Source organism: Octopus bimaculoides, chromosome 4 (assembly GCF_046866305.1).
Source record: "Octopus bimaculoides isolate indiv1 chromosome 4, ASM4686630v1, whole genome shotgun sequence".
Classification (NCBI taxonomy): domain Eukaryota; kingdom Metazoa; phylum Mollusca; class Cephalopoda; order Octopoda; family Octopodidae; genus Octopus; species Octopus bimaculoides.
Genome location: NC_142931.1, coordinates 147,628,756 through 147,762,726, shown reverse-complemented (window position 1 = coordinate 147,762,726; position 133,971 = coordinate 147,628,756). Strand labels below are relative to the sequence as shown.

At 39.2% G+C, this 133,971-nt stretch overlaps 5 protein-coding genes across 38 annotated transcripts in view; 2 read left to right on the top strand and 3 right to left on the bottom strand.

Annotated features, from left to right (window-relative positions):
* LOC106884253 (uncharacterized) overlaps positions 1–44,718 on the bottom strand; it is a 113,690-nt gene extending 68,972 nt beyond the window's left edge. For 6 of the 29 annotated variants that reach the window (XM_089351708.1, XM_089351709.1, XM_089351711.1 and 3 more), the window contains exons 1-2: positions 44,537–44,718; positions 18,783–18,829 (exon numbers count right to left, since the gene is read on the bottom strand). In XM_089351708.1, coding sequence (XP_089207834.1) covers positions 18,783–18,829; positions 44,537–44,703 — 214 coding nt within the window. In that variant the 5' untranslated portion in view covers positions 44,704–44,718. Of the gene's footprint in view, positions 1–12,507; positions 12,629–18,782; positions 18,830–20,961; positions 22,328–40,400; positions 40,601–44,536 lie in introns of those variants that run through there. The other 23 variants (XM_052967594.2, XM_089351730.1, XM_089351724.1 and 20 more) reach the window with 14 other exon arrangements.
* A 13,427-nt stretch (positions 44,719–58,145) lies between these two features.
* On the top strand, positions 58,146–85,542 carry LOC106873643 (cathepsin B). 3 transcript variants are annotated; one of them, XM_089351703.1, is made up of 10 exons: positions 58,146–58,209; positions 60,433–60,539; positions 76,707–76,856; positions 77,678–77,887; positions 78,085–78,200; positions 79,113–79,197; positions 81,017–81,161; positions 82,329–82,445; positions 84,244–84,372; positions 85,277–85,542. In XM_089351703.1, exons 3-10 carry the CDS (start codon positions 76,719–76,721, stop codon positions 85,366–85,368), a joined length of 1,032 nt encoding a protein of 343 aa, XP_089207829.1. In that variant the 5' UTR covers positions 58,146–58,209; positions 60,433–60,539; positions 76,707–76,718; the 3' UTR covers positions 85,369–85,542. The 3 variants fall into 3 exon arrangements, with proteins under 3 accessions (XP_089207829.1, XP_014776576.2, XP_089207830.1); XM_014921090.3 differs by lacking the exon at positions 60,433–60,539; XM_089351704.1 differs by lacking the exons at positions 58,146–58,209; positions 60,433–60,539 and adding an exon at positions 58,558–58,634.
* On the bottom strand, positions 85,475–104,700 carry LOC106873644 (neo-calmodulin). The gene is made up of 4 exons (XM_014921092.3): positions 102,538–104,700; positions 90,424–90,641; positions 88,260–88,333; positions 85,475–87,602 (listed from the first exon to the last, which is right to left on the bottom strand). Exons 2-4 carry the CDS (start codon positions 90,565–90,567, stop codon positions 87,386–87,388), a joined length of 435 nt encoding a protein of 144 aa, XP_014776578.1. The 5' UTR covers positions 90,568–90,641; positions 102,538–104,700; the 3' UTR covers positions 85,475–87,385.
* A 3,996-nt stretch (positions 104,701–108,696) lies between these two features.
* Positions 108,697–125,368, bottom strand: LOC106873645 (TIP41-like protein). Of its 3 annotated transcripts, none has more exons than XM_089351705.1 (8): positions 125,252–125,368; positions 121,530–121,701; positions 119,157–119,336; positions 117,963–118,068; positions 117,055–117,186; positions 115,936–116,031; positions 114,648–114,710; positions 108,697–109,444 (listed from the first exon to the last, which is right to left on the bottom strand). In XM_089351705.1, exons 2-8 carry the CDS (start codon positions 121,646–121,648, stop codon positions 109,289–109,291), a joined length of 852 nt encoding a protein of 283 aa, XP_089207831.1. In that variant the 5' UTR covers positions 121,649–121,701; positions 125,252–125,368; the 3' UTR covers positions 108,697–109,288. The 3 variants fall into 3 exon arrangements, with proteins under 3 accessions (XP_089207831.1, XP_014776579.1, XP_089207832.1); XM_014921093.3 differs by lacking the exon at positions 125,252–125,368 and adding an exon at positions 124,666–124,787; XM_089351706.1 differs by lacking the exon at positions 125,252–125,368 and adding an exon at positions 123,463–123,639.
* LOC106873646 (transcription initiation factor TFIID subunit 13) lies at positions 124,774–128,411 on the top strand. Of its 2 annotated transcripts, none has more exons than XM_014921094.3 (4): positions 124,774–124,965; positions 126,298–126,364; positions 127,604–127,701; positions 128,159–128,411. In XM_014921094.3, the coding sequence occupies exons 1-4, from the start codon at positions 124,942–124,944 to the stop codon at positions 128,333–128,335; spliced, it is 366 nt and encodes a 121-aa protein (XP_014776580.1). In that variant the 5' UTR covers positions 124,774–124,941; the 3' UTR covers positions 128,336–128,411. The 2 variants fall into 2 exon arrangements, with proteins under 2 accessions (XP_014776580.1, XP_052823545.1); XM_052967585.2 differs by having other exon boundaries at positions 124,820–124,965; positions 127,601–127,701.
* Positions 128,412–133,971: the final 5,560 nt, after the last annotated feature.

The window sequence follows — 133,971 nt, the reverse complement described above, 5'->3', positions numbered from 1 at the left end:
TGAACAGGACCACAGTAAAGAAATCGGAAAAATGATCCAGAATCCTTGTCCATTCCCGAAATCTAATCAGTTCGTGCCAGTCACGAGGCCAAACATCCTTGAAAGTTTCATCCAAATCCATCCAGCAGTTCATGAGATATCTTGTCCACGGACAAACAAACAAATATGACTGAAAACAATACCTCTGCCTTCGTTAAGGCAGAGGTAATAAAGAACCTGTCCTGAGAGAATCATCATCATCATCATTTAGCATCCATTGTCCATGCTGCCATGTTGGACTGTCCTCACCAGCACCACACACACACACAGAAAGAAAATAGTGAGGCCATGGTGTCAATGTTAAAAACCATTATCTATAATTATTAGTGCATTGTGGAATGGGAGTGGAAACAGTTTAATGTTGTTCCTCATTATAGAAATCCTCCTTTTAATGTCCACTTTTCTATGCCTGGATGCCCTTCCTGTTGCCAACACTTATGTGTTTCCAAGTAAGCTGACAGAATCGTTAGTATACCAGGCGAAATGCTTAGCAGTATTTCATGTCTTTACGTTCTGAGTTCAAATTCCGCTGAGGTCGACTTTGCCTTTCATCCTTTTGGGGTCGATTAAATAAGTACCAGATACGCACTGGGGTCGATTTAATCGACTTAATCCCTTTGTCTGTCCCCCTCTATGTTTATCCCCCTTTGGGTTAATAAAAAAATAAATATTTCCCTTTGGCCAGACATGTTTTTGCAGAATAGTGGAAATGAATGCCATTCATATGTCAACAATCACACATTGTCATGACGAGATATAAACATACACTCACACCCACATATATACATATAGCACTGACCAGACTATCAGATGTTACACATCACTGGTCACAATACACTTTGCATTGTTTTAACTTCCAAATGAATCCACCCCAACTGGCTAAGGTTCCTGCTGGTCAGAAGGCGAGCCCATTGCAAGGTTACCTATTCAAAGCTGAGTGGACTGGAGCAGAATGGGAATTGAAGTGTTTTGCTCAAGAACACAATGCAAGGCCTAGTCTAAGAATCTAAACCAGGATTGTGAGAACAACACCTCCCAACCGTTATTAGCTAATCTCATATCCTGTGTCTCATTAAATACTGATGAGAGAGAGAGAGAGAGAGAGAGAAAAGTGGTTGAGGAAAGTTATTTGATAGTTCTTTCTCTGTTGACTGGTTTTACAATGTAAATTATACAGAAGAGCCATATTTGATATTTCCTTTACTGTAAACATTAAGTCACAGAACAAACAATTGGTTTTTCCACTACAAACAACAACAAAAAAAAAAGGCATCCAGTAAATAAATGTTAACATTTATTTTTTTAAAAATCCAAATGTATTGTTTCTAGAAAATAAATACAATATATTCACATTCAATATAAATGTGATAAATTAATTATATATATATAGAGAGAGAGAGAAAAACTAGAAGTAGTTGATAGCTTCTGTTACCTAGGTGACCAAATTAGTAGCTGCTCTGAAAGCGTAGCTGCTAGAATAAGAATAGCCTGGGCAAAGTTCAGAGAGCTCCTACCTCTGCTGGTGACAAAGGGCCTCTCGCTCAGAGTAAAAGGCAGACTGTATGACACATGTCTACGAACAGCCATATTACATAGCAGTGAAACATGGGCCGTGACTGCTGAGGACATGTGTAAGCTCACAAGGAATGAAGCCAGTATGCTCCGATGGATGTGTAATGTCAGTGTGCATACTCGACAGTGTAAGTACCTTGAGAGAAAAGTTGGACCTAAGAAGCATCAGTTGTGGTGTGCAAGAGAGACGATTGCACTGGTATGGTCATGTGGTGAGAATGGATGAGGATAGCTGTGTGAAAAAGTGTCACACCCTAGCGGTTGAGGGAAACTGTGGAAGAGGTGCCTCAGTCAAACTGCCCAACCCCTGCCAGTATGGAAAACAGGTGTTAAACGATGATGATGAAATGTGTGTGTGTGTGTCTGTGTGTAAAGGAGCATCTACATCATCACAAGCAGCATTGTTAGTTCATGGTCTGGCCATGGGGAAACACCACTTTGCTTGGAAAGAGGGGAGAGTTGGCAACAGGAAGAGCATCCAGCCCCAGAAAATCTACCACAATAAATTCCACCTGACTCATGTAAGCATGGCCAAGTGGATTTTGAAACAATATAACAATAATGATGAATCTAAACAATAAACTTCTGTTTATAATTATTGCTTTTCCTGTCAGCATTGCATTCCACAACCAGCTGCATTGGTGTCTGTCTACCAAAAATAATGTCAACAGGATGGTTTAAGAATTCTCAGAAAGAGCATTTAGCTTCAGAAATCAGGCCAAAATTGAAACAAATAAACAAGCCATAGCTTTCAGACCCGTCTAAGAGAGCAGTTACTGTGAGTAAACACCACATTGGATAGTAACGATTCATCCCCTGCAAGCCAGGATGGAAAACAAACGTTAAATGGGAAAGTCACAGATGGAATACCTTTAACTATAGTTCTGCCCAATCAGGGTTGCCCGACAATAAACAACAACATTTAAAGCTCTTCCTGGAAAACCACCAGGACAATAGAAACAGTCCTCATTGATAAAAGTTTATCTCAACAATATGCCTGCTTGAAGATTGTAGTTTCGTTTGTACAATTTGGTTTGTACCGTTTGGTTTGTACAGTTTGATTTGAACTAAAAAAAAATAGGGAGGTGATACAACAACAACAACAATACTAGCAATAATATTAATAATAATTATTTCTATTATAGGAACAAGGCCCAAAATTTTTGGAAGATGGAAATTTCTAATGGAGAATCTTCTTCAGTTCGTCGAGGCTGATTTTTAATGTTTAAGATGCATTTGAATTTGCCAGACATAAAAGTGACTGATGAAGCTGACAATGTCGACAGAGAGGTTGCTGCTGCAAATTGTTGTGAGCAGCTAAAGAAAATGATTCCTGATGGGGTGGGGGCAGGGGCTACACACAAGACCAACAATACAAATGTTTACGAAACTGCACTTTTCTGGAAGCCAATGATTATTAGACATTTTATTTTAGGAAGAAAAAACAAGATCAAGATTTAAAGAGTCCAAAAATTGTCTGACACTTCATATAGGATAAAATGTCACAGATGATACAAGATTAAAACCCTTATTCATGTTTTACTCTGAAAATCTAAGGGTTTTCAAGGGTTATGCAAAGTTTAATTTACCTCTGATTTAGTTTTCAAGTTAAGAAAGCATGGACGACTGAGAACTTTTACAAAGAGTGGTTTCCAAACAGTCTTTGTTCTGCTGTAGAAAGAGGTACAGTGCCAAACAATATTTCCAACAGAAACTCTTTGTAGGTTCCTTGGAGAAAATAGCAATCCAAGCGATTCAATGAACTTGAATAAATTTTCTGATAATGCAAGAAAAGAATCCATCACCAAGAATACAACAACTTCATTGCTCCAGTCAATGGATCAGAGTGTGATGGCTAAGTTGAAGGCATCGGCAAAGGATTTTCAAACAACTCATTAAAAGCAAATGACAACAAAGGGGCAGATCTACAGTTATTAGAGACTTGTGAAAGGAATTCAACATAACGGATGCTGTGGATAATCTGGAGGAATGATTCTTTATTCCCTAATGTGTTTCTCCTCAACATTTTTATGTATACATCTTGTAGCGTGTATCTTTAAAAATTGTTATTTTCATACAGAAAAGTCATCCTGTTGCTTTTTTGCTTTTGTTGTTGTTTCGTGGGAAGAATCCACCAGAATGCAATCTCGTTTTTATGACAAGAAGATCATTAGGAAAATTCATTTCAATTAAAGCAAGATTTTCAGGAACATATTATTCCTGTTAAGTGGGAGAATCCTTCTCTCTCTCTCTCTCTCTCTCTCTCTTTGTATATATATTATCATCATCATCATCATTATTATTATTATTACTATTTTAATTGTGAAACAAATGTCACACGTCCATTTTTTTCCATGCCAGAATGGGTTGGGCTTTGTGAATATTGAATAAGAATATGTAAAACATAACTGTGTTCCCTTCCTACCATTAAACCTTATTTTAACAAACAGAGATAGTCATATCGATGGTGTATATGGTTAGCCCAAATATTCAAGGGAGCAACCGAACATGACAGCAGTTCAGTGACTCAAACCAGTCAAAGAATATGAATGTAGACATATTTGTGGGTCAGTGCATGAAGCTGATGGAAAGACCAACTGATATATGTCTGAGAGATGTTTGAACCTGTAAAAGCTTTGCACTGTAATTTGTCATAGATGCCGGTGGCACGTAAAAAGCACCCACTACACTCTCGGAGTGGTTGGCGTTAGGAAGGTCATCCAACTGTAGAAAGATCAGATTAGAGTCTGGGGTAGCCATCTGGTTCGCCAGTCCCCAGTCAAATCGTCCAACCCATGCTAGCATGGAAGGTGGACGTTAAATGATGATAATGATATATACATAGTAGAAAAGAAAAAAAAAAGGAGCATCTCACCACTCTCTCTCTTTAAATCACCATCCCTTAACTAATGCAGCCAGTCACTGGGGCGCCATTCGAGATGTTTTCATAGTCAGCCATTGCCACTGGTCTCTATCTTCTGTCATGCATAGCAGGGTTACTATGTTGTGACTTGTCCGGAATTTTCTCTGTCTACCTCTTTGGTCCTCCCTCACCTTGAAGAATGGCTTTGGATCGAGAGTTGCAATGATGATGATGAAGAGTTGCAATGGGAGACGTGACTGCACCAGGCAAGCTTTTGTCTTTTCACCTGTGCAAAGAGTGGTTCCTGTCTGCCAGTGTATTTGTTGACTTGCTACCTGACAAAGCTCTTCATTTTGTGTCCTGTGTACAGGAAATGTAGCAGCCTTCTGAAGTATTTGTGCTCAAATGCCTGGAGTCTTTGATCCATGCCAATGGTAAGAGTCCAGCTCTCACACCCATGGAAACCAAGTTAATTTCTGGTCTTAGGATTCCTGACAGACTTAAGAAGGCTCTTTTATGAAGCATTTCAAATGCTTCCCAAACCTCATGAAATAGTGTTAGTATCAACAAAGCTTTGTATGAAATATGCTTTGTATGAAATTCCAGATTACACTCACCTAAAATTCTTCTGCTGTGTGGCTCCTTTTCCATTTTTAATTGTAATATTTTAGTCAATGCTAGCATCATCAGAAAGTAAGCTTTCTTGACTATTTGAATCCATCTGCATCAGCAGTTATGTTAGTTGGAAGACAACCAAATCTAAAGAGGTACTTGGGTGTTTTGAAGATTTATTAAACTAAATTACTACTAAGCCTCTGAAAATAGATTAATGCTTATTAACTACAAACTCACGGTTGGAAAAGAAAGAGAAATATTTCTGTAATGTTTTTAACTGACCTTACAGCTTTGGGTTTTGTAAAGTGCAGAGATAAGTGTTTCAAAGGTCATGTGATGTAATTGCTTCTTGCTAGATTCACCTTCAAATATTCTGGAAAATTATTTAGCCTACATTGGTGCAGGTTTCTGGGTGTGTCTCTCCCCACCCTGTATTTGTAACAATTTTGGGTCAGTCCAACTGAGTGGCATCTTGAATCAGTGTCGTTTGCCATAGCCCCCCAACCTACCAAAGTCTTTTGATTACATTTGGTAGACAGAAACTGAAAGCCCATAGTGTGTGTGTGTGTGTGTGTGTGTGTGTGTGTGTGTGTGTGTGTGTGTGTGTGTGTGTATAGACACGAATATACGTGCATGTGTGAGTATGTATATGTTTATGTCACCTTGTCTTGATATTGTGTGAAAACATGTCTAGCCAAGAAGATATGTTACCTTGTTTGAAAACAGGTGATGACTGGTGACAGAAAGTGCATCCGCTGTAGAAAAGCTGCCTCAATAACTTGTTTGACCCATGCACACATGGAGATATGAATGTTAAAACGATGATGATGATGATGATGACAGGCATCTTTTGAGGATTAATTACCAGAACATTATTTACATCAATGCCTTGATGTTATGAAGAAGACAACAGGTTTTCTCGCTGAAGTGTTCATAGTTTTGATCCAAAGCTGTGATCATTGGTTCTTCAAACCGTCTTTGACTTGAGGAAGGAAGATTTGTCAGAAAACAATAGGAAATACATCCTTATTTTGAACACACAAAGAGTCTTCTGAATGACAAAGGAACATTTATAATGAGTGATGGATGTATATTTGTAGTCTTCAGTTTTCTTTCTGGTTCCACTAAACTATTCTTATCTTCAAGAAACAGTTTCTTTGTTCTCCTCATGAGACTTGAGGTGCAGGCTTAGCTCTGAGGTTAAGAAGATCACATTGTAATCATGTGGTTTCAGGTTCAGTCCCTCATTAGTGACAAAGATCTTTAATTTTGCTAGTTAGTCCTGGTAATCTTCAGCAATGCTTAGTTAGAGAAATAATGTTGCATGTCAAAATAAGCAAAACATCATTCCAACAAACTTGTGATTACTCGTGCCATTTGATATCTTTCATTGCAAGCTTTGATGTTCCTTACGTATCGCTGTTCCAACCTCAAACGCATCCACATAGTTTTCTGGTGTAAATCTGATGAAATATTAAGTAATGCTCACCTCAGAGCAAATAAACGAAGCAAAACCAAGCAGATATAATTGCTTTGACTTCCAGTGTCATTCCAAAACAGACACTGGAATTTGGTGCAGCCCTCTGGCTTGCCAGTTCCTGTCAAACCATCCAACGATGATGATGATGAAGTGGTTTAATAACAGTGAAGATTAGTTTACCCAAATGTATGATGATCCTTAGATATTAAGCAATAGAAGAAATGGGAAATCTTGAGGCTTACACCAATTCCAAAAACAATTACAACAAAAAATAAATGACAAGTGTTCAAGAAAATTAAAGTTGTACTCAAAAAATATTTAAAAAAACCAAATTGCCATAAAAAAAGAAGAAAAAAACATTTAACCAAGCTGAAGATAAGAATACATAAAACTATTAACGAAACCAAGTGTAGGAATTATGTAATTATTGATACGGTGTGCAATAAAGGATCAATAGAGATCAATGTTTATGGGAGGATAACATCAGGGCAGTCTTTCTATAGCCACAGAGCTGCAGGTCATTTTGCGCCATGGTTGTTCCTCTTACTCCAGAATACAATTATTCTAGAGTGCAAACCCTTCATGTCAATGTACGAAACCATGATAACGACACAAATTATGACCATCAACTTACATCAGGTAATTTTAATTTGTAAAACCCTTCTTGGTTAATATTTCACATTTTCATACTTATATAGCAGCAGGCAACACAACTGTGTTGGAGCAACTATCATATATGTATGTGTATATATATATATATATATATATATATATATATATATATATATATATATATATAAATATATAGTTGGAATTTACAAAAAACAAAACAAAAGACGAAGACAGGTGTGTAAACAATAAACAGATGTATTAGTTTAATGCTTGGGAAGTGAGAAAGTCTTTTACGTTTCGAGCCTACGCTCTTCAACAGAAAGGAACACAGAAATAAACAGGGAGAGAGAAAATAAAAAAGGTTCAGTGGCCAGCAATCAATCAGGGCTACTATCATATATATATATATATATATATATATATATATATATATATATATATATATATATATGATAGTAGCTAAGCTATATGTGTGTTTATGTATATATATATATATATATGTGTGTGCAATATGTTTGTATTATATTATACACAAACACATACACACACACAAAACTATTTAAAACCCTCCCCTCTTGCTAGTATGTTAAATCCAAACCTGGGCACCAAACCGTTAATTAATGAAGTTAACATTTTCGTTAACGATTTAAAATTCAAGTTAACTTTGGAAATCATTATCAAACTAATTAACTTCCATTAACTTCAATTCAATTAAGTTAACGGATTTTATAGTTTTGGCACTTCTTAAAGGTGCTTTTAGAGCAAAAACTGATTTTTCGTTTTTTCTATAATAAAAATTAACGTTAACAATTCATCAATAACTTCAGTTACATTTTTAAAGAATTAACTGATTAATGGTTATCAAAGTTAACTTTCTGCTTAACGGTTAACAAAGTTGACTTTTCGATTAATGGTGCTCACCTTTGGTTAAATTTTGCCTCTCTAAACTCTACAACTGTTGAATTACTGTCAGCAATATTGTCTACTGAATACAATACTAAATATAATAAACATTTTGTAAAGTGTAAACCCTGCTTGCCAAAATGTTAACTTCTTTGAGTCGGCAGCTGCTAGTAGCAGAGTTTCATAACAACTGCTTAATGTAACAGTTCTAATGACGATTCTGGTTCTACATTGGTTAACGCATGTAAGTGTACGGCTGTTGAAGACACAATATGATAGAGGGTCTATAGAAATGTTTTAGGTGTTATGGTACCATATAGCCTGCAAGTGAATAGGCTTAACTTTCACAATCCACAAATAATGGAAAGATATGAATCGAATCGGTAGGTTAGTGGTTTATAAAGAAGAGTTCACCAAGGCAATTATATTAACCATGTTTTAGGTAGAACCACTGTGAAGTTATTCACACACATAGCATCTATCTATCTATGCGTATATAGATCTATGTATGTATATATCTATATATGCATGCACACACATACACATTTTCATGTATACACACAAGCATTCATTCATATATATATATATATATATATATATATATATGTATATATACACAGACACATACATACATTCATAGATTTATATATATATATATATATATATATATATACACACACACACACACATACATTCGTATATATTCATACATATATATATATACATTCAAATATACATACATATACACACACACACACATTCACATATATTCATACATAAATATATAATTCATTCATACACACAGACATATATATATATATATATATACATATATACACACATGTCTATGAAAGAGAGAGGGGAATCAGAGGTTCTCTCTCTGTGTATTTTAGTTCAAGATGAAATTTATAGGCAAATCTGTTAAAAGCTGCTTTGAACTTAAAAGAGTATTAAAGACAAAATGTACACACACACACACACACACACGCACATGCACACACACACACACACACACCACCATATCTGGATGGAAATGATCCTTTAGATGTGACTGTGTGTTATGAAAGCAAAGAGATATAATCAAATGATGATGATGATGATGATGATGATGATAGGAAGGGGAGAAAAAATTTATATTTGCTCCCATCAAGTAAATATTCAGTGAAATTTTCTTTTGGAAATGGAATAAAATTAAAGCACAAAATAAAATTTTCCTTTAATATATTCTCAACATGTTACGGCACAAAGTTTTTTGGGTTTTTTTTTTTGTTTTCCTTTGCTCCAGTCTGTCCAACATGAAGGTATCAGTTAAGAGTAGTCGTTGTAGTGGTGGTGGCCATAACAACAACAACAATTATTTCTTCAGCACAAAAAACTATATTTGTAAAGGTAACACACACACATAAACACATACATACATATTTGTATGTCTATATACATATGGAGGTATATATGTGTGTGTGTGTGTGTATGCACATATATATATGTATGTCTGTATATATATATATTTACATATACATATTCATGTATAGCTATGTATGTCTATATGTACATACATATATATATGTGTGTATATATGTGTGTATGTGTGTGTGTGTGTGTGTGTGTGTGTGTATATTTACATATGCATAAATAGATATGTGTGTCTATATGTGTGTGTGTGTGTGTGCATATACATACATATATACACACATATATATATAAACCAACTGAAACAGTTGGTCCCAGGGTATTGCTGATATTTGTATTTTTCAGCTCCTGATAAGAAGAAAATGCGAAGTTGATCAGAGCAGGCTTGAAATGAAATCATGCTTAACTTGATCTGAATGGCGAGAGAAAGTCTTGGGAAAAGACAAGATCTGATCTGCTCTGCTACTCAATGCACAAATATGATAATGAGACATTGCTATAGTTAACAACAACAACAACAACAGCAGCAGCAGCCATAGTTTATACTTGGCTATTATACAAGTCAGCAATGTTGCAGCCTACAGCTCACTCCAACACGCATTTCCCACTTGATAAAAAGCAAGTATTTGTAGTGTTTAGGGTTTAGAAACTTTTAATTTAAGGGGGAAAGTATCATAGAAAGAAGAGACAGGATGGGGTGGGTCGCTTTCTCTATAAAATCTTAACACGTGTTAAGATTATGTGTATATTTGGACATATTTACATAAAGACACACACACACATGTTCACATTCTTCTAGTTGTTTTTTAAAAGGTACATAGATATGTAAATATTAAAATGTGTGTGTGTGTGAATACTACCAATGGGTGCACATACCTCCACATTACATGTGTTTGTTAGACAATAAAGTACAACTTAGAGTCGATCCATTACAGAATGGATAACATCCACGTGAAAAGGAGGGATGGCCACAAATGGAGAAAATATAATTTAGAAATGAAAGTTTTAAGAAAATACATAGAAATACCCTTCTGCATTGCCAAACCCTTTCTTCGTGCCATCAGGTATCATTTTAGAGTCTGATATTTGTTCTAACAATAAACCTGTGATGCAGCTGAAGTCAGCTCAGCTGTAGCATGGTCGGAATTCTGTTGCATAATCTTACCTTTATGACCAAACACACATTTATGTAAACAGCAAAAATATTTCAGCATAAATCAATGTTGAGACTGATTAAAATATATCTGTATGTCTATGTTTTTGTTTAGTAAGTATTAGCTAAATCCTCATTATGTTTATCATGTTGTTGTTGTTGTTGTTACTACTATATATCATTATTATTGGTTTGAGAAATTTAAGCCTGTATTGAACAAATATAAAGACAGATTTTTATAAACTTCTGACAGATGCATGAAGAGTAAAATTTGATGAAAAATCAAATGACACTAGTCATATTTTAACAACTGGATATTAATAAAACACACACACGCACGCACACAACAGACAGGCAGACAGATGGCTGGCTGAATATATTTTTAGGGAATAAGATCACTTCACATTCTATAAATATAGTCTGTTTTCCACAATGAATTAATTATATTTATCTACACTTATAATGGAATGGAAAAATTCTAAAATTTCTTCTATCATGTAACTGACTTTTTTTAACTTATATTTATTCAGGTTTTGTTTTTCCATTTCCAAAATAGAAAACTGACCTTTGCTCTGCTCTATCAGAAAGGATCAGCAACAGACTTTTGAAAAAGAGTTAAAATAACTTAACAAAATCCAGAAGCTATCACAGAGAATATTTTTATATGAATATCTTCAAGTGACGCAGGAGATTCTAAAAGGTTTGAAGCTTCTTCTGGACATGACTTTCCATGGAACTTTTCAAGCAAATTTTGTCTCAAGTAAGAAAGTAATACGATATATTTCTATTAAAAAAGGAAAAGATAAAACTTGCAGGAGATTCAGAAAATCTTTCTGGCTGAACTTTGCTAAATAAAATTCTTTCTGTTCTCATGAATGAAATTGTTGCTGAGACAAAGGACTGCTAAATGAATCCTAAGTGCAGATTAAAGAGTTGAATAAAGCTTGAGCTATTATTCCAACTCAGTAGGACATCCCCACAGATTCTAAACTACCAAACAATAGTCAGTTATTGTGAATTTGCAGCTGTCCACTGGTATTGAACTTGTTTTCTCTTCTCAATAAGTCTGTGGGCAACTAGACTGCAATGGACAAGACATTGAATAAGAGCAACTAGTGAGAAATCCAGAATGGCTAAAATATAAAAGCAATCCCTTAAAAAGAAAAAAAACAATATTTTTTGTCAGTGCATTTACATGAAAAATTTCAAAATGCAATTTCTTCTGTGAAAAGGAAAATAATTGAAAAGTAGATGACAAAAAATTTGATGGGGTTTGACAGAAATGTTTTTTCTTCTTAAATTAAATATTTGAGAAATCCTTTACAAACTATTTTGAATGAAGGTCAGAAGAATAAATAAATTGCATGACATCTCAGGTGATTCTAAAGATTAAAACTTTAATATAATAATAATAATTCTACTTGTTTGGTTTTTACCTATTTTTAAGTAAGAACCACTTGATTTGTTTAACTTAGAAAATGTCAGTGAAAAAGCTTATCATAAATTATGGATTAGTAAGATAAGTTTGAAATTAGGAAAGATGCTTAAAACAATAAATTTATCATAAAAGTAAACTTAATTCATCTCATGCAGCTGGTGGTATTGAGATGATGTTCTTACTGCATGTGTACTTCACATTATTACTATTGTTTATTATTATTATTATTACTACTACTACTACTACTACTACTACTACTACTACTGAAAGGTGGAATGTGTTTATGATGAGCTACTAAAATTGTGTAGAAAACATCATTTTTGTTTGTGTTTTAAATAAAATGCAAACCCTTTAGCATGGTCGTTTTCAGCAGGACAAAATGCATGCGACAGAAAACAGAAAAGTATATTTTCTCATACAACCTTAAATAGCTGTAAGTGTTGGTCTTTCCTGCTGCTACCTACTCAAAGATTCAACATGGCAGAACATTAGCTAGTTCTCACAGGGAATGACCTACAAGAAAGGAGTTCAGCAGGCAGGTACATAGTCATTGGTTGATGCAAACCTATTCAACCAATCAGAACTAAGCTCACTAAAGCCAACTGCTCTATTGTGCTGCTATTTATTTTATTTATTTTTTGTAAATGTGTGTGTGTGTGTGTGTGTGTGTTGGTATCTGTTAAGATAGCATCATATAACTTATTCAAGTTCTTGAGAAATTAAATACATCAAAAATAATGGATACTAAATATAATGTCTTTTAGTGTTACTCAAATAATTTCATTTAGCTGACTACAATTCCATTACAACAGAACAAATCTTTATTAAACAATAAACTCAATGTTAAAATGTTGGAGGAAAACATGTATCAGAAATGGCGAGGCCAAACAAAAGTTAAACATCTGGAATTTAATTTTTTTTTTTTACATATGCTAATATTACTAACTTTAACTATTGCAGTGAAATATTTTCTATTCACTAAATAGGTTCAAATACATTTATGAACCTCAGAAATTTAAAAAATAAAAAACTAGCTAACATTATTACTCTGCCAAGTAAAGAATTAATAACATTAGAAAAAGGAAAGGAATCCTTCCCTTAGATTTTATAATATATTTTAAATGTTTTCAGCATATCAAACTGGAAAAAAAATCTATTTCAACAAAACAGCAGACATTTTATCCCGTTTGCAGTGTTATGTTGACATCTATCCTACAATGTACGCTTGTTGTGAGCATACAATTACTCTTTCACATCCATAACCAGTCTCTCTCTCTCTCTCTCTTTTTATTTTTGTATAATTTTAAGGACACCTCACACCGACAGGAGACTAATTTGTTTGTCTATATCTACCTGATAGATAGCTTCAAACTTGACATTCTACTCACCCTTCATAGGAAGCAATACAAAATACAGGAACAATTCACACACATTTCTAGTCTCACACACATCAATTCAATATTAACTGCAATGGCTTCAAGTTATATTTTTCATCAGAGAATATACAAACTTCTCTATTAAACCTTTATTTTTGCTTAAACAGCTTGGATCAAAATATTTCTATTTTACAAGAAAAGCACAATAACCAATCATTGATGAGAGGGGGGCTGAGAGCTCCATAGACAGGCGACTCATCTTCCTTATATAATTCTCACCCAAGATTAAATTAATTTAAAACAGAGAGAGCCTATATAGTCCTTCCTAACTTGCTTTACTTCACCTCACACTCTTTCATCTTGCAGGATATAATCATCATAATAATGGTATCAGATAGTAATATCATTAGTAAAAGAAATGGAGAAACTATTGAAATATCAAAGATCTAGGAAGAGAAATAACCTGAATGAAGAACCTGAAGACAGAAACAAGCCCTAGAATAATTGGTGCTTTAGGTGTGGCCCGAAAACACACGGAAAAACGCATAATCAAAACCCCATGGTTTATGAATATAACACAGAAATTTGCCGAGTACTTTCAATATTGTAAACATAACAAAATAACCAAAACAAACCACAGCACATAGCCTAGGCACACAAAGTCACACTTGTAGTGCAGTCAAAGAATGTAATAAATACAAGGCTGTTGAATAATAATAATAATAATAATAATAATAATAATAATAATGATGATGATGATGAAATTTGACAGAAAAACTAGAAAGCTGTTGACAATGTGTGAAGCCCACCACCAGAAAGTTGATATCAACCGGCTGTACATGGAGAGAGACCAGGGTAGAAGAGGTTTAATTGCTGTGGAAGAAGAGTGTGTACAAACGGAAAGAAAAAAAGCCTACAAGAAATATTTAGAGAACAACACAGAGAAACTACTAAAGAGGGTGAATAAGGAAGAAGTGATCAAGTGTGGAATAGGCGGAAATGGACAAGAATGAAATTCAAAGAGAGCATGTTAGAGGATGTATGTGGAGCAAAATTCTGGGCTTCGTTAAAAAAAAAAAAAACCAAACAGAAAGCCTAATTGTAACAGTCCAGGATCAAATGATAAAAACAAACAACTTGTAAAAAAATATATATATGGAGAGAAAGTGTCAGAAAAACGTAGAATCTGTGAAACTTGGAATGAGACAGTGGCACACATTGTTGCAGAATGTCCCAAGCTGGCACAGGAAGAATATAAGAAATGGAAGCACGACCAAGTTGTAATGGTCTTACACTGGAAGCTTTACCAGAAATAGGGGTTTGAAGCTGGAGACAAAGTATGAATGCTGGAGTTGGAGAATTGTAAGATTCAGTGGGACTTTCCTATTCAAACAGACAATAAGCTGGGAAATAATAGACAAGGAAATGCAAAGTTCCTCACTAATTGATCCACCATGTCCGTTTGATTCCAGAATTGTTAAGAAAGAGGATGTGAAACAAAAAAAAAAAATTTTTAAATACAATTTCTTAAAACTTGAAAATGCAAGAATTTGGAGTTTGAAAAGTGTAAAGTTGTGCTTATAATAATTGGTGCATTGGGAACTGTAAGTAAATACATAGAGAAATGGTTGAAGGAGATTGGAATGGAATGTCTTGTAGAGCTTCTGAAGAAAGTTTACCTCTTAGGAACAGGAAAGATTATCAGGAGGGTCTTAAGCACTTGAAAGCTTGTGGGTAGCTGAGATTACAGGTAATCACCTGCTACCCACATAAATCCTGCCAGGAATGAGACTCCCACCAGCAAGCCAATTACTCAATGCATTACACACACAACACAAACACTAATACAATAAAAAGACTGCACCACACCTTAAGAAAAAACAAAAAGAAAAGAAAAAAAAAAGAATCTGACACAAAAGAATTTAGCCACAAGGGCAGCAATTTAGGGGGAGGGGACGAGTCGATTACATTGATCCCAATGTTCAACTGGTCCTTATTTTATTGATTCTGAAAAGATGAAAGGCAAAGTTGATCTCAGTGGAATTTGAACTCAGAATTCTGAGTTCAAATTCCACTGAGATCAACTGTCAAGAAAGAAACAACAATTGTGAAAGTCACAGAACTGCTGAACAAGTACAAAGATCCTGAGATGAATATGAAGGATGGAAACAGAAATAATACCAGGGATTATCAGAGCTCCAGGATTTATGAAGATGGGAATAATGGAAAAAAATTCACCAATTGCGTCCTTAGCAACACTGGCACCTTACAAAGTCTTGAAGCTCGCTCTATTGGAAACAGTCCACATCTTAAGAGTAAAACATATGGAAAAAAAAAACTGGTGATGTTGCCCTGTATTGGCATCGAAAGAATATCAGACTGGCACAATATTGTGGAAAGTTACTTCTACTGATCAGTTTGCAAGAAATTTGAATACAAAGTAACTGGGTTTAACTGGTTTGAGCATGTTTCACACAGAAGCATTAGCGACACAAACAAATAAATAAATATCATCCTGGTTAATTGACCTGGTGTAACGATTAATATATGAAAAGGTGAACATCTACTTCAATTATTGATGTCATGAAAAACTTAAAAACTCTGATGGGTTAGAGATTAAGATCGAATACAAAAGGCCATTGAAACAAAAAAGAGCCTCAGTAATCACTGAAATTCAACAGATACCTCAAACAACTTCCAAGTCATCGATATGCCAAACAGTTGCAGAATATGTTCTTGGAAAACTGTTGGTATTTGAGACAATTCTCTTGTAAACAAAAACTCAAGTTTCTGTTGAGACAAACTTAAATACAATGAAATGGAAACAATAATGTCTTTACTTTCAAATTAACACAAGAACACAGATTTATAAGGCAAAGGTTGTAGTCAGCTGAATCAACACCTTTTATATTACTGGTACTTCATAAAGGATTGTAAATACCACAAAGTATTTATTGTTGTCCACACAGATGTACAGATAGCATCCGAAAACAGCAGTATCACAGCAGACTGAAGTTCAATGAATCTCATTGTCTCTGGATATACAACTATTCTACGTAAGCCATAAGATTGTATATCCTTTTTATGGTGAGAAACTTCCATGTTTCCAGTAAATGGTGTTACCCTGTGTTGGCTGTTTTGGAATCTCTGGCTATACAACCAATCTACATAAGATTCTATGTCCCATTTGTGTGTTGAGAAACTTCCTTGCTTTTTGTCAGACTTCTTGATTCCCTGCATTTTCCAGTCAATGACACCAAAATTGTAAATAATTAGTGTTACTATGAAATAACTGATCATGATTATTTTACTTTGGTAGATTAATGTGGATTAAAGAACTACTTATAAGCACTGATAGCATTCTACTAAAGTGATCTTATTTCATCTTAGTCTGCTGGATGCAACCACTTTCGATAATCCTTGCCAGTTTGTCGTTTGTGCATCACCTATATCCTTATATCCCCTACCTCTACTCACCTGTCCCATCCCACCTCACATTCAACCTCTTGTATGTTGAGGGTATGTCCTGGTACCTCATCACCACTATAGTCTTCTCTCCTTTTCTACCTGGCATAGTCATGCATTTCCTCAACAGCAAAACATCTGTTCCTACCCCTCTATCATATTCTTGCCCTTCAACACCTGACATAAAGCCACCTCCCTCGATACTACCCAATCAAGGGGTTTTATCTTGCAAGCTACTTGGCAACTTCACTGCTGCTGGTGACATGGAAAATGCACTCAATACACAATGTAAAACGGTTGGCGTGAGGAAGGGCATCCAGCTGTAGAAACCATATCAAAACAGACATCGGAGCCTGATATAGACCTCTGACTTGTTGGATCTTGTCAAAACATCCAACCCATACCAGCATGGAAAACAGATCTTGAATGATGATGATTAATGATCAAGGTCCTTTAATCAGTGTCCACAACTTTTTGTGTTAACCGGAGCAGAACGTTAGACCTATCATTCCTTTCTATTGTGGGTTCTACAAGTTTATGCCAGTATCTGTGTTATTACCCAAACCAAACCTTAATTTTCTTTAACATAAGAATACTGAAAGTAAAATCTGGTGTTCTTAAGACAAAAACCATGCAACGGCTACTGAAATATATTGTGGGGCCATAATATAGGAGAGTGTGTGTAATATAAATGAGTTTGCCCATGGACCCCTTTTAATATGCTTATATTTATGTCATCATCATCATTTAACATCCGTTTTCCATGCTGGCAGGGGTTGGATGATTTGACTGGGGACTGGCAAGCCAGAAGCTGCACCAGGCTCCAATCTGATTTGGCAGGTTTCTACAGTTGGATGCCCTTCCTAATGCCAACCACTCTGAGAGTGTAGTGGGTGCTTTTTACATGCCACTGGCACGGGAGCCAGTCAAGCAGCACTGGCATCGACCACGCTCAAATGGTACTTTTTTATGTGCCACCGGCACGGGAGCCAGTCGGTGGGGGGACTGGCATCGACTTCACTCGAATGGTGGCTTTTGAATTTAGTTAACGGATCCCCAGTACTACCTTTGTAGACCACCAGGGGTCCGAAGCAGGTTGGGAACCACTGTACTATACAATGCATGTCTTACCTTACTCTCTAACACACTCTTCTTTCCAGGTATCTACAGCGAGACACCTATCTCTGTCTCTATATTTTAATCTCTCAGCTGGCACCAAACCATCCCCACTCAATACTCCTCTCCCTCCCAGTTGAGCCAGGGTTTTGTCTTTTTTAGTCTTGCAAGACACTTGGTGACCTTGTCAGTGATGGAGCCATGTAAAGAACACCAGAGCTGGTTCCATGTTAAAAGCACTGATGTTGGTACCACAATAAAAACACCCAGTTCACTGTACGAGTCTAGGAGATTTACCCCCCACCAAGGACAATTACCCCTGAGAACAACAGATGATGATTTAGAACTTCTAAATATATTGGAGAGGGGGTAATTGTCCTGATTTGCTCTGTAAAGTGGTCGATGTTAGAAAAGGCATCCAGCTGTAGAAATCAAGTCAAAGCAGACACCAAAACCTAGTGCAGCTCTCTGGTTTGCCAACCCTGTCAAACTGTCCAACCCATGCCAGCAAGGAAAGCGGACACTTACTGATGATGATCCCATATAACGTATGTAGGCACTATATAATGTACTATATGAAGTACATAGAAGAATGTCGGCGCTATAATGCTATCAAAGAAAATGGTGTTGAGACAAAACACAGAACATTGATATTTCAGTAATTCTTCCCCAAACATACCCAACAGTGATTATTTATTATTTTTAAATGTTTACCTTTCAAATGTTCATTTAAAACTTACCTTCTGATGAAACTTGATCCTTCATAGAATGTAACAGCTGCGTGGAACTGAAAATGAGAAAATCAGGAAGAGAGATTGGTTTGTGAGTTATTAAAGACATGGAGACTAAAAAATAAATCCCAATGGAAGATGCACAGAAAATAGCCAGTGGAGAGAAAACCAAGACTGATCACCATTCCTTGTGAGCATGCCCTGCCACTCTCTCCCTCGGACTGGTTAACCATGTGCCTCCTCTATAGCACTACACCCATTATTGGCCTCAATCTTTCTCTCTAACTGGGTAACCATGTACCTCCTCTACAACAAGACATCTGTTTCTATCTCTCTGTCACACATTAACCTTTCATCATCTGACACAAGATTCCTCCTCCGATGCCACATCCTCTCTCAAAGGTTCTTTGTCTTGTGAGTTACTTGGTAACCCTACCAGTGCTGGTGTCACTTAAAAAGCACTCAGTCCACTCTGCTGAGTGGTTGGTGTTAGGAAGGGCATCCAGCCATAGAAACCATGCCAAAACAGTCACAGAAGTCTGGAGCAGTCTTCTGTCTTGTCAGCTCCTGTCAAACTGTCCAGTCCATGCCAGCATGGAAGGCAGACGTCAAATGATGATGATGATGTATATTATATGGTATTTGATATACCTGTATTTGTCAGTGTTGTTTAAATACTACTGGCCACCCTGGGTTGCTTCTCTTGGCTCGTGTTTGTTTATATTATGCGAAAACCGAACCCACGTCCTAAACATTCAACCTTTTTCATTTTCAGGCTAAACAACATGTAGCAGTAGTAGTAGTACAACATGCAGTAGTAGTAGTAGAAGAAGATGCTGATGACAGTGATGAAGACAACAGTGATGATTCCCAGCATCAACATAGGTTTGGTCTGAGTACATGTTTGACCTGTAAGTTGATGTTTAATCACACACGCACAAAGGATCTTGACACAATGACAAATAACAGACTCGCAAACAATTCCCCCAATTCCCCCCCCCCCCCATCACACCTCCTACTTTGGGCAAACACCAAGTGTTTGTGTTGCAAGATGCTGAGTGAACAAACAATTTCTTTACTTCTTTAAATAAAGCCAAAGACAAGTGAGAGCCACTGAAAGACATAGCAACAATAAATGATGACTAATTAGAAAGTCATATTAATTGAATGACCTAATTAGTGGTGGGGGTAGAAGCATCAACAAAAGGCCAGTGTTTAGGGTATGAAGTGGGTAGTGTAGACAAAAAATAGAGGCCTGCTATCTTAGCTTAAAAGACAGACATGTTTTACTACTGAATCCTAAATGGAGGCTTTCGGATGAATGTTTTGATGTGTGATGGTGTCTGAAATTAAAACCTGGGGAGTAGTGAAGGTAAAAACACTTTAAATGGATGTAGGGGCCCAATTCTATGCATGTTGTGGTTTGCTGTCCATAAATAAATACTACAGGACCCAGTACACTGATTTGTCCAGGGTCCTATAATGCAGTTGAGACAGTCCTGAATGTAATGTAAACAGCACTTGAAACACATTTAAGGGGATAAAAGTGTGAATAAGTCAGACAGATAATGCATGCTACATGGAGTAAAAGCAGTGAGGTTGGGGTAACCCTGTACGGGTTTAGTAGATATTATAATTACTTGTGAGGGATGTCTTGTTTTAAAGACAGGGCTGAATTAAGATGGATTTCATAGGAGATATTTTGTGCTTGAATAATAAAATAAATATTAAACTACCGATGGTTATAGATAATGTTTGTTCCTTAAGTCTCTGAAGATGAGCAAACAAGCAGCTTTAATCTGTGGGTGTCCCTCAGGTGACACAAAATCCAGTTACAGTGGGGGCACAATAACAGAATCAGAACACAGTGAAAGTTGCACACATATATATATAGTTCAAGAGAGAAGGACAGTGCCCATGACCTTTGCAGATAAATCCTCTCAGACAAGTGATATTGAGACAACTAATGTTCATCAGCATGTGTGTGTGTGTGCTTGTGCACATGTGTGTGTGTATATATATATATATATATATATATGCAAACACCAGTGGTCATCAACCTTTTAGACTTTGTAACAGACTGGACATCATGTACAAAACTAGTGGCACACTCCACATGGAAATATTTTTTTTTAAAACTGTTTTAAAGTTTAAAATAAAATAAAAGTATGGAAAAACTATTGCTTACCTTATTATGTATTCTTGTGTAAAACAAAATTATGAATTAACATGTGTTTCAAGATACTCAACCATTATTAAGCATGAGTCTTCTGAGGGTCTTAAATTATATTTTAAAAAATCTATGGCACATCAAATGAGAACCATTATGTAGATTTTTACATACAGCTATATATATGTGTGTGTGTGAGTGTGTATACACAAAAATTTGAAATAAAAGGTTTTTGTCAACTTAAATGAGATCATGAGCTAAAAACACATGCACTCATGTTGCATGCAAACCTTGGTTCTGCTTGAAACTGGGAATTATAACTAAGATTGCTGACATTGCAAGAGAAGATTCTAGACGTGTTTACCAAAAGGAAAAAAAAAAAAAAGAAAATCAGTTTGTTTAAAGAAGAGGAAAAATTCCAAAATTTAAAACAACTGAAATGGATATGGAAAATTTTAAATGCTGAGTTTGATGACAGGAAATAACAAGTATTGATTGCAATAGAATAAATATGGTTAGCACGAATAATTGGAATTTCAGAATATTTTGGTTTTGTCATTTTAAAAATAATTTCAATATTGTTTATTATTTAAATGTAATTTAAAGACAAGACATAAAAGAAATGTATAAAGATGGCTTTATAAGCTCTTCAGCTGGTAAGACAAGTTTGGTTTAAACTAGAAATATTAAAAACATTTTTAAATGGAAAATTAAAGAAATATTTAAGAAATATCACTGCAATAAAGTTAAACAGATGGACATAAATAAAATTGGGTTAATGAGATAAAAAAAAGTGAGCGAGAGTTTATTTAGCTGGACTTTTTAATGGGTTAAGAGTCCGAGAGAGAGAAATTAGTTTCATTTGAGGCGACAGATTTATAAAATAAATAACTTTTATATAACTCTTATAGAAATAGTCCACGGTTTACAGAAAAACCAAGAAATAGCCATTATTTTTTTCTCTGAAAAGAAAACTAAAACAATTTATTTGAACTTCTAAAGTAAAAATAATTTAGCGATGGAGATGTTTTTAGGGAGGGGGGGGTTTGTTTTCTTCTTTCCATCTCTATTAAAATAACATAGTTGGAAGAAAAACTCATCCTCGAGCAGAGAATTTAATTGTGTAAGATAAGGGTGGAGGCTAGGAGCCAAATTTATACTTTATACTCTACCTGGTAGTTAAAACTGCAGGGACAGTTTTAGCTTGAACTTCCGACATGGAGTCTGTACGCAGCTCTAGCACTAATTGTGAATATGTCAGGCAGAGAGAGAGAGACGGTGGTGGGAGAAGAAATAAGTTCTCGCTTTTTTTTCCCCCATTCACATGGTTTTAAAGCCAAGGCTAGTATCAGGCAGACACACAGAAAACTATTACTCACACTGCAGGAGTGGGCGGAGCTTCACTTCTGACTGTCAATCAGTACTGCAAGTTGCTATGGCAGTTGGTTGGCCATTGGCTGAGATGACATATCTCATAGTGAGGGAGTGGAAGGGGGAAGGTAGGGAGGATAGAGAAGCTTTATAAACGTGAATTCATCAGAAGAGATAGAAAGATACGGGGGGGGGAGACCAGAAAAAAAAAGATAAAATTGTGAATGGGAGTGAAGTGGAGTTTTATATATTATTTTTAAGTGTATATATATATATATACACACACATACACATATGTAGACAAAACAGTTTTAATATGTAAATTATATTGCATAAGGTTATATAGACAGAAAGATAACTACAAAAATATGCCAGTCCTACCAAATAAGCATAACAATATGTATTTTCTGTAATATTAGTCAATAACAGAAGTAGATTGTAATGGGATGAAAGAGCTGATATCATCTACACAAAGACACAAATACCCGAGCAGACACACACACACACACACACACACACACACACACACACACACACACACACACACACACACAGAGGAACAGATACAGACATATATTCATATATGAACAGATACACACACACACACAAACACATGAATAGCTACAGATACACACACATGTGCACACTCACAAAACAACAGCATTTGTTATCCACCAAAAGAGCCATCCCTGTTCACTTTATAGACACTGGGCTGTTTACTATGAAATATTGGTTGAGAGGTAGGTTAGAGTCAAACTGCAGAATTCTTCTGGAAAGATCAAATCAAATGTAGAAGAGGACGATGGAGTGAGAGGGCCGAATGTGTAGAGTTTAGGATCCTCAAAGACCACAATGTTCTGATCAATGGTTTGGTCTCTTGGTGTGTGTGTGTGTGTGTGTGTGTGTGTGTGTGTGTGTGTGTGTGTGTGTGTGTGTGTAATGTTTTTTTTCTCTCAGAACCTTCTAGAATGTTGAGGTCAGTGCAGAGAAGAAGAGAGCTGGATGAGAAGTTTCACAGGCAATATTTCTATCATTTAGTAATTTGTATTATTTGACTAAATCAGAACAAAATGAAAGGTTCAGTGACCTCTGTGTGTGTGTGTGTGTGTGTGATATAAAAATGATAACAGCACAGCAATGCTTTCAGAGGTCAGCCAAGATGTATAGACTAAATTAGAGAGAGAATTGAGTACAGAAATGGATTTAACAATCTCTATTACACAAGTAGATTAGGGTGGGCAGTTGGTACCAAGCTAAATAAATATCTTAGTGATGTTGGACTAAATTAGAGGGGATTGATAGAGTACAGTGATGGATTTTACAGCTATAATACATACACACACACACACACACACACACACACACACATATATATATGCAGGCATGGCTGTGTGGTAAGTAGTTTGCTTACCAATCACATGGTTCCGGGTTCAGTCCCACTGCATGGCACCCTCGGCAAGTGTCTTCTACTGTAGCTTCGGGCCGACCAAAGCCTTGTGAGTGGATTTAGTAGACGGAAGCTGAAAGAAGCCTGTCGTATACACACACACACACACACACACACACACACACACACACACACACACATATATATATATGTGTGTGTGTGTGTGTGTGAGTGTATATGTTTGTGTGTCTGTGTTTGTCCCCTCGCCATTGCTTGACAACTGATGCTGGTGTGTTTACGTCCCCATAACTTAGAGGTTCGGCAAAGAGACCAATAGAATAAGTACAAGGCTTACAAAGAATAAGTCTTAGGGTCGATTTCTTCGACTAAAGGCAATGCTCCAGCATGACCGCAGTCAATTGACTGAAACAAATAAAAAGAATACACAAACACACAGATAGAACAGATAAATGTAGATATTTATATATTTTATGTATTTATATATGATGATATTGAGGTAGTCATGTATCTCCTCTATAACAAGACACCTGTTTCTGTTCCTTTATCATTGCCTGGCATAAACCCACCTTCGGCAATAGAACTTATCCCAGACTAAAATGAGGGGTCTTGTCTTGTGACTTACTTGGTGATCTTGCTGGTGCCACATAAAAACTACCAAATGCACTCTGAGAAGTGGTTGGCATTAGGAAAGGCAGCCTACTGTGAAAACCATGCCAAAGTAGACATTGAAGCATGGCACAGTCCTTTGGTACACTGGCTTCTACCAAAACCATCCAACCTGTGCTGGCATGGAAAATGGACGTTAATGGTGATGATGATGATGATGATTTCACAACTAAATTAAGGCATCAGGTGGGCACCAGTCTAAAAAAAAATGTATTACAATATTAATTAGAGAACTGGTAATAAAAGTACAATGGTATTGAACTAAATTAAAGAGGACATTTATAGAGTACCGTGACAGATTGAATGTCTGTATGACTGGAGACTAAATTAGAGTGGTGAGTTATCAAAAAACATTATGGCCCCAAACTAAATAAATGCCTTGGAGGATAAATTAGAGAAAATATAACAATGATGTTTTAGAGGTCGCTGTCATCATCATCATCATCATCATCATCATCATCATCATCATCAGCTAACAGCCATTTTTTGCAATCTTCTTAATTGCATGGCCATGCTTATGCCTTTCGGTTTTCCACTCTCTCAGCTGCCACAATAGAAAAATAAGTACCATATTCCTTGTCTGTATAGAGAACAATAATCACCTTTATTAGACAGGTGATGGAATTGGGTTTTTCTTTTTCCTTTACCCAGGAACAAAGGGATTGTCCATGACCTCCCTCAGGGCCCCCAATACTGGTGGTAAGGAATGAAGACAGGTCCTCATATCATATCAGTTTACACTGATTTTCAAAAAGTTCAAATAGAAAGATGTGGCTTGTGTTGCAGCTGTCTTGCTCCTGACAAATGTTTGAAGCTTGCATCAACCTTACTGAAAACACAACATACAAATTCAAATCAGGACAAATTTTTACCATAAAATTATTTTTAGGTGCAAAATATATAGTCATGTGACACTAGTGAACAGACGTAGTGGGAAACATACAAAAGGTTATAAAGTTAATCACGTGTTCATTCTCTACAAACACTTGACAGAAAACATTCAGAGCATTGATTGTTTGGACTTGTTCAGTCAACTGTGTCAGCCATTAACTTGCAACACCAAACATTGTCACTTAATACTAACACATAAACAAAGTGAGGAACCTACAAAAATGTCTAAGACCAGTCATGTGACTATTCTCTACCAATCAAATCCTATTCAAAACATATACTAATTTGAGCCATGAACTCCCTATAAAAACAGGGTAAACTTCAAACACTATTTGGAAGTAAAACAGCTGCAACATAAGTCATGTGTTTCTATTGGAACTTTTTGAAAATCTGTGTAAACTGTGGAACTGGTTAAAGCTTTAAATATTTAAAAAAAAAATATTTTAACTATTCTCAATGCATTTTCAACTTCTATTTTTCCTATATTTCTACTTGTGTGGAATAAAATAATTTTGATTTATATATATATATATATATATATATATATATATATGGACCTTTTGAGATATGCTGTGCTTGAGAAGACCCGACAAGCCAAGTGAGACCATAGCCCATGGCCTATGCCTCAGGGTGTAACCAGCCCATTTATGAATACCCCTTATTCATTGGACAATAAACTTGGCTTGAGAAGACCTATTGAGGCAAGTGAAATCAAAATCAAAATCAAAATCAAAATTGCTGACGTGGCCAATGACAATACCACCTGATTGGCACTTGTACCAGTGGAACGTTAAAAGCACCATCCGAGCATGATCGTTGCCAGGGTCACAGATTGGCTCCCGGCCAGTGACACAGGAAAATCACCATTCGAGTGTGCTTGTTGGCATCGTTGCCTTACCGGCACATGTGCTGGTGGCACGTGAAAAACAACATTTGAGCGTGGTCGTTGCCAGTGCCGCTGGACTGGCTCCTGTGTGGGTAGCACATAAAAACACCTTTTGAACATGGTCGTTGCCAGAACCGCTTGACTGGCCCTTGTGCCGGTAGCACGTAAAAGCACCCACTACACCCTCAGAGTGGTTGGTGTTAGGAAGGACAACCAGTTGTAGAAACTTTGCCAGATCAGATTGCGCCTGGTGTAGCCTCTGGCTCATCAGTCCTCAGTCAAACCATCCGAGCCATGCCAGCATGGAAAGCGGACATTAAACAACGATGATGATAATGATGATGATGATGATGATATATATATATATATATATATATCTTCTTTTAATCTTTTAAATTTGTTTATGGTAACATGAAGGGTATGCAAATGAAGCTCTTATTCCATTATGCCAGCAAGTGTCTAATGATACTAACGAGTATCATTTCCGGGTTGCATCATGGTTATACCAATATAATGAAGGATAAATATAATAATAACAATAATTCTAGGATGGAATTTATAAATATTCAATACATCGCTACATGTGTTTCCACAAATCACATGATTTTGACATCAGAGTCAATATCCTTGGGATGTGTACAGATTAGTCCATATTATCCATGGCCATCCGGTTGATCATCATCATTGGATTCATTTCCTCAAGCGATCCTGCATTATCGGACGGATTGCAGAGGGATGTTTATCCCTTCATACTGGATGATGTTTATCATCCTTCATATACGGACTGTACTGTACTCATCCCAAGGATACCGACTCTGATATCAAAATCATGTGACATGTGGAAACATGTGTTGCAATGAATTAAATGTTTATAAATTCTGTCCTAGAATTATTGCATGGCTTAGTGGTTAGGGTATTCGGCTCATGATCGCAGGGTCAAGAGTTCGATTTCCGGTGGTGCATTGTGTCCTTGAGCAAGGCACTTTATTTCATGTTGCTCCAGTTCATTCAGCTGGCAAAAAATGAGTAGTACCTGTAATTCAAAGGGGCCAGCCTGGTCACACTCATGTAGAATTTCCTTGAGAAGTATGTGAAGGGGTACGTGTGTCTGTGGAGTGCTCAGCCACTCGCACATTAATTGCATGAACAAGCTGTTCCGTTGATCAGATCAACTGGAATCCTTGTCATCGTAAACGATGGAGTGCCAGTATTAGTACTATTATATATATATATATATATATATATATATATATATATATAATTTAAATAATTTAAATAACAAAGGTGAAAAATTGAGTATTAATTTGATTAATATCAATTTAAAACCAGTGGCCTAACATACTGAAAAATCTGAAGATTCAGAAAAATTATATTACATACATATAAGAGGGATGACCACTAAGTGGACATCCATTATGCTACAAGTAGACCACCTATGGTCTGACCACTAAGAAGAGATTGTTCTCAAGAAAATTCAGCAAATGCCAGAATATAAGCGAGCAAGACAAATGAAGAGATACAAAATATAAAGATTAATCATAGACCGGTTTCGTCGATCACATTGAAGAATTGCGGACAATTATGTAAGTAATTACATAAGTGGTAACAACGAAACCGGTCTGTGATTAATCTTTATACTTTGTATCTTTTCGTTTGTCTTGCTTGCTTATGTTCTGGTGTTTGCTGAATTTTCTTGAGAACAATCTCTTCTTAGTGGTCAGACCATAGGTGGTCTACTTCTAGCATAATGGATGTCCACTTAGTGGTCATCCCTCTTATATGTATGTATCTATATATATATATATTTATGATAAATAAATTCAAAAAAGGATAAAACTCTTTTACAAGAATTTTATCAAGAAGCCAGTGTGTAAAAAAATTCATAAGGGAAATTTCTATTCCCAAGAATATAATTATTCGTTTATATTTATATAAAGGGCATTATTACAGAAAAATAATAACGCCACACAGTGGACTTCTCAAAATAACCACATTTAGTACCTAATGCGAGGAAAAAACAACCAACAGAAGATGACCAACTTCTGTAATAATGCCCTTTATATAAATATAAACGAATAATTATATTCTTGGGAATAGAAATTTCCCTTATGAATTTTTTTACACACTGGCTTCTTGATAAAATTCTTGTAAAAGAGTTTTATCCTTTTTTGAATTTATTTATCAAATATATACACGGAATACATTCAATGTTGAATTTTTTATTCCTGTCTCCACATGGGTACCCCAAAAAAACAACCCGGAAGTATTTCCCGCTTCTTTGATGAAGATATATACAGATAAACTTCATTCCCTTTACTCTGTCGCATACGTAGTGTGTTCATTTTTGGTGAGGTGAGAATTCTGTTTATTTATATATATTTTTGGTACAATACTGTGCTGATGAATAAAATCTAGATTCATTCTAGTAATCGCGAAATCGGCCGTTAAGTTAAGTTTATTTAAAAGAAAGTTGGTCATCTTCTGTTGGTTGTTTTTTCCTCGCATTAGGCACTAAATGTGGTTATTTTGAGAAGTCCACTGTGTGGCGTTATTATTTTTCTGTAATAATGCCCTTTATATAAATATATATATTTATGTATACACACACATATAATATATATACATATATACACACACATATGTATGTATGCATGTATGTATGTATGCATGCATGCATGTATGTATGTATATACATATGTGTGTGTTTGGTTGTACAAACAGGAGAAATAGAACTCAATATACAAAAGCAGAGCATAATTAATTTCATTGTTGTTTCGATGTAAAACTACAGAAATGCCTGGAGCGCTGAGGGTTTTGTGCATTTGGTCAGCACAATGCACTCTTGACCCTTGAATCACTAATGTAGCTTTGCAGCCAAAGAATAAAGATATAAATAAATAGAAGATAAACAGCTGTGTTTAAATGTGTCATTGCCACAGTTTGTCATCTGTTCCACCCTTGATCCAGTAGAATATCAAGGATGTGACATCTGAAGAGAGAGAGAGAGAGAGAGAGAGGGAGAGGGAGAGAGAGAGAGAGAGAGAGAAAGAGAGAGAGAGAGAGAGAGAGAGAGAGAGAGAGAGAGAGAGAGAGAGAGCTGTAGTGTCATTGGATTTGGGCCAATATCCAGCAGAGTAAACTTGAACAACATTAAATGAAATAGATTCCTCAAAGATATGCCATGATTGATGCTCTGAGAATCAAACCTACATCTTTTTGATCATGAGTTCCTGAATCACTAAGCCATGCTTCTCCACACCAAGCAGTCATCATCATCATCATCATCATCATCATCATTTAACATCCGCTTTCCATGCTGGTATAGGTTGGACAGTTTGACAGAAAACTGGTAAGCTTGTGGTGGTGGGGGGGTTTGTATCAGGTTCCGATCTTGTTTGGCAAGGTTTCTACAGCTGGATGCCCTTCCTAATGCCAACCACTCCGAGAGTATAGTGGGTGTAGTGGCATCGGCCATGATTATAGTCTCACTTGGCTTCACAAGTCTACACAAGCATGGTATATCACCAAAAGTATTGGTCACTTGTCACTGTGTTCATGAGGCCCAATGCTTGAATTGTTTCTTTTATGTGCCACTGGCACAGGTGCCAGTCAGATGGCACTGACATTGGCCATGACTACGATTTCCCTCAGTTCGAGAGGTCTTCACAAACACAGCATATCGCCCAACGATTGAAGGGTGCTTTCAACAGGCCATGTTATGCGACACTGGCATTGGTCACAACTACAATCTCACTTGGCTTTGTGAGAGAGAGGAGAGAGAGAGAGAGAGAGAGAGAGAGAGAGAGAGAGAGAGTGTGTGTGTATAATTCTGAGAAAAGCACCAAACTAACTTGAAACCAGTATGGGACGGTGCGGTCATTGATAGAGACACAGTTCAAGTGCTTTTCTCACATCCATATAGAATAAACAGTATCGTAAATAATAAATACAGATTTATCATCGCTGGCATTTGTGGTGGTATCAATGTCATCTTCATCCTCCTTATCATTTAACGATGGTTTTCCATGCTGGCAACAGTTTGACAGGATCCAGTGAATTGCAGGGCTGCATCAACATCCAAAGTCAGCTTTGGCATAGCTTGTTACAATGTAGATTGGGTGCCATTCTTCATTTTCTGCATAGTTGTTAGATACTATGACTTCTTTTTTGTATTTTCAGCTTCCTTAAAGACAGAAAGCAATTTTTTTGTTTTGTTCGTGTTTTGTGGCTATTTTGTATTAGTTTTCCTTCCTTATAAAGTAGGTATTTCTATAGTCCTACGGTGGTTATTTTATAATAGTTTTCTAGCTGTATAATACCTCTACCACATTTGATACATTGTATATATATCCTTTCTGTCAGATTTTGGGTGGTGCATCCTAAATTCTGTCATTATTTTTTTTGTGTTCCTGTCTATTTTGATTAGTTCATTTTGAGTCCAGTTAAGAATATTGTAGCTGTATTATTATTATTATTATTATTATTATTATTACCATTGCCTTTGCACAGCTTCTAACTAAGGTAACACCCCTTATTTTTCGAGCACCTTCCGGAGTATTCGAGTGGTTCCAAGCAGTGCTGTTTTCTGCAAGTGCTCCACCCTTATTGCAGCCCCTATCATTATCATTGGTTTTCAAGACGTTTGGTGGGGTCAGACCACTAACTGCGAGATTCCTGTCTTCACTGGCAACTCACCTTGCAGAGGTGGTAACTGGTGAGGCTCGTGAGGACGCTTGACTGTTCCAGCGCATCACTCATGGCAACGCTGCAAGCGTGCTGGCATGTCTCAATAGCCATTAGAGAGGTTTCCCAGCACCCCCAACTTTTCGACCCAAGGTGGTGAATTGTTTTGGGTTTTTTTTCTTTTTAACTTTTTCAATTGTGTTCTCTGTTTTATCCAGTTTTCTAGTTTGATTTTGTTAAACAGTAAACACAGTGGCTACATAGAAACAACGGTCTATACTCACTATTTACAGCTAATAAATCCTTATTTTACAATATTTTTCTCTTTTTTCTCTCTCATTTTCCTCTTTCAGTAAAGAAGAGCTTCACTCATAAGATGGCTAAGTGAGAACACTACATATTATTAACCACATCAGCTTAACAAGGACTAACCAAAAGTGGTAAGATTTTATAAAAATTTAGCATACTCAGCACACATCCTTATATTTATTTAAAGATAGAAGGATATTTGGGAGAGGGCAATAGCTGCTGCCACATTGATGAAATTACATGCTGACATAGAAGTAGGCATGTTTGCATGTTTGTATGTGTGTGTATATATATATATAGAAAACATCTCTTATATATATATATATATATATATATATATATATATATGTGTGTGTGTGTGTGTGAATGCAAACGTTGGTCAGCTTAACTCTAAAGCTTTGCTTCCTACAGGAAGGAACAAAACCATTGAGCCTCGTTTTCAATCTCACAGCCAACCACTTACACACTACTACATCTCTCACTGCACCTCTTGTCAGTCTACCATTGTTTGCTGTTTTATACTTATCAGTCTCTAGTGGCACATGAAGTACACAGAAAATAGGCACATGTCTGTCTGTCTGTCTGTCTGAGGCGGGAGGAGGGGACGGGTTATTTTGTCTTTAAGGCATGTGTGTGTGTGTATATATATATATATATATATATACACAGACACACATATAAATATGTATATGTGTGTGACTGTGTATATAGGTATTTATGTATGCCTGTATGTACATATATACACACACATACACATACACATATCTATGTGTGTGTATATATTGATAAAAAATTTTCTGGATTCATAAATAAGCAGATAAATGAGTGTGTGCATTTATGTATGTGTGTGTGTGTGTGCCCAAGTTGGACGTGTGTGTGTGTGTGTGTGTGTGTGTGTGTGTGTAATTTATGCTTTCCCAATCAGCCTGAATCCCTTCTGACCTCTTCAAAGAGTCTCTTCCCCAGTTACTTCTCCTTTCTCATGGTTTGACCTTTAACCCCTATTTGTTTGTTTGTTTGTTTATTACCTTTCAGATATTCAAGGGTCTCTGCATTGAATCTCTCTTGCTTCTCCTTCCTTCCTTTATAAAACCTGATGGCATTCATCCCTGCTCCCACATCAACAATACAAACCAGACGAACCATCCTCGCAACCATCAATGGGAACCAATAGGTGAGCCTCGATGTGGTCATTCGACTTGCTAGAAACAACAGTTAAATCTCACTAAAATAATACGCTCTAATTTTCACCCTGGGCCAGCAAGGGAGTTAATTGATTACATTGATCCTCAGTATGCAACTGGTACTTATTTTATTGACCCTAAAAGGACAAAAGGCAAAGTTGACCTCAGTAGCCACTCGTTTTGTCGGGTGCCATAACGATTCTGTCAGCTTTGTTCAAATCCCAAAATGAGAGATGGTCATGGATAGAATGCCTTTGGTCATAGACCTACTGAATCGGGGTTGAGGACTTTGGACTAAACAACAACAGAAAATGGGTATACGTGTGTGCACGTGTCTGTTTATGCATGTGTGTATTTATGCATGTGCGCATGTCTATATATACATGTGTATATGTGTGTGTATGCATGCATGTGTATGTGCACGTGTGTGTGTGTGAATGCAGGTGTGTGTTTGATGGTGGGGTACAACAGAAAAATATTTAGAATGCAATTCAGTAATGTCAGACGTGTAAGTTGGCACAGTCATATTAGATATGCTACTTGTCAAATAATTGTAAGAGAAGCACAAAGCTAGATATCTTTGAAGGAGGTGGTTAGTCAATTAAATTGACCCCAATACGTGAAAGCATGTGGCCTGGCAGTTAGGGTGTTGCGTTCATAATGGCAAAGCTGTGGTTTCAATTCCCAAATTGAATGGTGTGTTGTGACCTTGAGCAAAACACTTTGTTTCGTTTTGCTCCCCTTTACTCAAGCAGCTCCATCGCTTTTTCTTTCAAGGCCGCATCCCTTCAATCAAAATTCGTAATCTATGCACCTTTTATTCATAGCTATATTTTACTTTATTCTGTCTAAACTCCAATATTTCACGTTATCCTAAAGAACATCTTTGAAAGTACAAAAGTTAAATATATTTAGGATTTATTACAAATTTCAATAAGTAAAACTTCCAGATATGAATAAAAGAGCATTTTTATAATCCAGACAACTTTCAAAGACAAACATCGCATGAAATCATTGATCAGTTCAGCAAAATCAAGCGGAGGCGCTGAGTTTGTGTTCAAAGTCTGGTACACATTTATGGTACAAAGTAATATTTTTACAAGAACTTTTGCAGGTGCAATGTATTACCATTTTGTTTCTTGAAATTTTCAGTTAACATTGGTTGTTTAATTCTTGTTCAACAACTTAACTAAAGTAAGCAGATGACTCATCTTCGTGCTTTGATCTTAACAGCACCAGCACCAGTGAGGTGGTTGTCATGCAGCCTGCAAGCCTAAAAAACCTAACGAGGTGGGTTAGACAACAACAAACATACACTGACACACAAGTATTTTATAAATAAACACCTAAAGATCAGGTTTTGGTTACAGGTAAATGCTAAGCGTTTCTTTTAATCTTTTACTTGTTTCAGTCATTGGATTGTGGCCATGCTGGGGCAGGGTTTAGTCAATCAAATCGATACAGTACTTGTTTTTTAAGTTTGGTACTTATTATATCAGTCACTTTTGCTGAACCACCAAGTTATGGGCACACAAACAAACCAACACTGGTTGTCAAACAATAAGAAACAAACACACACACACACACACACACACACACAATGGGCTTCTTTCAGTTTCCATCTATCTAATTCCCTCAGAAGGCATAGACTGGCTTGAGGTTATAGTAGAAGACACTTGCCAAAGGTGCTATGATATGGGACTGAACCTGAAACGACATGGTTGCAAAGCAAACTTTTTAACCCCACGGCCATGCTGGGGCCTATGCAAAAAATAAAATAAAATAAAAAAAAAGATAGCTATTGTTTTTCTTAATTTTTCAGTTTTGTTTCTATGAATCCCTCAAATAATAAGCTCTCCACATTTTACACCCAGCTAGCAGAAATGTTCAGTATTTGGGATTAACCCAGCATACATGTTAATTAAACAAACAGCACCATCGTCATCGTCATCATCACCATCACCACAGAAACAGATACAGAAGAGGTGGCTTGTGGCCAAGGATTCCACTGAAAAACTAGGCATCAATAAATACAAAAATGAACTACTTGCACACACACACACACACACATTGGTACATACATTAATACACACACACACATTGGTACACACACACATACACACTAACACTCACATACACACTATAACACCCATACACATTGACACACACACACACATTCACACTAATACACACAATCCCCCAAAACGCACACACTAATACACATGCAAACACACAGAAACACACACACACTAATACTCACATTGACACACACACACACACACACACACAAATGCACACATTAACCCCCCCCACACACACACAAATGCACACATTAACCCCCCCCCCCACACACACACACTATTACACATGCAAACACACACACACACTCGAAAACTACTCTATGCATTGACACACACTAATATTCACATATGCACACACACACTACCACACATACACAAACAAAGACACACTGATACAGTGACACAGTTACATAGACACACAGACAAAGAATCATTTCCTGGTCTCAGTAGAGTATAATATGGACCAATGGGAAGAAAGGGATTCAAACTGAGTCTGTTTGGCAAGAAGAGAGAAGAGAAGAGAAGAGAAGAGAGAGAAGTTGAGTAGAGAGCAAGTCTGTGTCTTCATGAGACATTGCTAGACATACGGAACAACATGGCTTCTGGGCACCATCAACAAAGAAGGAATACCCAGTGAGGAGAGAGAAAAATAAACTGCTTGAAAGAAAAAGCCATTCTTTTCCCAGGAATCAAAGAGAGACGTTAATGACTTCTGTTAGAATTACTCACAGCTATTAACAGCAGCAGAAACAAATTAAAATGGAGAAAACTCTGATTCCTTTTTTTTTCCCCCTCCATTTTCGCTTTGTGTCTCTTTCTTTTTCTTTGGCTGTTGTTAACTTTTTCCTCTTTGAAATTTATCATCCAAATCATTTAAAGAAATTCTAATAATTAAGGTTAGCATTAAAAGTTTGAAACCAAACTTTATATGTGTAACTCTGTGTGTGTATGTATGTATGTATGTATGTGTGTGTATATATATATATATATATATATATATATAAGGCAAATAAGAAAATTTTCTTACTTGCCTTATAAATCCTGGGTAACTTTCCAATTTACCCCCAGCCATACCTATTATTCAATTGCGATATTGCCCTGCAATAGTAAGCACTTGGATATAAATACATAGGTATCCCTCCAGTAGTATATTGGATATTTATTATCCCTTAGATGGTTGCTTAACCTACTATACTGTGCAGTCAACAAAATCAAAAACAATGTGCAAAATTAAAAATATAAAATGGCGACAATTTACGCATTGCACCCTGTGTATATTTGTCTAACTCTGACTGGCATGGAAAGACAGACATAAAACTGAACAATTAAACAAATGAAGAGATTAAATGACAAGGAAGTAAAGTGCATAACACAAGGTAGACAATATACCATCCTGTCCAAGGACTGAACTTATGAACACAAGCTCAACATCCAAACCATTAAGGCACATGCCTTTATGGTTTTAGATACACACACACACATATATATATGTATGTATAAAAGACATAACGGGTTTCTTTCAGTTTCCATCCACCAAATCCACGCCCAAGCCTTTCATCAAATTGATGCTACAGTAGAAAGCACTTGCCTAAGGTACCACTCAGTGGGACTGACCCTGGAAAAACTGCGCTTGCACACATGCAAGCACACACACACACACACACACAATTAAATCCCAATTGTTGAAGAATTTTGCAGGCCATGTGTACACTCGCAGAGAATTTATTTGGTTTTTTGCAGAAACAAACTGAGAAATGATGAAAACAATGGCTCACAGGAAGGTGGGGGGGGGGGATATATTCTTGTAGATTTACTTGTAACCAAACACTGGTATTTAGACATATTTATAAATACTAGTGTAACCGTATATCTATATTACCATCCACAGACTAAGGAATATACGTAAACACATTCTGTGGACACTGACTTACATGCTCTGCCTGGTCTGTTGTCTATTTTCATAACTGCTCCTGTCAGCATTTTTCTTCATCTCTGACCAAAAATTGCAAAAGACTGTAAGAATATTTAACTATCACATTCTTTACAAATTTGATCAAAAGGTCAGAAGTGGTGGAGTCATGCAGACATTTGTATCAATATTATCAAAGAATTTCCAACTGGTTACAATATCATATTTGATGGCGTAAAAGACACATTCTAATTTCAGCAATTAAAGCTTATGGAAGGCCCAACTATGCATAAAGGACCCAGGGTGACTTTTTTGAAACACTTTTTGGAAAAATGTGTGCCTTATATGGCTTTCCACATCATGCATTTGTCATAGTTTGATAGATATCCTCATCCTCATCATTATTTAAAGTCCTTTTCCTTGCTTGGTTTGGCAGGAGTTGACAAGCCAGAGGATTGCACCAAGCTCTACTGTCAGTTTTGGCATGGTTTTTACAGCTGGATGCCCTTCCTAATGCCAACCACTTTACAGAATGGACCGAGAGCTTTTTATGTGGCACCAGCATCGACAAAGTCTGCTTATTCATATATGATAAAAAATTTTTAAAATTAAGTTATTTATCAACACGTAAACTTTATTAACAATAGTCATATTCTAACTTTTGTGTGTTTTATACATATGATACTGAAGACATGGAAATATCATGTGTCTTTGTACGTAAATAGATGAAAATGTCAAGTGTTGACCAAATAAATGCTTGATACATTTGTAATGAGTTTTGCAGCAGCCAATCAAATTTGGCTACAGAAAAACTACCTCATCAACTTCCGTCTGACCCACGTGAACATGGAAAGGCAAATGCTGATGGGACTTTGAAGTCACATTCTTTTATTCTTTTACTTGTTTCAGTCATTTGACTGTGGCCATGCTAGAGCACTGCCTTGTTGAAAAAAAATCAACCCCAGGACTTATTCTTTGTAAACCTAGAACTTATTCAATCAGTCTCTTTTGCTGAACTGCTAAATTACAGGGACATAAACACACCAGCATCAATTGTCAAGTGATGGCAGGGGGACAGACACAGACACACACAAATATATACGTACATACACATATATAAATATATATATATATATATATATATATATATATATATATATATATATATATATATACACACACATGACAGGCTTCTTCCAGTTTCCGTCTACCAAATCCACTTGTCTAAGGTGCCATGCAATGGGGCTGAACCCGGAACCATGTGATTGGGAAGGAAGCTTCATACCACACAGTCACACCTGTAATATCAATTTAATTTTTTATAATACCATAAAAAAAAAAAATTATAGAAATGAACAAAGAATGAAAGAATTTCATTAAAATTAAACTGTTAATTCTATCTGCAATAATCCAATAGATAATTTACAAACTACACACCAAGAAAATGGAGAAAAGATTGTTTCTTCACTAAATTATTGTAACTAAAATTAATAGTTGGAAATTAAAAAAGGTTTCTTCCCTTTTTACTGTTTTTGGAAATTGCTTTTTTTAATTTACTTTTTTTTTTAAAGTTTAGAAATAAAGATGCATCATTGTTCTAATTTTTATTTTATTTTTTTTTTCCATTTACAAAAGGAAAGAAAAAAAGACCTGAAAAAAAGACCCAATATTTTTAGGCTGGAAGCTGGTTCAAGGAACAGCTGATAGCCTAGGACAATCAAGAAGAAGCAGGATACGTCTTGCTGCAGACAGAAACACCTTATAATGTTGTTCAATAAATACTTGATATAAATAGATATTCTAACATAAAACAATGAAACGTAAAATGTGAAAATAGAAACTTGACAAATGTCAGTTTGTTTTTAAAACTAAATATGTGTGTGTGTGTGGAAGGTTTGGTAATTCAAACAAGATAGAACTCAAACTATGAGTGTGTGTATGTATATGTATATATCATCATCATCATCATCGTTTAACGTCCGCTTTCCATGCTAGCATGGGTTGGACGATTTGACTGAGGACTGGTGAACCAGATGGCTGCACCGGCTGATAGTTAGCAAGGTGAGACACACATAAGAAAGAAGGAAACAAAGGACCACTGATGAGGTCACAGAAGTGTGACGAAAGAACTCTGGCCGAAATAAGATTAAGATTAATGTAATATAAAGCTGAAGCAAATTAACACCAAATATACAGTGCGTGTGTTTTTATTGGCTAAACTGGCAATATGACCATCCCCAAGTACAACAATATATATATATATATATATATATGTATATATATATAGTTTTAGGGAAAATATATATATATATATATATATATATATATATATATAGTTTTAGGGAAAATATATATATATATATATATATATCTATATATATATAGTTTTAGGGAAAATATATATATATATATATATATATATATATAGTTTTAGGGAAAATATATATATATATATATATATATATATATATATATATATATATATATATAGTTTTAGGGAAAAAATATATATATATATATATATAGTTTTAGGGAAAATATATATATATATATATATACGCACACACACACACGCACGCACACTCTCTCATAGTTTGAGTTCTATCTTGTATATATTATCAATAAACGTAAAAGATGCTGAGTAACTCAAGGGCCGAGCATTTCGTGCCAATACACAAAACTCGAGCTGCTTCGTAATTTCTGCCGAATAATAATAGTTTCAAATTTTGCCACCACAAGAGCAGCCATATATGGAGAAGGGGATGAATCGATTACATCGAACCCAGTGTAGTAATTTTATCGATCTCGATTGGATGAAAGGCAAAGTTCAACTAAAGGCACAAAGCCTGAAATTGTGAGAGAAGGAGTCAAGTCGATTACATCGACCGCAGTGCTCAATTGGTACTTATGTTATGTTATCGACCTTGGCAGAATTTGAACTCAGAACATTAAGACAGACAAAACGCCATCAAGCATTTGGTCCGGAATGCTAACGATTCAACGCGCGCGCACACGCACAGAGACGCCAAATTCTGGAGTAAACCGTATAAAGGGAGATAATTATGTCATTCTATTCTTCTCCTCAGCCAATCCCGTTTTTTTTGTTTTTTTTCTTTTTCAGAGGCCAATTAGCGTTTGATTAGAAACATAACACGACGCTTACCAACAATAAAAAAGAAATTTAATACCTTAGAATATGACAGTTATACATACATAAAAATCTATCTGATGCAGTGGATAGTATATAAAAAAACAATTAAGAGATTTGCATTTCTGTGTCCCTACCCCAGTGCGATGTATAAAAGGAGTGGCCATCGATTTGTGTTATATTTTATTTACTTCTTTCATTTTTTTTTTTTACCATTTTATAAAGTTTATTTTAGCAAATTGTGTTCTTTTCAAATAAATTTGAAATGTATTGTTTTTATACTTAAGTCGTTTGATAGTTTCTGTTTTTTTTTTACAATATTCATCATTTCGTTTTTATAAACTATACCAAAGTTAAAATAACGATGGAACAGAGATAATCCAACAGATATACTCTCTTTCTTTCTCTTCTTATTTTTTGAATAGTCTTTTATTGCATTTCGTATAACCTTTATCCCTTTTGATACCAACCCACCTGAGTCGGCCCTTTGGTTCTACGATACAAATTTATTGTTTTTAAATCATCTAAATCAAAAATTTCTATCAAAATTCATGTTTTTGGATACAAGATTAACAATGACAAAGTTATTTGACTAAATTCTTCATTATTCTCAAAATTAATTGAGACAAAGGCTGCATATTTCAACAGAAATATGATGACAAAAGGGTTAAAATGGTGTAAAGTTGATATGTAAAAAGAAACCCCACCAAAATGCTGTTTAGAAACCCTACAGCTCTCTAATGATTAATCTGTCAATCAAAGAATATTTTTAAAGAAGTAAATTCATAAGAGATTAAATGAAACTACTAGAAATTGAGCCTCGATAAATCTTGAACGTAGAAAAATCTATTTGCATAGTAAATAGTTCGTCTGTGATCTGTTGCTGAATTCCAAGTAAAATCTTATTGAAATCGGACTCACATGCAAGGGGCCGGCGTTGGTTGCATCCATGCACAGACATTCTGGAGACTGCATCTAAAATTAGGTCATTTTTACTGCTTATCAATATTTCTCTTAGCAATATTGTTACAACCAACCAAACACCGATTTACAAACGTACTTCCCTCTCTTCGCTTCTTTATGTCTCGGCAGCAATGCCTTCTGCTCTTTTCAACTACTTCGCTGCATAACCTCTCTTCTTCCACTTCAGTCACAACGTTCTTCTTGTCATATTTACCGTGTCTCTTACCTCCTTGAATCTGCCTAAAACACTTCAGCAACATATTTCTATCCAGAAATGGAAAGCAAAATTTTGGGGACGTATGTTTATTTATGTCTATACCCCTGCACACAACCTGTCCCCGACGAATCTCTCCCCACAACTTATTTTCCTCACCCACCTCCTTCTCCACCCATATTCCCTACTCACTGAATTCCCCTCCCTCTATCACCCTCTCTCTCCTTGCACACTCCACCCTCTTACCCACCCAGTCATCCTGTTCAGTCCTCTCTACCACTTCACCTATATTCCTCTCCTTGACGATATTGCCAGACCCATCTTCAACATCATGTTCTGTCTCCTCTCTCTCTTCTACACGAGGCAATCTCCCGCACAGCAACACACCTGTATCTGCCCAGACCATTCTGTAACCTCTCATCACCTGGCATAAAGCCACTCCCCACCCTTCATCGATACTGGACTTTGTCTTGTTACTTGGTAGCCCCATTGGTGTGGGTGCAATGTAAACAGCCCTCAATACACTCCATAAAGTGGTTGCTGTTAGGAAAGGCATTCAGCCATAGGCACCATGCCAAAGCAGACACTGGGGCTTGGCACAGCCCTTTGGCTTGCCAGCTCCTGTTCAACTGTCCAACCCATGCCAGCATGGAAAACAGACATTAAATAGGGACTGTGATGATGATGATGATGATGATGATAATGATGACAATGATTTTAGGCAGGTTCTAAGTGAATGGAATTCTCCCTCTATTAACATTTGTGTTTCTTTTCTCACTACTTGTTAAACGGTGTTGGTTTGTCTACGTCCACACAACATAGTAGTTCAGTAAAAGAAACTGATAAAGTAAGTACCAGACTTAAGAAGAAAAAAAAACAAAAACTAGTGGGGTTGATTTATTTAACAAACCTCATCAAGGCAGTGCCCCAGTATGGCCGCAGTCCAATTACTGAAACAAGTAAACAGTAAAAGATATAAGGAGTGGACTTTTTATTTTTTTAATAAATTCCATGTTTGGAATGATCATGCTGATATTTTGGTGTTGGAATAATAAAATCTTTGACTGACCAATGCTGCTAACAGAGAATCATTATTTCCCACAAGTCTTGGGAATAAACTGAAAAGAAACAAGATTCTTTTCTACTCGAGGCACAAGGCCCGAAATTTGGGGGGAGGGGGTAGTCGATTAGATCGACTCCAATACGCAACTGGTATTTAATTTATCGACGCCGAAAGGATGAAAGGCAAAGTTGACCTCAGTGGAATTTGAACTCAGAACACAAAGACAGGTGAAATACCTATTTCTTTACTGCCCACAAGGGGCTACACACAGAGGGGACAAACAAGAACAGACAAACGGATTAAGTCGATTATATCGACCCCAGTGCGTAACTGGTACTTAATTTATCGACCCCGAAAGGATGAAAGGCAAAGTCGACCTCGGCGGAATTTGAACTCAGAACGCAGTGGCAGACGAAATACCGCTAAGCATTTCGCCCGGCGTGCTAACGTTTCTTATTTTTTTATCGTCCACAAGGGTCTAAACATAGAAGGGACAAACAAGGACAGACAAAGGGATTAAGTCGATTGCATCGACCCCAGTGCGTAACTGGTACTTAATTTATTGATCCTGAAAGGATGAAAGGCAAAGCTGACCTCGGTGGAATTTGAACTCAGAACACAAAGACAGACGAAATACTGCTAAGCATGTCGCCCGGTGTGCTAACGTTTCTGCCAGCTCGACGCCAAACACAAAACAATATTACAAAGTGAATGTATTGTTGTGAAGAGAAGGAAAGAAATATCATATTTCAAACCTATCTGTTATTGAAGACAGAAGGGTGCATAGTCAAGTGGTTAGGGTGGTGCACACATGATCGCAAGAATGTGGTTTCAATTCTTGGATAGGACAGTGCATGGTGTTCTTGAAAGGAAAACACTTCATTTCATGTTGCTCCAGTCCACTCGGCTGTAAAATGGGTCACCCTGTGATGAACTGGTGTCCAATTCAAGGGCAATGTTATGATCTTGGCCCCTAATAAGCCATGGAAACTGAGTAATCGACCCTGCAAGTCCAAGGACTCAAGACAATAATGACCAGGAGGTTTAATAATGATGATGATGATGAAAAGGAATAAGATTGACACATAAATCATGATGGGCCACGATCGTGGCCGTCAGGCACAGGTCGACAGGCCACGATCGTGGCCCAGACAGATGCATTTAATTTACGGGCGTTTGTTGGGGTTTAATGTCACTCAAACGCTTCGATACCCCCCAGAATGCAAGAGGACTAAGAGTTCAACTAATGACTTTTCAGATGATGTAAAACTTGTCACCAGCTTTATGGGTTAAAAAGACAAACGTCTAGATGTAAACGTTCTCTTTCGACCTGTACTGATACAAAGTAATTATAATACCTTTAACACATCAGAAAAGATGGTTTTAAAAATATTGGATTGCTAAAGGGAGAGGGCCATAAATTAGTTCGATTCCCCCACTCCACCAAAAAAAAAAAAAAAAAGGAAAAAAACCCAGCGTTCACATACTCTCTCCACAACACTAATATCAAGAAGTTTTCTTGTGAACGCGACCTGGGCATTACTGTCAGCAGCGATTTGTGCTGGACAAAGCACATCTCTAAAATTGTCAAGAAGGCCGAGGGTGTCTTGGCATTACTCAGCAAGACCTTTGTCAGCCGCTCCCCCCGGCTATTTATTTAAGGCTGTATATGGCAATGGTGCGGCCACACTTGGAATTTGCATCACCAGTCTGGAACCCCTATCTTGCTCAGGACATTGACCTCCTGGAAACTGTTCAGAGACGTGCAACCAACCGAATACCCCCCAATAAGGCATCTACCACACTCTGAACGGCTTGCTTCTCTGGGCTCCGACGTCTAGCAGCGGACTTGTTTATAAACCCACGAAATTATTAACCATTGTGCTAACAACCACCTTGAGCACCTTTCTGGGCTCCATAACACACATGGGCAGGCCTCCTACAAAGTCAGAAAACAGGACAGCTCCCATGACTTTCGGAAACATTTTATCACACTCAGAGTTGCTGAAGTATGGAACAAACTCCCTGCATCAGTTGTTAGCTGCCAAGACATTGCGTCCTTTAAATCCTCCATGCTTCCTGAAATTCGCCAACACTACACCTGATATCTCGCCACTTCCATACGCATGCACACATGTATATTATGACTCATACACTGTTCACTTTCCTGACTTATGTACATAATTCTATGCATTGTACATGCACCTTTGATGAGTTGTAGTGCAACTGAGCACTGTACACAATAATTTCACTATTATTATTATTATTATTATTATTATTATTATTATTATTATTATTATCATTATTATTATTATTATTATTATCATCATCATCATCACTATCATTGATTTTAATCCTTTCCAATGTTATTTTAATTGACACAAAAAGTGCTTTTATCGGTTTATTTTACGGGGTTCTGTTAGTTCTGTTCTTCACCTACAACTTCTTATCGTTTTTGAAATTTGAGTAAATTCTACCTTTTTTTTTTAGAGATATGACACTGAAATACCAAGAGGGAAAAAAATGAAGGAATTTATCTGACAATGCAATATAAAGAAAACGCAATTGATTCAAACAAAGGAAAAACAAAACAACCGCAATAACAATAAATGACAACAATAAACCGATAACAAATTATAAAAACTCACTTTTGGGGAAATCAAATCTCAACCAAAATTGAGAAAGATATGTAGGAAGGGAGATAACTGATGGAGGCTGATTATGAACTAATTTTAACTGAGCCGATAAGTTACACAACCAGTCAAGTTAATTATAATAAAAATTAAATCATATTAATAGCAGTAATGCTTCACTCACCAACGTGACACAATCGTGAGTTTATAGACACAGTTTACTCTCACGACCACGGCCATTGTTTGTACAGCAATGACTCTGAGCTTGACTTGTAGCGTGACCTCTCTGACCAAGTCTATGTCACCTCTAGCTATCTCTTCTCCGTCTGTCAGTCCAACTACATGTGTCATTTCGTTTCGGATCCTGTACACTAAATTCTTCATCAAGTCCTTTTCTCTCTCCAACGGCACCACCATCACTGCCTGAATTCCTTACTCGTAAATATTGATCTATGGAAGTTCCAACTAAACGACAACTATATAAGTCTAGATTAGCAATTATTTGAAGGCCGAGTAAACGTAATTAACTCTGTTGTTGATCCTCTTCTTCTGACTAATTTATTAACAAACAAAAGCAGATCAGTTGACTCGACTGAAACATTTAATTTTAATGGCTCAGTCACCCTGACTGTAAATAGGTTACATAAACACCCAGTTTTGCTATAGATTACTTCCCATATATTAATGCAACTATTACTACAGTACTAAAGTATTAATAGGCTTAAAATGATGAGCGTAGCATCTATTATCGACGAGACAACTCAAAATCAAAAGCTTCAAATAAGGTCATGCAATATTTGCTAAAAGGGTGTTCTGAGAAACCCTTCAATTTCATTTTTTTAAAAATCTGGACTTCGATAAGACAGAGGTCTTGTAATGAAATTTAATGAAAATTTATAATGGAAAGAGAATGGTATGCACCAGACTCATATTCTGATTTGGCATGGTTTTCTACGGTCGGATGCCCTTCCTAATGCCAACCATTCTAAGAGTGTAATGGATGTGCTTTTGCCATTTGTGTGACACTGATATCTGCCACGACTGGGATTTTGCTTCAACTTACAAATTTCCTGATAAGCAAGCGGTCATATTTTGTTCACTTTCTTTTTCATATGAATCGACCCTCATCTGCATGTGTATAGATCATGGTGTACCTATGCATGTAGACACATGTGGGTACATACATACATAGATATGTGTGTGTATACACTGACGGATTCGAGGGTTTCATTTATTTACAAGTTGATTTCTTAACTTCACTAGAGTGAAATGGTGATGCTTAAAAAAAAAATAATAATTCAATTCCATTAAAAGGCATAGATAAGCAACACATTGTAAGCCATACTTTATAATTTGTGGAAAAATTTATCTGTGCACAGGGTATGCATTATTCATTATTATTATTATTATTATTATTATTATTATCATTTTACTTCCCAGAACATTCGGTCTTGTTTGTTCTGGTAGATTCTGTGAGAGTGGACAGCAGCCTGCTGTCAGAGATCTGCACGTTTTCTTGCCAGGTAACAATTTACCAAAGACTGATTCTACTTTCCTTGCAGACATCAGCTCTGCTGGTGTATTCAGGTTCAGTGTCAAACGGTTCACTCTTAAAAATTCTTGTAGAGCTATCTCCTCATCTGTGACTTCCTTATTTGATTTTCTAAGGACTTTTGAAGGTATCAACAAAGCGTTCTGTCTCTCCATTAGATCTGGAATGGTATGGTGCCATAGTTATATGTTCTATGGTGAACATTTCACAAAATTTTTTTAATTCAACAGACACAAATCACATTCCATTCTCAGACACTATCTTGTCTGGGATGCCAAATCTTGCAAACAATTTGAGTAAAAAATTGATCACACTCGAGGAGGTTGGTTTTTTTATACTTGTGAATTTCAGGCTATTTTGCAAAACTATCAACTACCACTAAGTAGTATGAGCCATTTGAAGGACCAGTGAAATCGATGTGTAGTCTTGACCACTGAACAATGTTTACCTTTTTTTGTGAGCAGTTTTTTATTTTGTTTTGATTTACAAACAAGTGTTCCACTCGGTTTTACTGCAATTTTTTGTTTCACTCCTTCGGCCTCATTTCAGTCATTGATTGAACTGACTATATTTCCACACGGAACACATATGGGTGTATTCCATACTTTGAATAGTTCCATCCACTATGTGCCGAATAGATTACGTGAGTTTTAATCTTTACACATTAATCTTTACCTTTTTTGTTTGTAAAACATGCAAAACATGGGTTTATTTCGAGATTTTTGTTGTGGTTTTTAGAAAACACTTTATCTTTATTCTTACTGCTTCACACTTACTTTACTTACGAGCAATCTTTTACTTCCAATTTCCTCTGTGTTGTGTCTTAATTTGACTATCCTTTCACATTCTTCTGATACTTGCTGTAAGATTACATCCTGGTTTTGCGAGAATTCTAGTTCTAAATTCTGCCTATTTTTCAGCAGTAAGTCCCTGTGTAAAAATCAGGCATTTGAACATATCTGGTGTTAATTCATCCAGCTTAAACTTCTCATATTCCCTGCTAACTCTACCTGCATATCTGATGTAGTCCTCATCATTGTTTTTCTCTATGTTCAAACACTTCCAACGTGTGTCGAACAATGAACTTTTTTCACTGAAACTTTTACATAATATGTTTATTGTGTCATTAAAGTTTGTGTCTGAAAGGTTTTCTTGGGAGTATATAATAACTGTATCATTCATGTTCTGCTGCCACCAATTCTCTCAAGATTAAGTGCGTTTTCATCTCATCATTCTAATCTTTACCATTCTTTCTCCAAGATTTGCTCATATCTTCTGTAGAATGCTTCGAAGGTAATTCCTTCGTCAGGTTCGTATTTGAACTCTGTTATGGAGTTTGAGACAAAGTCTGTCGAGAACACTTTTTCTGGCATTCCTGACAACTTCAGTAATTGCAGCATTTGTTGCTATAATATTGTTGTTGTCGTTGCTCCTGTTGTATCTGCTGCTGTTGTTCTTTCAGTTGCTGTTTTTGCAACTCAAGCAAACCTGCCAACAAATTTTCCATAATTTTACAATTTTTTTCCCTAAAATTTGCACAACAAAACTTATGAATCATTTACTATGAAGGAGAAATGAAATATTGTTGAATATGCATTTGAACGTGGCAATAGAGCTGCTGGAAGGCATTTTAACGTTAATGAATCCAATGTTCGAAATTGGCATAAACAGTACGACAAACTTAAAACTGTACCTTGTAATAAACGTGCCAATATTGGTAAATCTGCAAAATTCCCTGAGTTAGAGACTGAACATTATCATTTGATATGTAACAAATGTGATGAAGGTTTTGGTGCAAGCACCACCGAGATAAGATTACGTGCTTGTCAGTTATTTAAGACCAAATATGGTGCTGACAGTATGGACTTTAAAGCTTTGTTAAACTGGTATATATATATACATGACGAGCTTCTTTCAGTTTCCGTCTACCAAATCCACTCACAAGGCTTTGGTCGGCCCGAGGCTATAGTAGATGACACTTGCCCAAGGTGCCACGCAGTGGGACTGAATCCGAAACCATGTGGTTGGTAAGCAAGCTACTTACCACATAGCCACTCCTGCACCTTTTTAGTTAAGTTATGTTCAGGGAAATCTTATTTTAGATATGGTTGCAACAGAACAGCTGCACATTGCTCCTAATTGTTGGTAGCTCACAGCAATGTCAAGAATGGTATTAGTCCGGATGTAAATTGTAAACATTTACATCCTTTTCGTTACAATCTCATAACAAAACAAGAAAAACAGATAAAAATAAAACCATACAATTAAGATTATCCAAATCATTACATTTTTACAGTCAAGAATATCCTTATCGCTTTGTACGTCAATGGTGCTCTGAAAAATAAATAAGCAGGGGTGGGAGACGATTATTCAAGACCCAAGAGCACCTCCTGGGAGTCTCCGGGGAACTTGATTGTTTTATATGAGAAACCATTATGGTATAGCCCAACACGCTTACCACACACATGCAAGCATGCGCATGCATACACATGCACGCACACCCACATACACACACACACACACACGTGTGAGTCACCTGCTATGGTAATGAGGTCACTGTCACTTGTTATCAAAGTAGGTCGCAAGACTTTTGATGCATATTTAGAGATAAACACCACCATATTGGCCATGACTTGTCTTGTTTAGATTATGTTTGTATATACTCTGACGACCTCAATTACTTCAACGAACCCTTTCCCGGCCAACAACACATCTCCTTTGCCTGCTCCATCATTGCATTCTACTCGGAAGAATTTGTACCTGGATTCCCTGTTCACAAGAAACCTAGCCTTGCTGTCCTCAATCTTCTATTCAGTCCACATCTACTCTACCGCCTCCCTCAGTAGAACAGGATCGCAAGAGCACAAAGAGCCAACTCTTTGCCTTCATTCCCAGCAGAGCCCAACTTGCAGCCGAACCTTCTGAGCACACATTGGCCTGACTGGGCACAGCTGGACACACTGTGATCTATCTTCTTCTCACATATAATGTCCTGGTCATTGTCAGCAATGATAAATGAACATTATTATTATTATGATGAACTGGTAGAATCGTTAGCACACTGGGCGAAATGCTTAGTGGTATTTTGTCTGTCGCTACATTCTGAGTTCAAATTCTGCCAAGGTCAACTTTGCCTTTCATCCTTTCAGGGTTGATAAAATAAGTACCAGTTGAACACTGGGGTCAATGTAATCGACTCATCCCCTCCCCCAAAATGGCTGCCTTTGTGGCAAAATTTGAAACCATTAGTATTATTAAAGCACCCCCTACACTCTCGGAGTGGTTGGCGTTAGGAAAGGCATCCAGCTGTGGAAGCATTGCCAGATCAGATTGGAGCCCGGTGCAGCCTCCTGGCTTGCCAGACCTCAGTCAAATTGTCCAACCCATGCCAGCATGGAAAATGGACATTAAACGATGATGACGATGATGATGATGATTATCATTATTATGACTTTGCTTCATTCCAGCAGCCCTTTAATTTCTCCCAAACCTACCTTATAGTGTACCAACTTTGATGGTGGCATCCTTTAAATCTTGAACCTGACAGAGGGATGGAATTTCTATTGGTGGATGGGTAGCTTGAGTAGGTGACATTTTGGCCCAGCTGCTTTCGTACTGACTTAAATGATATCACATGTTTTAATGTTTCTATCTCTCACGCCCATTCTCTCTTTGTTTTTGTGTGTGAATGTCTTGTCATGTATATACAATGTTTCTCTCTCTCTCTCTGGAGGTGTATATTTCTGTGTGTGTGTGTGCCTCCAGTGTCAAAAAAGTATTGTCACCAAGAGCAGACAGAATATTTAGTCAGCCATATCTATTTATCTCATTCCAGTGAGCCATATCAATTTGTCTCATTTCAGTCAGCCGCGTCGCTTTGTCTCATTTGGTGTTCGTTTTCTATATCAGAAAGAAACAAGATTCATGCAATCATTCGGCAGCAATCAGTGGGCTCTGACATACAGCCAGATGTTTCCATAGTAATTAATTACTAATTACTATCAGTCATTAATGACTGATCAGGCTGGGGCAGAAGCAGATGTCCCTTTCTCCCAACCCCACACTTCAAGCAAAACAGGCTGCATGTCAATAATTGTCAAAGAATGCATAAATACATATGAAAATGTGTGTGTGTGTCCAAAATGTATTTACATACATTAATAATTATAAAGTCTGTGTTTATTAAAATGCTTTCCATTTTCAAACTTTAGTAGAATCTACAGAGAGAATTTCTTTCTTTCTCTTAATGAATGCCTCTTTTCAAACTGATGACCATTATTTTTGTGATGCTCGATATGAAGGAACACCATATGCCCACGGGCATATGGTGTAGTGGCTACTAACCCCAAAATTCTGAGTTCGATTCCAGGCAGTGACCTGAATAATAATAACAATAACAACATATAATACCTTAGGAATGAGAACCCAGGTTCGAAATTTCCCCAAGACACCTGATGAAGGCTGTAGGGTATATCAGCCGAAACGTTGTGTTAACAACAAACAAGATGAGGACAAATATCAGTCAAATGTAAATAATGTAAATAATGTACATAATTCCTCACCTCTTAAATTTAAAAACTGTATAGCCTAGTACTTATTCTATTGATCTCTTTTGTCGAACTGCTAAGTTATAGGGACATAAACACAACAGCATCAGTTGTCAAGCGAGGCTGGAGGCACAAATGCAGACACATAAAACACACACAGACAAACACATATATATATACGACAGGCTTCTTTCAGTTTCCGTCTACCAAATCTACTCACAAGGCCTTGGTCAGCCTGAGGCTATAGCAGAAGACACTTGGCCAAGGTGCCACACAGTGGGACTGAACCCGGAACCATGTGGCTGGTAAGCAAGCTACTTACCAACACAGCCACTCATGCACCTTCGCTAGCCACTAAACCTGTTTTTAATTTTCTCTCCCTGTTTATTTCTGTGTTCCTTTCGGTTGAAGAGCATAGGCTCGAAACGTAAAAGACTTTCTCACTTCCTGAGCGTTAAACTAATACATCTGTTTGTTGTTTACATACCCGTCTTTGTCTTTTGCTTTTTTTTGTAAATTCTCACTATATATATATCTATATATGTTTAATGTATTTTTAACATATTTTGAGTATGTTTATATATCTATATATTTTTAGCACATGATTTGGTGCATAGAAGGATTTCACAAAAGAATATATTTTGATAACCTGTCTTTTGTCTCTCTTCATTATTTCTTGTGTGTGTGTGTGTGTGTATATATATATATATATATATATATATATATATATATATATATATATATATATATATATATATATATATATACATACACACACATATACATACATACATATATATATATTTTGGTAACCTATCTTTTGTTTCTCTCCATTATTTCTTCTGTGTGTGTGTGTATGTATATATATATATATATATATATATATACACACACACACATATATATATATTTTGGTAACCTATCTTCATGAGCAGCCGTCGAAGTTTACTATATATCTTACTACAAATTTCATACTTGACGACCTAACGCCATAACTATATATATGTGTATATATATGTGTATATATATGTGTATATATATATGTAACTAGACTTCCTCCCCAATGCCTGTATTACTCATTTTCTGTTTAGCCATGCATGTCTATTGTTTATCTCCCAATCACTCCATCTTCTCAATTCCTGCTGTACATTGTTTCCAATGTAACTAAGAATCCTATTACCCCCTTCTCTCACCTTGTCCCTAACAGCCCTTTCATTGGCAGAGGAAACCCTTATTTCTCATTTCCTCAGTCAACCCTTTCATCACTCAACAACGTTTTTTTAGTCTATGCTTACATGGCTACATTAAACCATTTCTGTCCAGCCTAATCTACCATTTCCCCCCTCCACCTCCTTTACTGCCAGTCACCACCCCATGTCAATCTGACTGCCACTCTACTCTTGCTCCTCCTCTCCTGTATAACATAGGCCTCAGTCATCACCCTGTTGTTTGGGTCACACCACACTCCTGCATATATCTGCATTGCCTTTGATATATTCACACCTATCTCAGAAGGCTGAGTACTCCTATCACCCCACTGCTTAATGCACTTCCCTCTCAACCCCTATCCTCCATGCTTTTCACCTTGTTAAGAAGCTGGTCAGTTTCCAGACATGGAGTTTTGTGGCACTTTTAGTAATGTCAAGGACATAGCGACCCCTTTGGTGCTGGTGCCATGTATTATAGGCTTAGTACACTTTGTAAAGAATATGGTTGTCAGGACTTTTTAGTCTGCATTTGGTAAACTGTGTGTTCAGCTGCCCACTGTGGTGAATGTGGCCTCCGTCACTAAGAATTCATCTGGACCATGAAATTAGGTGAGGACCAATTCCCACAGTGGCAAAGTCTTTCAAGTCTCTCCCTCTCTCTCTCTTTCTGTCTGCCTCACTAGTAACTTCTTACTGCTATTTCTATTTCTTGTGGCAAAGCCAGCTATTTATTTGACCACTTTCGGCTCTGTAGATTATATAAAGAACCCTTCGCACATGATTTTCCCAAACCTTCACATCACTTGCTCTGCTATTGACACTGTCGTACCACGTGAGATGACCAGCAGCTAAGCTAAGAAATTTCTCTTGTTTTTAATCTCTCATCATTCATTCATTTAACTTGTAATACTAACATGCTAACGTACTTGAGTTAAAATAACTCTAATAACTTTCGTAACTGCAATACACTCACCCATTCCTGCCCCCCACCACCTATAACGGAGATCTTTTCTCTCATACCGGAGATTTCTTCTCTCATACCGGAAATCTCTTCTCTTATACTGAAAACCCCTACAGGGTTTGCTGCACAAGACCTCTGTCCCCCACCTGCCCTCCCTCCCCATCACCAGCAATCATCCACACTATTACATGCACCAAAAGGGGATGTGCTACTTAGTAAATTAACAGACCCCCCTTACCCCTTTCTTTCTCTTTCTCTCTATATGCAATGGACTAACCAAGAGCAGCTCATTTACTCACTTAATTTAAACATTGATGTATTTTTATTCACAGCAGTAACACTTATATACTTACAATGCTTACATGGCACTCACCCCCAATAGGGGCAACAATTTTAACATGTTTGAATGATGGTAGTTTAAGGCGAGAACAACTGTTGTGACATGTCTGTTATCCAATGTTCAGTGAAACCTTTTCAGATGCTGGGTACCATCTCTCCTTCACATGTTCCCTCTCATGTCCCTTTCCCTTTCTCAGAGTTGGCACTGTCAATGTAGGTCTAGTGAGATTGTTGAGATGCTTAAACGGAGGCATGTTGATGTATGTTGAGGTAAAGTGGAGGGGAGCTTCAGCCAGGTTCCTCAAAGCAAGACACACAGGTATAAAATCTTCTGGGAAGGTAACAATGATGTGGTAGGGTGGATAAAGTCATAGAGGTAGTCAGAGTGTGCAACACAGTACTTAAGCTTAGGCTAGTCATGCAGAATGGTATAGCAACAATTATCTCTGCTTATGCCCTACAACCAGGCCTACCAAACGAACAGAAGGTCGACTTTTATGATGTTCTGCAGGCTACCTCAAAGACGAGTGACAATAATCTCATCTTCGTGGCTGGGGATTTCAATAGGGATGTCGGGCAACAGCCTGGTATCTTCCATGGTGTGCATGGGAAGACTACTGGAGTTCTGTAATGCAAATAATCTATTGATGTGCAAGAGAGGAGACTGTGCTGGTATGGTCATGTGATGTGTATGAATGAGGACAGATGTGTAAAGAAGTGCTGTGGAGGGAACCTGTGGTAGAGGTAGACCCAAGAAGACATGGGACAATGTGGTGAAGCATGATCTTCAAACTTTGAGTCTCACAGAGGCAATGACTAGTGACGGAGACTTTTTGTGATATGCTGTGCTTGAGAAGACCCATCAAGCCAAGTGAAATCACAGTTGTGGCTGATGCTGGTGTCACATAACTAGCACGTTTTGAGCGTTAGGCCTCACAAAGGCAAAGTGGCTGAGCTCATTTCGAGTGTTGGGCCTCACAGGATCAATGACTGAGACTTTTGAAGCACCTTTTGAGCATTGGGCCTCACAGAGTCAAAATGGCTGAGCTTCTTTCGTGTGTTGGGCCTCATGGAGGCAATGATCAAGACCTTTGGCATTATGTCATACTTGAGAAGAAGATCCATCAAACTGAGCAAAATCGTAGTCGTGACAAGTACTGGTGACACTCAAATGGCACTCATGCCAGTAGCACGTAAAAGCACCCATTACACTCTTAGAGTGGTCGGCATTAGGAAGGGCATCCAGCCGTAGAGACCATGCCAAATCAGACTAGAGTCTGGTATAGCTTTCTAGCTTGCCAGTCCTAGTGAAACTGTCCAACCCATGCCAGCATGGAAAACAGACGTTAAATGATTATGATGAATGCTTTTGAAGTTATTTCACTATTTGCTTTGACCAAAGGTGGCAATTTGTAGAATCCTTAGCATTTTGGTCCAAAATGGTTAATGGGATTTCTTCTGGGTTCAGATTTGCTTTCCATTCTTTCAGGGTGGATAAAAAAAGGTACCAGTTGGGCACTGGGGTCAATGTAATTGACTTTCTCCTCTCCTAAAAGTTGCTGGTTTTGTTCCAGAATTTGAAACCATTCTTTGTTTCAATCTTCCTTACAAAGTTTTAAAAGTTATTTCACAAAAGTTTTTCACTCCTTTTCATATTTCACTGTTTTATAAATTTTGGTATTTATTTAACTCTTTGCCATCTTTGTAGCCATCCAACCCAATAAAATACAATACATGCTGATAAAATCCATATTATATCATCTCTGTGTGCCTGTCTCTCTTTCTCCCTACCCACACATATGTGTGTGTGTGTGTGTGCAAAAGTAGGCATACAGTTATGAAAAAAGAAAACACGTACAATATTTTTGCTTATTGTTTGCTGCTAGGCGTAGGAGTAGCTGTGTGGTAAGTAACATGCCAAATTCAAAAGAAATCGCGCTCTCGCGTTCCTTCCTACTTCCCTAACCCAACACTTTTTACGGAAGTGATGTAAATAAACACACGTGGTTTCGGGACTAGTATCGAAAGATCGCCATTTATATAAAAAAAAAATCATAAGTTATGATAAAAGTATTATAGTTATGCTAAATATATTATTATGATGACTGACACTGGAAATATCAAAAATGAGGCTAATTTAAAGGGCTAATAGTTTTAATGAATTAATTATTATAACATTGATGTGATACTAACTGTATACCTGTTTTGCACCCCCCCCCCCCGTATACATACATATATATATATATATATAGAGAGAGAGAGAGAGAGAGTGTGTGTGTGTATATATATGTGTGTGTGTATATATATGTGTGTGTGTATATATATGTGTGTGTGTGTAGGCATCAAGCTGTTAGATCAGGTTATGAAAGTTACAGAGAGGGTCATAGCCCAACTAATTAGGGAGTGAATCAATTTAGATGAGATGCAGTTTGGGTTCGTGCCAGGTAAAAGCACTACTGATGCCTTATTTCTAGTGAGACAGCTGCAGGAGAAATACCTAGCTAAGGATAAACCTCTGTACCTGGCTTTCGTTGACATGGAGAAAGCCTTTGACAGGGTCCCCCGATCCCTTATCTGGTGGTCAATGAGGAAACTTGGGATAGAAGAATGGTTAGTGAGAGCTGTGCGAGCCATGTACAGAGATGCTGCCAGTAAGGTGAGGGTTGGAAATGAGCACAGCAATGAATTCCGGGTAGAGGTAGGGGTCCACCAAGGTTCCGTCCTCAGCCCCCCCTCTTATTTATCATAGTCCTCCAGGCAATCACAGAGGAGTTCAAGACAGGTTGCCCCTGGGAGCTCCTCTATGCTGATGACCTTGCCCTAATTGCGGAGTCACTATCAGAACTAGAGGAGAAGTTTCAGGTGTGGAAGCAAGGTCTAGAATTGAAGGGCCTTAGAGTCAACCTAGCTAAAACCAAAATCCTAATAAGTAGGAAGGTAGATAAAATACAAACCCCTTCAGGTAGATGGCCCTGCTCAGTATGTAGAAAAGGAGTAGGTAGTAACTCTATAAGATGTACCCGGTGCAAGCTATGGACACATAAGAGGTGCAGCAACATCAAAGGCAAGTTAACTAGGAAGTTAGTTTTTGTTTGTGGCAGATGTTCAGGTGCAATAAAGACTGTAAACAAACAGGAAACAACTTCTATCTCATTCCAGGGTGAAAAACTAGAGGTAGTCGATAGCTTCCGCTATCTGGGCGACCAAGTTAGTAGTGGGGGTGGGTGCGCTGAAAGTGTAGCTGCTAGAATAAGAATAGCCTGGGCAAAGTTTAGAGAGCTCTTACCCCTGCTGGCGACAAAGGGACTCTCACTCAGAGTAAAAGGCAGACTGTATGACGCATGCGTACGAACAGCCATGCTACATGGCAGTGAAACATGGGCTGTAACTGCTGAGGACATACGTAAGCTCGCAAGGAATGAAGTCAGTATGCTCCGTTGGATGTGTAATGTCAATGTGAATACCCGTCAGAGTGTAAGTATCTTGAGAGAAAAGCTGAACATTAGAAGCATCAGTTGTGGTGTGCAAGAGAGAGGATTGCGCTGGTATGGACATGTGGTGAGAATGGATGAGGATGGCTGCGTGAAAAAGTGCCACACCCTAACAGTTGAGGGAACCCGTGGAAGAGGTAGGCCCAGGAAGACCTGGGCTGAGGTGGTGAGGCAAGACCTTCGTACATTGGGCCTCACCGAGGCGATGACTACTGACCGAGACCTTTGGAAATGTGCTGTGCGTGAGAAGACCCGGCAAGCCAAGTAAGATCGTTGCCAGTGCCCCTGGACTGGTTCTTGTGCGGGTGGCACATGAGATGCACCATTTTGAGCGTGGCCGTTGCCAGTACTGCCTGACTGGCTCCCGTAGGATTTTCGAGTGAGATCGTTGCCAGTGCCCCTGGACTGGCTTGTGTGGGTGGCACATAAAAGACACCATTTCGAGCGTGGCCGTTTTCGTGCGGGTGACACGTAAAAGCACCCACTACACTCTCTGAGTGGTTGGCGTTAGGAAGGGCATCCAGCTGTAGAAACTCTGCCAAATTAGATTGGAGCCTGGTGTTGCCATCCGGTTTCACCAGTCCTCAGTCAAATCGTCCAACCCATGCTAGCATGGAAAGCGGACGTTAAACGATGATGATGATGATGATGATATATATAAATTGTAAATCCAAAAAATAACAACAAAAAATATATATATATTTATAGGTAGAGACGGACTATATGTAATCTGAACCTTTCCCCGCCTTATTTACTAATTTTTTAACGGAATCCCACGTTTTACGCTATGGAGATTCCGATTCTGAAAAAAAAATTGTTTGAAAAATTTCAATCCCCCACCACCAAGCAAGCTATTTACATGCTAGAAATAACAGCCAAATCTCACAAAACTAGTGTCAGGGTTAGGGTTAGGTTTACCCTGTGGATCTATATAAAAGCCGGGAGGGGGGGGAATCGAAATTTTAAAATTGAGATTTTTGAAAATTTTTTTTTCAGAATCGGAATCTCCATAGCCTAAAACGTGGGATTTCGTAAAAAAAAATTAATAAATAAGGGGGGGGGGGAAGGTTCAGATTACATATAGTCCATCTGGACCTATTTATATATTAAAAAATTGAAATAAGAGCTTTGACGCTAAATCCATATATATTAAAGTTTATTTACCTATGTATACATTTCTGTATCTTACCAATACATTTGGTAGATATCATTATATGAACATATATATATATATATATATATATATATATACACACACACACGTTTATATATATATATATATATATATATCCATTTTAGATTAAAAAAAACTTCTCATTGTACTTTGTTCGGGTCAAATTTCAAAGATAAAGACAATAAATAAATAGATGACATGAAATCACGTGCTTTGTGACAGAGGAAAGAATTGATCATGTGTTGAACTAGGAAGGGGGAAAAAAGAGAGACAAAGAGAAGAAGAGAGAGAGTGATAGGAAGGAGCGAGGGGGTAAGAAAAGAAAGAGTGAGAGGTAGGAGAGTAAGAAAGGAAAGGGCGAGGGTTGAGAAAGAAAGACAGGAAAGAGAGAGAGAGGGAAGAAAGAAAGTGAATTAGAACGGATGTAATGACTAAACAAACATTGAGGTAAAAAAAAAGGAAAAAAGTCATATGATCGAATTTAGGAGATTACTATATAAACAAGTAGCAACAACTGTTTTGGTTCCATCTGGGTAGTGACCTTCCCAACTAGAAGCATATGAACAAATATTGATAAAAAAAAAAGTAAGTTTTTTTGTTTCGTTTTGTTTTTATAACATCTTCAACAGTTCGATAGAAAAAAAACCACACAAAGAGATCCTCGACGATCCATGATTATTTATTAATTTTATTTGATCAGAGACAAAAACAACGTTTGTGGATGGAACAGGAGTGCCAAAGTTAATTAAATCGACTGCTGTTGTTGTTAACTTTAGATAAACTAATTATAATGAAGGATATACGATCGTCCCGTTTGTTTTTAGGCGATACCTATTATCGGGTAACTTGAGGGTAATTTAGTTGCTGTTTCTAGCATATGTAGCGGCGGTCACGTAGTTTCTCCCTCCCCTGGCTTTTGATTTTATTATTTTAGGTGTTTAATTTATGTCCTCGAAGTCGTTTATAGAATCACAGTCGAAGCCGGCAGGGTTTGAAACGAGAACTTTGAGGTACCAAATTAAACACACTTTGTTATTTAAATGTTGTCTATCTCCAATTTAATAATTACTTCTTCGTCAAAGGTATAAAGCCATAAGATTTTGTGCTATTTATATCTTTCTCCAGAGCAAACAAAAATAGAGGTTCAAAGTTATATAATTTTCATGATCACTGTATATTGTATATTTTCTCACTTCCGTATTGTAATTAGCACAAGCTGGCCTTCAACCTGCGATGGCTTTCTTGATGGTTTTTTCTCACTTGTGCTATGCTGCTTTTTATCACTATCCACTCCAAACCACTTTTAAATGTAATCGAGTTCTCCAAACCCTAACCCCTGAACGTCCAGTAAGTGGCGATTAAACACTCCCGGCTTTAACTGGAAGCTTTCGGCACCAACACAAATTCATGTTCTTCATAACAACACCATAGATTTAACGGCGATCTTTCGTATCTACGCCTTCTTTCGAATGGTTAGAAATAGCATCCAATTCTCCCTCGGTGGCAATCTTGGGCTTTAGGTCCATATAACTGCGGCGAACTGGCAGCATTATTTCGTTGGATACCCCGCCGAAATCAACTTTGCATTTCAAACCTTCGGGATGTCGATGATATAAAGTACCAGTCAAGTATTTGTGCCAATGTATTTGACTTGTCCCCTCCCCTCAAATTTCCTGGCCTAAAACCCAAGAGACTGGCGTCTGATCTTGGTCACTTAAACACAATGGAAACCAAGTAACTGGCTTTAAGAGTCCTAGGGCTCGAGAAAAAAAAAAGTCGTGACTGTGGTAAGAAGTTTGTTTCTCAACTACATAGTTCCGAGTTTAGTCCCACCGCGTGACACGGGCCGACATTGTGAGTAGATTAGTAGATGGAAACTGAAAGAAGCCCGTTCTATATATATATACGTTGTTGTTTATCCTTTTTGCCCCTTGTGGAGCATAGAGCCGGTTTCCCGGTCTCCATGGCATATGTGTTCCCCCCCAGCTGGACGGGACGCCAGTCCATCGCAGCTTTTACTCAAGAAACAGGAAGAAAGAGTGAGAGAAAGTTGGGGCGAACAACAGGAGTTGTTTCAGTTTTGTACGTTTTTGTCCCCATTTTCGTAAGGTGGGGAGTGTAAGAAAACTAAATTTGTGAGGGGAGAAAAAGACCCTAGAAATTTCAGAATATCATGATTTCCGTTGTATAAAACACTGGAATGCCTTTTCCTTTCCTGTAAGTTCTGTTACTTCGAAGGACCATCGTTTCAAGTCCCTTCCACATATAGGGCATTTGTATTTGGTTAAAAGAAACATTTTTTTTTATGGCGATCGCCAAGAAGTCCAAGTCCTTAGAAGCTCTTGTATCCTCGTCGTTGTTTCGCCTCAGGTCCGCCCTGATTGAGTTGATCGATGGCCAAAAGTATTTTAGCTGTGGCGATCGGTTATTTTTGTCACCCCTGCCATACCATAGCCTTGACTACATGAATCATTTGCGTTTCTCAAATTAGTAAATACCTGGAGGCCACGAAACGTTACTTCACTTTTCTCCTTCCCCACTTTCTATAGTTCTTTCTTTACCATAATGTTGGACGAGGTTAAAAACCCTCTTAATTTTATTAATCATAGTATTTTACCTGCCCACTTTACAACCCTCACATGCTATCCATCTTTGATTTGGGGATGAGGACTGCTCCCTATATGAAACCCGGTTTAAAGGAGATTTAGCTGCCATTTCTAGCAAGTCAAATGATCACATAGAAGCTTTGTTGTCGTCTGTAGTGATCTCCCTTAGTTACAGCCTCCTCTACTCTTGATATAATTCCAGATGTAACATTGCTGTCAGCTACCCGTACCCGATTAAAGTATTATTGTTTTTGTCATTTTTTGCAAAATCGCACAGAAGACAAACGTTCGATTCAGCTTTACATAAGTGTAAGGTCGCTTTCATTTATTCGTTATTCTTCTTGTTAATTGGTGATTTATCTGAATTGATTTGATTCGATTTTTTTTTGTCTTTTCTTTCTCAATTAAATAGAAAAACATACTAAAAATAATCCCCGAAATGTAACGAAGTAGTCATTTCGGTTGGTTCAAGGGTCCGAAACTGAAACGGACCCTGAGCTGTTAAGATGTTTGATAACTTAATGTTTTTAAAAGTATTTTTCGCTTTGCGTTGTTGTTATTCGCTTTTTAGGAACCGTATTTAATCGTTCGAATACATTATTTGTTTAGCTTCATGTCTGACTATATCAGTTATGGTCCAAAGTGGGCGGAGTTTCGCATTAAGTACTCTAAAATCGTGGGAAAGGAAAAGAGTACTTTTTCCTCTTTTTCTTTCTTTTATCTTTAACCTTCTTTTGTTTCATAAAATGGAAATTACAGTCCTGAAAAAACAAAAGGCAAAAAAGCAAACAAAAAAAACCCATGAGATTTGGGACGTGGAGCCAGCCCCAAGGTGTTCCACCCATGATCATTTCGTCTTCTTTCAGACAATGTATCAAGGCCTACATTATTCAATGCACCCTTTCATTTTCCAAAATGATAGGGTATGGCTTGACGGGGATTCGGTTACTAATTCTAGGCACGGTGATAGCAAGGAGCTTGTTCTCCAGACCAAATATACAAAGAACTGTAAAAGAAATCCAAACAAAGATTGGGTTGGATGTTTAAAATCTTCAACTGAAGAAGCTGAATCAGAGTAATGACATTGTACCCGAGCATGCTTCCACCCCATCAAAAGTACAACTCTTGTGATGTTTCAGACATGTTTGTGTTTGTCCCCACCACCTCCACTAGTGTTGGTTTCTTTATGTTCCTGTGACTTAGCTGTTCAGCAAAAAAATCGATACAATAAGTACCACACTTAAAAAAACATGTACTGGCGTTGATCTGTTTCCCTAAACCCTCCAAGGCATTACTCTAGCATGGGCTGTGGCCCAATGACTAAGAGTAAAAATTATTCAGTGTTATTGAAAGGGCTGAAAATTTACTGAACAGAATATGATATTCTGGTCTATTGTCTGAAGAATCTTGCAAAACCTGGCACCAAATAGGGCAAAGAATCTTGTAATTTTCCTACAATTTCTATTGAAAAGGAAATCTTTGCAGAATCCCTCTATCAAGCACCAGTTGCTCAAAAAGCAAGGATCCTGAGAGAAAATCCATTTCAAATCAGTGACCCAAAACTTGCTTCTTGCCAACAGAAATCAGAATCCTTGAAAATATTCCAAGTGAGACTTAGCAAACAGTCCATAATGATTCTTCCAGTGCTCCACTCCTCTATCTTCCATCCTCCTCCTCATCAGCCTGGATATCCCACTGATCTCAAGGGGTCAGATCCACCTTTACTTCTGGTCCCTATCTCTGACCACTTCGTATTGACACTCACCTTTCAATCCTACCATTTATCCATTTCTCTTGCTCTCCCTCATCACTCTCTCTCGCTCCTCGTACCAATCCATCATCTCAATCTACTTCTGCCATCACACCCTTGCACCCCTCTCCCATCCAACTTGGTTTATCCTTTGTCATCAGTCATCATCATCATTTAATGTCTGTTTTCCATGCTGGCATGGGTTAGACAGTTTGACTGAAAAGTGGTAAGCCAGGGAGCTGCACCAGGCTCCAATCTGATTTGGCAAGGTTTCTATGGCTAGATACCCTTCTTAATGCCAACCACTTCAAGAGTGTGGTGGGTGTTTTTTTACATGCCACTGGCACGGGTGCCATTGATCTGACACTGTCATCGACCGCGACTATGGTCTCACTTGGCTTGACAGGTCAACACAAGCACGGTATATTGCCAAAGGTCGTGGTCACCTGTTAGTGTCCAGGAGAGGTTGGCATGATTGCCAGTCGTCGGATTCGTTTCGATTTCAAATTTCAAATTCCAAATTCACTTGCCTCAACAGGTCTTTGCAAGCAGGGTTTTTAGTGTCCAATGAAGTAAAGATACGGATTAGTGAGCTGGCTACACTTCTGGCAGAGATCACTGATTATGCTCTCATTTGCCTTGCCGGGTCTTCTCACGTACTGTGTATGGCTACAGTCTGAAACATAAAAAATAAAAGATGGTTTTAATGGAGTGATTATGTGACACCAGAAGTTTGTCAAGCAATTATGTTTGTTTTTTTTTTCTGTGACAGACAGTATTAACATGTGATAATATAATTTGATTTAGGGCAATTACCCTTGGCTCATCCTTAACCTTGTCAAATATGTCAGTAAAAAGTCATGTGACTTTATGCTATTTTCTCTTATGCAAAATTATTGCATTCTCTTTATTTTCACGTTTCAGTAACTGTCATTATATATCATCATCACCGTTTGACATCCCCTTTCCCTGCTGGCATGGGTTGGACTGTATGACTGAACTGGCAAGCCGGGGGGGGGGGGGGCTGCACCAGGCCCCAGTCTCATTTGGCGAGGTTTCTACGGCTGGATGCCCTTCCTTAAGCCAACCACTCGGAGAATGTAGTGAGTACTTTTTACGTGCCACCAGCATGAGTACCAGTCAGGTAGTTCTGACATTAGCCACACTTGAATGGTATTTTTTATGTGCCACCAGCATGGGTACCAGTCAGGCAGCTCTGACATTAGCCACGCTTGAATGGTGTTTTTTACATGCCACCAGCATGGGTACCAGTCAGGCAGCTCTGACATTAGCCACGCTTGAATGGTATTTTTTATGTGCCACCAGCATGGGAGCCAGTCAGGCAGCTCTGACCTTAGCCACGCTTGAATTGTGTTTTTTACATGCCACCAGCATGGGTACCAGTCAGGCAGCTCTGATATTAGCCACGCTTGAATGGTGTTTTTTATGTGCCACCAGCATGGGAGCCAGTCAGGCAGCTCTGACATTAGCCACGCTTGAATGGTGTTTTTTATGTGCCACCAGCATGGGAGCCAGTCAGGCAGCTCTGACATTAGCCACGCTTGAATGGTATTTTTTATGTGCCACCAGCATGGGAGCCAGTCAGGCAGCTCTGACATTAGCCACGCTTGAATGGTGTTTTTTATGTGCCACCAGCATGGGAGCCAGTCAGGCAGCTCTGACATTAGCCGCGCTTGAATGGTATTTTTTATGTGCCACCAGCATGGGAGCCAGTCAGGCAGCTCTGACATTAGCCACGCTTGAATGGTGTTTTTTATGTGCCACCAGCATGGGAGCCAGTCAGGCAGCTCTGACATTAGCCACGCTTGAATGGTGTTTTTTAAATGCCACCAGCATGGGTACCAGTCAGGCAGCTCTGACATTAGCCACGCTTGAATGGTGTTTTTTACATGCCACCAGCATGGGTACCAGTCAGGCAGCTCCGACATTAGCCACGCTTGAATGATGTTTTTTACATGCCACCAGCATGGGAGCCAGTCAGGCAGCTCTGACATTAGCCACGCTTGAATGGTGTTTTTTACGTGCCACCAGCATGGGAGCCAGTCAGGCAGCTCTGACATTAGCCACGCTTGAATGGTATTTTTTATGTGCCACCAGCATGGGAGCCAGTCAGGCAGCTCTGACATTAGCCACGCTTGAATGGTGTTTTTTACATGCCACCAGCATGGGAGCCAGTCAGGCAGCTCTGACATTAGCCACGCTTGAATGGTGTTTTTTATGTGCTACCAGCATGGGAGCCAGTCAGGCAGCTCTGACATTAGCCACGCTTGAATGGTATTTTTTATGTGCCACCAGCATGGGAGCCAGTCAGGCAGCTCTGACATTAGCCACGCTTGAATGGTATTTTTTATGTGCCACCAGCATGGGAGCCAGTCAGGCAGCTCTGACATTAGCCACGCTTGAATGGTATTTTTTATGTGCCACCAGCATGGGTACCAGTCAGGCAGCTCTGACATTAGCCACGCTTGAATGGTATTTTTTACGTGCCACCAGCATGGGAGCCAGTCAGGCAGCTCTGACATTAGCCACGCTTGAATGGTGTTTTTTACATGCCACCAGCATGGGTACCAGTCAGGCAGCTCTGACATTAGCCACGCTTGAATGGTGTTTTTTATGTGCCACCAGCATGGGTACCAGTCAGGCAGCTCTGACATTAGCCACGCTTGAATGGTGTTTTTTACATGCCACCAGCATGGGAGCCAGTCGGGCAGCTCTGACATTAGCCACGCTTGAATGGTGTTTTTTATGTGCCACCAGCATGGGAGCCAGTCAGGCAGCTCTGACATTAGTCACGCTTGAATGGTTTTTTTTATGTGCCACCAGCATGGGTACCAGTCAGGCAGCTCTGACATTAGCCACGCGTGAATGGTGTTTTTTATGTGCCACCAGCATGGGTACCAGTCAGGCAGTTCTGACATTAGCCACGCTTGAATGGTGTTTTTTATGTGCCACCAGCATGGGAGCCAGTCAGGCAGCTCTGACCTTAGCCACGCTTGAATTGTATTTTTTATGTGCCACCAGCATGGGAGCCAGTCAGGCAACTCTGACATTAGCCACGCTTGAATGGTATTTTTTATGTGCCACCAGCATGGGAGCCAGTCAGGCAGCTCTGACATTAGCCACGCTTGAATGGTGTTTTTTACATGCCACCAGCATGGGAGCCAGTCAGGCAGCTCTGACATTAGCCACGCTTGAATGGTATTTTTTATGTGCCACCAGCATGGGAGCCAGTCAGGCAGCTCTGACATTAGCCACGCTTGAATGGTGTTTTTTACATGCCACCAGCATGGGTACCAGTCAGGCAGCTCTGACATTAGCCACGCTTGAATGGTATTTTTTATGTGCCACCAGCATGGGTACCAGTCAGGCAGCTCTGACATTAGTCACGCTTGAATGGTGTTTTTTACATGCCACCAGCATGGGTACCAGTCAGGCAGCTCTGACATTAGCCACGCTTGAATGGTGTTTTTTATGTGCCACCAGCATGGGTACTAGTCAGGCAGCTCTGACATTAGCCACGCTTGAATGGTGTTTTTTATGTGCCACCAGCATGGGAGCCAGTCGGGCAGCTCTGACATTAGCCACGCTTGAATGGTGTTTTTTACATGCCACCATCATGGGTACCAGTCAGGCAGCTCTGATATTAGCCACGCTTGAATGGTGTTTTTTATGTGCCACCAGCATGGGAGCCAGTCAGGCAGCTCTGACATTAGCCATGCTTGAATGGTGTTTTTTATGTGCCACCAGCATGGGAGCCAGTCAGGCAGCTCTGACATTAGCCACGCTTGAATGGTATTTTTTATGTGCCACCAGCATGGGAGCCAGTCAGGCAGCTCTGACATTAGCCACGCTTGAATGGTGTTTTTTATGTGCCACCAGCATGGGAGCCAGTCAGGCAGCTCTGACATTAGCCGCGCTTGAATGGTATTTTTTATGTGCCACCAGCATGGGAGCCAGTCAGGCAGCTCTGACATTAGCCACGCTTGAATGGTGTTTTTTATGTGCCACCAGCATGGGAGCCAGTCAGGCAGCTCTGACATTAGCCACGCTTGAATGGTGTTTTTTAAATGCCACCAGCATGGGTACCAGTCAGGCAGCTCTGACATTAGCCACGCTTGAATGGTGTTTTTTACATGCCACCAGCATGGGTACCAGTCAGGCAGCTCTGACATTAGCCACGCTTGAATGGTGTTTTTTACATGCCACCAGCATGGGAGCCAGTCAGGCAGCTCTGACATTAGCCACGCTTGAATGGTGTTTTTTACGTGCCACCAGCATGGGAGCCAGTCAGGCAGCTCTGACATTAGCCACGCTTGAATGGTATTTTTTATGTGCCACCAGCATGGGAGCCAGTCAGGCAGCTCTGACATTAGCCACGCTTGAATGGTGTTTTTTACATGCCACCAGCATGGGAGCCAGTCAGGCAGCTCTGACATTAGCCACGCTTGAATGGTGTTTTTTATGTGCCACCAGCATGGGAGCCAGTCAGGCAGCTCTGACATTAGCCACGCTTGAATGGTATTTTTTATGTGCCACCAGCATGGGAGCCAGTCAGGCAGCTCTGACATTAGCCACGCTTGAATGGTATTTTTTATGTGCCACCAGCATGGGAGCCAGTCAGGCAGCTCTGACATTAGCCACGCTTGAATGGTATTTTTTATGTGCCACCAGCATGGGTACCAGTCAGGCAGCTCTGACATTAGCCACGCTTGAATGGTATTTTTTATGTGCCACCAGCATGGGTACCAGTCAGGCAGCTCTGACATTAGCCACGCTTGAATGGTATTTTTTACGTGCCACCAGCATGGGAGCCAGTCAGGCAGCTCTGACATTAGCCACGCTTGAATGGTGATTTTTACATGCCACCAGCATGGGTACCAGTCAGGCAGCTCTGACATTAGCCACGCTTGAATGGTGTTTTTTATGTGCCACCAGCATGGGTACCAGTCAGGCAGCTCTGACATTAGCCACGCTTGAATGGTGTTTTTTACATGCCACCAGCATGGGAGCCAGTCGGGCAGCTCTGACATTAGCCACGCTTGAATGGTGTTTTTTATGTGCCACCAGCATGGGAGCCAGTCAGGCAGCTCTGACATTAGCCACGCTTGAATGGTTTTTTTTTACGTGCCACCAGCATGGGTACCAGTCAGGCAGCTCTGACATTAGCCACGCGTGAATGGTGTTTTTTATGTGCCACCAGCATGGGTACCAGTCAGGCAGTTCTGACATTAGCCACGCTTGAATGGTGTTTTTTATGTGCCACCAGCATGGGAGCCAGTCAGGCAGCTCTGACATTAGCCACGCTTGAATGGTATTTTTTATGTGCCACCAGCATGGGAGCCAGTCAGGCAGCTCTGACATTAGCCACGCTTGAATGGTGTTTTTTATGTGCCACCAGCATGGGAGCCAGTCAGGCAGCTCTGACATTAGCCGCGCTTGAATGGTATTTTTTATGTGCCACCAGCATGGGAGCCAGTCAGGCAGCTCTGACATTAGCCACGCTTGAATGGTGTTTTTTATGTGCCACCAGCATGGGAGCCAGTCAGGCAGCTCTGACATTAGCCACGCTTGAATGGTGTTTTTTAAATGCCACCAGCATGGGTACCAGTCAGGCAGCTCTGACATTAGCCACGCTTGAATGGTGTTTTTTACATGCCACCAGCATGGGTACCAGTCAGGCAGCTCCGACATTAGCCACGCTTGAATGATGTTTTTTACATGCCACCAGCATGGGAGCCAGTCAGGCAGCTCTGACATTAGCCACGCTTGAATGGTGTTTTTTACGTGCCACCAGCATGGGAGCCAGTCAGGCAGCTCTGACATTAGCCACGCTTGAATGGTATTTTTTATGTGCCACCAGCATGGGAGCCAGTCAGGCAGCTCTGACATTAGCCACGCTTGAATGGTGTTTTTTACATGCCACCAGCATGGGAGCCAGTCAGGCAGCTCTGACATTAGCCACGCTTGAATGGTGTTTTTTATGTGCTACCAGCATGGGAGCCAGTCAGGCAGCTCTGACATTAGCCACGCTTGAATGGTATTTTTTATGTGCCACCAGCATGGGAGCCAGTCAGGCAGCTCTGACATTAGCCACGCTTGAATGGTATTTTTTATGTGCCACCAGCATGGGAGCCAGTCAGGCAGCTCTGACATTAGCCACGCTTGAATGGTATTTTTTATGTGCCACCAGCATGGGTACCAGTCAGGCAGCTCTGACATTAGCCACGCTTGAATGGTATTTTTTACGTGCCACCAGCATGGGAGCCAGTCAGGCAGCTCTGACATTAGCCACGCTTGAATGGTGTTTTTTACATGCCACCAGCATGGGTACCAGTCAGGCAGCTCTGACATTAGCCACGCTTGAATGGTGTTTTTTATGTGCCACCAGCATGGGTACCAGTCAGGCAGCTCTGACATTAGCCACGCTTGAATGGTGTTTTTTACATGCCACCAGCATGGGAGCCAGTCGGGCAGCTCTGACATTAGCCACGCTTGAATGGTGTTTTTTATGTGCCACCAGCATGGGAGCCAGTCAGGCAGCTCTGACATTAGTCACGCTTGAATGGTTTTTTTTATGTGCCACCAGCATGGGTACCAGTCAGGCAGCTCTGACATTAGCCACGCGTGAATGGTGTTTTTTATGTGCCACCAGCATGGGTACCAGTCAGGCAGTTCTGACATTAGCCACGCTTGAATGGTGTTTTTTATGTGCCACCAGCATGGGAGCCAGTCAGGCAGCTCTGACCTTAGCCACGCTTGAATTGTATTTTTTATGTGCCACCAGCATGGGAGCCAGTCAGGCAACTCTGACATTAGCCACGCTTGAATGGTATTTTTTATGTGCCACCAGCATGGGAGCCAGTCAGGCAGCTCTGACATTAGCCACGCTTGAATGGTGTTTTTTACATGCCACCAGCATGGGAGCCAGTCAGGCAGCTCTGACATTAGCCACGCTTGAATGGTATTTTTTATGTGCCACCAGCATGGGAGCCAGTCAGGCAGCTCTGACATTAGCCACGCTTGAATGGTGTTTTTTACATGCCACCAGCATGGGTACCAGTCAGGCAGCTCTGACATTAGCCACGCTTGAATGGTATTTTTTATGTGCCACCAGCATGGGTACCAGTCAGGCAGCTCTGACATTAGTCACGCTTGAATGGTGTTTTTTACATGCCACCAGCATGGGTACCAGTCAGGCAGCTCTGACATTAGCCACGCTTGAATGGTGTTTTTTATGTGCCACCAGCATGGGTACTAGTCAGGCAGCTCTGACATTAGCCACGCTTGAATGGTGTTTTTTATGTGCCACCAGCATGGGAGCCAGTCGGGCAGCTCTGACATTAGCCACGCTTGAATGGTGTTTTTTACATGCCACCATCATGGGTACCAGTCAGGCAGCTCTGATATTAGCCACGCTTGAATGGTGTTTTTTATGTGCCACCAGCATGGGAGCCAGTCAGGCAGCTCTGACATTAGCCATGCTTGAATGGTGTTTTTTATGTGCCACCAGCATGGGAGCCAGTCAGGCAGCTCTGACATTAGCCACGCTTGAATGGTATTTTTTATGTGCCACCAGCATGGGAGCCAGTCAGGCAGCTCTGACATTAGCCACGCTTGAATGGTGTTTTTTATGTGCCACCAGCATGGGAGCCAGTCAGGCAGCTCTGACATTAGCCGCGCTTGAATGGTATTTTTTATGTGCCACCAGCATGGGAGCCAGTCAGGCAGCTCTGACATTAGCCACGCTTGAATGGTGTTTTTTATGTGCCACCAGCATGGGAGCCAGTCAGGCAGCTCTGACATTAGCCACGCTTGAATGGTGTTTTTTAAATGCCACCAGCATGGGTACCAGTCAGGCAGCTCTGACATTAGCCACGCTTGAATGGTGTTTTTTACATGCCACCAGCATGGGTACCAGTCAGGCAGCTCTGACATTAGCCACGCTTGAATGGTGTTTTTTACATGCCACCAGCATGGGAGCCAGTCAGGCAGCTCTGACATTAGCCACGCTTGAATGGTGTTTTTTACGTGCCACCAGCATGGGAGCCAGTCAGGCAGCTCTGACATTAGCCACGCTTGAATGGTATTTTTTATGTGCCACCAGCATGGGAGCCAGTCAGGCAGCTCTGACATTAGCCACGCTTGAATGGTGTTTTTTACATGCCACCAGCATGGGAGCCAGTCAGGCAGCTCTGACATTAGCCACGCTTGAATGGTGTTTTTTATGTGCCACCAGCATGGGAGCCAGTCAGGCAGCTCTGACATTAGCCACGCTTGAATGGTATTTTTTATGTGCCACCAGCATGGGAGCCAGTCAGGCAGCTCTGACATTAGCCACGCTTGAATGGTATTTTTTATGTGCCACCAGCATGGGAGCCAGTCAGGCAGCTCTGACATTAGCCACGCTTGAATGGTATTTTTTATGTGCCACCAGCATGGGTACCAGTCAGGCAGCTCTGACATTAGCCACGCTTGAATGGTATTTTTTATGTGCCACCAGCATGGGTACCAGTCAGGCAGCTCTGACATTAGCCACGCTTGAATGGTATTTTTTACGTGCCACCAGCATGGGAGCCAGTCAGGCAGCTCTGACATTAGCCACGCTTGAATGGTGATTTTTACATGCCACCAGCATGGGTACCAGTCAGGCAGCTCTGACATTAGCCACGCTTGAATGGTGTTTTTTATGTGCCACCAGCATGGGTACCAGTCAGGCAGCTCTGACATTAGCCACGCTTGAATGGTGTTTTTTACATGCCACCAGCATGGGAGCCAGTCGGGCAGCTCTGACATTAGCCACGCTTGAATGGTGTTTTTTATGTGCCACCAGCATGGGAGCCAGTCAGGCAGCTCTGACATTAGCCACGCTTGAATGGTTTTTTTTTACGTGCCACCAGCATGGGTACCAGTCAGGCAGCTCTGACATTAGCCACGCGTGAATGGTGTTTTTTATGTGCCACCAGCATGGGTACCAGTCAGGCAGTTCTGACATTAGCCACGCTTGAATGGTGTTTTTTATGTGCCACCAGCATGGGAGCCAGTCAGGCAGCTCTGACATTAGCCACGCTTGAATGGTGTTTTTTACGTGCCACCAGCATGGGTACCAGTCAGGTGGCACTGGCATTGGCCATGACTACGATTTCATTCAGTTCAAAAGGTCTTCACAGGCATGGTATATTGGCCAGCGATTGATAGGGGGCTTTTAAAAGGGCCAGTTATGTGACACTGGCACTTATCATTGCCTCTGTGAGGTCCAACGTTTGAAGGTCGTGCTTCACCACCTCATTCCATGTCTACCTCTTCCACAGGTTCCCTCCACTATTAGGGTGTGACACTTCTTCACACAGCTGTCCTCATCCATATGCGTCACATGACCATACCAGCACATTCGTCTCTCTTGCATACCACATCTGATGCTTCTTATGTCTAACCTTTTTCTCAAGATGCTTACACTCTGTCGTACATACACACAAACACTACACATCCAGCGTTGCATATATTTGCTTCATTTCTTTCAAGCCTACACATTTCCACAGCAGTCACAGCTCATGTTTCACTGCCATGTTGCATGGCTGTTTGCACACAGGCATCATACAGTCTGCCTTTTACTCTGAGCGAGAGCCCTTTGTTACCAGCAATGAGAAGCCCTTTGTTATCAGCAGAGGTGGGAATATTAAGATGATACTTATATACCAAGGTTTGTAATTTGTGACCTGAAAAACATGAAACTCCACAAAATTGTCCAACCCCAGAGAGGAGGTTATGTCATTGTGGTCTGTTTCGGTCCTGTTGATGGTGAGGGTCACCAAGATATAAATGGAAATTGAGGACACAGATCAAAACCCTGGGCAGTTGGTCAAACAAATTATTGATTGAGGAAAATTCTTCCAAATTAATGATTTTTGTGATGCAAAGGAGCTAATTGTCTTTTCCCTTTGACTTGTTTCAGTCACTGAACTGTGGCCATGCTGGGGCACCACCTTGAAAAGTTTAGTCAGGCAAATTGGCCCCAGTGCTTATTTTTGTAAGCTTGGTACTTATTCTATCAGTCTCTTTTGCTGAACCACCAGGTTACTAGGGCATAAACAAACCAACACTGGTTGTCAAGCAGTGACGGAGAACATATACAAACAAACACACACACACAAGTTCAATCCCAGGCTGGGACTTGGAAAATAATATCAACAGAAAGATAACATCAGCAACATATCTTAGAAATGAGAACAGTGTACCTCAGAACACCTGATGAAGGCTGGAGAATATATCAGCTGAAATGTTGTGATAACAACACACAAAGTGAGGATACCTATCTGTCCATTGTAAATAACCATCATCATCATCATTTAATGTCCATCTTGCACGCACGCATGGGTAGGACGTTTGACAGGACCTGGCCAGGTAGAAGACTTACCCCAGGCTACTGTGCCTGTTTTGGCTATGTGTTTACGGCTGGATGCCTTTCCTGACACCAACTATGCTGCAGAGTATGTATGTATCTACAAGCATATGTGTTTATCTGTGTGTGCATATGTATACATATATATATATATTGTTGTGTCTAGGGTGAATCATTATGCCAATATTATTGACACATGCACTGCATGTGTTAATAATATTTGACTCTCCCTAGACACAACAAAATTTGTTTCAACACATGAATTCACATAAAGAATCTTGTAAACCAGATACAGAAACGAAGTGTGTGTGTGTGTGTGTGGGGGGGGTCTGGGTGTAAAGAAACATCTTGTACAGTTGTGAGGATTTGTATGCTGAAGGTTTTTTTGCACAGTAACCAGACAAGACAAGCATTATCAATTAGGGTTAAGTGCTTGCTGTGTGTGTGTGTGTGCTTGTGTGTATGTGTGCTTGTGTGTGTGTGTGTTTGTGTGTGCTTGTGTGTGTGTGTGGGTGTAAAGAAACATCTTGTACAGTTGTGAGGATTTGTGTTGAAGGTTATGTACAATAACCAGACAAGACCAGCATTATCAATTTGGGTTAAGTGCTTTCTGTGTATGTGTAGGTGTGTGTGTGTGTGTGTGTGTATACAGAGATATACATACATATATATATATAAACATAGAAATATCTATACATAATTTAAATATCGTAGATGATCTACTTCAAGCATAATGGATGTCCACATAATGGTTATCCTTATTATATGTGTGTATATATACATACATACATACATATATATATATATATATATATATATATATATATAAAATCAAAAAAAGCAACATGAATTTTAAAGGTTATTGCAGTAACGCACGTTTCATGCAACTCCATTTATTTAAGTAATGCGAGCATTACATTAAATGTAAAATGCAGGGCAATCTTCAGCTGGACAAGGATATAGAAAATTTACTGAAAATTTACTTTCAGCAGAATGGACATATTACTATTGTGGCAACATTTAAAATCTAAGTGGGAAAGGCTATTTAGCCTGCTAGCCTTGGATATGTCAAGATGGTTTTTTTATGTATTCTTCTTTCCCACTTAGATTTTAAATGTTGCTACAATAGTAATATGTCCTTTCTGCTGAAAGTAAACTTTCAGTAAATTTTCCCTATCCTTGTGCAGCTGAGGATTGCTCTGCATTTTGCATTTAATGTAATGCTCGCATTACTTAAATAAATGGAGTTGCATGAAACGTGCGTTACTGCAATAACCTTTAAAATTCATGTTGCTTTTTTTGATTTTTGATCACTTTGTTTTTGGAATTGTTTGGATAATACCATACTGTATTCTGGTGCCTAAACTTAAGTGCCACATACAATTTTGAACCTATATATATATATATATACATGTATACATACATATATATATATACACACAGCCACACACATAGAAAGTAGTAAATCTCCTTCAGTTTTGAATGTGTGTGCTGACTTCAGTCAAGTGTTGTTGTTTTAAGAATAACTTTATCTCGTGATGACCTGAAAAATACTGGAACCTATTTAAACTGTTCATGCAGTCTTGTCTTTATCTGTGTCTGAAGTTTTAAGTTTAGATTCTGAATTGATTTACGGGTGTTTCTCACAGTGACATTCACAACAGTGGTGGTGGTGGTGGTGGCGGCGGCGGCGGTGGTGGTGGTGATAAGACTGCCATGTTTGATGGCATATAAAATGTACTTTTTTCTCCAAAAAATTCATCACAGGCCCTAACTGCAAACTTTGATCAATGTTGAATGCTTTATTGTACTAAAAACATTTTCTCCTGGATATCTGCTGCTGATGTTGGGGTGTTTCTAATATGATGCCCATGTGTCTTTTATATCATTAAATGTGCTATGTTATCTAAAATGTATTTCATATCGTATAAGGATAAATGGGTGAAATTTGAGGGAGTTGCTATTTCTAGCAGATCAGATGACCATGACAAAGCTCCATCTAGTGTTTTGTTGTTGTTGTTTAGCCCCTGGTCGTCCTAGTCAAGCCAATCTGATCAAAGGCATTCTGTAATCTAGCCTGGATTACGTTAATTAAATGAGTCTTTTCCAAGACAGTAGGAGATGATTTACAGGAGATTTGACTGCCATTTCTAGCAGGTTATGTAACCACATAGATCAGTGGTATCCAACATTTCTGTGACCACCTCACCCTATGTTGTCATCAGCATCATCATTGTCATTTTAAAAGTCCACTTTTCCATACTTGCGTGGGCCAGACAGAATTTGTTGAGGTAGATTTTCTGGGGCCAGATGGTCTCCCTTCTTCAACTCTCACCTGTTTCCAGGTAAGCTAATATCTGTCCATGACCAAATCTGTCTTGGAAGGTTAAAAACAAAGGATACTGCCTGCATGATGGTGACACCCATGACTATCATGTGATGTCAAGGCAATGAGTCAGTAATACATGCATACACACACACACATTCATATACATATGTATGTATGCACACACACACATACACATTCATATGTGTGTGTGTATGTGTATATATTATACCATATGTTACATATATATTATATCATACCTTGATACTGTGTGGACTAAGATCCCCGTTGACAGGCTGCTGGTATTTATAGAGTGTTAAGCATTTTCCGTATGCTTATTAAGGACTCCTTCATAGAGTAAATGCTGCATTTGTTAAGTATATAAACAATTAGGCTGCTTGTTTCTCTGGAGACTTGTCAGAATGATGTAGACGCCTATGATGAGAACCCAATAAGGTTAAAAAATCAATTAAGATTGTTCACCATTTCTTCAGTATGTGAAGAAATGGCTAAAATTTTCCCTGTTTATAATTATACCATATGTTATGCATATGTGTAATAGACATTCAACAAGCTTCTTTTGGTTTCTGTTTATTTAATCTACTCACAAGGTTTTGGTTGGCCCAGAGCTATTGCAGAAAACACTTTCCCAAGATACCATGCAATGGAACTGAACCCCAAACCATTTGGTTGGGAAGTAAACTTGTTACCACACAGCCACACCTGTGCCTCTTTATCCCACCTCTCTATGCTTAAGGCGCACAACATGATTGCATTGATCCCATAGCTCCAGAGTAAAACTGGTGATCCTCCTGCATGACCAAGGAACAGCAATTTCTTTTCTGTAACGGCTCACATTTGAGTTTCTTTTTTGACGTTTGCTCTCATCTTATATCGGCATGGTTTTGTGGTTAAGAAACTCACTTTGCAACCAAGTCGTTTGTGGGGTTCAGTTCCACAGCATGGCACCTTAGATGGAAATTGTAAGGAAGCCTGGTGTATGTATATATATTCATGTGTGTGTGATTGTCCTCCCACTGTTTGACAACTGGTGTTGGTTTGTTTACATCTCTGCAAAAGAAACTGATGAAATAAGCAGATTTCAACAAAGTCCTGGAGCCAATTTGTTCAGCTAAACCTTTGAAGGTGGTGCCCCAGCATGGCCACAGACTCATGACTGAAAGTAGCCAAAAGATAATAAAAGTATCCTTACCTCTCCCTCTTTCCATCACTGGCAATGATTATCTAAGCTAAAACCAAAGCACAAACCATGACACTAAATGCTTTCTGAACACAATGACCCACAAAGACATCACCATCATTTAACATCAGTGTTCTTGCTGGCATGGGTTGGACAATTTGACCAGAGCTGGCAAAGCCAGAGGACTGCACCAGACCCCCCCCCCCCCCCAGTTGTCTGTTTTGGCTTGATTTCTATAGCTGGATGTCCTTTCTAATGCCAACGACTTTACAGAGTGTACTGGGTGCTGTTTATGCGTCACTGGCACATGTGCCTTTCACGAGTGCCTTAGAAAATGTCTGAAGCCCATAGAGAAAACCTCGTCAATTCAGTTGTAGCCCTGCTACCCATCTGCTGACAACTCCTCTCCTCGGATGTCATGAGACCCCAATTGCAAACCAGTGACAGAAAGGATTCCTCACAGTTTCAATTTGTTGTAATTCATTTTTTTAATGGTTGAAACTTGAAGTAGATAAAGCTATGAATAACAGCATGTATAAATATTGGGTTAAAAATCCCTTTTGGTAGAAAAAATTGAAGGCTACCTATGGGACTTGAACCTACAAAACAAAAGCTGTCCTCGCTGTTGTGCATGGCTTCCATTCACGCAGAGCAATAAAGGGGATAGAGAAGAGGAAGATTAGAGGAGGACTAAGATGAAAGTGGGGAAAGAAGATGGAGGAAATGCAAAAGGGGAGAGTGTACCTTAATCGATTAATAGCTTTGTCTTGTTCTCATTTCAGACAAGTCTCAATATGGTGTTTCGAACACAAATCTTAGCTGCCACATTGTTGGTGACCATGGTGTCTGGTTACACTGTGGTGAACATGGAGAAGATGACCCCTCTTTCACCGATGGTGCAGAAAATTAACAGCCTTCAGACAACATGGGACGTAAGTGGCTCTTCACTCTTTATCTCTCTATCAGTCTATCTGTTGGTCTGCTTGTTTTTCTATCTCTGTCATCTGTCTGTCTGTCTCATTCACTCTTTTGTCATCTATCTATAATTGCTGAAACCACCTAATACACCTGAGTGGCTCCCCGTGCCAGTGGCACATAAAAAGCACCGTCCAAATGTGGTTGATGCCAGTGCCGCTTGACTGACTCCCGTGCCGGTGCCACGTAAAAAGCACCCACTACACTCTCGGAGTGGTTGGCGTTAGGAAGGGCATCCAGCTGTAGAAACTCTGCCAGTCCTCAGTCAAACCGTCCAACCCATGCCAGCATAAAAAAACGGATGTTAAATGATGATGATGATGACCACCATCACCACCGACATCCTCCACTTTACAAGCCAATATCTATCTATCTATCTATATCATTGTCATCGTCATCATCATCGTCATCATCATCATCATCCATCATCATCATTTAGCATCCATTTTCCATACTGGCATGGGAAGGACAGTTTACTGAGGACTGGCAAGCCAGGAGGCTGCACCAGGCTCCAATCTGATCTGGCAAAGTTTCTACAGCTGGATGCCCTTCCTAATGCCAACCACTCCGAGAGTGTAGTGGGTGCTTTTTACGTGTCACCAGCACGGGAGCCAGTCAGGCGGCACTAGCATCGACCACATTCAGATGGGGCTTTTTATGTGCTATGCGGTCATTCAAATCATTGAAAATTTCTTTTTGGTTTTTGTTTTCCTTGCTTGCATGGGTTGGATAGGTTTGCTATGCAGTGTCTAAAGTTCTTTTCTCTTTCCAATTCTAGGCTCAAGATAACTTTGGCTGGACTGACTTAAAAGACATCAAAAGACTGATGGGTGTTTTACCCGATTCCAAGTTGCATCTGCCCCATCTGAGACCACCAGTTCTTGAGATGGGTGGTCCTCTTCCTGATTCATTTGATTCTCGTGAACAGTGGCCTGCTTGCGAAACACTCAAAGAAGTTAGAGACCAAGGAAACTGCGGCTCTTGTTGGGTAAGTGTACTGACCCCTAATTGCTACCCACTGCTTTTTATGACATTTCTCCTGTTGTTAAAGCTAAGTAGAGTGACCACCACTTAAGTATATATGTAAGTGATTTGTTCTGAGACCATTTGTCTGTGAGTTGGAACTGAAATTTCAAATTGTGCTCCCTAAATAAGAAGATCCCTCCTTGTTCTGTCATGTTGCAGGCTGCTGCTGCCGCTGAAGCTATGTCTGACAGAATCTGTATCCATTCCGGAGGCCAAGCGAATGCTCATATTTCCATTGAAGACTTGATGACTTGCTGTGAGAGCTGTGGTAATGGGTAAGTTTCATTTCCTTCTCTGCTATTTGTTTGTTGTACTTTGAGGGTATCTCCTCTCCATTGTACTTTCTTCCTTTCCAACTGGGGTACCCACATGCCTCCTCGACAGCACGACACCTTTTCCTCGTTTCTACTTTAGCCTCTCTATGCTTTGCACAAAGCTTGTGTCTTGTGAGTTACTTGGTCACCCCACCGGTGCTGATGCCCCAAAACGAAAAAATAAAAAAAAACCACCCAGCAGACACTCTGTAAAATGGTTGGCATCAGGAAGGGCCTCCAGCTGTAGAAACTTTGCCAAAACAGACACACTGGAGACCAACACTACCCTCAAGCTTGTCACATCCTCTTGAATTGTCCAAACCATATCAGCATGGAACATGGATGTTAAATGATGATGATGAAATTTTTCCATGCTAGCTTGGGTGTGTTGGAGATTTATTTGATGTAGAATTTTCTAGTTGGATACTTTTTCTGTCTTCAAAGCAACCTTTATCTGTTTTTTAAGTAATGGATCTTTTTGTTATTCCATTGGTCTTTAAAAATGTACAGGGACAGGGGACACACACACACAGACACATATATATATACGATGGGCTTCTTTCAGTCTCCATTTACCAAATCCACTCAGAAGGTTTTGGTTGGTCTCATGCTTTAGTAGAAGACACTTGCCCAAGATGTCACTCAGTGAGACTGAATCAAAACTACGTGTTTGGGGCACCAGTCATACCTGTCTTTTTTTTCCCCATGAATTGAAGAATGGCTTCTTCTGTTATTAGGTGTTGAGGAGAAGCTTCTGAGGAACATGATGCAAAAGAAATACCATTTTCCTGAAAGCATTATTGTAGTAATTTAAGAGAATAACTTTAGACAAAGGAAAATAAATAATAAGACTAATCTTTTATGATTTTGCAGTTGTAACGGTGGATTCCCTTCTGCTGCTTGGGACTATTTTAAATCTAGAGGCATCGTCACTGGTGGACCATATAAGAGCAAACAGGTAAAAACCTTTCATCAGTCTAATTACATCATCGTCATCATTATTAAACCTCCTGGTCATTATTGTCTTGAGTCCTTGGACTTGCAGGGTCGATTATTCAGTTTCCATGGCTTATTAGGGGCCAAGATCATAACATTGCCCTCGAATTGGACACCAGTTCATCACAGGGTGACCCATTTTACAGCCGAGTGGACTGGAGCAAGTGTTTTCCTTTCAAGAACACCATGCACTGTCCTATCCAAGAATTGAAACCACACTCTTGCGATCATGTGTGCACCACCCTAACCACTTGACCATCACCCTTCTGTCTTCAATAACAGATAGGTTTGAAATATGATATTTCTTTCCTTTTCTTCACAACAATACATTCACTTTGTAATATTGTTTTGTGTTTCTGCTGAAGTCGACTTTGCCTTTCATCCTTTCAGGGTCAATAAATTAAGTACCAGTTGCATACTGGGGTTGATCTAATTGACTGGCCCCTTCCCCAAAAATATTGTGCTGTGTGCTCAGAGTAGAATAGAATATTATTTTGTGCTTGTTCTTGCTTGTAAATTCTTTTCTGAGTTACCACATTGATGTAGATAGAACAAACCCCTGGATTCGTTGGATAAAACATTTATCATAGTTCTTTGTGTTATAAGGCTCAAAGCCTGAAGTTTGGGTGTGGGCAAGTGACCCCAGTGCTTAACTGGTTCTCATTTCATTCAACCTGGAAGTATGAAAGGCAAAGTTGACCTTAGCAGAATTTGAAGCTGGAACAAGTGCTGCTAAGCATTTGGTCAGCGATGGCCATCTTCTATGCCAGCATGGAAGATGGACATTAAACAATGATGACAATGATCCTGCCAGCTTGCTACCTTGAAAGCATTTATAACACTCGATATCTTTTACCTTTTATTTGTTTTAGTCATTGGACTGTGGCCATGCTGGGGCACCACTTTGAAGGGATTCAGTTGAACAAATAAGTACTGTAGTATTTATTTTGTTTAAGCCTGGCGCTTACCCCTAATTAGTCTTTTGCTAGACTCCTACATTACAGGAAGTTTCTGTTTATCAAATTTCATTCTCAAGACTTTGGTTGACCCAAAGCAAAAGTAAAAGGCCAAAGATGTCATGTGGCACCATCAAACCTGGAATCCGATGCTTCTTTACCACACGGCCAGGTCCTTTTTGCTCCCTTCTGCATCCCTTTATCTTCCCCAACTCATCAGTCATCACCATTCACCAGGACCCCAACTTTTTTTTTTTACACTTGCAGGCTGCCTCCCCATCCCCTCAACTCCTCATATAATCTTGCAAGACACCCACCCACCCACCCACTTTTACTCACCTTGTGCTTTGTGGGGGTCACCTGGACTCTTCATCTCTAATATCTATCTCTTTGCAGTTTCTACTGATCATTCTCTCCCTCCCCTAACCATGGAGCTCTTCCACCCCACCGCCCCAATATTTTAACCCACCCCTCATCCCCAAAAAATAAAGCTGGCCAACCCTCCCTCAGGGTTCATAGTCTTGCAGGCTGCATGGCAACCTCATTAGCGCCAGTAGCATGGATAAAGCTCCCAGTCCATGCTGTAAAGCAGTTGGCATTAAAAAGGGTCTCCAGCCATAGAAACCACACCAAGGCAGACGTCTGGAGAATGATGCAGTCCTTGGACCCATTGAATTCTGTCAAACCATCCAATTCATGCCAACATGGAACCTGAAATGTTAAATGATAGTGATAATGATGATGATGATGATTACCAATGTTATCTCAACTCCATGACATTATGTGCATCTCTTTTAATGATTTTCCTCAATATTTTTCTTGCAGGGTTGCCAACCGTATAAAATACCAGCCTGTGACCATCATGTTCCTGGGAAACTGAACCCTTGTAAGGGAGAATTGCCAACCCCAGCATGTGAAAGACATTGTGAACAGGGATACAATATGACTTATGAAAATGACAAACATTATGGTGTGTACATCTGGTGAAAGCCTCTTTCTTCGGATTACCACTTCCATTATCATTCATTCGTTTAATGCCTTCTTTTCGATTTTTGCATCAGTTGCATGAAATTTACTGGGGCAGATTTCCTTTGACTACATGCTCCCCATGTCATTAATCCTTACCTGTTTCCAGCCACAGGTAATATTTACCTGTGGCCAGACACGTTTATCATAGATAAGCATCCTCACTCGTTTACACCCATCACACACTCTCTAGACAAAAGTACACAAGCATGCATATCTATGTATATATATATCAGGCTTCTTTCAGTTTCCCTCTACCAAATCCCCTCACAAAGGCTTTGGTTGACCCAATGCTGTAGAAGAAGACACTTGTGCAAGGTGCCACACAGCGGGACTGAACCCAAGACCACATGGTTGGCAGGCAAACTTTCATATTGCTATTATCTCTTCCTCCATTCAATTCCCTTCCTTATTCTCAACTAATCCCTGACCCCTACTCTGTCCCTGTTGACTCACTCCGTTCTGTTTCCTGCTGACCCCTCAATCTTTTACTGACTCCCTTCTTTTTGCCCCCCCTCTCTCAACTCCTCTCTCCCTTTACTACTCTAGCACTCCCTCTCTCTCTCTCTCAATGCCTCCTCTTCCTACCATTGACTTCTCTTGTAGCTCCTCCCCTTCTCCACCCTCTTATTGGGTTGGTGCAGAATTATTGCAGTTTTTTTTTTCAACAAAAAACAATAACACATAACAAAAACATCTTTAAATGATTATTCCGGAGCATATTCACCATCTCCTTCAATTACTGCTTCCCATTTGCTTGGCAGATAGCCAGACCATCATTTAAAGATGTTTTTGTTGAAAAAAAAAGCTGCAATAATTCTGCACCAACGCAGCATTAACTCCTCTCCCTTTCTAACTTCCATTGACTCTCCTCCCACCTCTCTCTCCTCCATTCATATACTACCCCTTGTCTGTTCTTCCCGGACACCTATCTACCCTGTCCCCTAGTGATATTGCCCTTCTCAAAACACACACACACACACACACATGCACAGAGTTATGTATGGAGTCCATAGTCTTGTTTTTCCCATGTCTTAATTTAAATCCCATAATTTATGTCTCCTTTGATATGTCTAAACCAAAATGATATCTGAATCTCTTCTAATTCCAGGACATAACTCTTACGCTGTGGACAATGATGAAAAGAGCATTCGGCAGGAAATACTGACCAATGGCCCCGTTGAGGCAGCTTTCTCAGTTTACAAAGATTTCCTTACATATAAATCAGGTGACAAAAGATATTTCATTCTGTTTTCTTTGGTTGTCCTTTTTTGATTTTGGTTCAAGGCCTGAAATTTTGGGGGAGGAGGCAACTCAATTGCGTTGACCCCAGTGGTCAACTGATTCTTAATTTATCGACCCTGAAAGGATGAAAGGCAAAGTCGACCTTGGTGGAATTTGAACTCAGAACAGAGCAACGGGCAAAATACTGCTAAGCATTTCGTTTAGCACGCTAACGATTCTTCCAGCTCGCCGCCTTAATGATAATAATAATAATAGTAATAATAATAATAATCCTTTCTGCTATTGGTACAAGGCCTGAAATTTGTGGGAAAGGGACTAGTCGATTGCATCAACCCCAGCCCTCAACTGGTACTTATTTTATTTACCCTGAAAGGATGAGAAACAAAGTTGACCCCGGTGAAACTTGAACTCAAAGTGTGGAGACGGACAGAGTACCACTAAGCATTTTGCCTGACATGCTAATGATTCTGCCAGTTCCCTGCCCTGCTTCCCACTGGAATCCTGCCAGGAATAAAAGACTGAATCTGAGGCAAACCAAAATAATAATAATAATGCTTTCCCATTTTGATGCAAGGCCAGCAAGTCTGGGAGAAGGATGAAAGTCGATTGCACTGACCCCAGTGGTCAACTGGTACTTATTTTATCGACTTCAAAAGGGAGGAAGGCAAAGTTGACCTCAATGAAGATTCAGAGCATAAAGGATCATAAGTGACCACCTCTCACTATTTTGTCATGTGCACTTAGGATTCTGCCAGAATGACAAAGTTATTTTATTAAATTCATTATTTCAAAAATTAATTGCAATAATTGCTGTGTATTTTAACAAAAGGTTAATTGGATTTCCATTCATTTATATATATATTTTAAATCAATTCTTTAATTAGTACATGTTTGTATTTCACTCATGTGAAACAAGGCAGTGTCTTTCAAGAAGGAGGCTGTGCTACAGAGGCCTTTCCGGAGGACGTCAGCACTTTATTTATCCATTGCACTCATGGCAACCAATTTCTTGTATCTTAGAGAGAAATAATTGATATTTTGTTTTACTTGTTAATCAGACATATATACATAAACTGACACTCCATCGCTTACGACGTCGAGGGTCCCAGTTGATCTGATCAATGGAACAGCCTGCTCATGAAATTAACGTGCAATTGGCTGAGCACTCCACAGACACGTGTACCCTTAGCGTAGTTCTCGGGGATATTCAGCGTGACACAGAGTGACAAGGCTGACCCTTTGAATTACAGGCACAACAGAAACAAGAAGTAAGAGTGAGAGAAAGTTGTGGTGGAAGAGTACAGCAGGGTTCACCACTGTCCCCTGCCGGAGCCTTGTGGAGCTTTAGGTGTTTTCGCTCAATAAACACTCACAATGCCCGGTCTGGGAATCGAAACTGCGATCCTATGACCACGAGTCCGCTGCCCTAACCACTGGGCCATTGCACCTCCACGTTAATCAGACAGCTAAGTCATATATCTGCCCTCCTCTCCTTGGTTCCTATTCCAACTGATCAGAACCTACGTTAACCTCTTTACTCATTCACCTATTTGCCAGAGTACCAGTTCCATCTAGAATTGTCTTCACCACCAAATGTAGTTTCTTTCGATGCTAACTTACGGATGCTCAGGCTGAGCAATCAAAGACTTGCAGAGTAATGGATGCTGGCCCCTTCTCCCTGATTCAACCATTGAGAAATATGAAAGCAGAAACCAGCTAACAGTTCTAGTCTCTCCATTTCAGCTGACCGTACCATTATTCTCTGTTTCTATTCATAACAGGTGTTTACCAACACGAAGAAGGAGAATTTATGGGTGGCCATGCTGTGAAGGTTTTAGGTTGGGGCGTTGAGCAAGGTACTCCATATTGGCTTGTGGCTAATTCTTGGAACCCTGATTGGGGAGATAAAGGTATTTAACATTCAAACAAAATTTCTTTAATGATTTTTCTTTGTAGTTTCTATGTGGTTGCAAATTCTTTATAAGTTTTATAGAATTTTTGAAAATATTTTCAGTTATTGTTTTGTGTACAAATCATCCTAATATTGATTTCAAATTTTGGCACAAGGCTAGGGGAGGGGTAAGTTGATTACATCAACCCTAGTATTCAACTGGTGCTTATTTTATCAATCCTGAAAGGAAGAAAGGCAAAGTCTACCTTGGTGGAATTTGAACTCAGATTGCAGTCATGCACGTCTGGCCTAGTTAAGAGTACCCCTGATGTGTCAGGCGATATGATATGCTTGAGAAGACCTGTTGAGTCAAGTAAAACCAATATCATAGCTGTGGCCAGTGACCCCTGACTGGCTCCTGTGCTGGTGGTACATAAAAAGCACCATCCGAATGTGGTCGATGCCAGTAACCCCTGACTGGCTCCCATGCCAATGGCATGTAAAAAGCATACACTACACTCTCAGAGTGGTTGGCATTAGGAAGGGTATCCAGCTGTAGAAATACTGCCAGATCAGATTGGAACCTGGTGCAGTCACTCGCTCTCCAGACCTCAGTCAAACCGTCCAACCCATGCCAGCATGGAAAACAGACGTTAAATGATGATGATGATGAATATAAAGACGAACGAAATGCCACTTAGCATTTTGTCAGGTGTGCTAACGAGTCTCCCACCTTGCCTCCTTAGACTAGCTGAATAATGACAGCTGTTTTAATAAATTCTTTCTAATAAATGTTTTCTTTTATTCAGAAGATGTGTTTCTGTGAAATGGGGGAAGAAATTTGATTTAAAAAAAAATATGTAAATATTTATCAATTATTATTATTTTTTTTTTATGTTTATCCTGTAAATCTTTTTTTTCAGGATTTTTCAAGATCAAGAGAGGCACCAATGAATGTGGAATCGAAGATCAAATTGTTGCAGGGCTTCCAAAATTGGCCCAAAAAACAGAATGATATTCTAATGTTGTTGACATTTTTACATTTTATATAAATCACACACACAACACACATACACAAAAACACATACAAACACACACACACACACATCACAAGACAAATATAAAAATATTTAAAATTTTTATTTGAAATTTACATGAAACTTCAAAATAAATATTTTTATTAAGATAATGGTTTTTTTTTTATTTTTCCTTTTTTTAAACTTCAATATTCTCTTTTGTTGCTGTTATCATCACTTCTGAAATTAAAACAGTCCATAATAGGATGAGAACCATTCATCATCATCATCATCACCACCATCGTCATAATCATCATCATCATCATCATTGTTTTAACATCCACTTTTCCATGCATAGATCAGATGGAAAATATCGAGATATTATTCTATGGCTGGATGCTCTTCCTGTCACCAATCCTCGTTTGTTTCCAAGCAAAGGTAACATGTTTCCCCATGGCTAGACATATTTTCATGGAAGATTGGAAATGAAGGACATCAATGTATGATGACGACACTCTTGCAAGGTCCAGACAAGGAGACACAAACTCACGTCCATCCTGCCCCCCACATACATGCATAGACATGATGATGATGATGACTATCCACTTGTGACCGAGGAAGACCATCACAGACCATTGTCCACGTCCATGCAAAATCCAGCAATGCTTGTGCATGAGGTTATTGCACCCATTGCTGACCTCACCTGGGTATGTGCTTGCAGCTTCCATGCTTACCACAGTATCCTCCTACTCAGCTGGGCATTGAAACGTCACCTTGCTGGCAATGGCACAGCCTAGAATTTTAGGTGTACTGAAGCTTGGATGGCACCTCTCAGATCCTCTCCACACTACCGACACGATCCAGGGACAGCATACGATTATAAATTTGAAATTTAAATTGAGGAACAAAGAAGATGCATAAGAATATATATATTTAACTTCGATGTAGTAAGAAGTTTTGTATAAACTTTTGAGAGAACATGAAATAATTCTTTTTGAAATAGTGGATCTCAAAGAACACATAAATCTATAAATACTAGCATATAAACATTGAACTGAAAAACCCTTTTAGACTGAAAATGTTGAAGGCTATTCGTGGGACCTGAACCCACATCTCCGGTCATTTTTTTTTTCAATTATTTTTTATGAAGATCTTAAAATTTCTATGCATAAGTAATCATGTAGAGTACCATACTAACAATTTCAAAAATTGCCAGCATGACAAAAGTCAAAGTGAATAAACTAAACAGAATTTAACATTTTATGAAGCAAGACATTTTTACAGAGAAAAACATAATTACCATTTAGAAGACATTCTTGGAATGTGTGCTTTTCTTTTCTATTTTGTCTCTGTCTTTTTCTCAAAGATTTTCTAAGATTGTCAAAATTGATGCCATAAATGTTCCTCTTGAATAATTTCAAGTTGATAAACACAGATAGGGAAGTCATTCGAGAAAACTAGTGCTCTGAGGGAGACAGGGATCTTATTTGGAGTGAAATTTAAATGCTGCCAGAGAGAATTTCTGTGAGATTACTAATTATGGCATTGAGTTCCATGGAAGAAAAGATTAAACAAAAACACCAACACAAAAATTGTCCTTATTCCAAAACAAAGGAGATCAAGATAAATTGATGAGAATTTTTTGTTGACAAATGTTTGATTGGAAGATTACGATAGACAGGAATAGGATCTTAGATGCAATTTAAATGAGTTTCGATTGAGAACAAATAATGTTAGTTGAAGAAAACCTGACTAGGGTTAGAACCATGTGATTCAGGTATTTAAAAAATGGATTAGGTCACAGAAAGAGAGAAAGAATCATCATTGAAGAGGAATGGTAGGTCAAAGACAAGCGTGAGTTTGTTACAGTATTTTTACCCATCCATGTGATGTGATCCTTCATATTTTGATGACTGTGACTATAATATTCTCCAGGGTCACTTCTTGATTGGGCTCTTGAGCACAATTTGCTTATAAAGTGCCACTAAATACCAAAAATACTTCTGTATTCTTGTTTTAGGAATGAGTTTCTTGCTTGCTTTTGAAGTAGACTCGTAAAAAGTTTTCATAGGAGACAAGTCCACCATCGTCAACCCCAATTTCCATTTGATCGACCAAAGCCTGTGCATTGTTGATTCTCATTTCGGTTAATTTTTCCAAAATGGATTCTTTACTGGTATAACCATCACGTTCTTGATGAAATGACTTGAATATAGTCCGTAGATCTCGTTTCCTGCAAGAAATAAGGAGAATATAAGCACAACACTGTCATGTTTATTCATGTATCTATTTTACATATGTGTATTATATTGTATTAGGTTGGTGCATAACTATTGCAGCTTTTTTTCAATAAATTTTATTCAACAAAACTTTAAACAAAACGCCAAGCAGTAATTGAAGTAGATGGTGAATATACCCCGGAATAATCATTTAAAGATGTTTCTGTTAAATGTTGTGATTGTTTTTGTTGAATAAAATTTGTTGAAGAAAAAGCTGCAATAATTATGCACCAACCTAATACTTGGGATTTAGGTCTTTCATGAGCCTTAAGGACTCATAAGGCCAGAGCTTCATTAAATTTTATAAAGACTCAGCACATGTCATATATAGCAAGGGCACCTCTACAACTCCTGGAGTTGAAGCTCAAAAATGGAAGAACACCTTATATTAATGCCAATACAACATACACATACAAAACAACATATATACATATATCCTATCATACATGCACTCATACATGCACATTCTATCATACATATAAGCGCGCGCGCGCACACACACACACACACAAACACACTTCCTCTTTGAGTTACCTTAAAGTGGATTCTATAGACAAAAAAGTAGTGGTAGGGGTGGGTAATGAAAATATGCTAAAAGTGGTAAAACTCACTTGTTTGGAATACTTTGCATAAACTCCTGAAATTGTCCCTGTGTAAGAAGTGTTCCGTATTTATCAATGAGTCCCTGTTCAGAAATGAAACAAAAGAAAAAAAAGTGAGGAAGGAAGAAACATATAGGGAAAGGATAGATACATGGAGAGAGAGAGAGAGAGAGAGAGAGAGCGTGTACGTACATTAACATCTGCACAACTACATAACATAGATCCTAAAACTAAAAGACTGACATGCAGATCTGAAGCTGACCTGGAATAAGGAGAGCCGTACCACCGAAGAACTCACGAACGTCAAATATGTTTGATTGACTGATTAGGTACATGATGTATCAAACAAATGATTAGTTAGATGGTTAAATAATTAACCAATTATCAAATAATAAAGAAGAGGAATTGAACATGGGTGGGTGTTTATTATTGGCATGATGCCCCATCCTGAGAAACAACAGAATGTATTGCCAATAAACGGGTCCACATCTGAAATGTTGCAAACCAAATGCAATATGAGTTATCTCCCATGTAAACATTTAACAATGAGTTATCTCCCGTGACTCTCATCGTGCAATAGATAATTCTTGGTTACTGATTCCAATATTTTGAAGATGATGCTCCAACATGACCGCAGTCCAGCGACTGAAACCAGGAATTTAATTAAGAAATGCAACAACAACAAATGACAATTTGGTGGGGAGTCTTTCTCGAGTCATATAGACTCATAAGGCTGGTTTTCTGGATTCTGTGGCGCATATATATTCCTCTCCGGAAGGGACGTCGGTCCATCGCAGGATGCCTAGTTTCTGCCCTCTGAGTGGACTGGAGCAACGTGGAATGAAGACCTTTGCTCAAGAACACAACGCGTCGCCCGGTCCAGGAATCGAAGTCATGCGCCCCCCCCCCCCCACACACACATGTATGTGTATGTGCGTGTGTATATGTGTGTGCTTATATGTGTCTGTACTCTCTCTCATACACACACACACACACATCCTTTAAGTTCGTTTATGGGAAACGTTTTGAATATGCATATTAAAGCTATTTTATTATGTGAGCGACAGCCTAATGTTACCAACGTGCGTAGCGTTGCGTTAATATATTCATAAATTCCATCCATGGATTATTACCTCCGCGTTAGCGAAGGCGGAGGTATTGCTTTCCGTTTGTCCGTAGACAAGATATCTCAAGAACCGCCCGATGAATTCGGATGAAACTTTCAGGGATGTTTGGCCTTGTGACTGGCTCGAACCGATTAGATTTTGGGATCGATCTGGTACCGGACAAGAAATTTGGATTATTTTTCGTTTTTTTTTTTATTATATATAGAAATATATATATATATATATATATATATATATATATATATATATATATATATATATATATATATATATATAAATTGTAAATCCCAAAAATAACAACAAAAATACAAAGGATTCTGCGGTACCGCAGAATCCTTTGTATTTTTGTTGTTACTTTTGGGATTTACAATTTATTCTTTCACCTCAACCACGAGCTGGCATACACAGGTGCTTACAATTGTCAAGTATTACCTCTAAATTTTACTTATATATATATATATATATATATATATATATATATATATATATATATATATATATATATATATATATATATAATCAATTCAGATAAACGAATAAAAATGGACAACATAAAGGCGTGCACAAGAAATGTGTTAGTTTGACGCTCGGTGAAAGGAGAGAGTTTGACGTTTCGAGCATAGCTCTTCGTCGGAAAATCCAAGGAAGGAAAAGAAATCGCTAACGGCACGTATGTAGTTATATTGCTGGAGTCATAAGACCTAATAACGCCGCATAGCCGGTTTCTATGATGTGTAAGTGACCGAGATCGCATCATTGCCCTTGAGCGGGATGCCGATCCGTTGCGGGGCTCAAGGCCCACAATTTTTGAGGAGAGGAGACAAATCAATTACATCAACTCCAGTACTCGACTGGTATTTCTTTTTTATCTCCCTTTGAAAGGATGATAGCAAAGCTGATCTCGGTGGGATTTGGACTTAGAACGAAAAGAGCCGAAAGAAATGCGTCAAGCATTTTGTCCGACGGACCAATTAATTCCTCCAGGTCACCGCTAAAACCATGTAGAAGAATGTATAAATAATAAAATTAAGATAAAGTGTACTTACTTTTTGAAAACCTCTTTCGCCTAAATCGATACCTTGGTAAATCAAAATCTCCGAAATTTCAGTAGACGACAATTTTCCGTCATTGTCTTTGTCCATGGCATTGAATTCGGCATTTAAAAATTCAATAGTGTCGTATTCCGCCATTCTTCAACTTTTGGTATATTATCCTTTCTAAGATTGGGTTTAAATTGTCTTCGGCAAGTTACCGTTGTAAATACCTTTATGTAAAAAGAATCAAACAGCAGAAGGTAAAATATTGTAGACGTTCCAAGATGACAGACGATAAAGCACAATGTTTATTCCCACATTCAATCAGCGTTCATCTATATCACTCTACTTCTTCAATATTCTCTTTTCTTCTCCTCTCCAGCTTCTAGTGTATCTTATCTCTCAAACTTTGTAAACTGTGTATCTATCTCTCTATCTCTTCTTTTCTCACCTCTATTTTCATATCAATGAATTGTCAAAATAAAAGATGATGTCATTGTTGAAATCTCGCTCTATTTTCGAACATCACTGCACCTCACACCGCTATCACCAAACTTCGTCATTCCTCAACGATAAAATGAAAAAGTGATAACTTATCAAATAGACATTCAAAGTTTTGTACCTACAAAACTAAAACAATATAGTTCACAGTCAGGTTTATAACTTAGATTTCTGACGACCAGTTATCGTCAGCTAATCATTCTTTGATAAGATTTTAAACATATTTTTCCCGTTCGCTTACATTCTTTAATTTTATAAACAAGTTCATTGACATGAATAAATGGAAACTCGTTTAGAACGTGCAAGTTACTCTGAGTTTCCTGCTTAATGATACGTCAGACATTTAGCACATCGAACACAAGTTGGGAAGTTTCAGAAACATAAACTTCTTGTTATTTTTCATGTGGCGGAAATGTTGTAAGGAGCGCAACTCTTAATACGTTCAAAATTGGTTGACGTCATTCGTGAGTTAAGTCATTGCCAAGGTTAGAGAAAAGTACAAGCGTAAAACTAATGAAGTACAGATATGTAATATAGAAAATAAAATAATCTATATATATAAAAATGAGAATGTGTGTCTGTCTGTCTGTCTGTGTGTGTGAATCCCTAAAACTCGAGAACTACGCAACCAATTTCATTCAAATTTTACACATGCCTTACTTAGGGTTCCAGTTGTGTTTTAGTCAAAAAAATTTTTAACTTCTTGCAGAGTTCGAGCACACGGCAACATAATATCTCCTCCACTATTTAAGTATTAAGTGTCAAAAGTGAAACAAAAACACTCATGTCAAATACTTTCACTTTAAAAATGAAACTATTCCACTAACTGAAACAATCACATTTCGATACTGTAGTGACAGATACTTTCACAGAGAGAGAAAGAGAGAAAGAGAGAAAGAGAGAGACAGAAAGAGAGAGAGAGAGAGAGAGAGAGATGTATATGTATACATATACATGTATATGTACACCATTTCGATACTGTAATGACAGATACTTTCAGAGAGAGAGAGAGAGAAAGAGAGAAAGAGAGAGAGAAAGAGAGAGAGAGAGAGAGAGAGAGAGAGAGAGAGAGAGAGAGATGTATATGTATACATATAGATGTACACGTATATGTATATATATATAGATCTATATGCATACATGTATATGTATACATATGTGTAGATGTATATATATATATATATATATATATATATATATATATATATATGTACATGTAATATGTACATATATACATATATACATGCATACAGATATCTATACATATATACACCCATCACACACACATACACATGCACACAAACACACACATTAGTCATTTGTTTTCTTATCCAAAACTACGTCAAAAGTACTGAATGGATCTTTATGAAATTTGGAAATTATATTCTTTGCATAACGGCCATAACTCCCATGAAAATTCATATATTTTTGATGTTGATGAAATTTTAACCCGAACATAACAGATGAGCATTATTTAGAAAATGATGTCACACGTTATCGAGGCTACCATTCTTTCTGGATGTGCAATAGGGGATGACGTCTTTATTCCAAGAATTCCTCTTACTCCATCAGGAGCAGACATTCCTTTTACATTCAGAAGACTACAATTCCCCCTTCGTGTGACTTTTGCCATGTCCATAAACAAATATCAGGGTCAAACACTGTCTGTAGCTGGTCTTCTCTTGGAAGAGCCCTGCTTCTCACATGGACAACTGTATGTTGGCTGCTCAAGAGTGGGCAGCAACAAAAAACCTATTTGTATATGCTCCACAAGGGAAAACAAGGAACATAGTTTACAATGAGGTGTTATAATCACAACAGCAAGAAAGTATGTACATGATCACCTTCTTTTACGAAACTTCATTGACTTTCATATATTTATATTGATATACATATATATACGTGTGTTTGGGTGCGTGTGTGTATATACATCTCTATATATAAAGATGATGCGTAGTCTAGACGGCGTTTTTAGATTTCATTATTCTCTTTAACCCGGGCAACGCCGGGTATTTCTGCTAGTAAATTAATAAAGAATTAAATGATATAGAAAGGAGAATTAGAATAATATGAAAAAAATTACTGACAATTATCTAACGCACACACACATACATAGTGAGGCTTTGTTACACACTCCAAAGATTTCCATCTGAATTTATTTTGATGAATAGATGCACACACTTGGGTGTATGCATCGATAGTTCAATCAAGGCACCAACTCAACCACATATTTACAAATATTGGGAACTCTCTTAGTTGATTTGTTAGCTGGTCGCTTTTGTTGTTGTTGATAATAATAATAATAATAATAATAATAATAATAATAATAATAATAATAATAATAATAATAATCCTTTCTAATAATATAATAATCATTATTATTGCGGTCAATTACAGGTTTCAAGGCGAGCAATTTTCGAAGAGAGGCGACAAGTCTATTACAATGATCCCAGTACTTTATTGGTACTCTATTTTACTGATCCCGAAAGGAAGAAAGCAAAGTTGATCTCGGCAGGATTTGAGCTCAGAACGTAAAATGCTGGAAGAAATGCCGCTAAGCATTTTTACCCGACGGAGTAACGATTCTGCCTGGTGGCTGCCTTAATAACAAGGATTTCAAATTTGGGCAAAGGGCCGGCAGTTTTTGAGGAGAGGGGGAGATAGTCGATTACATCGGTCTCAGTACTTGACTGGCACTTATTTTATCGATTCTGAAAGGATGAAAGACAGGCAGGATTTGAACTCAGAACACAAAGACAGATAAAATACCGTTAAGCATTTTGCTCAAGGTGCTAACGATTCCGCCAGCTCACCACCCTAATAATAATATGTCCCCTTAATACTCTGTTAACATTTCATACACTTCTAATTTTACTTTACTGGAATATAACTCCACACCCCCCCAGAATTTGGTTGATGTTTATTTTATTGGACCCCCCCCCCCCCCAAAAAAAAGATGAAAAGTAAAGCTGACCTCGACAAAATTTGAACTAGAACCCTAAATGGATGTAACTAAAACACCTACCAACTTGACACCTCGAGTGGAAAGAGAAAAATATTTATTACCCCATTAGAATAATAACAAGAATATAATACACGTACATATACACACACATGAACACTCGTGCATACACATGTAAGGACTGTGCGATGCGAGGTGACGAGAATGGCTCCTTGGTAAGGTGGCGAGTTAGCAGAAACGTGAGGACGCCGGGCGAAATGCTTAGCGGTATTTCGTCTGCCGTTACGTTCTGAGTTCCAATTCCGCAAAGGTCGACTTTGCTTTTCATCCTTTCAGGGTCGATAAATTAAGTACCAGTTGCGTACTGGAGTAAATCTGATAGACTGGCCCCCTCCCCAAAAATTTCGGGCCTTGGGCCTAGAGTAGAAAAGAAATGTTAGTACGCCGGGTGAAATGCTTAGCGGTATTTCGTCTGTCTTTACGTTCTGAGTTCAAATTCCGCCGAGGTTGACTTTGTCTTTCATCCTTTCGTGGTCGATAAATTAATTACCAGTTGCGTACACCCAGAAGCATATGGTTGGGGAGCAAGCTTCTTACCACAGAGTAAATTTCAAAACACCAAATTTCAGACTTGGGAACACTAAATGGATGACAGCTGTATGTACTCCTGGATAGTGCGATAGTCTCTTATAAGTAACACTCCTAGAAGATCTGTTATTCATAAACTACAGCTGTATGATGAGGAGCATAAAGCTGTGTGTGTGTGTGTGTGTGTGATTTTTTTCCGGGATTTTTCAAGTGCACTTAAAAACTACTTGGAAACAAATTTATGTCAACTGCATAGAAAATTTTATTCAAAATATTTTGACATGTTTTGCTGATGGTGTTGTCTCATTCAACAGAGTGTAACATGAAGATTTGAGACTGACCCTAGGGGCTGCCAATTACTTCTATTTAGTAAGGGTCATCGGCCTTGACATTGTAACTTCCTCACCCCTAAGCAGAAAACCCCACAAATTCTGCATTCCCTTTTCCTCGCTCATATGCACGCACGCATGCACACACACGCCCCACCCACCCACACACGTTTAGTGTCGGCTCAGAATAGCACAAGACTTGACTCACTCAACCCGATGTCTTTCCTTTATTTTACTTTTGACGTCGTCCACATTCTTATCTCATCTGCTACCTCAACATCTTTCTGCTACACCTTTCCCGCTACACATGTACCAATTTTTAAAAAAAGGTTTTCAGTAATTGGGGGATATTTTTCAATAGTTTACTTGTACTGCACACTTCACACATTAACAAATAGTTCAAATGTACAAAACTTATTTACATTATTTAACGTTGTGTTAACAACAAACAAGATGAGGACAAATATCCATCAAATGCAAATAATGTACATAATTCCTCATCTCTTAAATATAAAAACTGTGTACAAAACTTGTATTAAATGCAGCCCCAGTATATTGAGATAATCAATGGAGTTTTTCAATAACTTTCTTCCCATCAGCACATTTTATGGCACGATGATGCGGAAGAGAGGTACTTCGCTGCGATCTAAGCAACAACAGAAAAATTTGAAATTTAAATCCCGCCCCCACCCAACCAAGTGTGGCCGTGTGTGTGTGTGTGTGTGTGTGTGTCTAAGAAAACACATATTTACTGATCGAAAGGTATGCTATTAAAAAGGGCGGGCCAGTCTCATGGGCCCGGTTTCCCGGTTTCTATGGTATGTGGCCAAAATCGGTCCGGATGGGGGGTATGGAGGTGAGAAGAAATTAGGCTGTGGTGAAAAAGAAATTGGTAAAAATCACCGTCAAAACAGAAAATCCAACATGTGGATGTTCTGATCCGAAACTTTGTCATCATTTTTTGAAAATGGAAAATTCTCAAATTAGACATTAGTGTGGGGAAAAAATTGATATGGAATCCAACAGAGAATAGAATATTAATCGTTAAACACCAAAAATTAGCCAGAAATTTCATTAGCAACCTCAAAATAACAAGAAATAAGAAATTACTTATTTTGTACCATTCCCTATATTAATTTCAAAGGCTCGACGAATCGCTTGACGAAATGCTTAAAGAAAAATATAGGCCAAAGGTTCTCAACGGGGACCATATGACCTCTCGGGGGGGGGGGAGCTCGAGGTGTGTGTGTGTGTGTGTGGGGGGGCAATTGGAGCTCGAGGTGGTTGGGTGGGAGTTTTGGATCAAAGGGGCTCTCTTGTCCCAAAGAGCAGTTTCTCAACAGACAATACGTTGGTCTCATAAGTGTCACGTGATGGAAATAAACGCAATTACCCAACTTTCAATTCATTATTTCGTTGTTTTTGCATTTCAATTTGTACATCTGTGCCCCCGACTGCGTACAAGTGCATATGTAAACCGACGTGCTTTATGTTTTAATCATTATCGGCTGATATCACAATAAGTAGTATATTGAAAAATATAAATATTTTCGTAGGTGGGGGAGCTTTCGCCAAAATGGGTTGAGAACCTTTTTCCAAGGGTCAAAAGAGGGCCATTGGCCAAAATGGGTTGAGAACCTTTGATATAGACAAAAGAAAAAGGTTTGATTTAATGAAGAATTTTGAAGATATATGCCATAATAAGCGGAAAAAGATGTTTTTAGCTGTTGTGAGATGTAATTTTATAACTAAGCTAAATTCAATGTTCAAGTGTTTCTCGAATATGTTTACATTGATAAGCTGTGAACCTTCGATCCCTAAGCTATCGCAGTATCTGACTCTAATTCTAGGTTGGGGGGGGGGGGGTTGTAGGACGTTTGGCACTAAGCAGTGGAGTCCAGTTTAGATATTGGTATACCTGTCAATGGTAAAATTAGGTGATGACCATCACGAGATCTTTCATTATGGGTCTTTATTTCATAACAGACATGTTTATGGCCTAAGTCATGCTTCATCCGAAACAGCTGTCATGATAAGACTATTACACCACTCATGCTCATTAAGACTATTTGTGTTCATCGGCCTTTTCACACGCGCGCACGCACGCACGAACACATGCACACATGCACGCATACATATACATGAGCACACACACGCAAGTACATATACACACACAGGCACGCGCGCGCACACTCACATTATATACATATTATGTAGGCGCAGGCATGGCTGTGGTAAGAAATCTGCTTCCCACATGGTTCCGGGTTCAGTCCAACTGTGTGGCAACTTAGGCAGGTATACTCCATACATATATATATATATATATATATGCATATATGTGTGCGCGTGTCTGTGTTTGTGTTTGTATTCCCCCACCGCTTGACAACCAGTGTTAGTTTGTTTACATCACCGTAACTTAGCAGCTTGGCAAAAAATACCGGTAGAATAAGTAGCAGACTTTAAAAACGTTTTGGGATTGCAATCACCCCAAATTCTGTGTAGCCTGTAAAAAGAGTTTTGTGGGTTGATAATGAAGTGACTTGAAATGTTGTAACACTAAATTGCGTATTGTTTTCTGCAACCTATTGAGGACGTATTTAATTAAGTACCACAATTCTACTTGTCCCCCACCCACTTGCCGAATCTACTTGTCCACCGTCCTCTTCATGTGAGAGAGCCTCTACGCGAGTGGCTGATCGAATAGCAGCCAAACCTCTCCCACCACTTAACCACTTAAACTCAGAAGGACACATTGCAAAATGTAAACAGGATGGCCATGGCTGGAATGCTTTTGACCCAAAAAGTTAGCTAAATCAATGTTGATCTCGGGTTAAACAACAACGACCCGGAAAGAAAAAAAAAATAGTAAGGCCAGATTCGAACTAAGAACGTAAAAAGTATTTTGTCCAATGCTCTGACCATTCAGCCAAACCACCATAACTGTAACTTAATAAATATTGAGTATTATCACATGACACGAACATTTGAGCGATTAAATTGGCTGCTGAAGATTTTCGTCATATTTCTCCATTTTCTCACTTTCCTTTTCATTCACCGTGGTCCCACGATGAAGCAATATACACAATGATTACTTTGTTTTTATTTTTTACGACAACAATGCCAGCTTTTCTAGCCACGGTAAGACGATCACACTTGATGGTCATGTCCCACAAGATCTTATATTGTTCATTTTCAACAACACTTTTCGGTTGGTGCTTATGACAGAACTTCCAGTGAACCAACCTGGCAATGGTTCTCTTGTACACTTTTGGTGCAAGCGTCTAACAGTCACTAATAATGTGGTTAATTGTTTCACCTTTTTCAACCTTCAAAACAGGAAAGTCACTGACTTGTCAATATTGAACTTGATATCAAATTCCGCCGAGGTCGACTTTGCCTGTCATCCTTTCGGGGTCGATAAATTAAGTACCAGTTGCGTACTGGAATTGATCTAATCGACTGCCCCCTCCCCCAAAATTTCTGGCCTTGTGCCTAGAGTAGAAAAGAATATTGAACTTGATAGAAGCTCATTCCCGTTGTCTATCTTGGGCTGCGAAAATAAGAGCTTCAGTTTCAACTTTCCAGTCGCTTTTTCTAGTTCATTCCCAGACCCTGTCAATTGTCTCAAGCATTGGAATTGGCCATTTTTTCCCTTCCATCTATTCAAGGTGTCTTTCTGTCTGTCTTTTTCAAAGCCTTCCTTTTCATTTGCTTCAACACTGCTTAGGACTTCCATCCTTCTTACTCCTATCATCGATCTCTCCTTTCAATTTTTTACATACCATACCAGATTATATCTCTCACACCTTTACATACCATACCAGATTATTTCTTTCACACCTTTACATACCATACCAGATTATTTCTCTCACACCTTTACATACCATACCAGATTATTTCTCTCACACCTTTACATACCATACCAGATTATTTCTCTCACACCTTTACATACCATACCAGATTATTTCTCTCACACCTTTACATACCATACCAGATTATTTCTCTCACACCTTTACATACCATACCAGATTATTTCTCTCACACCTTTACATACCATACCAGATTATTTCTCTCACACCTTTACATACCATACCAGATTACCGTACATTTCAGTATATAAGGCGACCTACAAATAAGACGACCCGAAAATCCGAGTAAATGTTCATGACATTAGCTAATATATGAAGTATAAGACGACCTTTAAAATACAAAACTCGCCTAAGTTTAAGGATAGCCTAAGCAACAGTGTAAAAGTTACCATATCATATAAAATACTGGATATTAATTAAAGACGATGTTATTAGAAATGTTATTTTACTTAACATATCCTTGAAAGTTAAGACATGAAACAATATATAGTAATAACATAAATTTGTATAAGATGATGGAAGAGATCGTTTCTTTAGCGCTGTCGATCGTAATGTCATAAACAAAGACGTGTTCATGCGGCTGAACTATTTGAAACTTTCAAAGCAGCTGACGACTGACGAACTCATTATATCAACAAACAGCATTCTTCTTCTTCTGTTTAAGGCGATTCAACTACAATGTTGTTTTCACTTCATTTTCTCTCTGATTCAATCTGTCCTTGATTCTCCTACCAACCAGATACAATTCTTTAAATATTTTTTTATACTCGACCTGGAGCAGCCAAAAGAAAACAAACAAACAAACAAACAAACAAACAAACGAAGAAAATACGAAGCAAAGTTTTAAACTGAAAGTTGTTGAAGTTGCCAATGCATCTGACAACTGTGCTGCTGTGAGAACATTTGATGTGACTGATAAGCTGGTAAGACATTGGGGAAAGAATGAAGATAATTTAAGAAACATGTCAAAAGTGAAATGTGCAATGAGAAGCGGAAGCTCTCGATGACCAGAGTTGGGAGATCATGTTTGAAAGTGGGTACTTGAACTGAGACAGGATGGATACGTAGTAACACGAAATAAAATAAGATCATATGCATTAATATGGGCAAAAGCCAACCAAGACGAAAGCAGTAGGCTGGTGCAGTCGTTTCAGGAAGAGAAAGAATCTTGTGATACGACAAAAAACGAAAATCGCTCAAAAGCTACCAAGAGACCTTGACCATAAAGTTACCAATTTTCATCGATTTATTATTGGGATGAGGCAAAAACATCATCTTCTTATGTCATGTATCAGAAACATAGATGAGACCCCATTAAACTTTGATATGACGGGTGACAGAACGGTTGACAAGAAAGGCGCAAAAACCGTGCATGTTAGAGGCATGGGTCATGAAAAGACAAGGTTTACGGTCGTGTTATCGTGCATGGCTAACGGAACGAAACTGAAACCCATGATAATTTTTAAGCGAAAAACTAAGCCTAAAATAAATTTTCCTTCTTGAGTATTTGTTCATTTTCACGAAAAAAGATGGATGGATGAGAATGGCGTAAAATTGTGGATAGAAAATATTTGGAGCAGACGTCCGGGTGGGATAAAAAAGGAAAGAAGTCTATTGGTTTGAGATATGTTTCGTAGCCACATAACAGAACACTAAGGCCAGATTATCACGAAATAATACTGATATTGCAGTTATACCTGGTGGTCTGACCTCTTTACTGCAGCCACAAGACGTCAGTCTAAACAAACCATTTAAAGATAATGAGAGAGGAATGGAGCAATTGGATGCTGCATGGAGAGAAATCTTTTACAAAAGGCGGAGCTATGCGTGCTGCTTCATTGGATGTTTTGCGTGTATAATTGTTATGTCCGATTTATTATATTCTAACTTCTTGTCCATTTGAATAGAAAAATCCCACAAAATCTTACATTTCTCCGACTCCAGAACTCTTTCGACTCCGTGATTGTCCCATGTGTTTCCAGCTTCAAAGCCCCATTTCTGGCACAGTTTCCAGTGCAAAACTTTTAAAATCTGGTCGTGCCTCCATTTCTTATATTCTTCCTGTGCCAACTTGAGGCATTCTGTCACAAAGTGTGCCACTGTCTCGTTCCAAGTTCTACAGGCTCCACGTTTTTCTGACACATTCTCTCCATATATATTTTTCTTCAAGTTGTTTGTTTTTATCGCTTGATGTTGGGCTGCTACAGTTAAGCTCTGTTTCTTTTTTAAATTGCCCCCTTTTAAAACAAAGCTCAGGATTTTGTTCCCTATGCGTCTTCAGGGGCTCTCCAAAATTGGCCGTCTAAAGGTTTCTCTTCGATCTGTCTGACGTGCTCTCTTTGTATTTCGTTCTTGTCCTTTTCCCCTATTACGCGTGTCATCACCTGTTCTTTACTAACTGTCTTTAATAGTTTTTCTGTGCTGCTCTGTAAGTATTCTACTAGACTTTTTTCTTTCCATCTATACACATTCCTCTACTGCTATTAAGCCTCTATTCCATCCTGGTCTCTCCTCAGGTACAGACGGTTGATATCAGCTTTCGGATGGTGGGCTCCATACATCGTCAACAACTTCCTAGTTTTTCTGTCAAGTTTCTTTATTTCGTTTCTGGTTCATGTCTGATTAGGGTACTTCTCTTTAATTTATTGCTTCAAAAAGATTTTTGGAATTCAGCTTTGACTATAATAATTTCCTTAGTCTCCTTGTGTACTCCCATTTGTTTCATTTCTTCATTTGTTATCTCGTCTACTTCCAGTCTTCCCAAGTACTTATACCACTGTTCTTACTCAACTGCTCTCATTCTTTGCCCATTGTTTGCATTTCAATTTCCTGATTTCTTTCACGTCTTCCTCGTTTCATTTTCAATATAGCGCACTTTTCTATTCCAAATTCCATGACTACGTCATTTGAGAAAATGCGGATAGTATGCACAATAATAATAATAATAATAATAATAATAATAATAATAATAATAATAATAATAATAATAATAATAATCATAGCATGCCCAGCTGACAACAAGGAATGCGATAAGGAAGAAAGAAAAGTCGAGAGATATGACAGGTTAGCTTGGGAAGTTAAGCAGTTGTGGTCGATGAAAAAGGTGGCAATAGTACCCAATAATCGCCAGAGCCCTGGGAACAGTGAGCAAACATCTCGAGAAGTACATGGAACAGATAGGGGCTGCAATAAGGGTGGAGCACTTGCAGAAAACAACACTGCTTGGAACCACTCGAATACTCCGGAAGGTGCTCGAAAAATAAGGGGTGCTACCTTAGTTCACTGGTAGGGAACAGCTGACACCACAGTACATCTCCAGCGTTAGGAGTTGTGGAAAGGCAATGGTAATAATAATAATAATAATAATAATAATAATAATAATAATAATAATAATAATCTATTATTATTATTGTGTCTTTCTTTCAATTTTGTTCCCATTTCTTGCTGAGTGTCTTCCCGACACCCAGGGCAAAAAACTCTCTGTATACATTGGCAGGCCATTAAAATAAACACATCAGATTGTTCATTTACAAAGTTACGTGATAGAAAAAAAGAAAAAGAAAAAGAAAGAAATTAAAAAAAATATCGAAAATGAAAGAAAAAAGAGAAGAAAAACAAAAAAGAAAAGAAAGAAAATAGAAAACAAAACAAAAAAAACCCACTGCGACGATGCTCTTCTCAATACGTGTGACTCGTAAAACAATCTTTTGCACTTTCTTTTTGTATGAATTGTAATCCAGGAATCATTCTCATATTATTATTATTATTATTATCATTATTATTATTATTATTATTATTGTTGTTATTATTAGAAAGGCTAAACATGATGTAGAAACTGGCGCGGTAGATTGAAATGAAATATTTTGGGATTACTTACGTTTCTTGAGCAAGACCCGTCGTTTCGTCTCTCAATCAGCAGAATGGCAATTCTAGCGGCAGCTCTTCAATTTATATCCCACTTCGATGTTGTTGTCGTTGCTACAACCATTGTTGTGGATGGTGTCGCCGGTGGTGCTCTTACTGCTACTAATATTGTTGTTGTTGTGGTTGCTGATGGTGGTGGTGGTGGTGGTGATGGTGCTGTCGTTTTTGTTCTCCGTAAAGTCAATGTTTGCGACGTTCGTTCTTGTAATTTCCGAAAATGACTAATTAATTCTTTGTCTTGTATAACCATATAAGTTATATAGTTTTTTTTGTTACACTTTTCTCCCAAACAGTGGAACAATTAAAAATAAAAAAAGAATAACTGGAAAAAACTATTTAATGATACCAAAAGAAAAACCAGTCTTCACAGTTATATTCATTCGTCGCAAAAACCAACGCAAACACACACACACACGGACACACGCACACACACACATGGACACACGTACACACACCCGGACATACGCACTCACGCACACACACACACACACACACACACACACACAGCCGGACATACTCACACACGCACATACAGCCGGACACACACGCACGTATGGATACTGAGGCGGTCAAAAATTCTGGCAACAAGGTTTACGTAATAAAAGGCGAAACAAACATCAGATCGTCGCCCCGAAACGGCCATTCCTTTGCATCATGTTCTTTCATCCGGTTCCAAACTTACTAAAATCTTCCTCTCCCCCCTCCCTCTCTCCTTGTTTAATGTTTACAAATGAATGGAAGTGCGTACGTGCGAGTATATCTACATATCTTTCGTTTTTGACCTGCCGCAGTCATTAGACTGCGGCCATTCTGGGGCACCACCTTGGAGGTATGTTTTTACTCGAACAAACCGATCCCGTTTCTTATTTTGATAAAGCCTGGTGCTTATTTTATCGTGGTTCATGTGCTGAACCGCTAAGTTACGGGCACGTAAACAAACCAACACTGATTGTCAAGTGGCGATCGGACACGCGCGCACACGCGCACACACGTCTGCCAAATCCACTGACAGGGCTTTGCTTGACTCGGGACTATGGTAGAAGATACTTGTCCAAGGTGCCAGGAAGTGGGACTGAACCAGGAAACATGTGGTTACATCAATTATTAAAACACTCAAGCACATTGAGAAAAATATTAACAATGAAAGTGAAAAACTTTCTCGTGGGATAAATTCTTCAGATTTCCACTCCTCAACTGCCTCTTTGAACCTACTTCAACCGCATGCGCGCATCTTTGTTTATTTCTAGGAGTTTGTCTCGTTATACTTATTGACCAAAGGTGAGGATAGTGATGAAAAACCCGAAATGGAGACAACGGTTTGGGTTTTTCAGCGACCTCTCCTTTACTGAAAATCGGTTACTGGTCGATGACCGATAGAGAACAATCGCGAATACCAGCAGCTGAAGTATGAGTGTAGCCAGGTTCTAAACCTAGGGGAACCGTGACACACCCCAAACAATTTTTAATTGATTGTTTATATATTTTCTAAAAAGCACCAATTTTGAAAAATATTCTCGCTGGGAGAGGTCGCTCCTCTTACTCCTGTTAGCTATGCCGGTAGAAACTCCATAAGATGTACCCAGTGCAAGCTATGGGCACATAAGAGGAACAGTAATATCACTGGAAGATTAACAGAGAAAGTAGGTTTTACATGTAGCAATGTGCAGGTACATTAAACACCAGGAAAGAACAAAAACAAATAGACTCCCACCACCTCAAATGTCAAGGGGAATCCTTGGAAGTAGCAGGCAGTTTCTGTTACTTAGGTGATCAAGTTAGCAGTGATGGAGGTGGTTCCAAAAGCATAGCTGCTAGAATACAAATAGGTGGGGGCAAAGTTCAGAGAGCTAGTACCTCTGTTAGTAATGAAGGGCCTCTCCCTCAGAGTGAAAGGCAGATTGTACGATGCCTGTGTACAAACAACTGTTATATGGCAGGGAGACATGGGCTGCCACAACTAAGGACATGCGAAGGCTTGAAAGAAACGAAGCCAGTATGCACTGCTGGATGGGTAAGGTTAGTGTGCATTATATAGGACAGGGTGTAAGTTGAGAGAAAAACTGGGTATACGAGGCATCAGATGTAGTGTGCATGAGAGAAGACTGCACTGGTGTGTGTGGTGTATGCGTGTGAGTAGAAGTAATCGGCTTACCTCGTTTTCTTTCCTTTGTACGAGTCTGTCCTGCGGTATCCGATCCTCGCGCCTGGCCCCGACCCGAAGAATGCTAGAAATAGCAGCTGCTTCTCTCAACACCTGGACGATCGCTTGGCACGACCTCTCGTCACAACAACCCCGCTCGAAAAGGGCACGAAATCCCAATCGAGGCTCCCTCTTCCCCTTCCGGTCAGCGGTCAGCTCCCCAGTTGCTGACGTCATACCACACGCCACCCTGATCTTAAAGATCACGTCCGCCATCCAACCGGGCGGGCGCCTTACGCGTCGAGATCTTCTCAAGCCAGGTGCCTCGTTTCCCTCGCCTTGATCGTCCGATAGTGCCTCTCTACGATTCCGTTGCCACTCGGCCTATACGCCGCTCTGAACAATCGTCGCACCTTCCCCAACGCTTCCGAACGAAACGCCGCCCCGTTGTCCATCAGCAGTTCTTCCACGGGATCCCTCTCCAAGAATATCCCGTTCAGAATGCGGGCAATCTGATCAGCAATGCCTGTCCTCAGCTCCCTCCAAATGGCCAGCCGGCCTGGCCCGCATTCGACCATGCTGAGATACATTCCCTGACGGTAGTGCGTCACATCCACAGCTAGTCTCCTCCAGTTGCGCTCTACTGAGAGGTTCCCTTGCTCATGCCCACCTGGGGCGGGGTCAATGGACTGGCATCTGTCACATTTCGCGACCACTTTCTTGACGTTTCTCCTAGTGACGTCAGCATCAATCATTTTCGCCAGATACAGGGTCCTATCCACCCCCAAGTGGTGCATAGCATGTAGCTCCTTCAGTTCGGAGTCACCCAGCCGACACGCTGCCGCTATCCCTTTCATTGCTTCCTCCAGCCACGCCCTTTTCATCCTGGTCTGTGCATCCGTCCTGTTTCTTTCCGAAGGCACGAAAACCACGTTCAGCTTCAGTCCGAACTCGGCGATCAGCTCTCCTAGAACTCCTAGGCGGCGTTTCACCAACATCTCCGCGGCACCTTTCGTCCGGACTCTCTTCTCGCTATAGCAAAGTTTATTGTCCAATGAATGAGGGGGTACTCATAAGTGGGCTGGTTACACCCACTGGCATAAACTTTGCTTGTGAAGACCTACTGAGGCAAGTGATATCAAAATCGAAATTGCTGACGTGGCTGATGACAGTACCGCCTGATTGGCACTTGTGCCAGTGGAACGTTAAAAGCACATCCGAGTGTGATCGTTGCCAGGGCCGCGGATTGGCTCCCATGCCAATGGCATGTAAAAATAACCATTTGAGCATGATCGTTGCCAGTGTCTCCTTACCGGCACGTGAAAAACAACATTTGAGCATGGTCATTGCTAGTGCCGCCGGACTGGCTCTCGTGCAGGTAGCACATAAAAAACACCTTTTGAGTGTGGTCGTTGCCAGAACCGCCTGACTGGCCCTCGTGCCGGTGGCGTGTAAAAGCACCCACTATACTCTTGGAGTGGTTGGCGTTAGGAAGAGCATCCAGCTGTAGAAACTTTGCCAGAACAGATTGGAGCCTGGTGCAGCCTTCTGGCTCGCCAGTCCTCAGTCAAACCGTCTAACCCATGCCAGCATGGAAAACGGACGTTAAACGATGATGATGATGACAATAATATATATTAATATATATATGTGTGTGTGTGTGTGTATATATATATATATATATATACATATATATATATATATACGCGAACAGCTCTGCCTTTTCATCTCCTTCCTCTCTAACTTCCACCCTGCTCTTGACTTTACTTCTACCATCTCTGACACCTGTTAACTTCCTCGACATCTCTCTTTCCATCAACCCCCCTCCAACTCTCTAACTACCTCCGCCTTCTTCAAACCCACTGACTCCCACCTCTACCTCAACTTCTCCTCCTCCCATCCATTCCACACCAAACGGGCCATCCCCTACTCCCAGTTCCTCCACCTCCGACGTTTGTGCAGCCTGGACCAGGATTTCGAGACCCAGTCCCAGTATCTTGCTCGTCTGTTCATGCATCGAGGATACCCCTCCCACCTTGTCCAATCCGCCCTCGCCCGCGCTCGTCGAATCGACCGCACCACACCAATCCCCTAACCGTACCCCCTTCCCATTCCGTTTCCACCCTACCCCTTCGTCGGAGGATCCTACGGGCCTTCCGTCGCCTCCAGCTCAATAACACCGCCCACCCACCCCTATCCTCTTTCAAACGCGCCCGCAACCTACTGGTCCGCAGTACCTTCTCCTCTTCCTCCCCACCCCCACCCGGCTCCAGATCCCGCTGTCACACCTGCCCCTTCATCACCAACACTACCTCTGTCACCGGATCGAACCTACAAACACTTCACATTCCACACAGTTTCACCTGCACCTCCTCCAACCTTATTTACTGCATCAAATGCACCCTATGCAACCAACTCTACGTGGAGCAGACGGGCCGACCGTTTCACCGAACACCTAAGGGACGTTCGGCTAGGTTCGGACTCCCCCGTCGGCCGTCACTTCCAACTGGCCAACCACTCTCCCTCTAACATCTCCGCTTTTGGCCTCGCCCTGCACCATGGGTCCACTCCCTCGCGACTCCACTTGGAGCAACGCTACATTTTCAACCTTAATTCTTCTTTCCCCTTCGGACTCAACACAGCCCCCTCCTCCTTATGACTCTCCCCTTTACGTCTATGCAACACTTTTCTTTATTTTTATTTTTTTATCCCCCCCTCGTCCCCTTTACATTATATCCATTATTCTCTTGTTATTACACTCACTACATTTTTCCACAATTTATCTCACCCCTTCCTACACGCACACATACCCACACATGTAAGCACACCTACCCCCCAACACACCACACATATGCATGCACTTACACGCTCAGACTCGCCCACACACTTATACAAACGCACACTTGCGCATACACACACACGCTAACAATCACGCAAACATACACACACACACACCCTTGCACACATAACCCACATTCACAAATACCTCCCACACACCTGACAACCCATACATACCCCCATTCACACATACCTCCCACATACATGCGCGCCCTCACACACACGTATAGACGAACGCACATACATACACACACGCACAGTGGTAGAGACACACACCCATATATACGCGCACGCCTACATACACATGCACACACAAAATAACACACATCCTTACGTTCTCACACACACCTCTCACATACACAACACACACGCACGCACGAAAACATACACAATATACACATACACGCACGCACAAAAAAAAAAAAAATACACACACGCGCACACATCCACTTCTCACCAACACTACACACTCACACAAGACACGCATACAATCACACACATGGGCATAAACAACACACGCACAGACGTACACAGCAACGCACATATACACATACGTACGCACAAAAACACACACACACGCGCGCATACAAAACACACACACACACGTACACGTACCCAACACAAACTCAAAAACCGCCTGTTGACCTTCCACTTAATATTGTCCATAAGCATCCACTAACTATTCCTGCTACTAATTCCTTCCACTACGTCACACACAAACAGATAAACCACCAAACCATGCACACACACACACGTTGTTATCACACACACACTCGCAGACTTTCGCACACGCACAGATATTCATCTCCCTTTTTCACTCTCCTGTCTTAGAAAGAACTTTTCCTCCACCACCTCCTCTTCCGGTCTTTTCACAATGTAACCTCGTGGGCATCGGTACCATTTTCCTCTTTCTCCGTTTTTCCATTCTCCGAACTTTCCATCTTTCCGACGAAGGGCTACGCCCGAAACGTCATACACTCTCTCTTTCCTTTCCCGAGCGTCCAATAACACTATCCGTATCACATCCTCACTTTGTTGTTTTTTTGTTATTGTTTTTTGTGTTTTTTTGAACCTATATATATGTATATATATACACACACACACACACAATAAATAAAGGACAGCCCCATGCAATACTTTGAGAAACAATTTTTCTTTATTTCTTTCTTTATTTGTGGTTTATTTTGCAACTGTAAAAACATTACAAAAACTGAAATGATCCTGATGATAATGAAATACAAGTATGATGATAGTATATACACAACTGCAGACACACACACACAATCACACATGAATATATATGATTATATATATATACACACACACACATAAGCATATGTCTGCATATAAATATATGTGTATGTATATACAAATACATGTATATCTATGCACACAAACATAAATATATACACACTTACTTATGTAGACACACATATATATTCATATATGCATGCACTTACACATATATACAAACACACATAAATAAAAAATTAAAATATTAAAAAATATGCGTGTGTGTGCATGTATGTGTATTCATACATATATGTATGTATGTATGTATGTATGTATGACTATATACACATTTGCCCCGCTCGGTAAAGAATGCTGATAGGAACTCAGGTCAACCAATGTTAAATTATTGTTTGTTTCACAACATGTATAGAATTTCCTGCTCGGACAAGCGAAACCTCTCGTTTCACAGTTCTTTCCCGAATTGCAATAGCCATCACCTTAGTACTGCTTCAGTATTTCTAGATTCTACTTTCGGTTCCGTCTGACTTTGATTGCTACTAATTGGTAAATGGAGTTTCTCAAAGAATTCGGTTCTCTTCGTCAGGTAGTGGCATACCTCGTTAGGGTCATTAAGTACAAATGGTGGCACCTGAAAATAATAAATACAGCATTATAATTCCTGAATTTGTTTCAGATTCTCAACAAACCGTTTTTGCAATCTTTAAGCTTGCAGCATTTAAAATGGGTGCAGCCAGCCTAAAATTCCACCTGTTTCATGTTTCTGTGTTCAAACCAGCCAGGTCTGGCCTCTCACACCTACCCTGCAATATCATTCTAAAAATAAACGGTCACTGGGCTGGCAAGCTGCAATAGGCTCCGGTCTGATTTGGCATGGTTTTCTGAGGCTGGATGCCCTTTCTAACGCCAACCATTGCAAGAATGTAATGGGTGCTTTTACATGCCACCGGCACTGGTGCCATTTGTATGACACTGGTATCTGCTACGACTACAATTTTGCTCAGCTTGATGGGGGGTCTTCTTCTCAAGCACAACATAATGCTAAAGATTTTGTTCACTGCCTGCGTGAGGCCCAATGTTTGAAAGGAACTCAGCCACTTTGCCTCCATGAGGCCAGATGGCAGTGTGCAATGTTTTACCAAAAAGGAAAACTATAACTGTCATTAAATATGACTAGGGTGTTAGAAACACCTACATTGCTAGAAATAAGAGCTAAAATACTCTAATGCTGTAGTCAAAGCTCATAATTGTAAACATCAGCATGGCTGCAGCTCTGAGCTGAAACTACAGCAAAAATATATACAGACAGGGACTGTCTGGAAATAGTTTTGGTAATTTCTATTTACAACCACCACATAATGGTTGTAAATAAGCATCCTCGTCATACAGACAAGATTGGTTGCTTCCAGTCTTAAACAAAACACATATCATGGAAACTGGTGAGGCTTGGTGACAGGAAAGGCATCCAGCTGTAGAAAATCTGCCTAAACAAATTCTGTCTGATCCATGCAAGCATGGGAAAGTGGACGTTAAATGATGGTGATGATGATAAACAAGGTCACAAATGGAGGTTAGGCCAAAGTGATGTAATGTAACATTGAGTATCCTTGTAATATAATAAACCAACTTGAGTAGCCATTGTGATTTTTAATAATGTTTCTAATGGCAAAAACATTTCCAAGAGAATGATTAATACTATTCATTTTATTCACAATAAAAGCACTTATGGCATTAACCTCAGATACTATAACCTTAAAAAATTGGAAATAAGCACTCCCCGCCATCTTGAAAAAAAAAGTATCTCATATTACCATTGTGCAGTTGAATATGAGACCCTGTTACTTTCAGATCCAGTTTGTTTTTTGAATTTATTGTAAAAAAACAGAACATACAAAAAAAAGTGCAGGCGTGGTTGTGTGGTAAGAAGTTTGCTTACCAACCAGACAGTTCTGGGTTCAGACCCACTGTGTGGTGCCTTATGAGTGGTTTTGGTGGAAGGAAACTGAAAGAAAGCCACTGTATATATTGATAGAAGTGTGTGTGTGTTTCTTCCTCGTCACTGCTTGACAACAGGTGTTAGTCTATGTCCCCCGTAACTTATTGGTTCAACAAAAAGAAACTAACAAAATAAGTACCAGGCTTAAAAAACAATAAAACACTGGGGTCAATTTGTTTGACTAATCCCTTAAAGATGGTGCCCCAGCATGGCTGCAGTCCAATGAGTGAAACGAGTAGAAAATATAAAACCTTCAATATTAGGATAGACATCAAGACAGTAGTTGTGGCAATTTATCATTTGTAGGTAGTTTATAATAAATTGGTAGTGTTTCTTGCTATTTCCATTTGAGTGAGAGAGAGAGAGATAGAGAGAGAAAGAGAGAGAGAGAGCTAGAGAGAGAGAGATAGAGAGAGAGACTGTAGGCTCAGTACTTCCATCATCAAAAGTTGCTGCAAATCAAATGGAAAAAAAAAAGGCAATGTCACTGGTATAGGAACAAACTGGGAATTGCTGCAGGGTAGGACACAATACCCTGTAGTATTTTGTAGTATGGATGTTAGGCCAAAGAGACATAATGTAACATTGAGTATCCTTGTAATATAATAAACCAACTTGAGTAGCCATTGTGATTTTCAATAATGTTTCTGTTGTGGTGGACACACCCAGGTGAGAAATGGGCTGGTCCACTACCAATAAACAGTGGAATGGTGCATTCAGTAAGGTCAGTTATTGAGGTACGCCAGTCCTGCAGAGACGACGAAATACGTCGTCATAAAGTGGGACATAACAATTTCCTTCGAAAGATTTCATTAAATTTGCCCATTTATGTCTCGTTGTAGAGAAAAAAAGCCCATAGCCTTTGTATGAAGACAAAATAACTTCAACGCAGCAAGAAACAGCAGTTTGACCAACAGTGTACCTCACTGACTGACCTTACTGACAGTTTTTTACTTTTTTTTAGTAGTGGACCAGCCCACTTCTCACCTGGGTGTCTGCCACAACAGTTTCCAACAGCAATAATAGTTTCAAGAGGATGATTAATACGATTCATATTAGAATGATTAATACGATTTATATTAGAATGATTAATATGATTCATGTTAGAATGACTAATTCGATTCATTTAATTCCCTTTTTCCTTCCAACCAGGTTCATCATCATCATCATCATCATCAACAACCCCTGGATATTATTGTTTCAAGTCCTAAGACTCATAGGGCCAGTTACCCGATTCCCATGGCGTTATATTCTCACAATATTCTCCCTGAACTGGACACTAGTCTATCATCAGGTTACCCACTTACAGCCGAGTGGACTGGAGCAATGCAAAATGACGCACTTTACTCATCAAGAGCACAACGCATTGCCTGGACAGCGAATGAAAAACATGGCCTGATACAACACCCTAAACACTGGCCATGCCTCTTCACCCCTAAGAGGTCCTGTAAAAGATCATGGGTACCGTCTCTACCCATGGCTAAAGGATTGAAAAAAAAATGTTAAATCATTTAAAGAAGTCATGTCCTAGAGTTATCAAGAAAAACAAGTTAGGAGGGAAACCAACAAAATGTCCCCTTTTTATAAATAAACCCATATGCAGAGATGTGTGTAATAGCGAAAGATGAAGAAATAGTCTGTTGGATGGTGTTGCCAGGCCATTTTGAAAACACTGTTGAGGAGTTGGGAATAAGACATTCCTGCGAACATGAAACGGCAACGTGTGTGTGTGTGTGTGTGTGTGTGTGTGTGTGTGTGTGTGTGTGTGTGTGTGTACTCTTATTTTCATATGTGACGGTCGTAAATGAGCATCAGCGTTATGCAGGGGATGTTGTTTGTTTCCAGTTCTCTGTGTAAAACATGCCTGGCCATAGGAAATGTTACTTTGTTTGGAAATAGGTTAGATTTGGCAACAAGGGCATCAAGTTGCAGAACATCTGCCTCAACAAATTTCATCCATCACCGGACTCTGGCCATGTTGGGGCACCACCTACATACGAGGGTGAGTCAAAAAGTAATGCCATTTTGTTGAAGACCCTTGCTCAAGGTGGTTGTACAGTGGGACTGAACCTGAGACCATGCAGTTTCAAGATGTACTTCTTAACCTCACAACCAAACCAGACCCAATTAAATCAATCCCCAATATTTACTGACTTCAGAGAAATGGAAAAGTAATAACTGAACCATAATTTCGGCATCTCTCCATAACCCTGCCCACAACAAACAGCTATTTGTTCTAACATCCTTCATATTTACTCTGGGTGCAGATATGGCAGTGTAGTAAAGTGGGTCACCACCTCCCACCCGCATGGTTTTGGGTTCAGCCCCATTGTACAATCCCCTGAGAAAGTGCCTTTTGCTATAGCCCTAGTCCAACACTTTGTGAAAGGAATTAGTAGATGGAAACTGTATGGAAACTCATTGCGTCTATATATATATATATATCTCATAAAAATAAAAAGGAAACTAACACATGGGAGATAACCAATGTTACAAAGAACATTACACATTTTGTTGTCTTTTTCAGTCTGAGCATTCCCATTCAAACGTCAACTGCTTTCAATGCAGTTGACAAACTGTCTTGCTTTTTTTTTTTTTTTGCTTGTTATCAACTTGGGAAATGGTGAAATAAATTAACATTTGATGAGGAAACCCTGGGTGGCTGTATTTAACAAGACTTGAGGAGGATTTTATTGTAATAATATCTTTGCTCCCTTAATTGACCAAGTGCTATACTATTTGTTGAATCCCTATCACACAGTCTGATCTTCATGTGAGCATGGGTTGGGCAAAAATGATCCCAGACAAACCCTAACATCATTTCTGTCCAACGCATGCCAACATGGACAATGGCCATTTAATGATGAGGATGATGATGTTGATGATGCATGTATATGCATGTGCATAAACATCAACATTTTACAGCTTAGCTTGTCCCTCTCTGGTGTCCACATTGCCCATTGCCATCATCATCAGCCAATCTCCTCTTTTGAAGGTGAGTGGAAGAGTAGAATAAGAGGATGTCTTACCTGACAAACAGTGAAGGGTTTGTGGCAGGAACAGACTCTGGCCATAAAAATGCTCTCTCAAATGTTTTAGCTGAAATCTTATGTAGTAACATTAACTGAACGTATTTTACAATGGTGTTATAACTATGGGTGAAGACACATGGCTTAGAGGTCAGGTGGTTTCAATTCCCAGACCAGCTGTGTGTTGTGTTCTTGAGCAAAACACTTCATTTCACAGTGTTTCAGTCCACTAAGCTGTAAACAGGTACCAATGCAATAGAGTAGCCTTCTGATCAAAGGAAAAGTTGGCCTGCTCACCCGAGGCTAGCATCATTTCAAAGCTAAACCAATGAGAAGTGCACTGTGATCAGTGATGTATAACAACATTCGATATTCTAGTTGATCACATGATTATAACTATGGACGTTGGTGGATGACCAAATATCCTCATCTACAAATAGTTTCATTTATTAATAAGAGGTTAAGAAACTCATTTTGCAACCACATGGCTCTGGGTTCAGTTCCACTGTGTAGCACCTTGGGCATGTGCCTTCTACTGTAGCCCCAGGTCAACAATACCTGGGGAGTGGATTTGGTAGACAGAAACTGAGTGAAAGCCTGTCACACACACAGACACACATATATATCTGTGTAGCTTGGTCTCCCACTACTGCTGTTGGTTTGTTTATATCCTCAGGGCTTAGCGGTTAGGCCAAGATTTAAGATAAGTACCGGGGTTGATTTGCTCAAGTAAAACCCTTCAAACCAGTGCCCCAGCATGGCTACGATCCAATGACTGAAACAAATAAAAAAAATCTCCATTCACTTACTTTGATATCACACACTTCATTATCTCGGCTTGTGTATTCTCGAAGAAGAAAATCGGTTCCAGCCTGAAAGGGTAATTACCAAGACTTGTTACAAAATACTTCCTGGCATCCCACCCCACCCCCAACACTTCACATCACCTGTGCTACCACCTATTGCCACCCTGACACACACCTACTTCCTCCACCTTGATATTCACTGCATCTCCCTCTATCCCCATCTGTCACTCACCCCTCACACTCCCACAAACTTACCCACCCATACCATTTCCCTTTGATCCACCTTGCAATTACTTAAAGCTACACCCTGACACATCTCCCCTTTCCGTCTGGGGTAATCATGTATCTCTCCTTCAGTAAGGCACTTTTTCCCCAATCACAACTTGACTTGTCATCACCTGGCACAAAGCCCCCTCCCTCAACTGAAAAGGAGGGTCTTGTCTTCCAAGTTACTTGGTGATCTCACTGGTGCCACATAAAACATAACTCAGTCCACTCTGCAAAGTGGCTGGGATTAAATCCTTCCCCCACGGATAGAGAATTTCATTTGCATTCATATTTAAAATCCTTCAGTACTTGCGTAGAACTCTGATGAAATAAAAAGTGAAGTCCACCTTGACAACTGAGATATGGAACAAATACTCCAAGTCATTCTAACTGGCATTTAAACAACTCTACAAACTCACCACTTTATATAGAAGTTCCCCCAAACACTTGCTTCCAAAACACCCTTTAATAGTTGCCTCCAAACACCCTATCAAGATATTTTAAAACAGTACAACTATCAGGTTATGTATGTATAATGATGAGTTATCAAAATATTTTTCCACACACACACACACTCTGACTGGCTCTTGTGCCAGTGGCATGTAAAAAGCACCATCTGACTGTGGCCGATGCCAGTATTCCCTGACTGGCCCCTGTGCCAGTGGCATGTAAAAAGCACCATCCGAACGTGATCGAAGCCAGGCCCGCCTGACAGGCTCCTGTGCTGGTAGCATGTAAAAAGCATCCACTACGCTCTCAGAGTGGTTGGCGTTAGGAAGGGCATCCAGCTGTAGAAACTCTGCCAGATCAGATTGGAGCCTGGTGCAGCCTTCTGGCTTTCCAGGCCTCAGTCAAACCATCCAACCCATACCAGCATGGAAAACGGACGTTAAATGATGATGATGACACACTGAGTCTCTCTCTCTCTCTCTCTCATACATTAATTGGAGGCAGTGACTTGTTTCTAAAATAGACTCACTCTATACACCACTATTGTTTGTAAGAAAAGTTAAAATGGACTCACCTCGTGGTAGAGTCGAGTATCATTTATCCGGACCAACACATTGTCAACACGCAAGAAGAATCGCAATAATATAAACACACCAGACGGCATCACACGCTGAAAGACAGACATCGACCATTAAGTCTGCATGTTTTAGGAGACGGGAAAATCTTAGAGAATTTCAATTGTTTTTAGGAAAAAACTAATTAGAACCAAACAGGATAATTTCTTAAGAAAACCACCCTAACGAAATTTCAGGTGCAGGCATGGTTATGCAGTTAAGTTTTCTTCTCAACCATGTGGTCTTCTACTATAGTCCTGGGCTGATCAAAGACTGTGAGTGAATTTAGTAGGTGTGTGTGTGTGCACATCACATGATGGTTGTAAATGAGCATCCCTGTCAAACAAGTGAGGTTGTTTGTTTTCAGCTTCCTGTGAAAAACATATCTAACCATGGAGAAATATTTCCCTACTTGGAAACAGGTGATGGTTGGTGACAAGAAGGGCATCCAGCCATGAAAAAACTCCCCCAACAAATTCTGTCTGACCCATGCAAGCATGGAAAAGTGGACATTAAATAATGATGTGTGTACTGAGTTCCTTTTACTTAAATTTCTTCATCTCAGCCTGGCATTCCAGCCTTCAGCTCCAGCATCGCACCAGCAACTCCATCATTACCAAGATAATGAATTCAATCTGCTAGAAATACCAGCTAAATCTCCCTCAAATATGTTAGATACCTCCAAAAAGATGGCATGGTCATGGATGGAGTGTCTTTACTTATAGGTTTGCTCAGTTAGAGGTGACCTGGGGTCTATATAACAACAACAAACATCCTACCAGCAAGCAGCCCAAACGTGCTTGTACAAGCCTTTTGATGCCAATCCACTTGTGACCACCTCTGGTTCAGTGTTAAAAACTTTCTGTTTTAAAATGATCCAAATTAAAATTTCCCATCAAAATTTCACATTGATTTATGGCGCCAAACCCCAGCTTAAGAACGACAAAGTTCTTTTACCAAATTCTTCATCATTTTCAAAATTAATTGAAACACAAACAGTGTATTTCGACAGGAATATGGCAACGAAGGGGTTGGAAAAGGGTTCAGTGAAGTAAAGAAAGGCTAAAATAAAAACTCACTATTTTCACACTCAATTTAGAAGCACCATTATCGGCAAGTTCATCTTCGAATAACAGGATATCCTGATAGAACAAGATCTTTTCACGCTGTTTTAGTTTCTCCAGATTGATTCGTTCCGTTGTTGGTATCACCTGGATCAATGGAAAATGGAAAGAAATGTCACTGCTTTATATTTAACATGAAAATCAAATGGAAATTGTAATTGTGATCCCCACGCCAGTGGCACATAAAAAGCACCATCCAAATGTGGCCGATGCCAGTGCCGCCTTGACTGGCTTCCGTGCCAGTGGCATGCAAAAAGCACCAACCAATCGTGGCCATTGCCAGCCTCCTCTGGTCCCTGTGCTGGTGGCACATAAAAAGCACCCACTACTCATGGAGTGGTTGGCGTTAGGAAGGGCATCCAGCTGTAGAAACACTGCTAGATCAGATTGGAGCCAGGTGCAGCCTCCTGTCTTCCCAGACCCCAGACCCCAGTCAAACCGTCTAACCCATGCTAGCATGGAAAACGGACATGAAACGATGATGATGATGATGATATAGGTCTCTCCAGGTGAAGCTACCACATCTCTGCATTGAGAGGTCACAGCTCTGGTACTGGGGCTGTGTGATTAGAATATCACAAGAAAGAACCACAAGACAGATTCTTCAAGCTGAGCCAACTGGCAGGAGATCTAGGAGTAGACTAAGAATGAGATGGTTGGGCTGGCAACTGTAATGATGGTTGCCTCAGATAGGTAGTAAGGAAGAGGAGGTGACTGAAGACCCTACTCACATGACCCTCTCAGGAACAGCGGGTGGAGAAGATGGGTGGATGGATGAATACATTTGGCAAAATAGCTTGAATACTAAAGAGTTACACCACCAGAAAAACAAAAAAAAGAGTCTAATGAAATAATATACTTACACTAATTGCTAAATTACTGTCTTTTGAGAAAAGTGATCCTTTGTAATCTGTAGTGAATGTCCAATCAAAAGGTTTCAGTGCTTGTTTGATGTATTCACAATCAGATCTAAAGAGACAATAAAGAATTTATTCTGAAATTTCTATAAATACAAGAAATGGAAAATATGCCTAAAATACAAACTAATTACAACAATTCCTGCAGCATGTGTTGTCATTCCCTTTGCCATCGTTTTAATGTCCTCTTTCCCATGTTTGCAGAGTCTATAGAGGCAGATTTTTTTACAGCTGGATGCCCTTCCTGTCACCAACTGTTACCTGTTTCCAAGCAAGGTAATATTTCCCCCAATGGCCAGACATGTTTCTGCATAATAAGGGAAATGAATATATGACACTGCTTGTATGACAGTGACACTCATTTACAACTATCATGCAATGTCAAGACAAGGAGACACAAACACACACTTGTCACTGTTTCACAACACACACACACACGTACAGTGAAGTCACCAAGTAACTTGCAAGACAAGACTCCTCAACTGAAGTGGGGAACTGTATTCAAGGAAGTGGCTTTTTGCCAGGAGCTGAAGTATGATAGATGGAAAGAAATATGGGTTTCGTGGTAGAAGAGATATATGGCTGCTCCAGCTGGAAAAGGGGAGGTGGTGAAGATCTGTCTCCGAGTTACAGGAAGGTGAACATACGTCTACATATTTTGATTTGATAGACTGTTGTGACATTCATGCTTTTTCCAATAGCAGTAGTTATGTAACAAATGTGAACTGGTTCCAAGTGGAAATTAAAACTTGGTTCACTGAAATGATCACACCCGTTCAACATATTTTGATCTCTTCCTCTTGTTTGCCTCCATTCATGCTGATCGTTCGTTTAAACTGACCCTTGATTTATAAGGGTATAAAACAAATATTTGATACAAGTTGTGATTTCTGTATGATCTGTATCTAAGAATGAAACATGTTATTAACGCGTATGCAGTCTCTATCAAACGGATTTCAATGAATTTTTTTTCAGTTGTTATTTAGGTCAAAATAACAGAATCTGTGAATTTTCAGGCAATTTCATTCACTAGAAAAATTTTTGGCACGAATGGGTTAATATGGTCCTCCAGAGGAATGGGCGATCAAATAAAACATCTGTTTGGATAAAAGAACATAAAATAAACAAGAATATATTTACCTGGCATTCTTCCAAACTTGGGATGCAGCAACTTGAAGCAGATCGTGTTCAGCATCGACGCACTTTAAAGCATCCAAAGCATTAAATTCTAATCCAAAGCCATCATTATGTTCCAGTCTGAGAATATTGTCAGCAAATACCATTTCTGGCAACTGTGGCAGAGTTAATTCCTTTTCGTAGCTGCCGATCAAAAAATAAAACCACAAAATCACAGACTAATAAATATCATTTACATATCAAAAATTACGTCATTAACAACCACCATATTTTGCTGACTGAAGAGGTTTAATAACATTGTTCGTTTTGATGTACTTGTCATGTTAACAAGAAGGAGCATGCAGATATACAATACCCTACACAATGAGGTGAGTAAATAAACTTATTTTAGAGAATCAAGGTTTTTGTGTTTGTCTTATTTAATGGTGTGTTGAAATAATTATGCCTTATTGGCGTTAGGAAGGGCATCCAGCTGTAGAAACTCTGCAAAAAAAAATTGGAGCCTGGTGTCGCCTCCTGGTCCACTAGTCCTCAGTCAAATCGTCCAACCCATGCTAGTATGGAAAGCGGACGTTAAACGTTGATGATGAAGAAAATACAATCATAATCATCATTTAATGTCTGTTTTCCATCTTGGCATGAGTTGGATGGCTTCATAGGGACTGGCAAGGCCAGAAGATTGCACCATGATTCACTGTCTGGTTTGGCAGGGTTTTAACAGCTGGATCATCATCATCATCAACGTCCGCTTTCCATGCTGGCATGGGTTGCACAGTTTGACTGAGGACTGGCAAGCCAGGAGGCCGCACCAGGCTCCAATCAGTTCTGGCAAGGTTTCTACAGCTGGATGCCCTTCCTAATGCCAACCGCTCTGAGAGTGTAGTGGGTGCTTTTACGTGCCAGTCAGGTGGTACTAGCAATGGCCATGCTCAAATGGTGTTTTTTACGTGCCACCTCCACTAGTCATGAAAACTGATACATTTTAGAGAATAGATTACTATGAGAAATTACTGAGGGACACCATTAGCCTGAAAAGACAATAGTCAAGTTAGTATTATAATTAACTACATCATAACTACAAACATAATCTGCTTTATGATAAAAGTGTTGGGACGAGGAAAAAAATATCCAGTCGTATAACAACTCATGTCATCTAAATAAAGATATTTTAAAATGGATTCATGTGAAGAAATGCAGGAAATAAATTATTCTGTTCATGAAATATAAAGAGAATGTGAGAAAACATGCAGACAGCATATTCAAAGATTTAAAAAGACAAAACAAAACTTGTTACAATTTGTGAACCCTGGTGTCATTAGTTACAAGCTTCTCACAGTTTTGTCACCGGTTCCTTACATTTATCTCAGTGAGGTAAACAAGGGAGTGTCTGCAGCTCGAGACAAAACAAAGAACTTTCTTTAAAAGGTATTGCTTCTTAAATTTCCTTGATCACATGTACATCCTTTGGTGTTATATGTGTGTGTGTATATATAGATATAGATTTATATATCGTGCTGGTGGCCCATAAAAAGCATCCACTATGCTCTCAGAGTGGTTGGCATTAGGAAGAGCATCCAGCTGTAGAAACTTTGCCAGATCAGATTGGAGCCCGGTGCAGCCTACTGGCTTGCCAGTCCTCAGTCAAACCGTCCAACCCATGCCAGCATAAAAAAACGGATGTTAAACGATGATGATGATGATGATGATATGTTAGTAAAAGATTTGCACACACATAAAACCCACTGACTGTTTTCCTTCCACCCTCGCCAACTTACCCCTCCCCCCTCCCTTGTCCCCTTTACTATATACACCACCCTATAACTTGGGGCTAAGGCCTACCCAACCAACTCGTCTTCACCATCATCTCTCTCTCTCTCTCCATCTGAGGCAGCCATTTTTCTCCTCAACTGCAAGAGACCTCTTTCTATCTTCTTATAGTACTCTCCCCCCCCAGTTGAGGGGGTGTTGTCTTGCAAAAAACCTTGGTGACCTCACTGGTGTTGGTGCCACAAAAAGAAAAAGCACCCAGTAAACTCTGTAAAATTGTTGGTGTTAGGAAGGGCATCCAGCCACAAAAACCACAGCAAAGCTGACATTGGGGTTTGTCAGACACTGTCAAATTGTCTAACCCATTCCAGCATGGAAAATGAACATTAAATGGTGAAGATGATGATGATGATGCACATGATCCCAAGTTCTGGGGTATGAGAGCAAGGAATTAAATCAACTCCAGTATTTGAATGATAATTTACCAACCCAAGAAAAATGGAAAGTAAGAAAACAGCCCTTTGTGTGATCTGAATGCAGAATGTAAAAAGTCATAACAACTCCCTTAAGGTCTACAGCTGAATAGAAACAACCCCAAAATATGCTTACCATTCTCTGTCATGTCCTTCAGATTCTAGAATGTGGCTCTCAGAAGCAGTTAAAGTCCAACACCCAAAGTTATAAACTTCCTTTTTCAGCTTTGCCTTAGCAGGTGGTGCTTCTGTCATATTAATAAAAATATTTTGCACAACAACCAGTTGAAGTTCAGGTGTACTAATTCCTGTAAAATATAAAAACAAGCATTAATTTATAATTAGTGTATTCATTAATTAGTTCATTCAGGTGCGGGTAGGGGTGTGTGGTTGAGAAGCTTTCTCCTCTGATGTTTGTAATTGTTGTCAGTGAGAAACGAAGGGTCATGGCATTGGTTTAACCCTTTAGCATTCAGATTACTCTGTCAAATGCAAAGCCTGTTTAATTACAGCATCTTGTAACTTTGAGATTTTGATAATGTCCCTGTTTATTTTTAGAATGACTTTGTAGGGTAGGTGTGAGAGGTCAGAGCTGGCTGGCTTGAGCATTAAACAGGAAGATAACTTTGGCCTGATGTGGCTGGTTTAAACACTAAAGGGTTAAGAGAGGGTTTGGTGTCAGCAAGTAGGTTGCTACTGTTCAAAAGAATGGGTGGAGGCCAGGAATCCTCAAACCTTTTTCTTCTAGTGTACCCCCTTCAACATACCCAATAGTGTTGGTGTAACCCATGTAAAGAATATAGTGTAAAATGGCTTGGTAACACAGAACAGACAACAGATATGTATTAAGTTATTAATCTAAGGAGTTCAAATCCCACTGTGGACAGCTTTGTTGACAGGTGTAATTTTTCTCTTCCCACTTTTACAATTTCTGGCTTTGTGCTGCATCAGCCTAATTAAAAGTTACATTTTTAACGAGGTGCATTTACTTGGCTCCTTCTAATAAGTAACTCAACTTGAATCAGTGTTTCAGAGACAGACCCACATATTATCTTCAATGGACAGACTTGCATGGGATTTGTTTTTTTTTGTTGTTGCTGGAAACCCTTCTTCTCAACGATTAGGGGATTAAATCAGTAGAAGTCTCTCCACACATCTTCTACACAGGTGAATTGTGTTTAGTTGGCTGAGATTACTTCAAAAGTTTCAGTGTTTTTGCGATGTTGTGTACCCAGGTTTGAGAAGCCCCTGGTGAGATACACCAGAGTTGATAGACTGAAGCCAAGAGAGTATCATCAGTGGCTAATGATGTTATGATCTGACTGGAAGCATCCGTTCTAAGAGATGGATGAAGTGCAGAGACAGGCAGTTTAGCATGATGGGGGGGGGGGGGGAATGCAGTGAGTGAACATGGATGGTGTTAGGAAGATGAGTTGTAGGAGAGAGATCTGTCAGGGGCAATGACATGCCTTTAGGGCCTCAGTTTTACTTAGATGGACAGGTCTTCTCAACCCAAGCAAATCGCCAATTATCTCAGTCATCCAGTTCTATATTTAAGAGATGAGGAATTATTTACTTTTGACGGATATTTGTCCTCATCTTGTTTGTTGTTAACACAACATTCCAGCTGATATACCCTCTAGCCTTCATCAGGTGTCTTGGGGAAATTTCGAACTTGGGTTCTCATTCCTATGGTATTTTTCGATGTTATTATTATTATTCAGGTCACTGCCTGGAATCGAACTCGGAGTCTTGGGGTTAGTAGCCCTTAACCACTACGCCATATGCCTGTGTAGTGGCTAAGAGCGCGGGCTACTAACCCCAAGACTCCGAGTTCGATTCCAGGCAGTGACCTGAATAATAATAATAACATCGAAAAATACCTAAGGAATGAGAACCCAGGTTCGAAATTTCTCCAAGACACCTGATGAAGGCTGAAGGATATATAAGCCGAAACGTTGTGTTTAACAACAAACAAGATGAGGACAAATATCCGTCAAAAGTAAATAATATATCTCAGTCATCTCCGTGACGGGCTTCCATAATTTCTGTCTCTAAGACTCACTCACAAAGCAGTGGTCTCTAGGAAGGAATTTCAACCATGTTTCGTGGTCTGCTACCACAACAGCTCCTTTATAGGATCCAGTTAGCTCAGGACGTCATCAAGAGGAACCACGTCCGGTTTCGGCCCCTAGCAATAGCAAAAGACACTTGCCGCCAGCGCGAACCCGACACCACGTGATTGTAAAGTTTCTTAACTCCATAGCCATGTCTGCACCTATTTACGGTGATCACAGGCAGAGCAAGATGGCCGGGTTGTCAGAGCAGAAGTAGTCGAATGGTGCAAAAGCCGTGGGACAAATGGATGTTCTCTAGGTGTGATCACCTCAAAACATAAAAGTAGTCGTTAGTAAAGAGGTAAAGAAGTGAAGACGACGACCGAATGGGTTGTTTACGTAGCTTTTAACGGGTTGGCAGAGAGAGAGGGGGGGGGATTGCCCTTTTATAGCGAGAAGTAAACCAATCGGTTGTTGTTGCTTTCGTTTATCCCGTATCACTTCTGATGCAGATTTTTTACATGAAAGACGTTCCAACCACATCTAGCCTTCAATATTGCTTTTTCATTTTTAAAAATCAGTAAAAATGTGATTTGAGGGAAATTTGGTAGCTATTTCTAGCAAGCTTTCTTGTTAATAACAGCGATTATTATGTCTTTTAACTTCCTCCGTCAGGGCGACTCGATATTCATTACAGCCAGCCACTAACCCCAGCACTAATTAGGCCATCTAGTTAAAAGAGATTCTATATATTACATTTAGTGAGTTGTCTGACAACATGGCGAGGATGTTCCCTGCTCAGATTTTTTCATTTTGGCCATATTTGACAGATAAAAAGCAATTCAGTAAAATCACTCGACCTGGAATCGAAACCGCTCGCCTTTCATCACTGTACACAACACACACGCTCCATCCCGCAAGATCTCAGAGACACTTTTAATTTCTTGGTTGAATCTATCTTATTTTAATTATAAAACCCGTGGAAAGCGTGAACTTCTCACGCCATCTCATTCTCTTTTCCGTCTCGACACAATTAACAGAGTCATAATTGAAAGCCATTCTCTCTTGATTACATAATATATAAAGAAAAAAACGAAGTGTCAGGCGTATAAATAAAGGAATGTGAACGAGAGGAGAGTATTCATCAGAAGTATCATTAGAGATGTGGAATGTTTGAGTAAATAAACTAAAAAATAAGCGAGAAATGCAACTTACTGTTCGATAAAAATACGGATTGATGAGAGATGGGGTTGAACTAAAAACTTATATTGGAATTAGGAAACGAAATGTGGATAGATAAATTTTAACAATTATAACAATATATCAGATTGGTTCACAATAAATAAGTTTTATTTTCTGATCATTAAGTTTTACGAGATATCATAGCATTAGTTTAATTCAGTTTGGTTTTAATTATATGCATAAATTAAGTTTCAGGCAGTAGATTATAAAAAGAGTTTCGGTTCGTCTGATAATTTACACTTTGACAAAATGGCTGAATCGGACAAAGATCAGGTGTGTATATATCTGAGTTGATTGTGTATGGGGTGTATATATATATATATATCGTTGTATAACTGTGTGGATGTATGTATATACATACGTGTGTATGTAAATATTGTTATGCAACTGATATATATTAGATCTACCTATTTCAATCTATTTATCTCCTTAATCTTGACTTCGTATCTCACTGAAGAACAATGACACATTTACGGACTTGCTACGTTTGAGAAGTTTAAAAACAAACTGTTTTAAAGTTGAATGTTTTGGGAAATCAGGGCGAAAAATGCTTACTTACAATGTTTTAATAATCAAAATGCTCAAGTATTCGTATGGATTTTCTGAAGTCTGATTATATGTTTAAAAAAATGTTTAAAAATCCAAGGCACACTTAGATCCTCCAGGAAGTACACCGTGTGACCAGGCTGTGATTTGAAAGATATTTGGCTGCTAATTCTAGCAGATCAAGAAACCTTGTATAGGATCATTGTTTGGATAGGCGTGGCTGTGTGGTAAGAAGTTTGCTTCTCAACTACATGCTTCCGGGTTCAGTCCCACTGTGTGGAACCTTGGGCAAGTGTCTTCTGCTATAGCCTCGGGCCGACCAAAGCCTTGTGAGTGGATTTGGTAGACGGAAACTGAAAGAAGCCCGTATACGTGTGTTTGTATACGCCCCACCGCTTGACAACCGGTGTTGGTGTGTTTACATCCTCGTAACGTAGCGGTTCGGCAAAAGAGATCGATAGAATAAGTACCAGGCTTCAAAAAAATAAGTACTGGGGCCGCTACATTCGATTAAAAAAATTCTTCAAGGCGATGCCCCAGCATGGCCGCAGTCTAGTGAATGAAATAAGTAAAAGGTATGTATGTATATTCTTTTCTTTTACTTGTTTCAGTCATTTGACCGCGGCCATACTGGAGCACCGCCTTTAGTCAAACAAATCGACCCCAGGACTTATTCTTTGTAAGTCCAGTACTTATTCTATCGGCCTCTTTTGCCAAACTGCTAGGTTACAGGGAGGTAAACACACCAGCATCGGTTGTCAAGTGATGTTAGTGGGGGACAAACACAGATACACAAATACACACACACACACATGGAAAGCGGACGTTAAACGAAGATGATGATGATGATGAAGATGATATACGATAGTCTTTCAGTTTCTGTCTACAAAATCCACTCAAGCCTTTGGCTAGCCCGAGGCTCTAGTAGAAGACATTTGCTCAATGTGCCATGCAGTGGGACTGAACCTGGAACCATGTGGTTGGGAAGCAAGCATCTTACCACACAGCCATATCTGTGCTTAGCCTTGATGTGTATGTTCTTTTCTTTTTTATTGGCAGTTTGACGATGAAGATATCGAAGACGATTCACCACTGGAAAAGAGGAAAAAGATATTTTCAAAAGAATGTAAGACTATCATTTCTGTTGTTTCTTTTTTGTTTGTGTTGGGTCAGTCTCACTTTATTTATAAGACAATTGTTCAGGAAAGTAATTGTAGTGTAAAGAGATCAATCATTTTGTTATCATTATTTGTTCTGTATTCAATGATTGATGATAAAACAATATTTTATCAAATGAGAGTTTGCAGGTTAGCCCCTGTTCAGATCTTACAGCAGATAAGGGTCTGCAGGTTAGGCCCTGTACAGATCTTACAGCAGGCTCAACATTACAGTTTCAGTGGGTAGAAGGCCATCAAGCTTATTAAAAATTAATTATTAGTGCTATTTGTGACCTCAGTGTCTGAAAAGATGCTGAGATTTTGTATATGATGGCCATGTGATTTGACTGGCATGTGGTCACTCAGTTCGTCTCACTGATGAGTTCCAATAAAATGAAATCACGTGATACACAAATTCAGGCACCCATCACAGACGATTCTCATCCGCTACAATCTATGTGTGTACTTTGAAGCACCAAGCACCTTTATGAGGGAGTGTCTCAAGGCTAATAGTGCAGTATTTGGTGTTCTAACAAGACAGCCATGTTAAGCTGGATATAAAGAGTACCTTTTGGTATTGTTACTATTTCCATCACTAATAATTAACACATATATGTGTGTGTGTGTTTCTTTTACTTGTTTCAGTCATTTGACTGCTGCCATGCTGGAGCACCGCCTTTAGTTGAGCAAATCGACCCCAGAACTTATTCTTTGTAAGCCTAGTACTTCTTCTGTCAGACTCTTTTGCTGAACTGCTAAGTTACAGGGACGCAAACACACCAGCCTCAGTTGTCAAACACACAGAGACACACTTACATATACACATCTATAAAGGTATGGTACTGCAAGCAGGGAAAATAGAACTCAGCAGCCCAGAGGAAAATGTAATTCTCACCAGTTGTATAAACCCACAACTCTTTGACCCGTAACTAGTTTGAGAAGTACCAACGCATGAAACTTTTGGACCTCGAGTCACTCTGTTGCTTCTGTTAAATATTAATGAAAATATACACAATGGGCATCTACAGTTCCCATCTACCAAATTTATTCTTGAGGTTTTGGTTGGCCCAGGGCTATAGTAGAAAATGCCCTAACCGCTGTGCAGTGGGACTGAACCTGAAACCATGTGGTTTCAAAGCGTCAGGGTTTTCTTAATCAATCCCATACACCAACAGCTATTTAGTTCACGTCGTTCTTTTTTGTAGCAGTACGTTGTATGATGTATGGATTTGGCGATGACCAAAACCCTTACACGGAATCGGTCGATCTTCTGGAAGACCTTGTTGTTGAATACATAACTGAAATGGTAAGATCTTTTTTTTTTACTTCATTTAAAATGCATCAAACAAATCATCATCATCATCATTGTCATCATTTAATGTCCACTTCTCATGTTTGCATGGGTCAGACAGAATTTATTTCAATCAATTTTGAAAACGAGGTAAAATTTAGTAAAATGATGTCCATTATTAAGTTGGTGTTTGGAACATAAATTAAAAGATTTGTGTTCAGATTTTAATTTAGATCATCTTAAAACAGTAAATTTCTATCATAGAAATATAAAAATATAATTTAAAAATAAAATATACACTTTATATTTGTAATTAAATTTTCATAATCAACATACTTATATTTTTTCTACATATTTAATAAAAATTTTTAGAATGTAAACCTATTAAATGATTTTGAGCTTAAATCTAATTTGGCTTTCATAGTTTAGAATATTACTTCATGTTCTGATTTGATTTCTCTCCATCTTGCAGACTAAAAAAGCTATGGAAGTTGGACGTCCTGGTCGAATTCAGGTTGAAGATATTATATTTTTGATTCGGAAAGATGCCAAAAAATATTCCCGTGTCAAAGAACTGCTAACAATGAATGAAGAATTAAGAAAAGCCAGGAAGGCTTTTGATGAAATTAAATATGCGACGACGAAATAACCTCAAATCCAAACTGCTTTCGCTTGCATCTCATTCTTTGTATTTGTCTTTTATGTAAACATTTTTTTCTTTTCCATTCCTTTCTTCAGTGTCATTCCTTTAATCTTGGATTTTCATTTATATTTGGTGTCAGCATGGCTCCTTCATAAGCACGTTTGCTCCCCAGTCACATTGTTTCAAGCCCAGTCTCACTACGGGAACCTTTGACAAGTGTCTTCTACTATAAGCCTCAGGCCAACCAAAGCCTTGTGAGTGGATTTGCTGGATGGAAATGGCAAGAAGTCAATCTATATATATAAAAATGAGAATGTGTGTCTGTCTGTCTGTCTGTCTGTTTGTCTGTGTGAATCCCTAAAACTCGAGAACTACGCAACCAATTTCATTCAAATTTTACAGATGCCTTACTTAGGGTTCCAGTTGTGTTTTAGTCAAAAAACATTTTAATTTCTTGCAGAGTTCGAGCCCACGGCAACATAATATCTCCTCCACTATTTAAGTATTACGTGTCAAAAGTGAAACAAAAACACTCATGTCAAATACTTTCCCTTTAAAATGAAACTATTCTACTAACTGAAACAATCACATTTCGATACTGTAATGACAGATACTTTCAGAGAGAAAGAGAAAGAGAGAGAGAGAGAAAGAGAGAGAGAGAGAGAGAGAGATGTATATGTACACGTTATTCTACTAACTGAAACAATCACATTTCGATACTGTAATGACAGATACTTTCAGAGAGAGAGAGAAAGAGATGTATATGTATACATATACACGTATATGCATCGATATATATAGATATAGATCTATATGCATACATGTATATGTATACATATATGTAGATGTATATATATATAGATGTACATGTAATATGTACACATATATACATATATATACATGCATACAGATATCTATACATATATACACCCATCACACACAAACACATGCACACAAACACACACATTAGTCATTTGTTTTCTTATCCAAAACTACGTCAAAAGTACTGAACGGATCTTTATGAAATTTGGAAATTATATTCTATGTACAACGGCCATAACTCCCATGAAAATTCATATATTTTTGATGTTGATGAAATTTTAACCCGAACATAAACAGATGAGCATTATTTGTAATTCAACGGTACAACAGTGTAAGACTACCCTTTCAGATATACTTACATTGTGATTTCTGCAATGTGGTGCATAAATTGTCAAGTAAATGAGACGCATCTTTGCCTCCACTGATTCACTTGCAAAGTGTTGAGTAAAATTATTTCGTTGCAGACCTCCTTTGGGTCTTTTTATTGTCACTACGACACACATAGTCCCCAGTTGGTAACATTGATTTCAAGGCCCTCCTAGATGAGAGACTGGCATTCCACTTAATGTCTATGTTCCATGCTGGCATGGATTGGAGAGTTATTAATGTAGAAATATGGTATCATAGCTACTAACAGTTGAGGGTTGCGTAGTCTAGACGGCGTTTTTAGATTTCATTATTCTCTTTAACCCGGGCAAAGCCGGGTATTTCTGCTAGTTGTATGTATATATATATATATATATATATATACTTAGTTCCCAAACAACACTTATTTTAGTGCTGTTGACACTGCTGGATTGAATGGTACTGCTCAGGTGTCGAAACCATAATGATATCTGTGGGGCAGTTGATGATGGAGGTATGTTGAATTGTTGGTATGGCTGTGGAATAGTACTGTAACACATCCTTTTGATATATATATTTCGCTTAAGCATTGTGAGACTAATAACCTGGTATAGAACTCAATATACACATGTTTTAGAACGAAGCAGGTAATAAGTACAGAGCAGGTAATAAGGAAATGAGAAGACAAAAGAATAAGTGATTACCTTATGAACTTCATTAGTTTACAACTGTTTCTACAAGAGGATGCATTGGACTCTTAATTGAGTACCAGCCACTCAACTAGGAGCCCACTGCACTTTACAGCAGAAACAACTGTAAGCTAATAAAGTCCATAGGGTAACTTTTTATTCCTTTGTCATCTTATTTTCAGATATATATATATATATATATATATCATCATCGTTTAACGTCCGCTTTCCATGCTAGCATGGGTTGGACGATTTGACTGAGGACTGGTGAACCGGATGGCTACACCAGGCTCCAATCTGATTTGGCAGAGTTTCTACAGCTGGATGCCCTTTTTAACGCCAACCACTCCGAGAGTGTAGTGAGTGCTTTTATGTGCCACCGGCACGAAGGCCAGTCAGGTGGTACTGGCAATGGCCACACTCAGAATGGTGTATTTTATGTGCCACCTGCACAGGAGCTAGTCCAACGGCACTGGCACGATCTCGGTCGAAGCCACCGGCACAAGTGCCAGGAAGGTGACACTGGGCACAGGTGCCATCACGATTTCACTTTCGCTTGCACCAACAGGTCTACACTCATATATAAGGTGCAGGTATGGCTGTGTGGCAAGAAATTTGCTTCCCAACCAGATGGTTTCAGGTTTTGTCTCATTGTATGGCACCTTGGGCAAATATATTCTGCTATAACCCCAGGCCAACCAAAGTCTTGTGGTTGGCATTAAGAAGGGTATCCAGCTGTAAAAACCTTGCCAAAATAGACTATTGGAGCCTTGTGCAGCTCCCTGGCTTACCAGATGCTGTCAAACCATCCAACCCATGCCAGCATGGAGAGCAGACATTAAGTAATAACGATGATGCGGATTGTACCAAATTTAATTTAATGGAGGAACATTTTTTGCTTAATTTTGTAAACAAGGAATTACTAGAACTTTTCAATGTCCATCCATTACCTGGTGCAGAGAGAATATCTGTCTTTAAGACAATTTTGTCAAAAATTGTTTGTTGTATATTATCTCTTCAAGATGGCATTTTTGGGGACTATAGAGGATAGATCTTCAAAAGTTGTGAGGAAAATTTTGAAAACGATAACAGTTTGAAAAAAAAAAGAAGTCATGATAGAGACAAGAAGGGTATTTGATGAGAAAGATGCAGCAACTCACTCTCCTTCCTTTTCTCACTGGAGTAGCCATGTATCAACAATACTTCTATTTCTATCCCTTCTACACTAAATCTCTCAACTGGCACAAAGACACACCCCCATCAATACTACTCCTCCCTCCCAGTTGAGGGATTTTTGTCTTTCCAAGTACTTGCTGACCTTGCTGGTGCTACATAAAACACCCAGTCCACACTCTGTAAAGTGGTTGGCATTAGGAAGAGCATTCAGGTGTAGAAACCCAAACAGTGGTACCTGGTGTGGTTCCTGGCCTTGTCAGCTTCTATTTCGTTGCTGCTAACTACAAAATAAATACTGGAGTTAATCAGCCAAACCCTCGGAGGCAGTGGTTCAGCATAACGGCAATCCAGTGACCGAGGCCACCAACAAAGAAACCAAAAAAAAGAAAATAAACAGCTAAAACCTTTACGTTGAAGATTTGGTTTCACGGTCCAATATTTTCTCTAGTAGCCACTTTCGTATTATGGATTGTCTCCCTTGCACATCGTGTATCAAGGATGAAGTTGTCTCCCTTACACGCATTCCCGCTTTTCCCCTATCTCCACCAAGCCGAGTTTTTAGAGAAGAAACTACGGATCCTTATTGCCTGGGATGCACTTCGCATGAATTCTAATAGTGAAATCAACGTCGCCATATCCAAGATATGATGAAGAAAAGACGATTACAGTCAATGACTAACAACTGGGCACTCCGTCGCTGGCCCGCTCGTGAAATTAACATGCATGTGGGTGTGCAATCCACCGACACACGCAACCATAATGTTCTCAGGGAGATCGAGTGTGACAAAGCTGGCCCTTTGAATTACAGGCACAATCCATTTTTGTCAGCTGAGTGGACAGGAGCAAAGTTAAATAAAGTGTCTTGCTCAAGGACACGGTGCGCTGCCAGGAATCGAACTCCTGAACATATGATCGAGACCCGAATACCCCTAACCACTAAGCCACGCACCTTCACTCACTGACTAATAGAATTTTAATTATGACAATTAGTTTGTTCAAAGAGGCTGAGCTTTCGATTGTTGGGCCTTACAGAGGCAAGGGTCGAGCCCTTTGGTATTATGTTGTCGTGCTTGAGAAGACCCATCAAGCTGAACAAAATCGCAATCATGGCAGATACCAGTGTCACACAAATGGCGCTCGTGCTGGTGGCACATAAAGGCACCCATTACACTGTTGGAGTGGTTGGCATTAGGAAAGGCATCGATCTGTAGAAACTATGCCAAATCGGACTGGGGTCTGATGCTTCCAGCTTACCAGCCTTGGTCACACTGTCCAACCCATGCCAGCATGGACAACAGACGTTAAGGGATAATGATGATGATGATGATAATTTGCTGAATCCGTTGCCTGTCCCAAGCATTTTCATAAGTTTGTTCCAAACGTCCAATCCTTGTTTTCAGATGTTTTATATGTTCTGAATAATATAGAGTTTTCTTTTTATAAATCCCAAGTTGCTCCGGTGGTCAAAAATAAAAAAAAAATTAAAAAGAAGAAAGAAAAGGAGGTGGGAACGTATATCCGAAATGATGTATGGACACCAGGGGAATATGTTCTAGGTGTCAGATGTAACACACGAAACACGAAAAGGGTTACATCTACTTTGCTATGCTTTCTTGTTTACATCTCTGTTTGGCTGAGTATCTTCCTTGTCACTCTTTGTCTGGAAGCCAAAAAGAGAAATTCTGATCTTGGTAACGAAGAACTCTGCTTGCATAATGGTGACACACGTTTATGTTATGCCAAGGCAAGGGACAGTTAACAAACATACACACACATGCATATGACAGGCTTCCTTGCAGTTTCTGCCTATCAAATTCACTCACAACATTGGTCTGCAGTTATAATAGAAAACACTTTCTCAGGGTACCATGCATTGGAACTGAACCTGAAACCATGTGGTTGTAAACTGAGTTCCTTACATTTTCTTTTTGCAATTTAAAAACAAGATGACAGATTTTCATGAAAAATTATTTTTATTTTCACATGTTTACAACATTTTCCAGTGAAAATATATTTGATACATAAAAAAAACAACTTTATGAATTCATCGCATTTACATAGAAAACAAAAATGTATTACAGAAATCAGGTTCCTTTAAATTGTTCTATTTTTTTTTTCTTTTAATCAGCAGTTGTTCATTTCATTGACTGTTAAAGTTTGGGTACAGGGTATAGGGGTACAATCTCAGGTACCAAAACAAAGTAACCTGCTTTGTTTTGCTACATTTTTGATTGCTGGATTCTCCCCTTTGACATAAGGATAAAAAAAAACAAATTCAAGGTATCCAAGTACAACGTTAACTTTCTGGACAGTGACAGTCTGGAACTTCCTATCTTTGGCATTAATTTAAACTAATGCACAAGTATCTTTTTCATTTAATTATTCAATAATTGGTTAATTTAGAGCTTGTTGACCAAGGTGACCAACTGCCTCTGATTTGGAAAATCAATCATCCAGAAAGGTTTTGGAAGCAAAAGTTCCATGAGATTGACGTTGTACCTGTATTTTGGAAGGATAATTCCTATTTAGGGTAAATTGCCAAATTATTTTATCACTTTTAGACTAACTTGAGTTGCAGATTCTTTATGAAGAAAGCTTACTATATTCTGT

What these genes read in the sequence shown, in the direction of transcription:
- LOC106873643 (XM_014921090.3), top strand. Translation starts at nt 76,719, where the DNA reads ATGGTGTTTCGAACACAAATCTTAGCTGCCACATTGTTGGTGACCATG. An exon ending in TGAAAATGACAAACATTATG is followed by an intron (nt 81,162 to 82,328) that starts GTGTGTACATCT and finishes TTCTAATTCCAG; the next exon opens with GACATAACTCTTACGCTGTG. An exon ending in CCCTGATTGGGGAGATAAAG is followed by an intron (nt 84,373 to 85,276) that starts GTATTTAACATT and finishes CTTTTTTTTCAG; the next exon opens with GATTTTTCAAGATCAAGAGA.
- LOC106873644 (XM_014921092.3), bottom strand. Translation starts at nt 90,567, where the DNA reads ATGGCGGAATACGACACTATTGAATTTTTAAATGCCGAATTCAATGCC. An exon ending in GCGAAAGAGGTTTTCAAAAA is followed by an intron (nt 88,334 to 90,423) that starts GTAAGTACACTT and finishes ATTTCTGAACAG; the next exon opens with GGACTCATTGATAAATACGG. An exon ending in ATGCAAAGTATTCCAAACAA is followed by an intron (nt 87,603 to 88,259) that starts GTGAGTTTTACC and finishes TATTTCTTGCAG; the next exon opens with GAAACGAGATCTACGGACTA.
- LOC106873645 (XM_089351705.1), bottom strand. Translation starts at nt 121,648, where the DNA reads ATGACAGAAGCACCACCTGCTAAGGCAAAGCTGAAAAAGGAAGTTTAT. An exon ending in CAAGTTTGGAAGAATGCCAG is followed by an intron (nt 118,069 to 119,156) that starts GTAAATATATTC and finishes TTGTCTCTTTAG; the next exon opens with ATCTGATTGTGAATACATCA. An exon ending in ACAGTAATTTAGCAATTAGT is followed by an intron (nt 117,187 to 117,962) that starts GTAAGTATATTA and finishes CCATTGATCCAG; the next exon opens with GTGATACCAACAACGGAACG.
- LOC106873646 (XM_052967585.2), top strand. Translation starts at nt 124,942, where the DNA reads ATGGCTGAATCGGACAAAGATCAG. An exon ending in AAAGATATTTTCAAAAGAAT is followed by an intron (nt 126,365 to 127,600) that starts GTAAGACTATCA and finishes TCTTTTTTGTAG; the next exon opens with CAGTACGTTGTATGATGTAT. An exon ending in TTGAATACATAACTGAAATG is followed by an intron (nt 127,702 to 128,158) that starts GTAAGATCTTTT and finishes TCCATCTTGCAG; the next exon opens with ACTAAAAAAGCTATGGAAGT.